The sequence below is a fragment of the Eucyclogobius newberryi genome, unplaced genomic scaffold (genome assembly GCF_026437365.1).
Source record: "Eucyclogobius newberryi isolate DKJ021-1_F unplaced genomic scaffold, fEucNew1.0.hap1 SCAF_19, whole genome shotgun sequence".
Taxonomy (NCBI): domain Eukaryota; kingdom Metazoa; phylum Chordata; class Actinopteri; order Gobiiformes; family Gobiidae; genus Eucyclogobius; species Eucyclogobius newberryi.
In genome coordinates this window covers 29,865,253-30,007,824 of record NW_027315823.1, presented here as the reverse complement: position 1 = coordinate 30,007,824, position 142,572 = coordinate 29,865,253, and the positions used below count along the sequence as shown (strand labels likewise).

The window sequence follows — 142,572 nt, the reverse complement described above, 5'->3', positions numbered from 1 at the left end:
CTGACACAGTGTTTAAATAATGATTCAATATTTTTTTCTCCATAGGCAGTGACAGCATTGGTGAAGAACTTCCCTAAACCCATGGTGTCGTCCATGCAGCAGATTCTTCCAATAGTTTGGAACACATTGACTGAAAGTGCTGCTTTATATCCTTTTTTTGTTTCCCAAAATGTGATTATAAATGTTATTACATTTTCGCTTGTAATAGTTTTTCCTGTTCCAGTAATGTCCCATAGAGATGCATTATCTTCTACCAAGGTGTCAAACAATACGACATCACACATCATGTTTAGTTATACTGCGTCACACACTATTACGTGACACTGCACTACTAAATTTAATTTCAGAAATCGCAAGATATGTTTTTATGATGGTCTAGAATCTTGCATGCCCCCAATTTAGAAAAATGTACTTCTTAACATGATCTTTACCTATGTCAGAACTGAAGTGAATTACACAGAGGAAGTGGATGACCCAATAGATTCAGATGGTAGGTTTTGTCGTGCCATTCTCTTATCTATTATATAATATCTAAGTTCCTCACGTTGGATCATTTCACAGGTGAGGTTTTAGGCTTTGAGAACCTGGTCTTCAGTATCTTTGAGTTTGTCCACACACTTCTGGAGAACAACAAGTTCAAGAGCACCGTGAAGAAAGCCCTGCCAGAGCTCATCTATTACATCATCCTCTACATGCAGATCACCGAAGACCAGGTAAGGACACGGTGTTCTTGAAATGATGTATCAAATGAGTTAAGCATAATATACATGTGGTTTTCTTGTTAGATTAAAGTGTGGACGGCAAACCCTCAGCAATTTGTGGAGGATGAGGATGATGACACCTTCTCTTACACCGTCAGGATCTCAGCCCAGGACCTGCTGCTGGTGAGATTTGGCTCTTCATTCATAATAAATGTATTTCATCTTCATGCTAGGGTTGTCAAAGCATGTTATTCTGAAACTAAATACTCATCTTGACAAGTATCTTTTAAAAATTACGAATAATAAACAAAAATAAATCCTGAATCATTGTCTGAACAAATGCAAAACCACATGGTTTTATTAAGTCTTCTTATTTTGTGTAGAAATGTACATTGTATGGTCTGAAAAAATAGTGTTCTATCAATCCTTTTCCTTAGTATCAAAATCCAGTTTGAAATGTTTGTATCGTGACATAGGAACATCTTAGAGACGCACAAAAAGGAGAAAAAACGAAACATTGTCTAAAACACCTTTTTTTGGCTCGTAAGATACTTTTGCATTGAGCAAAACCCAAAGTTCTACCTTTATAGATTTTAGATTATATAAATATTATAAAATGTTATTAAAATGTATGAAGACGCATTATAAAACTGGGATAGGAAAATGACAAATGATAAAGAAATAACTTTCCTCTTATACCGTTAGTCATTTTGAAAATAAACTATAGTTGCCACAACTAAAAAGGCTAATATAAGTTTAAACTCCTCACCCCCTCACTTGTAGCTCTTCTATTATAGCGGTTATTGGTGATAACCATGGTAACGCTCAGGGGAGGGGCTCAAGAAGCGGCTTTGAGAGGGCCCTGAGCTGTGCACTCCGGCAGGGCGTCAGCGGTGTGTTTCTGCTGCCGCATCTAAACTCACAGTTGTCAAATATGTAACTACTCCTGGTTCACTTGCGCTAGTTTCTCCTCCGTCTAACAAACTGGTCATTCAACTCATTTATTCAGTTATACTTCACTATCGACCCCCGCTGCCTCGGAGATCGACTGGTGGATCGCGATTGGCGGCTGGTTTAAACTAATACATTTTGAAAAATCAACATTCAGTTCAGTTAATTTACCTACTTGTTACCTACTTATTACCCACTTATCTACTTATCGAGGTTGAAATGAACACCTCAGTCTCATAATCCCAAGTGCTCAAAGATGACCCAGGTGTATCTCCTTTTGTCTTTTGCAGGCTGTTGCTGCAGAGTTTCAGAACGAGAGTGCGGTTGCTCTGGCCGCCGCAGCCACGAGACACCTCCAGGAGGCAGAGCAGGCCAAAAACAGTGGCAACGAGCATTGGTATATCCTACTCTTTAACACACAACTGAAAGTTGTTTTTGAACATACTCCTAAAGCCAGTCTTTGTTTTCACCAGGTGGAAGATCCATGAAGCCTTTATGTTGGCCCTGGGCTCAGTCAAAACCATCATCACAGAAAATGTGAAAAACGGCCGTATTCAGTTTGATATGCACGGTTTTCTGGCTGGTGTCATTCTGGCCGATCTTAACCTCCCTGGTAAGAACGTAGGAGGTGTTTAACTAAACTTTTCTTTTTTCTTCTTCTTCTTTGAAACAGCATAAAGGACTGTATACTGTTCATCTCATTTGCTCTCACTACTCCACATTTTCTTCCTTTTACCTTTTTGCTTACACTTTAAGACACAGTAACAAACAACACTTGATGATGACTTACCTGGGCCATACAGCACATTTTTAATAGTCTAGGGGTATAATTGGTGCGCTGGTGGTGACATCATGTATAGGACATTGTAAAGCTGTTCAAACTAGTTTGATATGAATCTAAATCTTGAAAACGCCTTGTCTTCTTGCATGTTTGTGGTCTGAGCAGCAGCGTCTCCCTTCCTCCTTGGTCGCGCTCTGTGGGCAGCCAGTCGCTTCACAGCCGCCATGTCTCCAGAGCTCATTCAGCAGTTCCTCCAGGCCACAGTGAGCGGCCTCCATGAGAGCCAGCCCCCCTCAGTGCGCATCTCTGCCGTTAGGGCCATCTGGGGGTGAGAGCCTTTTTGAAATGACTACCACACATTGGAAGAATCAATTTTAAAATAGGAAATAATATTAAATATGTGTCTAATCCAAACATAGTTATAGAATACAAAGACTTTGACTTTGTTTAATCCTTAGTTTAGTCCTCTATAGAAATGCCATCATCTGTGTGGTCTAAGAATATGTTTTATTTAGCCAATTATTAGGTCATACAGTCATTTAGCTCTAAATCTCCTCCTCGGTCTCACTTTTGCAGATACTGTGATCAGCTGAAGCTCTCCGAGAGCACTCAAGTCCTTCAGCCCTTCCTGCCCAGTGTCCTGGAGGGCCTGGTGCAGCTGGCAGCTCAGTTCAGCTCTGAGGTGCTAACCCTTGTCATGGAAACACTGTGCATCGTTTGTACTGTGGACCCTGCTTTCACCACAAGTGCAGAGAACAAGATCTGCCCACTCACCATCGCCATTTTTCTCAAATACAGCAATGGTAAGTTTATATTTAGTTTTATATATATATTCTGACATTTCTCCACAGCTTCATAGTAGATCGAACTAAAGCCACAAATACTGAATCAAGTGGATATTATGATGCCTTATAAATTGTTAGATGTAAAACTCAATGCATTAACGGTCATTTTTGTGCCTCTGATAGACCCAGTGGTGGCGTCTTTGGTCACAGATGTCTTTAAGGAGTTGGCACAGATTGAAGGATGTCAGGGCCCAATGCAAATGCGCCTCATCCCCACATTAATCAGCATCATGCAGGCCCCGTCTGACAAGATCCCCATTGGACTTTGTGCAGTGAGTAGCTCTGTCTATACAGTCCGTTCTCTCTTTCCCACCTGTCCCCTGTCTTCCTCCACCACTTCTTCCCTTTCAGAGATCCTCCTACTTTCTTCTTCTTTAGTCTTAATACTTTTAGTTATGTCACCTTTGTTCTTGACAAATGAACAATTGTAATACTCTTGTTACTAGTTGCACTGTGAGCTCTAATTATTAATGTGACTATTATTGCAGTGATGAGAAAATGTGATGCATTTCATCATTATCTGTGATTATATAAAAACACAGCCCAATAAGCAACTCTTTGTATACGGTTTAATGACAATACATATATTTTTGTCCATCTTTTATAGACGTCCATAGATATTCTGACCACAGTCGTGAGGAACAGTAAGCCCCCATTATCAGAGCTGCTCGTCTGCCAAGCTTTTCCTGTGGTGGCCCAGTGCACTTTACGCACAGACGATAACACTATAATGCAGGTGAGTTATTTCTGATTGTTTTATGTGGCTTCGTGGCTGTCTTCATCGCAACTTTGTCCGACCTGAACCCCAGAATGGTGGTGAGTGTCTGCGAGCCTACGTGTCCGTGGCTCTGGAGCAAATCGCACAGTGGAGGGACGAACAAGGGAACAGTGGACTCTGGTACGTGATGCAAGTGGTCAACCAGCTGCTGGACCCTCGCACCTCCGAGTTCACCGCTGCCTTTGTGGGACGTTTGGTGTCCACTCTGATCTCTCGAGCCGGGACGGGGCTCGGGGAACAGCTGGACCAGATCCTCCGGGCAATACTCAGCAAAATGCAACAAGCAGAAACGCTCAGTGTGATGCAGGTACATGGGGCGATACATTTTTAACACCGCTTGATAGATTATACCATGTTTAGGGCTGGTAGGCAGTGCCCTGTGCGTGCAAGCGGCGGTTATATGACGTTTTATTTTGCACAAATTTTGACTTGCGGCTTGATTTTAGGTTACCCATTAATGTGGAATGTTTTTTTTAATCACAATAAATATAACAGATTAGCCCTAATAATCTTCTAATGATTGAATTATATCAAACCAAATAAATAATGAAACGGTATTAATTGGAATAATTTTGACGCTGCATTGAATAGACCTGTTGGGAATTGACCTGGTGTCTCTCTGCCTGTCCTCAGTCTCTGATCATGGTGTTTGCTCACCTGGTCCACTCTCAGCTCGAGCCGCTGCTGGAGTTTCTGTGCAGTTTACCAGGACCAACAGGAAAACCAGCTCTGGAGTTTGTCATGACAGAGTGGATGAGCCGGCAGCATCTTTTCTATGGGCAGTACGAAGGGAAAGTCAGGTAAGATTTATTTCTAGAAACCTGTTGATGTCACTTAATACTGTCACCCTTAGATTTTTCAGAGAAATTATCTTTTAAATTGGGGCACATTAACACATCAATTGATTCATTGCAGAGTTGAAAAACAATCCGCCAGGTTGGGAAAAAAACAAAACATAGACGACTTCCATTCTGGTCCCAAATGTTTATTTGGCACCTGTTCTGCGAGAGTGTCTGTGGTAGTCGTGGGTGAAAGTGATGGGTGGCTAATAAATCTTGAAAACCAATTTATTCCAAAGTAATATAAATGTCAACACAACTACTGAGGAGGGGGATGGGCAGGCCACCGTCTTGACGCTGACTTCGTAACGGTCAGTTAAAAAAAGCAGCAGATCTACTTACTTGAGCCGTATAACCTACGTAAACAATGTCGGCAAAACGGAAAGCTACTGGTACATTGGATAGTGACGAGGAGCTGTGCGGCTCTGTGCCCGACTTCAGGCCGGGATCGTTCTCAAGCCAAGAACAGTCTAGTGTCCTTTGGTGTCTATGCACTGGACATGAGGAAAAGAGCGAAAAGTGTTTAGGCTGAGCAATACTGTGATTAAAAATAGTATCCTCTGATTCCTGTGACAAATCTGCTTTTTTTTGGTCATATTGTGATGTTTTAATGCAGCTCTGCTCAAACACGCTTTTCCTGTGAATTTGATCATTTGGACTGTGTTGTAAACTCTCAAAAGAAGCCAATGTTAAAGGCAATATAAAGTTACAGTGGACATGAATTGTGATCAAATCAAACATCAAGCATATTTTTAACCATCGCCTACATAAGCTCCATGTGAGTTTGTATATTGTCTATACGGAACCAGGAATCACAGAAGAACAATTTTTCAAGCAGAGATTGATGCAATTTATCTTGTGCTTGGCCAAATTAACAATTGATCAGCTTTTGTTTCCCAGCACTAGTTTGAAAAAATAAAAATACTTGGCTGGTATGTCTATCTCCGGCTTCTGTTGCCGTGGTTACTTATTGTACATCCTTGCGTAACTATAAACTACTGAACTTTTTTTGCAGCACGGTTGCTTTGTGCAAGCTGTTACAACACGGACTGAACACAGATGACAAACGACTCCAGGACATCGTAGTCAAAGGAGAAGAGATTTATGCCCTTGAAGAGGGAATACGCACTCGCTCCAAATCAGCAAAAAGTAATGTGGAGCGTTGATGCAAAGTTTAACCGCACTGCTCCGGCTGTAATACTTTGATCAAACTAAATTGTTTCATTGTTTTTTTGTCCCAAAGACCCAGAGCGATGGACCAACATCCCCTTGTTGGTGAAGATCTTCAAACTTATAATAAACGAGCTGGCGACGGTGGTTGAATCAAATGCCAGCCGAGCCACCGCAGCAGATTGGAGTCAAGGTTTGAATTGTGACATCTTTTTTCCCCTGGTTTGGATATTATGGGTTTTTCGTAATTGTTTTTTTTTTCACGACGAGACCACATGGTGACATAAACCGCTTTTGTTTGTCAGATTCGACTGGGATGTGGGAGGACGACGATGACGATGGGGGGGATGACGAAGAGGAAGATGAAGGACTGGCGGGACAGCTGCTTTCCGATCTCATCGCCTCAAACAAATATGGTACAGTTTATTCTTAGTTCATCATCAACTTTACTTCTGAATTTTCCCAATAAATGTTTCCCTGTTTTCCCAGATGATGACTTTTATGAAGACGATGAGGAGGATGATCCAGATGCATTGAAAGATCCTATTAATCAGATTGACCTTCAGGTAAAGTTTCAAACTAATTCAAACACTCGTTCAATGCGTTTTGGAGTTTGATGTTAAAGTATATTTACAAATCCAAGTTTTTGATTTGTTGTAAGTAAAAGTCTGTTTTGTCTTTTTCCCAGGCTTACTTAACAGACTTCCTGACGCAGTTCGCACAGCAACCCTGTTACAGCATGTTTTCAAACCACCTCAACAACAACGAGCGGCAAACCTTGCAGTCAATAGGACTTTAGCCCTTCCTCAAACTACTCCTTATCTGCGCCAAACCTCTTGTGGCCCCATCACTTAAATATGAATTTATAATGCTTCAAGTGGAAGGGCGTAGTGGAGACGGGGTCTGAGGTTTAAAGACTTGCACTTATCCATTACCTCCGTACTCCTCCCCGTGTGTGGTGGACGAAGCACTTTGCCGATCGACTTTCAAGAAGATACGCATTGAAGGACATTGTTGGAGGAGATTCCAAAGAAGGCTATTTTGAGTGGACAAACTCTTCAGCACTTAAAACAGACGCTGATACTCAAAGGGTTTCTGAGTAAATTATGAAAGCTGAACTTTTACTCCTGTGTCCTGTTTGTAACTCTGGAGCTGTTGTCTTTGTGTTTATGTGAACATGGAGTGACACTAAAGACTGCCTTTCATTGGAGGGAAATCTCCCTGATGTTTGAGGACACATTTCAGAGGCCTTATATTCCAGCTGACATTGACTGTTTACCATTGTAAATTTAAGGCCTGTCGTCATGTCAAGGGAAGATGGTGGACATTTGGGAATTCACTGTTACCATGGTGATCATGGCATTGTCATTTCCCGTTTCCATTCAGATGCTGAATTATGACAATTCTAAAAATGTTCCTAAAGAATAACAATTCTAGAATTTTCATAAATTTTGTCTTTTTTGTCTTATACACTGACCAGACATTTTTTGGGGGGAAGTGTATATTCCATATCACAGGCCTCTGGGAAAGGAAGTAGATACTAAAACAAAAAATATGATGCACTAAGTGTGAACGTGGCGATTTTTTTTAGGCTAGTCATGGTAACTCCTGGATTTGATGTGTTATGTCTAGGATACACTTTTACATACATCTTATTGTTGAAATAAATAAAATAAACCTAGGCAACTTCTTTTCAGTCTTTATTCCATCAAAAAAGAAAAAACGTGCTCATCGTGTATAAGAGAAGGACATGATGTGACGTAAGGAGACATGACATGGGCAAAAGGCAGCAGATAGAGAATCTGTCAGATGTCAAAGTCACACCAGAGACGCTTCTGATAGGAAACTATCAGTGTGAAGCATGGAAGAATGCTCCCCACACACTTTCCCAACATCACTTTCTGAGCCTACGTCACTCCTAATGTTTTGGCCATTGATAGAGGAGTTAAACAGCTGATGGTGCACGTGGGTGCAGTGGACATGCGACAGAAACGGACTGATGTTTTGAAAAGAGAATTCTTGAAGTTGCTCAATAAAATTGAAATCATAGGTGGACCAAGTTTAGCCGGCAGCTTCAGCTGGACACATGGCTGTCCATAGCGTGTGCACCTAGAGGATTACGTTACATTGAGAATTTCTATCTATTCTGGAAACAAGAGTACCTGTTTAAGAGAAGTGGCCCATCTATGCTGAGGTGGAGTGAGGGTGCTGACTGAGAACCTGCTCCACCCTGCGCAGTGTCCTGAGCAGATGGTTAGAAAAGAGAGCCATCAGTAGCAGCACAACCGCAGCCTCCTCCAAAGGATTCATCAGCAGTCCCTCCACCATCCCCAGCAAAGGACTCTGCTCCAGCTGCTCCACAATCGCCTCCACCGCCTCCAACGAAGGTCTAGTCAGCAGCAGCACCACAACAATCTTCACTGTTGCCGCTGATGGATTAATTTCAGTCCTTTCCCGCAAGGTCCTCATCACAGGTCTTGGACCCATCTGTAACGGGCCTGGCCCTCAGACCAGCCCTGGGTCCCCAATGCATCTACTCCCACTACAGAATCCTCACTCTCCTTTTCATCTCCACTTTCACCCAGGGGCCTTCCCAACCAACTTGAAAGTCTGATCAAATCAGGCATTCAGATTGTTCCACTCCGGCCTAATATAGCAAGATCAAGAGTTCTGATTTCTACAAGGATGAACTCTTCCCTGCACAAAACTCTCACACAGGAACTCCAACTCTCCTGTTACACCAACAAAAGCCCCCTCGCATTTCAGAATTAGAAAAGGTTTATTGCCATTGTCATGAACAGAATTCACAAACATATGAAATGAACACCTTGTATCTCCCATAAATGGGATGCACTGGATCTCATAGTTATAAAACTTATAGTCATAATAAAAATCAAACCAACCCAGGGCCCTGTGTAAAAACAACCTCCGCTAGTGCTTTTTCAATTGTCACATCACACAGATGGGAAAACAAAAGGTGAGTTAGGCTGACTTGAATCATTCTTTAATTACAACGTTCAGGGCATTAGAAATACAAAAATTCCATAATGCAAAAAAACGTGTCACTTCAATCTGGAACATTCCCAATGTCTTGAAAACTGCGGTCATAAAGCCTCTCCTAAAGAAGAGCAGTCTTGATGCCGCAGTTCTGAGTCATTACCGGCCCATCTCTAATCTGACATTTTTGGGGCAAAGTCCTTGAAAAGGTTGTTTACCAACAGCTCACATATTTCCTCTTAATAAACAACTCATTTGATGTTTTTCAGTCAGGTTTTAGACCTCATCACAGCACTGAGACTGCTCTTGTCAAGGTGACCAATGACATCCGTCTGAACACTGACACGGGCAAAGCCTCAGTCTTAATTCTGTTAGATCTGAGTGCTGCTTTTGACACTGTCGATCATTACAGAGACTAGAGGACTGAGTGGGCATCACTGGCACTGCCCTGAATTGGTTTAAGTCCTATCTGGAAGACAGGTTTTATGTAATATTCACATATAGGCATAAAACAGTTTTGTTCAGCTGTGCATCTGACTGAAATGATGTTAAACTGTTCTGTGATTTCTGTATTTTAATGCATTTCTTGTTCCTGTTGTGTGAAGCACTTTGAATTGCCTTGTGTACGAATTGTGCTCTACAAATCAACTCGCCTGGAGATTCCGCACCGATCTGCGACACTTGGTGTAGTTCCCACTTCCATCCAGCAGAGGGCGCTGTGTCTGATCCATGGAATGATCCCGTTAGCGCTGTGTCGGTAGCATTTAGCTCGGTCGCGCTTTCTGCTTGATTTTTCTTTGGTTTATATTAAACTTGGAGATGAGATATCCTGCCGTGAACATGTCCCTGGTGGCGTCGTGTGCGTTGGTGGCGTTTGCGGTGATCCTGTGCTCTTCTCCGGGTGAGATCAGGCGGCTCCGGGCCCGTTAGCTCAGCCTCTGTGTTTATCATGTTTAGTGCTTGTAATAATGAACAAACTTAACATGTCAACCGACTTAACGGGTTTAGTCTTCCATAACAATCAGACGTTTAGGTCCCTCGTTTATTTTTAAAGCCTCTACAAACTTTGAGCAGAATTTCACAGACATGGCTCAATTACTACTTCTACAACAAAAAGCAAAATTGATGTAGTGAACAATGCAAAGTATGATTAATGTGGCACATTACACGAATCATTTTACAGTAATCTAATATCTATAACGCTCTTCAGAAAATATGTCACGCAAATACATAGCTTGAAGCATCTTAATCCTCACCAGATAACTGGGAAATGTTCTTATGAGGTATAATAGAACAATACATTATTGTCAATGCCATTTAAACTATTGTGGCAGGACTAAGGTGTTTATTCAATAACCAAACTTCCATTACGTACGTTATAGCGATATATAGTTCTTTGTCAGATTCTGCTTCAACATATTTAGACAGGTTCTTTGTGGGTTTGTGTTCTTGACTGGAAAGAGAATAACGCATCTAACGTCACCTAAAATCCAGTTTAAATAAGTATGACATGTGTAGTACAGCAGTCTCTAATCTTTTGCATAACACAGTGGTGTAACCAGGAGATAAGAGTCAAGGATGTGTAGCTGACACTGCATCTGGAGTATCCAATGTGACTTTATTAGAATAACTCAAGAGTGTAGGTTTCTTTTCTGCATCATACATCTTACCCAAGTCTTTACATCACACCCTTGCAATTTGCCACGATTGCAGTGTTTCCTTTGGAAGAGGAGAACTGTAAACAAAGAAAATCTCATATGTTGCTGAAGATTATTGTTCCCCAGAGAAGGAAAAAACATCTGACGGTTGTACTTTTCTTCCAGTGAGTGGCAATGAAGACTGCCTGTGGTATGTGGATAAAAACGGCACGTGGCACAATGGCTTTGACTGCCCTCTGATCACCTTCTGCTGTGGCAACTGTCACCGTCGCTACTGCTGCCTCGACGCCTTCAAGATGATCACAGAACGTGAACAGAAGCGATGCATGCTCTTTCAGTTCAGGTGAATAATCTATTGTGTTATTAATGATCAAAGAGTCAGAATTTGGGTTTACACTATCCAGGTTTATGTGTCCTCAATAGTCAGATTATAACTGTTGATTTGCCGTTAGTGCTTACGCCTGATCATGTTAGCAATCTCAGAAATATTAAAATATTTGTAATGTTAAGTACCACCAGATCTAACAGGATTATATAATTATATTCACGTCTGAACTAGGGCTAAACCAGGTCTAAAATGTGCCTACGTTGCTCTTGAACTGCTGATCTAGACTAAATATACTCTATGGTTGCTCTTTACTTGGCAGTGAGTGATATGTTGAAGAATATCATGATTTTTGTAGAGCTTACATCATAATTTTGGAGGGTTTTTTTTACTATTAAGATGCATTTTGTATCTTTATATCGTTCTTAAGGAGTGATATATCTTTATTCTACCTCCTGAAAGTTCACTCTGTTAAAGTAAATAAGGAAAGCATTGCCATATAGAAAGATGTTTTATTAATGTTTCTAAATTTTGAGAGGTCAGTGAAACACATGCCTGTCAGGACATGTTTTCAGAAGAAGTTGCTTATTTCAACACTACCAACTAAAAATATATAGAATACAGATTGAGGAGAATGGTGATGGGCAGACTGGTTTTGTAGAGAGACCGAGCCACAATAAAGAAATGTTTAAAAAAAGATACAAAAGTTATTGACTTCTTATAAATGATGTGTGTCAAGTGTTATTGGCAGCTTCTCTGTGGTCATTTGCACATATTTTTCATTATCTACGTATCATATTCATCTATTTTATTTGCTGCCTATTGGTAAAATCATTTTTCATCTCAGTGGGATTCTCCTGGTTAAATCAAACTAAACATAATTGGCATTTCCCTGTGGCTGCATTTATGTTGTTTCTCTGCTCCTTGTTGTGCAATATTTTCTCATTAGTGTTTAATAGCGTCAGCTCCGTGTGCTTTAAAGGTAGTTTAAACCCAAAAGGGAAAGTGAGTCATAATGCCAGACTGCGAGTGAGTCTGTACGATGCAGCAATTTCCCCTCCAAAAACATCCATCAATGCCCAGTGGCGCGCCGACAACCTGCAGCGCATTAATAAAGACCGGTTCAAGTCCGTGGGCGGGCGAGGAATACAAGGACTGTTTTTTCTTCCTTTTCCAGTCGTGTTGTCTAAAGCAGTGCAGAAGAAAATGTAAAAAGTACTTTTTCTTTCCACCACAGCTTGACCCACGTTCTCTATATCACTTCGTTCTGGTCAGGGAGGGCATCCGCCTCTCTCGTGCGCTTACGGCCTCCTGCTTTGATCACTCGTACCTCCTCGTGCACGTAGGCCGTCTATATGTGCATGAACAGGGCCGAACCTCACACACATCTTAGGCCTACTTAAATGAAGCTATAAGAGTCCGAAAACTGCAAGAAAACTACTATATCTGCAAAGATGTCCTGCCTAAAATGTTATGTGTACTAAAACATAAATCGGTCTGCCAGTTTGAATCGTACCAATGTTTAAGAAATCGGTTAAAGAGGGATGAATCATTGCAATCTTTTATACTGTTTTTTCCGCACTATAACGCGCATTAAGTGAAACAAAACGTGTACCACACACAATCGCTTCGAGCTCTGTAAGCATAACCAGAATAAATCCATATATAAGGCTTTTTCAAGGATTATTTGATTTTTTGAGAAAATCATAAAGGCTTTTAAGTGCTCCTTTTAGTGCGGATAATAGGATAGTTTTATTTTGTACAGAAAAGGACCATTCCATTTTTATTGCTAAAGCCCCTCACGTTTCTCAGTCAAACCCGCTGATCATTGGCTCAGTTTTGGGCAAATCTCATGGTGAGTGAGAAATCTTTATGGTGAATATGTTTTTGTGCAGCGTGCGCCTCTTGTGGCCACTAGGAGTACAACACTTCCTCAGCAATCCAGCCTTTTGAAAACTGTTTTATACAACTCTATTGAAAATTGCAGGATTATTCCATGTTCGTGCTGCGATCTTATAGTTTTGTTTTGTTTGTGTTTTAGCCCAACCACTTTGGCCGGCATTGCCTCGTCTATTCTGCTGTTCGTGGCCATTATCGCTACAATGGTCTGCTGCTTCATGTGCTCCTGCTGTTACCTTTACCAGAGAAGGCAGCAGAGAGGGAGGACGCCTTATGAGGGTATGCAATGTTTTTCACTCTACTCCACACAATTGTACGTATAATAAAAATACTTAAGGTGAACGGTATTTAATGGAAGGGGCTTGTGTTTATTGCTGGCCACATCTTTGACACAGATTGATCGTAGACGCAGAAACCCAGACTTCAAAATCAGACACTGCTTGTCATCAGATTTACCCCGTGATGAGTAATCTTTCATTGCAGACGGTAAAAAGGACACCTGGCTTTAATGTCTAAACTTGAAGGCGTCCACACTTTTTTTCACAGAGCTGGTGTTGGCCAGTATAACATAGCTTTGACACAGCCATTATTACCGTATTTTCCGGAGAATAAGTTGCACCAGCCAAAAAATGCATAATAGAGAAGAAAAAAACATATATAAGTTGCACTGGAATATGAAATGCGGTTGCAAGTGTGAAAATAACAAATTATATCACATATAAGTTGCTCCGGAGTATAAGTATATAAATATAAGTATAAGTCGCACCCCGGGCACCACGGGATACCTTTTTTTTTTAAAGGTTTAGAACACAAATTTTAGTTCTATATCACAATGCAATGTTTTGTCAATGAGGTTCTAATGTCGTTAATTACTTCAAGTGGCAGAAAAAAAACTTCTTATGATTATGATATTTGGGCCAACTTGAGGTCCACATTTGGCAAAGTTGAGACGCCCCTGATCTAAGACCGTTGCAAATGACAGTGATTTGTGTGTTTCCATCCAAAGCCCAGCACATCCCAATGGCAAGTTACCCAGTGGAGCCCATGTACGATGCCTACGGAAAGCCCCTGGGCCCAGCAGACTATGCCCACTTAGGCTACCCCATGGCCCCTCAGTATCCAGGCATGGCCACACACTACCCCATGATGTATCCTGGTCCGTACCCACCGCCCCCAGTGGACCCTGCCTACGGCCAGGGTGAGGGCTAAAGCGTTCATTTCAGAAGGTTATGGAAATAATGAACAAGACCTTGAATGTTCATGCGTTATATTTTGCAGCTCCCCCGCCTTACTCGCCGCCTCAGTATCCCGGACTCTGATGACTCCAGCAGCTCAGTGGACGCACGGCAGCGGACAAGACAATGGACTGTTGGAAAAGGGGAAGGCAGAACTACACGTTGGCACCGACACACCAACAAACCCAAAAGATATACAACTAAAAGGTTTTCCTAAAAGATACAACTGCACTTTAGGCATTTGGAAAACTGCTCCACTTGCCATAAGACTGGATACAATGTTTTTGTTTAACTTATCTTTCTAATTGCACATTCTAGCTATTTAGTTTACTATACTTAAATTTCTCTTGTACCCGTCATTGTGAGTTTAATTCACGAGAGGTTAGACAACAGGTTGAGGATTAAACTGAAAGCGTAAGCCACTCAAAAAAAGACAGAATTTAAATGCACCTGCTCACAAAGTGGTGAATCTGGCTTGAAAGAATATCAGACTCAACTTTTAACTAACATTCTGTTGTCAGGCTTTTTAATTTGTTCTTTTCCAAATTAAAATATTACAATTTTGACTACACACTTTTCATAGTGTTCTAGAGAGGAACTGGAAACGGGGTTTAGAGTTGTTGGCAGACGCACTCACGGCTTATGGATCTCATCTCATTCAATGTTTCACGTTTGGTCAATCCTCCTTTTCTCCTCCTGCAAGGTATGTGTGCTGTCTAATGTTAGCGACTCCACAACAGCATGCTACCCTGTTAGAAGTCGGCCCTTTTCTCTTTAAAGCTTTCTAATAGCTTGTCTTTTCGCTGTTGTTCAGATGCAGTTGAATATGTGTGTTGCAGTTATTTATTATTTGTAACATATCAGATGAGGCGAGCTGTAGTAAAAGTCCACTTTACTACAATTAATAAGGTAATGACTACTTATGAACTATTTTGTAAATGTCAGCTGGATATTTTATTATATTGTAATTTTAAAATGGCAATGTGCAGAATTGTTTAGACTCTTTCATTTGGAAATTAAAGTTCATCAATTCTTCTTTCTAGAACTATAAATTGGGTTTAACTACTACTAAATAAAGGCCCTGGAAACACATACACAGAGGTGACAAATATCTTAATGAATTGACGAGAAAGTAGGATAGTGCTTTTCCTTCATTTAATTTCCTTCAAATCTTATTTCATGATTAGGTTTATTAAACACCTTAAACGAGAGCGAACCCATGGTAAGTTTGAAGGGTCAAATGTCTTTTAAACCTTTTGTATGACATGGTAATGGCTCTTAAACCTCTTAGAAAATCATCAGATTGTAGCATTACATGATGTATTATTGTATTATGGGTCCTTAAAAACTAAATGCATTAAATTGTTTGTCGAAAAGTATAATAGGTGACCTTTAGTTTCTCTGAGATTAAGCTAAAAAGCCAAAAGGTCGTGAAGTCACTGTCCATTAAACTAACTTATGACAAGGCTTAAACATGGTTGAAGAACATTTTGGCACTGTTTGGTATTCTACATTTGAACTGGGCTGTATATGATTCGAGAGTCAACACAAGTACTAAAATATTGATTGAATTATGTAAGGAGTTTTGTTATGTCTTATGTACTGATTCAGATGGCTGCTAATGGACACGTTTACTTTGCTCTGAATTTGAGTTTTACAGAGCTTTTTGTAAAGCACAAATTTGAAAAGTGACATTTTTTTGGAGGGATGGTTTTTATGTAGTTCCCTTTTGCTCAATGCTGTTAATATTTATTTGTGCTCCATGAGTGTGTTTAAGAAGTGTTGGTGAGGAGTAACTCGCCTGGACATGGCGTGGTGTCAGATGACAGTGAGACGTTGTAATATAGTGTGTTTTAATTTCTATTAACATAAAATTTAACTTTGGAAAAAAATTACATTGTCTTTTATTTTTTGTGCATACAGATTTTAACATACCATTTTAACTCGAGTACTGCCCCTAGAGGTCAACATTTTCCTCAATGTCAACTGAAAAAGTCTAAGTTAATTTCACCAGAATCACACTGCATAGCAATTTCATATCAATTTACTGCAAGATACTGGGTATTTTACAGTGTAAAGTAGAGGGTTTTATGTTTTATATTTTACAATAAAACATCCATCTAAACTGTGAACATTGTGTAGTATCACCCTATTATAACATCACAGGCTATAATTGAACCATCATAAACGAGAACAAAAAGAGATTGCTGGGTTGAAATTTGACATCATTCCATGTAATCAGGCAGATTTCTGAATAAAAATATGAATTGTGCAATAGGAAGTCTGGGTAGCTTGTGCAACTGCAGCCCTTCCCATTGCCATTAAAGGAGAGTGGACCCTGCACTAAATATGGACATGCACTTTCACAGGATTTTGAAGAATGCCTCTGCTCGCTGGTGCACTTTGATGATGCGAGCCTCATGTAGTCCGTCACTGCGCTCTTTAATGCAAGACAGCCTCCCCAGTCCAGTCTGCTTGGACAAGATCTGCTCTATTAGACTGAAACGAGACCCTTTATTTCTTACTATTACTAAAGGAAACTTAGGACACTGACCTGTCACCTGAAACTTTCCGATATCAACCAGCCATGTCCAGTAGAAAGGTGAAAGGACTGACTCGAACAGGACGCCAGGTGAGCGAGGACCCAGATTTGGACACCCTGCTGTCCACGCTTTCTCCAGAGGAAGTGGAGGAGCTGCAGACGGATCTAAGCAAAGACCCAGACATCAGCCCAGAAGATGATACCATCAATGCCCAGAGAGACGGCCAGGCCCGGGACACTAAAAGGGGAAACCGAAAGGAGAGTGACCCAAAGGGGAGGCTCAGTCAGAGGGAGAAGTCACTGGAGGTAAGAGCGCAATGACAAAAATGAAAAAAGACTGGTTTAGGTGAATAATGTGAAGCATAGCATATGAAAATATCTTCTGTTGGTTCAGTATTTTCTATTACCGTAGTAATATTTCAAATGGCCCACTGACATCAACCTGGCTGAAAATAGATATGACAACAAACCAAATTAAATACAATTACTTTAAATCGTCCTTTAAGATATTATGTTGTCCAGGGTAATATTTCTATGTTATATATAACTAAGTTGATACTTTCATATCCACAGATGTCAATTTATTGGATGCATTGTTGCCTAAAAGTTTGTAGGTCATGAAAGATTGTCCGCCCCCTTTTATTTACACATATCTTAACACAAACCAAACAATTGTATAGGACTGGCTACACAGAATTATTGTTTAACTCTTCATAATGTAAGCTGTGTCCACACATGGATGTTTATTCTCTGACTAATGGATTCCACTGTTGCAAAACAAGCCACAGTTTCATCTAATGATAGGCTTCATATGCCATTTTTCATTTTGCTTAAAGCAACACCTCAACCTTTTGCACTCACAGTCCATCAGCTCATAAGTGCTGGTCCCTCGGGCTGGTTTTGGTGCCAGGAAAAATATTCTTCTGAGACTAGCTTGTTGTTAACCTTTTACATTCCTAGTTGTTTTTCTTTATTACCACAAACTAAAGAAATTGAGAATTTTCTCTCGTGGCAGATATGAGGCTATGTAAGCAGTAAATGTAGTTCTGTATTGCGTCCTAATCCCGGTTTAAAGGAATTCCTTGGTTGATTGCTCCGACGCTCACTGCCTTTTAAGGATACATCTGCCAGGGCCATGGCCGCACACAGCAAACAGATGGAGACTCACAAATCAAACACTTACAGAGCTATTCACAGCAAATGTATCCCAGCGCTGTAAAAAGGATCTTGGTGCTTTGGGGACTGTAAACACAGAGGCTGTACTGTGCCATGGAGAAGGTCTGTGTTTACAAGTGGTGTTTGGCTGTAAAGTAATAGTGTTTGAGGTGAGGCACTCATATCATTGATTACAAATTATGTACAGGAGTACAATATATAATATAAGAGGCCACATGTGGGATGCTGGGTCAAATACCGTAAATTCTCACCCCTGATTTGACAGATATTGTAAACTATTGAAACTATCGGTGCTGAACACAACTAGATATAAGATAAGATAAGATAAGATAAGCCTTTATTTGTCCCACAATTGGAAAATTCCAGTGTCGCAACACAAAGTAGGTACAGAAGTAAACAACAAAGAACAGATAACTTATAACAAACTTATAAAAAACACTCTTAATAAAGCTCTTATAAAAACTCAAAACTGTTGAGATATACAGCGGGTTGAGGGACTGAAAGCTTTAAATGCAATAAATAATTTCAGTGATTAAAATTGTAAAAGCAGAAAAAAAGTTACATTTTTATTTTGTTCTAGTTGTATTATGTGTATTGTGTTTTGACCATCTTAAAACATAAAACCAAAACCATGAGTTAAATAGCCTAAATATTAGGCTACAAATTAAGAATGTTCTGTAACATGGTTTAAATGACTATCTGCATATTTCGTATGTATGTGCCTATGTTTTCAATGTAATGTTATTCTAACAAAGCACCCTATGTTTGTTTGACTGCAGACTGACTCAAAGGACAGTCGGAAGCAAGAGTACCTGAAGAAAACAGGCTTGAACCAGGAGGGGAACTGTGAGAGAAGATCAAGTTTACGTAAACAGTCTAGTGTTCAAAGTGACAGCAATGCTAGCAGGTTGGACAACAGAAACCGCAAAGATCCTGAAAGTTTGAAAGAGGATCGATCTCACTTGTCAGGTAGATACAGACCACAGGAAAGCCGCCGCAGTGAGGTTAATGAGAGAGAGAGTCTTAGTGACAATAGACGAGAAAGTATGGGCAGCAAAGCCAAGGACATGATCTCCAAGCTCCAAGAGAAGAAGGATGAGAAGAGAGAGGATTTTAGGAGACGAGACGACAGTAAAACTAAAGATATTATCTCAAAACTGAAAGAAAAAAGCGAAAAAGATGTAGTTAAGGATCGAGAGAGGAGATCTGACGGTGTCCGCACTCAAGGGCTGGTTTCAAAAATGTTGGAGAAGCAAAATAAGGCACTTGAAAATCAAGAAAGCCAGACGGAGACACACAAGACCAAAACAGCAGAGCAAAAAACAGAAGAGAGGAAGACAAGTGACGTCAAACTAGAACGGCAAGTGTCAGAGAAAGCTGATGTCGTGCTAAAACACGAGAGGGGAAGTGAAGATTTGGTCAACCACAGTGACCACGTAAAAGAGAAAGATAAAAGTGCTACAGAGCAGAAAGCAGAAGAGAAGGATAGGGATTTGAAAGGGAAGGGCAAATCTGATGGGACAAAAGCGAACAAAACAGATGAGAAGATTGTGAACTGCGTGGCTAATGACACCCAAAAGAGTAAGGCGAAAGAGGAGGATGAGGAGGAAGATTCCAGTATGTTTGATGAACTGATGGAGCAAGTCCGCACCAATGACCACAACCTCACAGAGCTCAATGTCAACAACTCAGAGGTCATCAAGACCAAAACACTGATTGAGTTTGCTGAAGCCCTGAAAAACAACACACACATTAAGACTTTCGCTTTAGCCAACTGCCGAGCTGACGACCATGTAGCCTACGCCATCGCGGGCATGCTTCGGAACAACAAGATCATCACAAGTCTCAACGTCGACTCCAACCTTCTCACAGGCAAAGGCATCTTATCTCTCATCCAAGCGCTGCAATACAACTCCACTCTGACTGAGCTTCGATTTCAGAACCAGCGCCATATCTGCGGTGGGAAGACGGAGATGGAGATGGTGAAGATACTCAAAGAAAACACCACGCTGTTGAAATTGGGATACCACTTTGAGTTGGCAGGGCCTAGGATGTCCACAACAAATATTTTAAGTCGCAATATGGACCGGCAGAGACAGAAACGGCTACAAGAGCAGAAACAGGCACAGGCAAATGGAGAGAAGAAGGACACATTGGATGTTCCCAAAGGAAACGGGTCTTTGAGGAATTCACCCAAAGCTTCGCCAAAACCGTCTCCAATCCCTTCACCAATGCCATCTCCAAAGCTGACTTCCAAAAGAGGAACCATAGGAGGTCTGACGCCGCCACCCCCTCCACCACCTCCAGGAGGTGCTCCTCCACCTCCCCCTCCACCCATGCTAGACATAGACTCGTTGAAAAACTCGCTCACACCAGTTTCACAAAGGAAGCGGGATGGGAAAGGCCCAGGCGGTGGTAAAAACTCAAGGGACCAACTACTGGCTTCGATCAGGACAAGCAAAATTAACCAACTTAAAAAGGTTTGTATACCTTGTCTGCTTGTCTGCTCTCTGGATACACACACACACACACGCACACACGCACACACGCACACACGCACACACACACACACACACATATATCATATGATATGATAAGTAAGCTAATCTAATGGCCTTCTTGTGTAATTAAATCTTGCAATTGATTAAGTTCTCCAGTCACTATGTTTGTTTTCTAAATCATTTAAATGTTTAATCATTACAACTGCCATATTTTTGTCCTAGGTACCTGTGCCCAAGTGGTTGCAATAAATGACTCCTGGAATAAAACATCAAGAAGAGGGAGAAGACGTCTCTTCCCACAAGATAAAATGCATAGGTGGAAGGCTTCTCCGTCCATCAAAAGGATCATAAAGAGATTGGTTTGCGTGTTCCCACTGAGAAGATAACCAACAAAAAAGTATTAGATTTTCAATTAATATAATTGTAAAGGACAAGAATGATGCATATAAAACAGCTGTTATTGAACAAGTATTTTTTATTAGTAATGTTAAAATTGTGTAATAGGAATGCCAAACCTCACTATGAGTTCTCCCTCTAACACTGGACCAAATTAAGTGAAAGAGTGAAAGAATTAAGTGAACGAATGAGTGAAAGAGAATGTACAATGCTTGTTTGTGATAATTTTGCGCATATGAATATTTGCACTAGAATATATATAGATATGATAAGAATCAGATGATATCATACTAATTTATGTGGTTATGGAGCACTGTAGTGAATTGTTATTGATATTATCAGCCTATTGATAGTAGGACTACTTATTCGCCGAGCTGTAAATGACTGAGATTGAGAATCATTTGGAGTGGAAAAATCAGGGAATTTACTCAAATTGACAATTTAATTTCATATTGTTCAATGAAGTACATTTTTGTTGTTCCAATTACAATAGATATTTGAGGCAATATTGGATACATTTCCAAAGCAATCCAAGGTTCCCTGCTTTAGACACGACATGATACTTAATTGTCGGTGTAATCCCTCATTCATTTGAAATCAGAATCTTTGAGTAACATGTACATGCATGGAAAAACTATTATGGCCTTTGCTCCAATTTTAGTGTATCAACTGATGGGCTAGTGTTGGGATGAGGTTCTGCTGTAGTGTAGAATAATGTTTTGCCTTGATGTTTGAATGTAGTAACTATGTCTTAAATTAAACAGCCATTACCTTTTTTGTCCATGCAGGTGGTCTATACTATGTCACAAATAATATGCTGAGACTGTTGATTGTGTCAGAGCCTTTATGTCACCAAATACGTGTTTGCGCATGTTTTCCATGTTATCATTTTGCTAGTTATTCTACCATTGTCTGAATCATGTAAATAGATGTTTGGATGTTTTATGTGGAGACTGGAGTGCATTACCAAGTAGCCAAAAGCAAATGCTCTCTTATATCTAGTATTTACAAAGATAAACTCATCATGATGTTCGTGTCAAAGTGAAACACTGCAGGTGAATGGGAAATAATCTTAAATTTAGAGGTATCTAATTGAAACTTCTTCTGTAGTTTACTTACATAAATCTAAGTGAAAAGGCATTACACGTCATCATATACCAGTAAAAACAAGGCATTGTATGTGTTAAAATGGTCAAAATTGCACACATTTGAGATATGATTTAAATTTCTTGATACATTTTGTTGACATAACGGGGGATTATGGATATCTTATTTAGTATTTCTGTAAAACTAGCTTTGACCAAAAATGTGCATAACAATTACAAATTTGAGACAGAGATCAAACTAAATAAATCAGGGTTACAAATAGATATCAATAAATCCTTCTGATCCTTCTGTGAAAATCTTGCTCTGTATGCACTGATTAAACAAACAAACAAACAAACAAACAAACAAACAAACACACACACATAAGATATCTAAATAAAATGCCAATAAAACATCAAATTTGTCCTCTGCATTTAACCCATCCTTCAATGCCACTAGTGGTCAATGCAGTGCCCCATCTCCAGATTGTTGTGCTCGGCTTGGTCAGTTCTACCTTTTTTGGAGGTTTGAGAGGGTAAATAAATGAAGATAAGTTTGCTATGTTAAGTTCAGGAGCAGGACCACACCCCTTTCACGCCCCTTCCGGCAGCAACACTATTTAAGCATCCAGGTCACACACATCAGCGTTTGTGAATTTGTGCCCCTCCCTCCCACCCTCTTCTAATTATTCTAATTATTCTAATTCATCTCCTAAATGGGGATATCGAGGCCCGAGAGCCTACAGCCCTCATTGCCAGAAGTCCCAAAGCAGCATCCATTTCTGTACATTCTTGACCTAACCCTAACCGTGAAATAGACTGAAAACATAAAAAATAAGTTGCCTGTAGCGTCTCGCCTGAAGAATGTAATGCATGGAATATTTTTGTAAAGAAACTGTCCTTTAGAGTGGACATTGTGTGCAGTTTCAGTGGGTTAATAGATTCTGTCTCACATCAGTCAGCTGTGTGTGGACAAACATTAGCTATGTGTTCACAGCAGAGTGCAGTTAGTTTATGTCTCCATTGCTCTGTCACTGTCTCCATCCACCAAATGTCTATATTTGGGCATTTCTCAAAGAGCACTTGCTCTGTAATTCATTCCTTTCTTGCTCCTAATAATCAGCCTTGGGCCAGACAGTGGTCTGTCTTTTTGCTGCAGCTTTTTAACAGTATGTGGAGAAAATTGTGAAGATTATTGATAAGATGCCAGGGCCAACAGAAGTAGCAATGCTAAGTATGTTGAGGGTAGCAGAGTGGTAACATGTTGTTAGCACTTTGCAGTTGCCAGGCCTACTCTTGAACTTATTTCATCAAGTAAATCAATAGGCTTAGAGTTTACAATAATTCTGGCATATTCACAACAAACAGTACAAGCTAGACGTATAATCAACCTGAATCCTGTTAGACTATGTGGTCAGATTTTGGCCTACTCTAACAATATTTTATAATACACCTCATTTATGTAGCCTATGTAGCCTTGATAGGATTAGGAAATAACAGAGGTGTATTATTATCATTATTATTATTATTATTATTATTATTATTATTATTATTTTGTATAATTAATTGAAATAAAACTTAATTGAAGTGATAATATGAATGGTTTCAATGAAAAAGTGTAATCTAGCCTAATGACATGTTTGTTTGGGATACATTTTGTTAAGGCTATAATTTTTTTTATTTAATTTCTACAAGATGTGTTAACCCTGTAATTAGCTGACCCCTGTCCAGAGTGTACCCAGCCTAAGGCTCAAAGACTGGGATAGGCTCTGGTCCCTCACGACCCCCAACAGGAAATAACAGTAGAAGATGAATGGAATCAATGAATTCATTTCTACAAAATATTAATAATGCAGACTACTTATACAGCTCTTTTGTAGACACTCAAAGATGCTTTAAATTGTATCTAAGGACACAACAACATTCCCTCTAGCGTCCCACTATGGCACCTGATGTTCCAGCGGTCTCCCATCCATGTACTAAATACTATCTAAATAGCTTCTGAGAGCTGATGGGATTAGGCATCAGCAAGCAGGGATGGACATGACATGATGTTAAAATACTAGATATTATTTCTTTATAAAAACATGCAAAAATAACATAAACATTTCTTTTGTTGATTTTATTATAAACATTTGAGTAACTGTGCTTCATTGGTACAGTGTATATCTGGTCAAATTAAGCACTTCGCTACTAGTTCTTATAGTGTTAGAACTACTTTGTAGTATTTTTTTATAATTACTTTGTGGTTATAAAACTTTTAGTACTTGTATGAAATGCCTGTTTCAATACGGCTGTTTTAATACGGCTCGTGGAGTGTCCAGTAGATAACGCTCCAGCCTTTGCATGATAAATTCCATTCCTTTCCGCTTTGCCAGGGTAAAATCTATTATAATAATAGATTCATGATTATAATATAAATCGTTCACTCACTTTCTCTGTCTCTTTCTTTCTCTCTCTCTCTGTCGTTCTCCTTAAAAATAGAAGCAGAACGTGCTCTGTTGAAGCAGTGAGAGAGACAGTGGAGACCAATAATAACAGATAATTGGAATGGAGTTTGTTTTCGATAGTGGACTGCATAGTTCTCTAGTAAAGTGTCATAACGGACTATCACCAGTGGAAGGCAGCAATGCGCTGTGTGGCGCGCAGTCTGCCGGAAATACACAAGAAGAAGAAGAAGTTACGTCATGTGGGCGTCACTCATGGCGTAAGAGGGAACGTTGAAAGAACAAAATGGAGGAATATGCCAGAGAGCCTTGGTGAGAACTTTTACCAAAATATAACATTGTGTTATCGATTTAGGTTTCTAATTGTGCGTCTGTTTATCTGAGATGAATACGTATATGTTTATTTCATTACTATGTATGACCTTTGTAAATAACCCAAAATACCTGGCTCGTTAGCCTCTGTTAGCATCAACGCTAAATTCACATAGAAATGTAATGAGAGTTTGTGCTAGCATCAAGCGAGGTTGTATCACGCTGTAGTGACCTTGCTGGGTTTAGCTGTCACATGTTATTATATTTGGCAAAATGTTGGTTGTCATTTATTTTTGTAATACGTAATACATGCTCACCAGGAGATAATCACTTGACCAATATGTAAGCGAATTTCCTCTTGCTGTTACGCCATTATATTTTCCTGTAACTCGCTAGCTAGCTGTTAGCTGTAATGGTTAGCATCTCCTGGTGTACATTCTGACATTACTTGTACTTTTCTAATAACTTAAATCCAGTGGCTTGGACACTCATTAATTATCCGGTCGGACTGAAAATGTAGTTCTGGTTGTCAATGTGAATTGCCTTTTGTTGTCCGGTTCGTGTCTGTACAACGTTAATTCAGTTCTAGTGAGATGATGGGTTTGGCTTTAGGCAAGTTTTTCGAGCTTTTTGTTCAGGGTAAACTGGCAATTTAGTGTCTGCGTTCAAAAATGTAGGCTATGGCCCAATCCCAATTCTCATTTACTCGTTCCCCGAACGTTCCACCTTCGAAGTGAGGGCTGAAAATACACGTTTGGTTGTGTTAAATTACAATAAGCTAAGTGATGTGTGGTGTCATCACAGAATATGTCTTAACTAGAAGCCGTGGAAAAAGGTATAACTTTTTGGGGGGGCTGCCAACCGCCATTAAAGGCAACACAACAACATGAGAACTTGTTTATGAAAATGAACGAAAGTTGAAGCAACAGTCAGAATCTCTCCTCAAATAATTAAAAAGTGTGAAAAAGAAGGCACTGACTTTACTAAACGCTTCTTCTGGTCACGAAGAAAGAATCTCCAAGATGTAAGAAAAACTTGATGATCAAGAAAGATGCCAGATATGTATGAACTTGTGCTTGTGTGGTTTACCTGAGGAATGTATTTTAATATTCTAATGCCATCAATTGATACATGTGTTTACAATAGTTGCTTTAGCGATGCACCACATGTGGTGTTCTTGCTTAAATACATCATTTGTGAAATGTCCTTTCTCATACCAACATTTGTATTTTAAATTTCAACAAAAGAGAGCATATTTGTTCTTTCTTATATTTGCTGTGTGGTAATAAGTTGCCAAAATGACCTTAGGCTCCCAGTGTTTTTGATTATATCACATGTTCTACTTCACTTTTGCCTTTTATTGGGGAATTTAGAATGTATTGGTTTACAAACTTTGAATAGATCTATAACCGCCCACTTACAGTTAACAGTGTGGATATGTATTATGTACCTATTCACAATCAGGTTTATGATTTATGACTAATGTTTTCTGTCTGCTTTTGTAGTCCCTGGAGGATTGTCGATGACTGTGGGGGAGCTTTTACGATGGGGGCTATTGGTGGAGGCATTTTTCAGGCTGTGAAAGGTTTTAGAAATGCACCCTCTGTAAGTATATCAATATTTGATTTACTATATTAACCATCAACTCCCATAAACTGTCTCTGTATGGCACTCATGTCTAATATTGTTAACATTCATATTTGTAGGGAATGGGCCACAGAATGAGAGGGAGTTTGACAGCAATCAAAACTAGAGCACCACAACTCGGAGGTAAAATGTCTATTTTGTCCATTGTATTAGAATTAATTACTGCCCGCATTTTGAATCAGAATCAGAAAAGGTTTATTGCCATTGCCAATGAACAGAATTCACAAATAGGAACTTGCGTTGGTTATTCGGTGCAACATGAAACAACGAACAATGATAAAACAACCTATACAAGTCAAAAAGTAAAACAATTTAAATCTGCTATAGAATAAATATAAAAAAATAGGCTTACTATGTACACAAAGTATACAGTTGAATTTACAGATGCAGTTCAGAAAGTGAACAGTGCAGTGAGTGATTCAATATTCTATGATTTAATTGATTGATATTCTATTATAAAACTATAACTTTTTTAATGATAAGGTATTTCTTTGTGTTTGGAAGTAAAAACAAATTGTGTTTTGAAAAATGTAAATTTTTTAAAGGTTAAACAATAAAGGCATTTATACTTGGGCATCGTCAAAATTATCCAGTAATTAAAAATACGTCACAATTTTTTTCTTGTCTCTCAATAAATGTAGGTTATAAATGCTGTTTTTTTTCTTCTTCTGTCTGACATGGGTTAGGTTTTTTTTTTTTTTAATTTGTCTCTTTCCTAAGCATACGACATGTTTTCCTAACCTGCCCAACTGGTCTTTCAGGAAGCTTTGCAGTGTGGGGTGGTCTGTTCTCCATGATAGACTGTGGTTTAGTAAAAGTACGAGGCAAAGAAGATCCCTGGAACTCTATTACAAGTGGAGCTATGACTGGAGCCATCCTTGCTGCAAGAAGTGAGTTGCTTTTTGTTTTTGAGAAACAAACAGTCTCCAGCGTTGTCAGAACAGGAATTGCGGTGACATGTTTTAAAAGACTTTTGAAATGGGGCATTTACCTGAAGGGATATATATTCAACATGTTTTACTATTATAATATCTACACATATCCAGCTGATCCAAGTACTAATATTGTGTCTTGTATAGATGGACCTGTGGCCATGTTTGGCTCTGCAGCAATGGGTGGCATCCTATTGGCGTTGATAGAGGGCGCTGGTATCCTATTAACTAGATTTGCTTCTTCACAATTCCCAACTGGTTGGTAACATGCGAGTGTTTTCATATTTGTGTATTTTGAGATAAGTAAAATTTTAATAATTCTTTCTCTTGCTGTTCTGTAATTCTTTAGGCCCCCAGTTTGCAGAAGAGCCAGGCCCGGCTCCGATGGGATCCCCCTCTTTTGGAGACTACAGACAATATCAGTGAGAAAACACACTTGTTTTCCTCTTGGCCTTTTTGAATTCCTTGCTGAAGTTACCACAAATGAATGGAGATGGAGACCTCACATCATTCACCACATGGACTGTGTCAAAGATGCCAATGGACAGTAATCCTCTTCATTTAGCAGCCTTCTGCCATTTTAGCCTTGTCAGCTGCCTTGTTTTTCCCTGGATTTGACACATTACTTGGGTGTTTTGGCTTCTCGGCAGGGCAGTTTCTTTTCTGAATGCCCTAGAATGTTGTTGGATCTAAAATAACACAACACATGCTGTGTAGTGACTGCGTGTGTATGTATATGTATAAGATGTATATATACATACACAAAACCTCTATTAATTTTCACCTTTTTCATTTGCCACCTGTGTCATCTGCCTGGGCTGGTCATTCAGATTTTTTTTATTTTGTCATTTCCTCCAGTTTACCTCTAGCCAGCAAACTATTGCAGTGATATTCATTTTTAAAATTGATTTATTTATTCTATAATGTATGAGGTGTGCTGTCACATTATTTAATATGTGATTCTTGCATATTAAATGGAAAATTTGCAAATGACAAACAATGGCTTTGGCAGATGGATAGAATCAGCAGAAGCGAGGGGTTGTTAATACTAATTTATATCTGTATGACAGATAATGTATGTTAAAAACAATAAAATATACGAAAACATGTTTGGTTTGATTTTCAGCTTTTTTTTTTTTTCTACAAAATTAGGATCCACGAAGATGGAATTCCCCTTTTCTATTTGACCTTACTACTGTTTAGGGACGTCAGTGACATTTATTTGTTTCAGGGATCCCACATATTAATAAACATTTCTGTAAATATTAACCTAAAGGACATTTTTATCTGTAGTCCCATGACAGATGTTACTGTCAGTGCATTCCAAGTGCATAACGAAAGTAACTATACAATTAAGTAATTTTGTTGGGCAATTTACGCTATTTACATGACACATGAATCATCAAACTGCAGTCCAAAATACACAAATACGTACACACATGCAGGGCAGGAGGCCAGCAGGGGCTGTGGTAGCAGATGTAACGTTCACAGATCTGTTTGTCTCTTCTTGTGGGGCTCTCGCTGTGTATGAATATGTATTGTCCACTAGATGGCAGCCGACTAAAGAATTCTTTGACCCTCTTGCATGTCTAGTGCAAAGAGCAACAGACAGGTAACAGTCTACCTTGATTATCCTGAGGCCTGAGCCTGTTGTACAACGTCAAAAGACTAAACTATGCATGACGGAACTCAAAACTTAAAGTTGAGACATTGCCAGAGGAGGAACTGTCAATTAGTAATGTCAAAGGACCTAGGGGATTGACCATAATATTTCTATGGGACTGACTGCGTGATAGAGTGCTAATACTTGTGAAGCTGTGAGGTGAATTCACAACTAAAAGCAATTATTGCCCACTTTACAATATACTTTTATATTATAAAATGATAATCTCAGTGAAGGTTTAGAGCAACGAAGTTACTTCATATGTCTTCCTCTAGAGAAATGTTAAAGTTAATTCACATTTACTCACTCTCCTCCTGTACATTCATCTCCACAACACACATTATTTCTTGCAGTATTGCAGCATTGAAGCCGGTGTGAATGACTTGTACCTCCTCCCTGAGCTGGTTCATATTGAGTGTATGTTCATTAGAGCTCCTGGGCCCAGAGGGACAGGGCCCATCTCCCTGGTCTTCCAGGTCTGAACCAATGTATTTCATTTGACCAGTGACCTATGTCTATAGAGATTGAACAGTTGAGCTCTTCGAGTCTTGTGTACAATCAAGGTCTAATAAACCCCATTAGAATCTTCTCTTAAACTCTTTCAATGTTGTTGTCCTTATTCTTGCCCACACTTTAAGATAAGATGAGATAAGATAAGCCTGTATTTGTCCCACAATTGGGAAAATTCCAATGTTGCAACACAAAGTAGGCACAGAAGTAAATAAATAAATAATAAAACGTATAGAAAAGCTCTTATAAAACTCTTATAAAAAACCTCTTATATTATATAATAACAACAATAGTTTACCAGACCAACCAAAATTGTAAAGTTACTAACTCGGCATTTTGTCTCTTTTCTAAGATACTTAAACGTGTAGAATGTCCTTTGCAATCCCACTTTCCGTAAGATCCGTTATAACGCAAACGCGGCGCGGGGCTGTCCCCAAGTCATGCCCTTTTAAGAAAAATGGGAAACAGCGGAGTGACGTCCGCTGCGCAGTGAGCACGAGCTGACACTTTGCGGAGCGGCGAGACACAGACAGCGAGCGACAAACGGTGAGTGCAAACGCCAAACTTTGATAGCGGCTAAACCCACTAGAACAAGTCATGTATGGAGGCGTGAGACTTCTTTTTTCATAACCCCTTTTAAAGACACCAATGCGTACAGCGCGTGTGTTTGCGCGTGGTAAATATAAGGAATGTGTACATGCAAAACGGAGCGTGCACTCCCATTTTAGTCAAGGCCAGGCGGAAGGGCAGGTAACGCTAGCATTTGCGGGGTCTCTCTTGAGCCAAACGACTGTGTACGTTGGCAATGAATTAAGCTGTGTAGTGTTTTGTCAATACGTCAATATGACTAGTATGTGCTGTGTTTTTGACAAGCTAGCTCGGGCAGGGATGTACTCAGAGGAAAGGAATGTGGCGGTTAGCTAGCCTGTTGCTAACGAGCCGAGGCTAGCGGCTGTGAAGTGTCGGCGGCCCGTGGAAAGCACTTGGTTAAAGCTAGCTAGTTAGCGCAGGCAGCTAACGAGCCTGATAACGGTGCGTGTAGGTTAGCATGTATGGAATGGGATTGTTTATGAGCAGATGTCGCCCTCAGTACATCGGATTAAACACGGTGATGTGCTAAGGATTTGTCTGTAAGTAGGCTCATTATTTGAAGCACAATTTGTTAGGTGTTGTGTTGGCCTATATATGTAGTAATCGCATAGTTAACGCTAGTTTTTGTGCGGCCAAAAGCACAGATTGCAGGGATTTGGCATGATCTGAAGTGATGTGTGCATATGCCACAGCCGTAGGCAGTGGGTAGATTCAGAAAACGAAAGAAGAGCTCTTTGTGACACTGACAGCCTGTTGGGAGACAATTGTGTTTGACAGGAAAGATGTGTGGTTAAGTTACTGTGAAACATGAGAGGTCATCATCATCATCTTTTATACGATCATGTTTTCTGTATTGTTGTGCATGACCACAAGAGCCTTTAGAGTTATCCCTTAGTATTGGCTGACACACATAAAGCAAGTCTTGTCCATGTAATGACATCACTAACTTGGTCTGAAGGCTGTAGTTTCTTATTCTTCAGCCACGGAAACGCCTGAAAGAAAATCTAATATTAACACAAAGTTATGGACAGTGCATTTAACGTTAGATGAATAGTGACCGCTTCATTATACTTTAGCTACATTATGTGTTATTTTCTGTGGTGGGCTGTAGGCTTTTAGTCGTTTTAACCTGGTGATGCTTCTTAGTTAGTTTTTTTTTTAAAAGCTACTTATTTCAATGATGATATTAAAAAAATGTGAGTTAATAGTGTTTGTTTATTCTGCCTTTTACATTTAAACTCCTTGTTCATTAGTTCATGTCTGTATGAATTATTATTGGGAAATGCTGTGAACGTTTGGCATTTAGGATGTAGTTTTGGGCTGATATTTTTCAGATCATAGATTTATCTAATGATTTAGAGCTTTTTTTTTATTGTATTGCTGCCTTTGAGTTGATTAATTGACGCACAGTCTTTAGTCGACTACAGCCCCAATTCTTTGCTGTTTGTTTGTCAATGGGTCCTGTTAAATAACACTTTATTACATCTTCCAAGTTGATATCTTTGTCTGCAGCTGCTTGTGTCCTGTATAATCTGGTCTCACCAGTTTGAGACACAGCCAGCCTGGCTTGCAGACCCCACTTCCCCATCTGTGTGGTTATGCTGCTGTCCTAAAGCACCAAACAGGAACAGAGACTGAAGGGGCTATTTTAGTGCCACCTCCTCCTGTTCCATCTCCTCAGCATGTGGCTGTCTTCTGAAGAGATCTGGAAAGAGGATGTGGTTACAGGGCCCGAGACCCTGACAGCGTTTTTGTCACTTACACATCTTTGTCATAACTTGTACTCGGAGCCATTTTAGTGTGTGGCAGCTGCACTTTCAGAGTAACTCACAAACACTATACTGATTTAAAGTGGAGTTGATGATGTCAATTAGGGGATTTTATTTGCACCACAGACTTATCATTATCAATTGAAAAGTCATTCCAGACAAATCATTTTACTTGTCTGTACACTTCACCTGGCAGCAAAGGCAAACTGACTCTTTAGAAACATGATTAACATCTTCGGTTTTTGTTGTGAGAAACAAACAATGTTCTACATCAACTCTTGTCAAAAAATAAATAAAATGTTGGCGTTAAAATTCATATTTTATCCAACTTTTGGCAGACGGTACATTCGTTTTGTACCTGTCCATCTCTTTGTTGCAGTGTATTTCTGGTTGACATCATTGTCAATTAAGTTTCACTGAGTCCTCGGTGTCCGCTCCCATGTCCGTTAGCTTTGACACATGGGGAGCGACATCGCAACATCCAATTCCTATGGAACCTGCGCAACAAGGCTCCCTCAGGTCAGCAACAAGCAAAAGTCGTGCTTGTGGAGTTTCTTTGACAGAGCAATGAGCTGAAGGTAGAACTGGGCAAATTCAGACTCGACATGAATGAAAAATACTTGCATGTGTATAGTTTTCAGATTTTATATTTTACAAAACTACTTCTGGGATTTGCCTATGAAAGAAAGCGGCTGCCTTTCCGGCCCATGGTCAGCATTTTCTTTCAAGTCAATAAAACAATTTCAGTCAATTCGTGCAAACTTGTGACTATCATACTGTACAAGTGACTTTTCATCCCTCAAATGCATTAAAACCCCATAATTCCCTCATTTCACAGCAGTCATATGTGCGGGAGACTCTTAATCTGCCTTGGACAGGGTACACCTTGTAAAGTTGTCGCGGGACACTGCAGTTCATCTCTCCCGCGGGTTCAATTTTAAACCTGTTGCGATGAGTGTCACTGGTCTGTCGTTGTGGCCTCCTTTGCGTGCAGCCCGTTACTCAGACTTCCTCAGAGAACTTCGCGTCCTAGTTGTCCTACACCGTCCTACACCGTCCTACACCGTCCTACACCATCGTCCCATCCCTTGTGTTTGCTCTAGACCTAGTGTTTCTTCACAAGGCCAGTGTGAGCATGTGATGTAATGCGCTGCTCTGGCAATGAGTAAAGGGTAATGAGTAACCAGTGGTGTATCTGCATCACGAACACTACCATTACCCTGGACACCCAAACCTATAAATGACTGTAGACTCTCTAATCACCTTGTTTGCTGGAAGATGATTAAGCATAAACCTCCTCTGAACCACAGGATATGAGTGTCTTCATCTTCCGCAACAGTTTGCACGGATAAGAGGGCGAGAGGGGGCAGCTGTCAGTCGGACCAATGCTGAGTCAGTTGTTGTGACAGTTTCACATGTCCAGGATTAAGCCTGATAGAGCAGGAACTGCACATGGACCTTATCGTAAAGCCTTATCATTTATAGCAGTTTTACCCACTTTTTGGGATTGTCAGTTTCTCATTTATATTGAAACTAGTATTGAAATGAGATTATCCTGATTTACACTCTTTTTAAGAGAGCATGTACTGTCAAATAAGGCTGGGAGATATGGCATTAAATATCTGATCATGATCAGATCCTGTGACTATTAGGATGAGCTCGTCATATGATGAGTCAGGACTTTTCTGAATAATGCAGTTTTTTGCTCAGTCACGTTTCCCTCCCACTTCTATTGATACTCTAGCAGTTCCACCGTTACCATGGTAACAAAATGCCCACATTAGCAAACAAAGCCTATATGTTTTCCATAACATTTTTAGGCGGTATGAAAACTCAAGTTAAAAAAAAAAATACAACTTTAAAGACTTTGGAGTATTGATTTGAGTAATTTAATAATTTTGTGCTTCTAAAATACTCACAATAATTGTTAAGCCCATTATAATGTGACCAGAATAATTCTAATTATGGATAAACTGAATGATCTTGAACATGGTGCGGTGGAGTGATGTGGCGCTGATGTCCCGCGCGGCTCTTCTATTTGCAGCGGTTACTACGAGAGAAGCCACAGCAGCAGAATGTTGTGTGTTTTGTTTTTGGATGACCGCTTGCTCGTAGTGGAGAGAGATATCCTTAAATGGCCTGTGAGTGTTTGAGCGGAGCAGGGAGACGCTGCGCAACAACGCCTTGTCAAGTTTTCCTGGAATCCAACTTTGTATACAAGACCAGGGCGCATCCCATTCTGTCACGGCCTATATTTAGATGAGCCACGGTCACAGTGTAGACATGGAGGTAGAGAAAATGATATTCTTGTTTATTAGTCATTGTTGTGGGAGATTAGAGGAGTTTGACTTAAAGGTATGTTATGTAAGACCTTCAATATTGACACGCAGTATAATGTAATGTAATGCACTTATATGCCCATACAGGGTCAACTGGATAAAGAATCTGCCCAGATGGAAATAAATGCGAGAAGGTTTTGGGGGAAACTAGGTCAAAGATCTCACTTTGTGTGCAGTGCCTTTTGTTGCTTTTGTGTTTCGGATGCAGCTGATCTAGGCCTGGCCTGTTTAGTTCATGGAGGACTCGCTGGTGTATGGCTCCTTTGTTACAGTAATCTCAGTGTTTATACCGCACTCATGGGTGGGCAATATAGATTAGGAATATAGATTTGTCAATATATTTCTTTATTCCGATAAAGACAATCTGAATATATTTTGGCAGTCGTACAGAAATGGGCTAAAATATGTCTTTTTAATTGTATTAGTTGAAGGTTACATATCAGACAAAGGTAAAGGAACTGTAAAATAACCCCAAAAAGTACAGAAGTATTGCACTTGAATGTGGGCAGTGCACTATATCAAAATGTTATTGTCGTAAATGTGGTGGTTTTTGCTTTTAATAAAAGAAAATGCTACAAAAAAGAGTTGAATACAAATGAAAAAAGTCATGTTGTAAACTTTCAAATAAGAGTACCGTATATAAAAGGTGATATTTCTGCATTTCGGATTAATTTACTATTAATTTTACGTTTCATATTTGTCTGATTAATTAAACCTGAACTAACCCATTAAATACCCATTTTAACACATTTCTGAATATATAATAAAACATAAACTCAACATCGCTCGCCCCTCATTAACCCTTATGTGAAAGGTTACAATTTGTGTTTCCCCACTTCTACACTTTTAAGGGGAACAGTTTTCTTTGTATTATTATAAACATTATGATATTCAAATGTCACATATCTTCATAACATTCATAACAGCCATCAGGTTTAAATGTAATTGTTTATAATACTGTAGTTTTTCCATTCTCATTGCTCAAATATCTGTAATTATCTCCCGAATAGCTGGCTATATTTAGAGAATGTGTTATTATTTCTCACCCCCATTTTTAACACCACTCTCACATCCCTTAAAATGTTAGACGCAGGTCAGTGTGTTCTTCAATCGAGTCAACAAGGACTTCTTTATAATCGCTTGATCCCTAACCTTTGCAAGAGCTGATATTATCCATTATTATATGAGAGACAGAGTAATGGGCTTAGCAGTGGAAGTATGTTTAAATATGATCTTGCAAGGTGTAATGTAGTTCTGCATATAATGTATCTTTCTGCTCTAACACATCCCCAGGGTTTTGTCTCTGCAGTAAGAATAAGAGTAAAGGCTAATGGCTCAGGAGTGTGCAATACGTCAAAACATGTGCTCAACAGAAGTAGAAGAGGGGAAAAGCAGCATTGAGCTGCATGAATCAGAAAAGCACTGAATCACAAGATGGCAAGATCTCCTAAATAGCCGATTGTAACAGGGTTCAGGGGTCTACTCTACACAATATCAACTCTGATCCACAGAAAGGCAGAGCATTTAAATAAGTCAACAGTGGAGCCGAGAAGTTAAACTATGGTTGAGGACAGACATCTTCCGTTTTCACAAATGCACCACACTCGTATAAGAATAGGCAGTTATGTTTGTCTTGGTTCATTTTAGCGCTTCACCGTTGGCTTTTGCTCAAACTACAATACTTCCTTGTGTAAGTAATTATATTTTCAAAATACACTTTCTGAAGGGGCAACAACAATTAAGCTTAAAGGTTGAATGGACGATTCTTTTGGCAGAAATTTGAGTCTTATTTCCTCGTGGCGTAGACTGCCGATTAGTCCTGCCACGTATCAATCATAAAACGCACCTACCGCTCACCTGCAGCCGCGTGCGGATCGTCCCATATTTCCGCGTGTCTAAGCGCATTGATCTATCATAATATAGTTCCCTCAGTGTACGGGGCAAAATGAAGACGGAGAAAGACAGTTCGAGCTGACGCAGAAGTGGACTGAAATCTACAGGAGACATGCGATGGGATCCGTCGCGCTAATAAACAAACGCACGTGTGTGTTGTATCAGTCCGCACGGGGGAGTGCGCATGCGCACTTCCGCCTGAGTTCTCAAATCGCCGAATTTTTTTAAAAATGTGCTCGCATAATTATTTCATCAACCCCCTAACAGGCAAATTACATTTAATTTTGATACTTTATCAAAGTATCACACTTGATACCCCACAATTATTCTTAAGGGTCTTTGTACTTTTGCCTTGAATACATTGTTTTTTTGGGAACAGATTTAAAACGGGAAATGTTTGTGGTGTATTGATTCATTTAGTGGAATACTTGCCATGACGCAAACTTTTAAAATCACACCATTATAAGTGTGGTTTAGGTTGTGCACTGAGGCTGTGCTCTGGGTCTGCTCCCGCGGGCTGCTCCCTGATGGTGCCACTTTGCTGCATGTGTGGAGCAGGATTAGTGCCACCACAGATACATTTCCCACACGCTTACAGCTCGTGCTTCAAGGTCCAAGGTTCTTTGTCCAGCCCACTGAGCATTACTGTGTGAAAAGAACAGTGTAGGTGTGGATCATCTGCCTCCTAGAACAGTACCACATTCACTTCAGGACTCATTCTAAAACTAGCCTTTTATGTCTCTCCCTGGACTTGACTTTAACATAATCTGCTGCAGTTTGGGTGCAGCTTAAATGGCAAAGGAAGTTGGTGAAGTTTTAATCCACTCATTAGGGAATCTCTGACTTTCAATTACTTTAAAATAAAAGTCTGCGTTTGAACAAATGATATTTTGGGATGTTTGTGGGAGCAGGATTGTGTGCATTGAGCTGCTTTGGGAGAACTTGGACTTACCAAAGTCATTCAACATGAGCCGTCCAGCTCACGCCCCATGCAGCTGCCTGAGGAGTGAAGGACTGATGCTTTTGGGAATCACAATACCATTACATCATAGTCAGAAACACTGTGTTCTCATTGTCAGTGAAGGGATGCTGAAGTATTGTTGTTAAACTGTATATATGTCATATTAGTAATGCTTTGCAGTTGTAGACGAGGGGCTTTTGAGTGGTAGGAGAAGGCGCGTCCCACCATATAATTCTGAAAAGAACCACTTTTGTTCCCCAACACCACTTTTTGGAATTGATTGTAGCAATAATTGTAATACTTCTGATTAAAAATAATGATTGAGGGGTGCAGACCAGCAGCCTGAAACTGTTTCTGCATCTTATTGAGAAACATTTTATTTGTACCATTTTATAGCGACCTTTCCTGTTGACATGTTGAAATCAAATGAATAATGGATGTTTTATTTCCCGCAGTAATAACTAAACCCCAGTGTTGCACGGCGGCCACTCCCTCTCCTGGCCGGAGTTGTAGTGACCCATTTGGCCGCGCGCAGAGCCCCACCATCTTCCCCCTCGGAAGGATATCCCAGTGATTTCACAATTTCCTGCCCCTCACTGTCCCCACTTTCCTCAGCTGAGCAGTGTCACCAGTCAAATGCCTGACAGTGTATCAATGCTCGAACGAGTCATGTGCCAAACCCGCGGCCGTGTGTGTTGTGTGCTGTGTGTTGTATGTGGTGTGTTGTGTGTTGTGTGCGGGGGCCAGGCCAGTGTTGTCATTCTGAACTGTATCTCTCTGGATTGGCTCAATGCACACACCACAGCTGGTTTGTGTTAGCGAGGGGTCACGCAGTGCTCACCTCCTCCACCCTGCAGCCGCTCCACTGATGGGTGTTCCCGTCTATTGTTGTGCTGCTTCTTGTCCATAACCTCCAGGAATGACTAGAATCCTTCCCCTTTTCCCTACACTGGAAAAACTCCCTTTGCTCTGAGTGGAAAAGTCTGGCTCAAAAAGAAACTCTGTACTAAATGTAGATTTCGTTGAATGTCCTCTGTTCTCACAGGCCGTGTCCCTGTGCTCCTCTTTCTGTTTGTCCAGTGTAGACGGTTGGCTGTCTGCTGAAGCGATCTCGCCATGCGTGAATACAAGCTAGTGGTGCTAGGCTCCGGCGGTGTGGGCAAGTCGGCTCTGGTGAGTAGCCTCTTCCCCTTTACAACTCTGCACGCTTATTAACCACGTTTTATCTACAGCTTCAAATCACGTACTTTTATTCAAGATCTGATGAAAGGGCAACATAAAAGTTTGGGGCAATTGTTCTGATAAGATGGAAGTACTGGATCATATAGACCAGCCAACAACTGTCTTTAGATTCATGTCATCTTTCCTCATCTTAGAGTTGAGATAAGATGGCCTGAAACAGAGTTAAACGTTGTCAGTTGACAGATGACCTCTTAGTTCATGTTAATCCTTCACACGGGCAGTGCACCTGTCTCCCTCTAATGTAAACCTCACTGCAGCAACCCTCCAAGTTTAGACATTCTCATCAAAACGTGACAACCGCACCTTTGGTTCACATGGGAGATTGGGAGATGATGTAAATGTTTTGTTTTCCGAGGTTGAATCGTACTGACCCAGGCTCCTTCTTTCTCTCACTCTTACAGACAGTTCAGTTTGTACAGGGAATCTTTGTGGAGAAATATGACCCGACAATAGAAGACTCGTACAGAAAGGTGAGTGCTCTTCTGCACTCATGATCACAAGCAGCTGTGGCAGGTTCATGCCGTCATTAGTCTCTTTGCTCATTCTTCTCTGTAGAATGTCTTTCCTCACTCGGTGGACTGACGTGCAAACAGAGAAATGTGAGAGAAAGTACAGCCGTAATTAGGCTTTTTGCAGCTATGCTATCGGACAAAAAGACAAACGTTCAATACAAAGAGTCATTTTAGAAATTGAACCCATTTCATTAATATTTATCGTCCTTTATATTTGTTTTAAACCGTAGCTTTGCTCTTTTGCATTTTAAATGAGTTGTGAATCTCACAAGAGCGGATTTTCTAATCTTTGCCTCTCAAAAAGCTTTTGACGCTGCTGTAACTCAAATGTTGTGACTTCATGTGTATAAGCCCATTTGAGAAACATTTACAGTGATGTGGAGCTTTTCACATTGAACATCAGAATGGTCCATTTAATTATCTCATGAATTGTTTTTGATGCGTTTTCTTGCAGCAAGTGGAGGTAGACGGTCAGCAATGTATGCTTGAAATCCTCGACACAGCGGGCACAGTAAGTGAACTCGTCTCCTCTAACCACTTTTATCTGTAAGAGTCTGTAGTGAATCGCAATATTGATCATGTTTGTTCCTCCTCTTTGTTCACAGGAGCAGTTTACAGCGATGAGGGACTTGTACATGAAGAATGGCCAGGGCTTCGCTTTGGTTTACTCCATCACAGCACAGTCGACCTTCAACGACCTCCAGGACCTGAGGGAACAGATCCTCCGAGTAAAGGACACAGAGGATGTGAGTACTTCACTCAGTCTTATCTTTTAGACATTTTCCCTTTCATTGACAAGTCGCAATTACCGGTGTATATAGTTTTGTGTCGGCAACCTGATTTAAAACACTCCCGTCTTGATGCCTGTTTATTTTATTTGCGACTCACATTTAATTTGCATCATCACACTGTACCAAATTTAAATCCTGTATGGTCAAACCTGAATGTAAACGTTTCCTGTAGAAAATAGCACAGCAGTCATGGTTTGTTTTTAGCCACTTCCATTGTCCCTGCCGTTGCTATGGGATCCCATTCTCACACACTGTATTGTATGCCCGTTAATGACACATTTACATGCTACGTGCAAACACTAAGCTGGCATTTGGATACACTAAAGCAGCCCCTATTGTCGCAGGAGCAATGCATTTATCCTTTGGTTTTCGGCCATGGCTCCTCTTGTGTTTTCGAGTGCGGCGCTCCGCTCGGATCAGTTCCTAACACAAAAAGGATGTGTGGCGTCATGATCTACTTTTTTGTTCACTTGTTAAACGGTGAGGCTGCTGAAGTGAGTGAGCCCTGCATCCCGCTCTGGTTGGACTGATTTGACGTCAGCAGGATCAGGGATGCCCTTTTTTGGTGATCTTTGGAGGGATTGGATCTTACCATAACCCCTCATGTACTTCTTCCCTCTTCTTACTCACTCCCTCCCTGAGTTTGGTGCACACACTTAAAGTCGTTTTTCCTTCTCTAGTATCCGCTACATGTGATGATATAGAGTGTGTTAATGAGACATTGCCGCTTTCTCCGCAGTTTAAGGTCTGATGATTGCTTTTGGTCGTCTGCAATGAAGGCTCAGTCATGGCGGGTACAATCTTGTGTTTGAGCTCTAAAACGTGGGTAGTGAGACGAGTCGGGGACAAAGATTTAAAGTGTTTCCCTCAAAATTGTGACTTAAGCCTCCACAGACTGTAACACACATTGAGCCTGATATTTCCTCAGGTTGTTGGCTGATCATGTGAACCGTCGTATCAATGAGTCTGTTTACGCTCTAATATCCTGGTCTTTATTCTGGACGTTCACATGCGCTCCGAGAAATCAGCATACTCATACTTCTGTATTTATGAGGAGGCTGAGTATTCTGGATGTTCAGGGTGGTAACTATGGCCCGGAGATGGCAAGGAGCTGAACGCAACTCCAACTTTGCTAAACTGCTGGCTTTTTAGCACGTATAGGAACAACAAAGAGACTAGATGATATCAAACAAGCATTTTCAACAGTGGAAAAGTCCGACGGCATCACAGAAATGAGTTTGTTGATAAATCGGGGCTGTAGTGTTCAGTAGATGACTTTACAATAGTACAAATAATAAAGCCTGGTAGCAGTTTGAGTCCTTTTTAGGAAATAGCCTGCTTCTTAATGTGTTTCTGTAGTTTGCACATGCCTAGAACAGCAGCACCAGAGTGAGAAATCTGGATACTAAACTTGCACGCCACAGTATTCTCGAGTATTCTCCAGGATACTGAAATCAGGACTCTGCGTTTACATGGACAAACGCAAAACCAGGATACTTAAAACCCCCGATCATAACGGGGATGTTTGAACGCATGTAATGAGTGGTGGCTCTAAATTCCCCACGTCTTGTTGTGTGACATCCAAGAATATGTATCTAAAATGAATGAAATTATGCAGTGGACACCAGCCATAAAACAGCTGGAAGGATGGTTAAAATCCTTGCCTTTTAAAGCGTCAACCTGCAGGGTCTGGTTTATAGTTGATCTCTTTTGTTGCCAAAAGAAAACTGGACTAGAAACTTGTATCTAAAAGTAGTGGCATTATTTTCTTAAAGCGGTATCCAAATGTGGTATTCAATCGCTCCTAACCTAAAGCTATACGATCCACATGGCAAGGTTGTGTTTCCAATGCCTAATAAAGGGATCAGGTTAAACCTTTTTGCCCTTTAGCGGTGGCCTGCAACATATATCGCTATGGCAATCGAATTTGAATGGCCACACAAACTGCCATTATATCCTTTATATCCATTAAGTCCTTTGTGAACAACAAAATGTGTTATTCTGTCTAAAAGCGGCTCACCTTGTAGTTTAGACTTCTACAAATATACTCTTAAATGTATTGTTTTTGTTTATCAATTCATATTTCAGTCTTCTCTTAAATGTCAACGCTAACGTATGTACAATTTAGATTTCAACTTGATTTTAAACGTTACCAATCTGTATCCTCAGATATGAGATAAAGCTGTTCAAATCAAATATAGTTTTTGCTGCAAACAATTTTAATGCTGATTAATTTGACATGTGTTGTCAGAATGAGTCTCACATGTTTCTCATTTGGGTCCAATCCAAAACCTCCCAAAGCGCAGCACCAGCGCACCAGGAGTAAAGTAGCATGCGATGACACAATGAGACTGTAAGACAAAAATGTCCTGAGATCTCATGCAATGACAACTTGATCTGAGGTGCAACAAACTTGATAAATAATCGGGCAAAATGCCAACTAGAGCCTTTATATATAAATACATAAAAGGCAGTGCTTTAGTGCTTTTCTCTTCTTGCATCCAATGTACAAAAATGTACATGTTCATGTACTTTAGAATATAATTGACAGTGGTGAGTTCTGAATCCTTCTCCTGTAATGAACCTCAGAGCTGAATGATAAACTGAGTTCAGAGGTTTATAATCGGTATATAATATCACATAATCCAGAACTGAGAGAAATGCAGCCTGGATTAACTGTTTTCTACAATTAAGAGAGAAAACACTTTGTCCTTTGTCTTCAGGAAAAAATTAAATAAAATCTGGCTTTAACATTATTTGTCAGATCTTGTATGTGCTTGTTGAAAGAGAGTTTAACATTTAAGTATTTGTAATAGAGTACTTCTACAATCACATTATGATACCATCGAGCGTAAGAATAGAAACATTTTTTGAGTCACTGGTGTCTTTTGGAGAACAGCATACATTTAGTTTTATTTCAATTTTTGGATGGAATGAAAATCCTCTTGATTATTTTGAATCACTTTGTATTAATTATGCCCAATTAAATGTATATAAATTGTAAATAACAGTGGTCCAAGGACAGAGCCTTGAGGAACACTTTAACACCATAAATCAGCTTGAAACCCATCAGCAGAAACCTGAGCTCTATTTGAGGTAATTTGTAAACATTTTTTTAGAATTTGTATCAAACCAAAGAGCATAGAGAGATAATACAGAAAATGGCAGCACATTCTTCATGTCCAATGCAAAAGCAATATAATCCGAGATCATATAGAATAGAGTTTACCACTTGGAACTCCCAATATCTTCACAACTCCTCTATCCATTGAAGCATTTTCTGTATGTGACTTGTGTTGATCAAGTATCTTTCGTGCACATGCAGTGAGGAATGCTGGCCAATGGGACACACTTTGTCAGTTTGTGCATGATCCAGGGGGAGGCACCTCTTCTTCACTTTAAACCCTCCCTGATCTGAAGCTCCAGACTCCAGTTATGCAGCTGCTTAACTTCTCAGCACCGACACTCACCATTTACGGCAGCGCTGGCAGATCGCTTAAAACGCGTCACTCCTTTTCATGTTTTCCACTGCGCAGAGTAGTGCTAAATCTTTAACAAGGCATTAATGGTAACCGAACAATTCAGTTTTAATGCCGACCCCCATAGCACTTCCTCCCTCTTATGCAACCGAGGTCTCATGACTTCTCCATGTCTGACTGTCACTGCATGACCGGGAGGCTGCTATTGCTCCAGTGTATGTATCTCAGAAATAAAGTCCGAAATGTTGACCCTGATGATGAAAACATGATATTTTGTTGTTTGCAAAGGACATTCTATTCCCTTATGTTCTGCATATTGTGTCCACTCAAAAAGCGGCCTACTTGAATGCAGTGATTTGTATTAGTTGTCGGTTTTACCCCGGATGCCCTTCCTTCACCCTCTACATGTCGCAATAAAACCCAGGTTCTCCATCTGAGTGACATGTACAGTGTTTTTTTTTAGAATGGAACTGTTGTGTTGTTTCATAATTTCCCTTTTTCAGTCTAAATTGGCCTTGATATTTGTCTCAGTTTTGTCTCGGTTAAGATTTTGTTTTAACAGTTTAATATCACAAAGCAACAAATTCATACGCAGCTCTGTGGCTATATTTTCCCGTCCCACTCCCCCTTTGTCGCATTCCTCTGTGGGTGGGACAAGGCCTGTCACCATTATTACAATCACAACTTCATCATTGAATAGATATGAAAAAATTGCCCTAAATTGTGTTGGCCCCTGTCCAGGTTGTACCCCGCCTAAGGCCCAAAGTCACTGGGATAGGCTCCAGTCACCCGCGACCCCGAACGGGAACAAGCAGTAGAAAAATAATGAATGAATGCATTTTTTAAAATGACATTAGATTTTCTAAAGATCTATACGATCTGAAAACGACATGAATGATTTCCTTTTAAATCATAGTTTAAGTTTGGGAGCTATAACGACGTTCCAAGACCGTGTAACTCAATGTACAGTTTCTAATACAATTACTGTATCTTATTTCCTGATAGCGATTCAGTGCTGCAGCTCGTGGCTTTGTTTAATGTTTGGTTAGTACTTTTGGGGGATCTGGCAGTATCACGCCCCCCTCCCCGCATACCTCCATCCTTTCCTCCAGGCCTGGCTTAGAGCTCGTGTTAGTTGGGCATACCACGGCTTCTCCCGAGACCCTCAAGAGAAATGTAGCACTGGAGTTCAGTCCGAGGCTTGTTTAGAGATCAAACATCAAGCAGCAACCTCCACTGGATTAATCCAAACATTGCAGCTTCCTGTCGCCTGCCTTCAGCACCGAGAGGGAGATAAAGAGGAGAAAGCATGTTAATAAGAGGAAAGTCAAGTAGCTGCTTTTAGAAAATTGTAATATCATCTTGTTAGTAATGAAAAGGGGTGTAAGATGGTTATGCCTGGTTTATAAATAACTTTAGGAAGTGCGATCCATTTCTCCAATGTGCAGATTATTTCGGAGCTAACATGGACCAGTATTTGTACTTCAAGTTGTCTTACAGTGGGAGAGGGCTTGAATGACTGTACAAGCTGCAACATGTGGCTTACCAGCACATTTCCCCCCAATACGCACAGACGTGCACGCACGCACGCAGAAACACGCACACACGCACATGTATACACACACACGTATACACACACACACACACACGTCTGGTGGTCTGGAGTCTGGACCAGCAGCAGGGCCAGGGGAAGGCAGGATTTCCCATGCATGGATTTATTTGTTGCAGCCTCTGCAAATAGACCACAGCTGATTTATTGTTGGCACTGGTTGTATCACTGCTACATTTTTCCACTGGCTGGTCTTGTCGGCTGCTAAAACGATACAGGTTTCAAATGTGTGAAAGTCTGGAAAATGGGTTATTGTTTTACTGGAAAAAGTTACAAAAACACTTGAATGAGATGCACTTCTAGTTCTCCCCAGTTTCAAATGTTTGGGTTGCCAAATCTGAAAGGAGCTCATTTTTGACAGCTGATTCAAGTCTTTGTTCTGTTTACTTTGAACTGAGCGTTACTCTTTTCAAGCACACGAGTCACTCAAGTGTGGAACGGGCACAAATTCAAGTGTGTTACAGGGGCACAAATTCATCTGAAAACATTCAGGAAGGAAGACGATGTTATCCCGGTTTGGGCGGGGCTTCCGCCGAGCTGGTGCTCCCCAGATACAGGCAGGAAACAGCAGGCAGGAAGAGACTCATCCCCTTTGCGCGGGTCTTGCGCGGGTCTTGCGCGGGGTCCGGCGCGGGGTCCGGCGCGGGGTCCGGCGCGGGGTCCGGCGCGGGGTCCCGCCCCTTGTCACAATCTCTTCCCTCATAGTTGGTCTGTGATGTCTGTGGCCTCAAACCTTCAGTGATGATGCAGAGCTGCTGGGTTTCTAATGCAGCGGAGGTGCATTTGGTTTTATAATGTAATGTTTAATTCTCATAAAATGCTGGTGGTGGCTGTGGAAAAAATGCAAAAGTCGTAATGTACATTCTAGGTAAATGTTTGGATTGAAGTATTTTTTTAATGGTATTTAGCTATATTTCTATTGCATTTTTACAACACTGGAATGTCCCCATTGTGTGACAAAGGTTTATCTTCTAGTGAGGAAAGAGGAGCTTCAAAAGGAAAGATAAAGATGATGTATTATTTTCAAGGCACTTCTGTATCTTTCCAAACGTCCTGCTCTCAAAGGTTAAACCACTGTTTCTTTTGTAGATGTTGCTCCTCGTCTCGTCCTCAACAACAAATGAAAGGCCTATGGTCACAGACGGAGCACCACTGTGTTTTGTTAACTGCCTCATTGTTACAAGGTCTGCAGCTTTGAAGTGGAGATGATCTGTGTTGGCTTTGAACGCTGACATCATGATGTACTTTGTATAACATGAGACACACCCTGGTTCATTTCATCTGATGTTTGCCCATCGAGGTGGTACAACACAGGACCAACTTAACAGTCTCACCAGACAATTGTAGTAAAGCGGTCTGTCAATGGGAATATGTCATTACTGCAATGTTTATTGTTTGTATGTTTTGTTCTCTGAAGACAGGAGCACTGATCGTGCATCTTTAATGATGTGTTATGTGTTTTCAGGTGCCAATGATTCTGGTGGGAAACAAGTGTGACTTGGAGGATGAGCGTGTGGTGGGGAAGGAGCAGGGCCAGAACTTGGCCCGACAGTGGAACCACTGTGCCTTTTTAGAGTCCTCTGCAAAGTCAAAGATCAACGTTCTCGATGTGAGTACTAAATATGGGCTACATTTATGTGTCTAAGGTGACAAGAGTCTGGGATAAAGAATTCTGTGGTTTTGGTTGATGAATACACTTCACTCAAACGCCCTAGAAAAGGGAAGGTCGACTTCAGGATTGAAAAGAAATGTGTCTGGCTGCTTGAATACACATGAAGACTTTAACATTATGGGACCCTGTGCATTTGTATTATTGCTCTGGTTTCACTGTCTGTGGGGGTCCTACTGCTCCCTCTGCATTAAAAGCATCTTATGAACGATATCTTTCCTTTCAGATCTTCTATGACCTGGTCAGACAGATAAATAGGAAAACGCCAGTGGAAAAGAAGAAGGCAAAAAAGAAATCCAATTGTGTCCTGCTTTAAGCCCCTCCTCGTGGCCCTGCAGCAGCTCTGAGCCAGGTGCGTGTGTGTTTAAGACTCGTGATGCGGGGGCCGCATGTCCCCCACATCATGTCAGGTTAATGAGGAGTTCACAGGAGCTTTGATATGAGTCTGCCACACTCAATGGTACGGTCCAAATCGCCTCACGTTTATTCACTGTCACGGGCTATTCTTGGCCCGTTTGTAGAGACTCACATTATCTTGACGTGTGTCGTGCTGCTGATGGAAGACACGGCGTCGAGGCTCGTGGGACGTGGTTTTCACTGTTGTACTACAGTATTTTGTCATGTGAAGAATGATTAGAGTTATAGAAAATTGAACTGGAAAAAGGCAAAGAAAATGTTTTTGCAACATTCTAAAATTCAAACTAGATTCTTAACCCGAAAATCTGCACAATTTATCATTCAGGATGTTTTTTTAAGATAACTGCAAGTAATTGTGTCATTTCTACAGTGGGAGGAAATTAAGGTTATTTTCAGCTTTTCAGCAGCTTTGAATGTAGCTGTGGGTTTGTGGCAGCAGTGGAGTTGGTTATGAAATCGTCTGTAGCGAAAATCTGTTTCACTTCATCCATTTTTACAGGACTTTTTCTGTTTTTTACCTCTTTGTAGTAATGAGGAAGTATGAAGTGTCTTGCTCTGCATGTTATTTCCCCTAAACCGTTTTTTCCCAGTATCAGCAACAAATGTTTTGAATGCGAACGACTAATAAATAATAATAAATGGTCATTTGACTCCATCTAAATGTGGAAATGCAAATACGGTAAATGTATCTTTACCAAAGTGAAGTGGAAAAGGGATGTGCTTAACACAATATTACAGTTTGAGTGTGATGTTCTCCTGCTCTTTCACACGCTGCACATTCAAATGAACAGCACTAACAGCATTATGGCCCGCGTCTGAAGCAAACGTCTGGAAACACTGTTCTCACTTCAAACACAATCAATATATTCTCTTTTGGATAAAAACACGTTCATTCTTACTGTTGAAGTACAAATCCACCTGATCAATGTCCCACATAAACACTTGTCTGAGAGCAGCCACAAGAGGGCAGCAAAGCTTATGATTTGATTTGTGAAGACTCGGGTTTCAAATAAAACTAAAAAAGCACAGGTCTCAAGTGAGCCACAATAAACACATTGTATTGATTTACCATCTTTTTAAGTGTATTAATTCTATTTATTCAAGGTTCATCATCCTCTTTGACCAAAATGGGAGACAGATGTATTATTTGCTTAATTGCATTGTCTAGTTTATAGCATTGATAACCACTAATGTAATAAATAAAGTAAATGCACTGATCGTCATTGAACTGCCCCTCGTCTTGTTTCAGAAATGCTGTAATGAAGAACTGTTGCCCTGATTGGATCGTGCCAGCTTTCCAACAGCCCCGCCCCTCCCTCCATCAGCCATAAGTCAGTCGACCAAACTGCTCCGATTGATCACAGACCAGGATGAACTAAAGCAAAGAGATGGAGAGATTTAAGACGAACAGTTGGAGAGCAGACTGGAATCTCTCGCCTCTTTCAGGACGTCCTTTGTGCGGCTGTGTCCACCACAAACGGGACACGATCACTTCAACCTTCAACAACAACCTGCCCCTAAACTATCAAAGGTGTCTGAGCCTCCTGTGGCTAAACAACAGCCCTTTCATATTTTAATTATTGACTTTTAACAGAAAATGTGATTAGAGGCTGTTTGAAGTAGTGTAGTGTATGTGGTACTTGTGTATAATTTGTATACTATTTTTTTACCAGGAATGGCAAACTTTCATGACTTGAATGGATCCACAACACACTGGCCCAGTGCTTTATTATGTAATAAACCCTTTTAAAAGAGTGTCTGATTGGGGTTTTGGGGTCATCAATGCACTGTACTGTAAATCTGAATAGCAGTTCATCATTGTTTAAAATATAGAATTTAACCACATTTGTTTAAAGAAATAATCTGAAATATGCCCCTACCATCAGGACCGTGTAATTACTATATTCAAGTGCCACATATCCTATTTCAAAAATCCTTGAGTCCTTAATGAACTTAAACCATGGCTTTCAGTATTGAAAGTACTGTTTGACATCAATATTGTATTTGAAAGACATGGATGTTAACTTCCTTAGTTGTACGATTATGAATATTCTCCGAAATGAGCATGAAAAAGTACATCATGTGTAAATGTCTTCAAGTGAAATCCAGTGGAAAAGTGCAAATTCTTTTGTAGCCATACTCCTCCTGTCCTGTCCTCGCCCGCCAAGTCCGTGATGATAGAGCAAGGTCTATATTATGTATTTTGTATAATTTTCTCTTGCCCTGTTTTCTGGACTCTTTCTGCAGATATCTGATGTGACTTAATTTTATACTTGGTCACCGGGATTTCACAGCTCCCATAATATATTCTAATGCCATTTTTGCATAACAGTGCTTGAGTAAAAATGGGTCTTTTATAGAAGAACTATGGGGGAAAATAAGGATTGATTTCTATGTCTCTTGAAGCTGAAATATATTATACTAAACCAACTCTAATAATGCTTCTGTTGTTTTTCTGTCAATGATGTTCCAGCTTTTATGAATTATTAAAGTACATTTTAGTACATTTTCATTATATTGGTCAATGTATTTTTGTGAATTAAACTTTTTTCCAAAGCAGATTTGACTGATGTGCAAACACTTGCTTTAAGATATATTGTTTTTAATGTTTATTTCCACACAAAATCAGAATCCATATCTTTTAAAATAAGTCTTATCATATATATATACTTTTTTCTTTAAAATATAACAATTATAAATACAAGACAACATATTGGTTGAATACAATGATAATTGTGCCCTTCATAGCTTTGGAATGGTTCAAACACGGTCCATATTTCCATGATTTAGCCGTCGATAAATCCCTTATATCGGACAAACTGAAATCTTGTCTGCATCCGTCACTGCGTTGTGCCTCTGGTAATGATCAAGCAGTTTTTTCCAAGATCTACTGCGACTGAGCAGCTCCATGTTTCCTGTTGCAAAAAAAGTTCACAAATTTGACCAAAATTACCCATTTTTCAATAATAAAGTTGGTGTCGAGTGATGGAATCAGGTTGTGGTTTGTATTTAGTATTTGTCAGATTAGGTTCAAATCAAATGTTTTGCTGGAATAGTTTATGAAGATATCAATGTCATAGGAAGTTATAAACCGGAACACTAAACAAAAGTGGTTTGTATTCATTGTCTGTGAGGGATAATGAGTCCTGTTCAAGAGAGAGACGTGGATTCAGTGTCAATGTCAACACGGGTGAAAACCAGCCTAGTTCTGTCTGATGCCGGTGCTGCTGTGGGTTTTACCTAAGATGCACAGTCCTTCTTTGGCTCTGGTGATGGCCACGTTGATCTGGTTAGGGTCACCAACAAAGCCCACATGTTTGGAGAGCCATGAGCCGTTTGGGTCAGGCTCGATCTTTTCACTGGGCAGTGAACACACCATTGATATGATGACATAACGCCATTCACTTCCTACAAGAGAAATCAAAGAGTTATTGAGCAATTATTAAATATAATGTTGGGCAAGATTAGTTCTTTATTCAGTACTAAAACATGACCAAAAGCAATGTTTCAAAAGTCGACTGAACCTTGGCTTTTTGTAATGGTGTTGACGTGGACTTTATGCAGTTTTTTCCCTTTCAGCGCTTCCTTAATTTCATGAACTTGAGCGTTGTAGGGCGAGAGAACTACAATTTCTTCTGGCTCAATTTTGGGTTTCGCGGTCAACTTTTGGACAATGTCCACCTAAAGTGCATAAAAAGAAAGACCAAAACGATTATCACAAAGCATTCGGTCGGTTGTAACAAAAAAACACTATAATAACCATTACATTTGTGGCTAGTCCATCCTGTGTTATATTTCCATTGATTGACAGGCAGTGTTGAAAAGATTACCGTACTGCAAATTTGTACTCAAGTGAAAGTAAAGTTACATGGCTAATAATGTATTAAATTACAAGTATAAGCAGCGCAGCTAAAATTGTATGTAAGTAAAAGCAAAAAGCAAACCTGAACAATCCTTTATTTTTTGGGAGTGTCTACAGAGCCGCGGCGCGCGGCCGAAACTGCTGCGCTATTTGACCGCGTTGTTTTAGACCGCGCCGGGTTAGGGTTAGGGTTAAGGTTAAGGTTTAAGATTAGGGTTAGGGTTAGCCATGAGGCTATGGCAGTGCTGCGGTTCCTGAAACTGCTGGGCGATTTGACCATCTAAAAATGTTAAAAATCTAAAAATGACAGTAACGCGAGTATTTGTCATTAGTTACTTCGACTGATTGACTGTTGTCACGTGAGCAAAGTAGTACATTTCATAATACCGGTAATGGCATAATCCATATGTGCAAAAGATTAGTATAATCTGTGAGCTCTACTGATTGGAAACATTTTTATCTCATTCATTATGAATCTCATCCCCTTGAAAATCATCAGCTTCAATTTCTCTTTGTGTTTTTCCTGCTGGTGCCAATATCACATAATGAGTGCTATTCTATGTCCCAGTATAACAGATTATACAGATTATAAATACCACTTTACCACTTTCTGTGTCTCTTCACGGTTCGCTTTGGAGTTTTCGTTGCCCTTTGATGTATTAACCACCTGGCGGACAGTCACTCCTTGGATGTGTCCGAATACGACAGGCATTATCTTTTGGCCCACACGCAGGACACTATTCGGCTGCTCCACTCCCGTTTTCAACTTCCCCTCGTAATATTCTTCTGACGGAAACTTGCAGATGTCCTCGTGCTAAGAGTAAGAGTCGTTATTAAAGATAATCAGATACTGAACTTGATCATAAAATACAAATCAATTCAATGTTACCATTCTGTATTGTGTGTCCAGCATTACACTCCTCTTTTCAAGTTGTGTGTAGTAACGTTCGAACAGGGACTTGGACATGCCCAGCTTCCGCACGCTATCATTTATCACAATAGGCCGCAACTGTTTGTGGTCCCCGATCAGGACAATCTGGAAGAGTAACTTGTTATTATTCATAACATCTTCACCATAAACGGGTTGTTAGGGTGATCCTTTTGTGTATTAAGCTGTATTTTGTAATCGATTACGCCAGAGAACAGAGGAACACAGAGGAAATTGGAAGAATTCAAATGTATAAAGTGCCTCCATGATGCTACCTTTTCTGGGTTGTTGGACACGAGTGGAATGAGAGCTTCTGGTTCTGTGGCCATGGCACATTCGTCGATGAGGATCTGTCGGGCACTAACTGCACGAGTCAGGCCTGGAGTGGACGACTGTGTACAAGTGCACAGGATGATGTCATGGCTCTCAAACTCATATTTCCGGCCTTTTATGAGAAGATCTTTGTATCTGAAAGAATCAATGTTACACATTGTACTCTATATATCTATTTTTTATATTTTCAAATATGATATTTGTTAAAAAAAACTTACTCTTTCACCTCGCTGGGAGTGAAGGGTGGTCCTTCTTTAATTGCATCTTTTATTCGACTATCAAATGTTAGGATTTCCCCTGAATGTGGGTTTGTAGATTGTCTAATCCGGTGATGCAGGGTGATTTTTCTTACAAATAGCAACAAGGACATACAATTAAACAGAAGTACAAATAGCAGAATAAATCCACACTTGGTTTCCATTTGCTTGCTGTTTAACTTCATGGTTGATCATTTATTGTACCTGAGACTGTCTTTGGAACGGTCAGGCCGAGTCTTTGTAGAAAACTGAAGCACACTTTCAGGGAATGGGTAGTCAAGGTTCTCCACTTGTTTACCGTAGACTCTGAGGGCCTTTAGACTGTCTCCAAACCTCAACATATACTCTGCATTTAAGCATTACATTTGACGTTACTGAATTGTACTGAATTCGAATAACTGATATTATGTGCTCAAAAGTTGAGTTGAAAAAAGAGCCTAGAGAGCTGTACCTGCCACCACATCCACGGACTTATTGGAGGGCCCGCAGTAGAGAATGACTTGCTTCTTGTCCTTGTCCTTCGAGTCTGCATTTAGTTTTCTGGGATTATTTTTGTTCATCTCTAAAAAATTGCGCACAATGTACACTCCGACAACTGTCTTCCCCGTTCCTAAGAAGCAAATATTCAAGTAGTTTAAAGCCCTGTCAAATAAAGAGTTCATAATAAATGTTCTCACCAGGGGGCCCTTGGATGAGTGTGAAGTTGTTATTCAAAGCCATATTCACTGCCTTGTGTTGACTATCATTCAGAGATGGAAGCTCTTTCAGCACCTCTCTCCGCGTTGGTATATGTCTGGACGATACTATAAAAAGCCGTGTAAATGCAGACATATCTCTTTACACAGTTAAAGACAATATGGATTTACCTTCTCTTGGAATGCGCTGTCCAAGTGCTATACTCTTAACAAGTTCACATGCGTTGGGCACATTACAGACAGCAGTTTGTTTTCGTCTGTGGAGATAAAGACAAATCAAAGTTTTATCAAATGAAGAATGAAAATTCATCTGTTTTAGTAAAAATCTTGACTTACATGTCAGGTAGTGTCTTTGGGATTAATTCAACAGTGAAAGTTGTCTCAGTGAAAATGCTGTCAGGAATATGTTCCATTGGAAGGTGATTGACACGGAAATTAACTAGATTTCCCTCTGGTGACTTTTTCTTTACTTCAAAACTGGTGGTGACACCGTGGGCCACCCATGTGAATTCTGAAGGGTCGCCTGGTTTGAAATAATCTAATAGATCATATTTTTCTAATATGTCTTTTTTTAAAGGCAGAGCTGGTTTGCGTATGCACAACAAGCACTTTGAAAAGTGGACCTCAGTCATAGCCCACTCTTCGATCCATGCTGAATGTAAGAAGAAGTTTCCTTCAAGGGAGTCCCCTGATCTTCTACTGAAGTTCACCTCTAAGTTTTCGATGATGATGCTGTCACTGTCTCTGATTGCAGAAGATGCTGATTCCATTTCACACAGAGGTTTCCAGATCTGTACATAGTCTTCAGTACTAAGGTATTGAATCTTAGACGGGTAATCTGCACATCTGGAGAAGCAGGCGACAGGGTTTTTGACATGGTCGACACAGAGCTCAAACATTGGTGTGATGCTAACCAGCTGAATGACAGGACTCAAAGAGCCTCTATGTACCTCACATGTCATTTGGACCCGGAGAATGTCCCCTAGTTTTAACACGAGGCTGATTTCTACCTCATGCTCGACCTGATCTGTAGATGGAGATGTGTTCACAGTAGTTTGTGAGGGCACATTCCCTGGTTTGGCTCTCAGTATGAGGGACTTGGCTTCATCCCACTTTTCTTCCTTTATTGCGTCAACAGTCGACTTCCAGTCGTGGAATGGAATAGCCAAACATGGACCTTGGTGACATTGTGTCAACTCCCTGTGTAACCTCTCTTTGTCAGCAGCGTAAATTCTCCTCTTCCATTTAAGTGTCACAGATCCATTGATCTTATCATGTCCTGGCTGATCATCCAGTTGTAGATTTTTATACATACATGAAATGTCTGAAAATATGTCTTTGTGAAAAGGTAAAGCCATAAAGAAAGTGTCAGAGTCTGCATCAGCCTTCACCACAAATGCAATTTTACAAATGCTTTGTTTCATGACACCCACAGCACAGGACATATTTTCAGTTTGTCTTTCATACTCTTTTGCCTTTTTTGCATTTTTGTCAAAGTCAGTGCACAAAGCACTAATCTCCGAATGGGTGAAGGGCACTTGCCTTTCCAGTATGTAGCAGTGCAGCAGTCTCTGCAGCATTAGGTCAATGTAACGTCGTATTGGAGAGGATGCCTGAGTGTAACTCTCTAGGTTGAGGGAATAGTGGCCAACGTCTGCACTCGGGTCCGACATGGAACGGATGAAATAAGCTTTATTCAAGCACTTCCTGAACTGAGTGGTGATGGGTTTAAGCTGTGAGTGGATGTCGTCAGCAGCAATTAGATCCACCATTCTGTCTATATCACCAGCTTTTGCAGCTTCCTGGATGTTAGTCCATATGTACTGGAGCACATGGAAGGAGTCATGGTTTGGATGTTGTTCCTCACAGTCAACTTTATGCCACACACTAAAAGAGACTGGTATGAGATCGGCATATTGTTTCTTGAAGTTGTCAATGTCTCCCTGAGATGGCGGTGATTGGCAACGAAGAGGCACAAAAGCTCTTGTTTCTTTAGAGCTGCTGAGTATTTCTGATACATACTTGTTGAATAACACACTGAGCTCCTCTATCATAAAATGGGCCTTTCGTTCCCCTAGAAGTTGGTCATCATCAGGCTGAGCGTACGGCCAGTTCTTCAGCCTTTCCTTCCTGCGGGCTTTAGCAAACGCAAACACTAATTTGAGGCTGTGATCAACAGGATTTTCTGACTTTTTGTTAATACGCTTTTCTGCCTCTTCATATGTCATCTGTATGTCAGATTTAATTGTTGAAAGCTCAAACTTTGGCTGCCCCAGAATTGAATTTGTTTCTTTGTCGACTTTGAACATGAGTGATACCACGCTGCGGTCTTGGCCTGGGAGAAGGCTGAAGAGTCCAGTGCTTAGCTCTCGGGGAAACATGTGAATGGTGTCTTCAGAGTTTTTATGGCAGTAATATGAAATGCAGCGTCGTTTTGCTTCCTCATCCAGTTCATCGCCCAAAGGTACAAAGCTAGCCACATCAGCAATGTGGATCCCTAAATGATAGTGTTTGTCATCAGCCTTTAGTAGTTCTACACTAATGGCATCATCCAGATCTTTGGCTCCTGGAGGGTCAACGGTGAAAGTAATTCTGCTGCTCCCGTCCTTGCTCCTGTCCTTTCTGTCCGACTTGTATGTATCCTCCAGGTCATCTCGTGCACATGTTGAGGGAGCCAGATCATATTGCTTGTGGAGAATTTGGAGGCCTTCAATCAAAGATTTCCCAATGGGCATTACATCAATAACATTGCCCAGGGGGTATGTGTAGTTTCCTTTCCATTCAATTACTTGCACCAGAAAAACATGATTCTGTCTAAACTTTTCATCAATTTTTCTGTAACTTGCAACTGTCCAGTCACCAAACTCTTGTTTCCAAACTGGGAGGAAATTACGTTTTTTCTTGTTGATGTGTATGCAGATTTTTGGAGCCGACTTCGAGATGGGTATCATCATTCGAGTAATGTAATTCTGAGGTGTGTTCCTACTTCTACTGTGATCTTCATCTTCTAGAAAACACACATGTACTCGGGCCGAGTCAGATTTCTTTGTGATGGCGATCACTTTTGCTTCTTTTATGATCACTTCATCTCCAGTGAAGGCTTTCCCAAGATGGCCTCTTCCATTTAAACGTATACGCGAATGTGGCCTTTCGGATGGGATCACATAGCCATGGCTTAAAGACTCTCTGACAAGTTTTCCATGTCTCTCAAGATGTTCATTAGGTATTTCTGAATGGTCTGAATCAGTCTTCTTATCAGATGTCTTTGACTTTTTGTGATTTTCCTGCTCATCCACATTATCAGTGATCAGTTCCTTAGTGAATTGCTGATACTCGCCTTTTAATTCTTGAAGAATTGTATCATTGAGAGTTTCGTCATCTTCAACTTCGTCTGACTTCTGAAAACGCTTGGTTTCAATTAAATCTTTTTCAAAGAAGTCTTTTGAAAAATACAGTGGGTCAACGCTGTTGCTGTGGATACAATAGTCTACATAGTCCTTCCAGATCTGAGAGCACTGTCCAAAGCAGCAGAGAGCAGCGGCATCACCAACAACTAACACCAGTGAGCGAGCCCTGGTCAGCGCTGTGTTCAGAACACGCACATCATTGAACAGCTCCAGACCAGTCAGGTGACGGGTCGTCAGAGAATCACGAGAGTGCACGGCTGATATAATGACCACTCTGAACTGCAAACCTGTGGATCAAAGAGAAAGATTATTTGAGTTGTAGAATAGCTGTAGTTTATATTTATGAGGTAAAGTATTTATGATCACCTTGAACATTTGCTAGACTGTGAACTTGAACTTTTTTAAGGCCTTTTTTTGAAAGTTCATTTCTTATTTTTTGGATCTGTGTGCCACAAATACAAATATTCTTTAGAACTGTGTATTGCATTTTTAATTGAAATGCAACTGATCATAATTACCTGAAATCCTTCAGATATGACACAAACTGAATCTAGTTCCTTGGGTCCCCAGGTTGAGGGCCAGTTTTGCAGAACATTATGGACAGCTTCAGCCACTTTGTTGGCTTCTAGGTTGTTGTACCAAGTCATACACTGTCGGTGTAAGAGACACTTTCCTCGTACATGGTGGAACCTGAGGGCATGGCCGTTTGGAGGAGGAGGAACTTGTTCAGTGCTTTTGATAACATCACCTTTACCAGTGTAGAAATGAGTAGAAACAAAGTCTACAATTTCTCTGGTAGAACGGTAGTTTTCATTTAGTATGATTCGACTCTTCTGTGCAGAGTCACATGTGTGAGTCTGATAATAGTGGAATAAGCGTGTCAGCAGAGTGTGATCTGAGCGCTTGTGATCCTCCACAGAGTAGAGCTTTGGCCCCATTTGCATATGATCTCCAGCTAAAGCCACTCGTGTGTGGGGTCCTGCAAGACCAAGAGCTGACAGAGCTTCACATTCCAACATCTGAGAGGCTTCATCAATCAGAATGTGGCTGAAGTAACCCTCTGGAAGCTTCAGGTCATGCAGCTGTCGTGCCATGGTAGCGGTGATTACGATGACATTGTGTTGATCTAGAGCTGGTTTGGTTGGTGGTAAAAACATGCTCTTGGCTTCATTGAGTAAACAGTACTTGAGGGTAATTTCATCCGTGGCAGCCAGTCCCCGGCTTGTCTTAGCTTTGATCCGAAGTGGTTTAATTTTCACTTGTGTTGTCTTGTGAAAATGGTCTCTAATATACAGATCTGCAGAACTGAAATCAAACAAAACAGGCTTTTTACAGGTTGTCCTTATATTTTCCCCTTAGTGATCTATAAGATAACACAATAGATGTTTCTGGTCCTGACCCAAAAAAGATGTTGTAGTCATAAGCTGAAGTCTTACCTATTGGTGTGAGTGCAGATGAGCACTTTGTTGTTGGGTTGCCGAGACACTTCTATGGCAGATGTGGCAAGCGTGAAGGTTTTTCCTGTCCCGAAGGGGCCATAGATGAGCAAAGGCGCGACACATTTCTCTGTTGCTCCTGTAATGAATTCTACTGCAAGGAGTTGTTTTTCATTCAACTTGTCGCACTGGATGTTGTTTACGGGAACAGTGCAGTTTTTAAGGTCTGGGAGCACATGGCGTGTATCACCAAGTGCGTCCACAGCTTTGTGCATACTGCAGAAGTGGTAACGATTGAGCTGAAACTGGATCTCTATTTCCAGCGTTGCATTGCATTTAAGTGCTAAATCTAAACAGCACCTTTTCGACAGTTGCAAATACATTATATTCTCAGTAGACTTGTCTAAAACAATGGCTTCATAGACCTTGCTGCTTTCCGCACTTGACACAGGGACGATCAGCGCTGACTGGATGCTTCGCCGGAACGCCAGGCCCTCAGGGCTATCTGCTGTGAGGCTGAAGGGAAGAGATATCTCTCCTAAAAGCTCTCTTCCATCTGTGGCCCTTACTACCATCTCTGCACACACGTTTAACCTGCAGTAAATACAATATTGTTAGTGGCATTGGTAAATTAATTCAATATCTGACTATAAGATTGTAGAGGATATTCAATTTGAGACATTCATTTTCCATTGTAAATTCCACATCATCATAGCTCATGTGTATTGGCAGTAACAGAGGTTATAGCGTATGTGTGCATAGTAAACATACAGGTTACAGCTTACCTCGACACAGCTTGGTCCTCTGCATGCTCCTCATCGTACAGAAAGTTATGCATTCGCTCTTTGTAGTTCACATGGTTCAGTTCTGTTCGGAGATTGTGGGTGGCCTTGTACTGAGAATTAACATGTGGTGGTTTGTAGCGTTTTAACAATTCCTCTTGTTCCTCGGTGCGGTTGATACAAGGTACAATCACTCTGTTTCCCATGTGCCAGCGCTCAAACTTTTGAGAGGAGCCTGCAGGGTTTTCTGACAGATCCTCATTGTCATCTGACAACGGCTGACCAACTGTCACGCTTATTTTTTTCAACAACACAGGTGTAATGTCAAAATCCAGTACAAGCCACTGCTCGTACAGGCCTGGCACATCTGAAGTGAAAGACACAGTGATTTTATAAGTGGTGTCATCAGTGCGGAAGCTGTGGCCTGCTGAGTAGATGCAAGGGTCAGAGGTGGAGTCGTCAAGGGAAAAGCATGCTCCTGGTTCCTGCTTCAGCAACGCCACATGCACAAGCTCCCTCTACACAAAATATGCAAATGATTATAGTGCACACAGCTGATGATTAATGATTAGTCTGTCAGTGCAAAGTGTGAAGAATCTAAAGGACCTTTGTGACAATAAACTTTACCAGGAGAGGCCAATATAAACTCAACATACCGGTAAACATTCATAAAGGACACACACAAAAAACATTAAAAGCACATCAATAAAATAAGTGGAAATTAGGAGGGTTTTAGTCAGTCAGGAAGGAAGTCAGTCCTCACAACTATGGTAGTATTGTGCATAGATGATTGTGATGAAACTGAGTAAACATTGTACCACAATAAAGTTACATCACACAAAGGGCTGGGTATTCACTGGCATTTGTGGTTCTGTCTACGTCCTGTTTCAAGTGTTGTTTTTGTACGTGCTAAACTTTGTACCTCTGTTTCTACTCTGAAGTTCCATTGCAACTTTGTATGAACCAGACCACAATTCAGGGTCAAATCTTCATCACAAGAGATGCTCACGTCATCAACATTTTCAGACATCTATTAGAACAATCAAAAACAAATATGGTTGGACAGTTAAAGTTATAATGCAGGTTATAACGTACTAAAAAAACTAAAAACACTGGTACTTACAATGCACGCCTCATTGCTGCTGCTTCTGTACTCCTGCAGGAGCCTTTCATTATAACTCATGAGGCCTTGAGCTTCTATGTTCTGTCTGATCTTGTCCACTTCTTCAGTGCGCATCATCCACTCCTGGAGCTCCACTTTAGAATGAGCTTTGGGGCAGCTTTTTCCATATTCACATGTCTCTGGTCTATAAAAAAAGGGATTTGGGGTAAAAACTGAAAGGAAACGTCTCAACATGATTTTTACTTATGTTGGCTTAAGTAATGTTAGAAACTGTTAACAAGGGGCCAAGCGTCTGTTCAGATGAAAAATTATAGTTAAGTCAAGAGGGAAAAACACAAGTTTTATGCCATCCATCCATCTTCTTCCGCTTGTCCGGGGTCGGGTCGCGGGGAGGGTTTTATGCATTACCAATCATTTTACTTTGACACAAAGGCCTTGACATGACCAAACTCCTTAGGATTATGAATAGTGGTCAGCTAAATGAATGCATTATAGATGCAAATACTAGTTTCTTGGATATTGGCTCATAAGAGCAGCACCCAAAAATTAAAATAGTTAAAATAGTCATTATTAGAGGTATTTGTATTTCATCTCCTCTCAGTCCAGGCCTGTTTGTTGTTTTATTTCCTTCAGTGCCTGCAGATTTTTTATTCACTTCCATAGCATTGTCTAATATAATATAAAGTGTCAGTCTCTAAAAAGCTCTATTAAAGGGCCTGCAAATGCAAATAAAAACATAATTTAATAAATCATAGAAACATTTTCAAAGGTAGTCATCTGGACAATGTTTAATAAACCTGTTGACAACCTTTGAAAGTTTCAACGATGAATCACTCATAGACGACTGAAGGATTACACTGAATTGAATATAACAGTATCAAGTAAATGAAGTTATTGATTGTGGAGTTATTCTGACCTGTCACAGAGCCAGAACTCAGCCCGTCTGGAGTGAGGAGGTGGTCGTCCTTTCCACCAGACGCTGGTGTCCTCCCGCAGTAACTGGGCATGCTCTATGGAGGCGCAGTGCTTGTAGAAGCTCTCAGCAGAGGACAGGGTGAGGAAGCAGACTTTGCAGTACATGGAGTTTTGCTGTGGAGCCTGTTGTGGCTGAAGCTGAAGGAGCAGGGAGCGAACTTTCAGGCCCTCCTGCTCAGTCCTCCACACCTGCATCTCCACCTCACTCTGAGCCGACATGCAGTGGCCAGGGTTATGCCAGCAGGGCTTGCCTTCTCTGACATGGCTGCAGAACTTGAGCAAGGCTTTTTGAGGAAGCGGTCGAATCTGATTGAGCTTTTTGCCCTGCTCTGCTGGGTGATGGACAAGAAGCGGCTTCCACGTGTGCGCTGCATCTGCTGAACAAGTCTCATTCCACTTTTTGACTACCAGCTTTGTTGGTCGATCATAAAAGCATTCTGTACATAGCTCATTGAATCGCCCAGGAAAGTGTTGTATGATGTCTTGAGCTGCCTGTTTGGGGTTCATTACACTGGCCTTAGCTATTTGTTTGATCAAGTCCTGTACCTGCATCTGATTGTTTCTGATATGATTCCACACCGCTGCCTCTTCACTGCTCCGAGCGAAGGAGCAGTCCTTTCCATCTTTTGTGCACCCGGAGCCTTCAATAAAATAGTAGCATACTTGATATTGGGCATTTTGACCACACTTTGAAGGTCGTTCTGAAACAGGCCGCCATTGATCAGAGTTCTTTTCTTTGGCTAAAAGAAGTTTTCGAGTGCAATTGTGAACAGTTGATTTGATAGCGTATGTAATTTCTTTCTCTTGAATACAGCACTGATCACACACAGCCTTCAAATCTAGAACTGCAAGGTCGAGTGACTGGGTAGGTTTGGGCCCAGCACTTCCACTCTTATGAGCAACATCATTACAGAGGATTAGGTGGTCCATATTTTGTTTCTTCTCAAAGTTCCACACAGCAGCTTCCTCCTCACTCCTGGCAAAGGTGCAGCGGTTCCTATGCTGTGAGCAGCCAGTGCCCTCCCTGAAGAACCAACAGACCTGATACACACTGGGATTAGGGAACATTGGGCGCTTGGAGACGGGCCTCCAGTGGGTTCCTCCTTTGACCCGACATAACAGCAGGCTGAGTGCACACTGGTGCTGCTTTAGGTTGCACTTGTAAGTGATTTCCTTCTCTTTCACGGAGCACTGATCACAAGCAAGTCTGAGGTCATATTGGGCCAACAGTGGCTCTAGTCGGGACGCTTCAGCAGCCATGTTAAGCAGTGGCCCTTCCAGTTGTACAAGATATTATAACAGATTAATAGGCACTGTAAATGGGTTTACCTTGACAATTAACAATAATAACACTCAAACTGGGTACGGTAGCTGATGACGTTTGGCAGATACATTGTGACATCTGTGAAAACATAAGAGACAAAACAAATAAAAGTGTTGCCAATCAATTTCTCAATCACGAACAACCAAAGTCTCTGCCACAACAAGACATATACTGGAAAAATAGCGATATACAGTGATGATGATGAGGATGATGATTATTATGAGGATGATTATTATTGTAGATATGCACAGTGCAGAAAAGTTAAATAAACTAACCGTTAAACAGCCCAATAACACACGTAACGTTATATATTCTAGATGAACAAAAACAAATATAACTCACCCCACAATGTCTTTTCTTTGTCGGAGAATGACTGGAAACAACCGTCTGATGCGACGATATAAAGGCGAGTCTAGGTTTCGTTTCCTACTTATTCCGTGAACGTCAGACGCAACCTGGCGCATGCGCACTGGAGGCAGATAGTGGCACGCGCTTGGCTGCTCTCAAGGCGTGGACTTGTTTATGTATTTATAGTTTAATGATCTTGCACTGTCCGGGACACAGATTTATCCCATCCCCATTTTTGAGTCTCTTTTTAATCGCCCCGTTTGTTTGTTAAGTGGTATTAAGCTTATATTTACTCCAAGTTTCCGGTTGGCCAAAATTATGTGAAAATCAGCTTCTCGAGAAAATGAAACCAAGAAGAACAGGTTTTGGTCAAACGGAAACATATCTTTTTATTGTAAAGGGTTGTACTTGCACATTCCAATTCACTATATTTCAGTTTCCGTTCTACTTCATGAGCCTTCTCAAATTAAGTATATTACATTCCCCACTTTCAGTTGTTCTTGAAAGAGGTGAACAATGAAATGTTAAATGTTTGGTGATATATTTAAGAAAAAGGGCAAAGCATTAGACTTGGGTGAGTATTGACATTGTAGCATATTTGGTTGAGGAAATCGGTTTTGAGAAGCCTGACCAGTTTCAGTTTGTCTGACTCATTCAAGTCTAAGGTCAGAGACAGAGACAAGGATAATGTATGTAATGCAGACCCAAGTGTGATAGACTCTACTATAGGATATGGTCACAGATGAATTTAATGAGTTTTGAAAGCTTCAGTCAGTTGTTTTCTAAAATGAATATTCTATGTATCAACACGTACAGGCCGACATTTATGCAGAACAAGAAGCTCATCAAAACAATCGAATACAACATTACTCAGCTTTATCTTCAGCTTTAGCTTCCTGTTATATGCAACATTTTGAGGACCTTTACACATTCAAAATATAGATTTTGTTTGAAATTGTTAAATGAGTAAATACAACAGTACTAATTTTTCATCCTTCTGAAACCTGTGGAACCCTAACAGCAGAAAGCTGTGGAATTCATTAAGACCATTTCTGACTTTAAAATGTTCTTTCCAGGTAGAAGCTGTTCCCATTTGTAAATAGTATGAGTGAATAGATTAATGAGTGGATTTGAATAAAGGGGCTGCAAATTAGCCTGTGCCTATGGCATTGGTCATAATTGATGGCAAGGTTTAATATTTACTGTCCCTATCAAATAAATAGGCAAAATATTCAATTATAATGGTGCAGGTGTATTACATTTCTTGCACAGAAAGAAAACTAGGCCTAAACATCCGTAACTGGAAAAATTCTGCCTTGAAAGACCAAGAGTATTTGTGTCTGTCCTTGTTCCTTGTGTTTGCTTTATCGCTATTACCAAAGTATTTGAAGAGATTTGCAGATAGGATTTACCAACACATCTCAAAACTCAGTAGAAATAATAAATGAGCAGCAGTTGCCAGGAAGACAGCTTAACATTGTAAACATCACTAAAACATATCATAATGCATTTATGACGGTGTGCGATGTGCCATTGCCAGATTAACTGGTTGGACTTCATTCCTTCAAGCTGACATGGAAGAAGCACAAGTTTCTTTGTAAATGTACAGCACAGACTAAAAGTTTGGACACACCTTCTCATTCAAAGAGACGTCTTTATTTTCAAGACTATGAACATTACAGATTCACAGTGAAGGCATCAAAACTATGAATTAACTTTGATTACTGCTTCGCACACTCTTGATGAGCTTCAAGAGGTCGTCACCTGAAATGGTCTTGGAGTTCCCAGAGATGCTTAGCACTTGTTGGCCCTTTTGCCTTCACTCTGTGGTGTGTGTACTGTATATTTCTTCAATTGCTGTAAAACAATGTTGATGTCTTAATCTCAGATGGAGGGCAGAGGCTGATATCTCTATAGCAGATTCATCCAAAGAAAGAAACATCCAAAACGTTGAACCGTATCATTATTTGGACATTGGTTCCACAAACTTGTCATATTTATCTTGTAACTTTTATTTACACTGACAGAAAATCACTTTGTGCAAGAAACCAGTCAAGAGTGGGGTTAGTGGACTGTTCTCTAACCACTGAGCCACGGTGGCCACTTGTAACACGTCATTGTGTTTGAGTAAATAACAGTAAAAGCATTCAGTTAGCGTGCAGTCATAGCCATTACTTGTACGCATAACTCTTGACGAGCTGGCCACTGTCCAGGGCCTTAGACCCAAGGTCACTGGGATAGGCTCCAGTCACATGCGACCCCAACGGGAACAAGCGGTAGAGAATGAAAATAAATTATAATAACCAGTTTTCTTTGATTTCCCCCCAAAATGCAGACGATTTAACCTTACTCAAACACACTAATGTACTGTGATGTGAAGTCTGATGGAAGAGCATTCGTGACAGGGCTTTACATTGTCCTCGTCTTTGCATCACGCCCCTGCACTGGAAATGATGCTGCATTCCAAAGCCTCGGAATCACTAGAGACGAGGCCTTTCCCAGTCATAACTATCATGAGACAATACCTGAGAAACTCGCATACATGTTCAGCGGTTAATGTTAGACAATGTTTATGTTCTTTAGAAAAGATGTCCCCATTTTACTGTATTTGAGAGATAATTCCAAACCACATAGATAATCCAGCTATAAATAATACACTAGATTTTGATGTAATGAATGAAGACTAAAGTTTGATGCGGTTCAATTTTAATGAAAACACAAGCTCAAGTCTAGCCTCAAACACTTTGCTTCAAAATAATACATGGACTTTACCAATTATTACAAAGGCTTAATTGTGCACTTTTCTTTATTTTGCATGCTGCACTGTTACTATGGTGAATTAAATGAAACAGAGTTGTGCAGGTGATTTCACTTGGTACAAACAATTAGCAAATAAAAGATTAAATGCTTATGAGATTAGCTTGAAAACAATTTTAAGGCTGATTCTTTATTCTAGCAATGTAAATGTTCCCGTCAGAAACAGGATATAAAGTCAGGAACCAGGAAAGTGGTCAAGGAGAGCTCATCGTACCCTCTGTCAGATGTTTTTTTAAAGTAGGAATGATCAGTAAAGTGTTCTTGACACTGTGTGCAGTGGATTCATTTCCCGTCGTGTACCTTCATGTGGGAAGTGACATGACTATTTCGTGAATATGTTTTGTTACACACTGGGCAGTTGTAGGGCCGCTCTCTGCTATGGACTCGCAAGTGACTATGATAATGTGCCCTCTGCTTAAACTCTGCCCTGCACTCTGAACAGCTGTAGGGTCGTTCTCCAGAATGGTTTCGCTCATGTCTGTTACGAGTTGCTCTGTGTGTAAAACATTTCTTACAGACTGAACAGCTGAAAGGTTTCTCTCCTGTGTGAATTCTCACATGTGCTTTAAGATGGCCAGCTTCTTTAAAGGATTTGTTACACACTGTGCACGGGTGCGGCCTTTCACCTTTGTGAATTAACATGTGTGTATTGAGATTATCCTCACGTGTGAAGCCTTTTTCACAAACTTCACAGGTAAAAGATTTTCCTGTGTGGACTTTACGGTGACTTTTTCTTTGTCGTTTAGATACACTACATGATTTACAAGTTAGATCTTTTCTTTTGCTGTGATTTGCTGGAGTTTGTCCTTTGCGCAGAAATGTCTTCAGACACCGAGGGCATTCAAATATCACCTCTTCATTGACAGATTCATTATTCCTTCCATGAGACTCATGTCCTCCAGACTGAGGCTCTGGACTCCACTCGTGAGAGTCGTCCGTGTCAGATGACTTTTGTGTTTGAGCACCATTGTCTGACTGGAAATGTCCAGAGTTTCTGTCCAGACTTGGTGAACTGACCATTAGATCGTCTTTGTCTGTTTTCATATCTTTTTCCACATTAACTGTGTCTGAATGTCGGTGTGGTTGAGGATCTGACCTGAGACAGTCGTTTCCAGCAACGTTCTGCTCTTCAGGTGCCCTCAGATGAGATGCCGGGGGTTTGTTTTCTTCATCTTCACATTTGACTGTGAGAGAAGTGTATGTGAACTCTTGGAGCTCTCCTTGCTCCAGTTTGATGGACAGTTCCTCTTGTTCCTCTTTAATGTGGGGGGGTTCTGTGGTTCTTCCCAAATCCATCAGCGAGTCAATTTCCTCTTGCAAATGGGACAGAATCTGGATATCTGCAGAAGACAGAGACAGAATGAGTCCTTAAATATAATAAAGTTGGTCTGTTTTGAGTAATTCTATGTGGATTTTGAAGATTTTCCCTTCATGAGGCCTACTTTTATTACCAGTGTGGTTGTTGGGGATTCTTTTTAGTGAGGTTAGTGCAGTTGTACAGATTGCCCGAGAGTAAATAGATAATATAAAAATACAAGCAATATACACACATATTTAGGGCAATGCAACAAATGTAATACAAACTAATCAAACAATGGGAACAAAATATATAATTGTTCACTTCTTTAAGTCTTAAAAACTCTACAAATGCCTTGGTCTTAAAATAACTGAGGTTATCTTGAAATGCTGTGTTCCCGTCACGTACATAATGTTGAACACACATTCATTTGAACTCTGGCCTCATCAGAACAAATTGGGAAACTACGTGGAGAAACCGTCAGACCTGTCCTGTGTAAAACAACGCGGGGCTTCAGCATTGAGTCCAGAATGTGTTGTTGCCTCATGTTCCTCTGTTTTAAGACTCGCATTTCACGTTCATGGAGCGCAATCATTCCGTCAAAAAGCTCGGATACCTCCCGAGCCATCGCTGCCAGTCGCTCATGTAACATGACTTTGAGATTATGCACGCCATCCGACATTTTAACAAACTCTAATATACTTGTCCTGTATGTGGCTTTCGGCAAGAGTCACAAACTTTCCGAGCACATTCTTCGACGGAACGACTGTCCTGGGCTGGGTTTATGCAGCCGGAAGAGCGCAATGTCGCCCCCACGTGGCTGTACAAGGCTGCATTTGCCCTTTGACCTCTCTGTTTTGGGGGGTTCCGGGTTACTTGTGGTCACAATAGGTTTCGATTTGATCTTCTTTATCCTTCTAAAAAATATGTTTTTAAAAATCTGATTTAAAAACAAAAAATTAAATGATAAATGATTAAAATATATTTGTTATCTTAAGTTCGGGAGCAGGACCACGCCCCTTCCTGCGGCTACGCTATGTAATCATCCAGATCACATACACCTGTGTTCATGACGTCGTGCCACTCCCTCCCGACATCTTTTTAATTGTTCTAATTATATCTAATCAACTTCTGTACATTGGTGTTATTCATGTTTCTCGTCTGCCAATAAACACTTTTGTAGCTGGGGTTGTGGTCCTTGCTAGTGAATAAACACGAGCTACTCTTTCAAAACAGAAAATCTACTAGAATCAATCGAAATAAATCCGATTCTACTTAATATCAAACTTAAGTAGGACCATCTGAACTCTAGCATTTTCATACAATCAGAATCATATAAGAAAAGGGATTATTACTATTGTCAGCGAAAAAAAATCACAAACTAAGAACTTGTTTGGGCATTAAGATGCAACACACAACAATGAATAATAATAGTAGCAAAATATATCCAAAATGAGCATGCATAAAGGTTAGAATTTACAAATATAATAAGATAAGACTGCAGCTACACCAGTTTTAATTGTGTAAAATGCATTTAACTCCATTGTGTATCGCTATTTCTTCCCATGTTGGAGAAGAGTCTACAGTAGGATGAGTGTAGACCATAATATAATAGATCCATGGGACAGAGCCGTGTCCAGTGGGCTCGCGGCTCCAGGTCACAGCCGGATTACGGCAGAGTGACGTCATGTGCGCGGGCGTCACTGGCGCGGTCACATCTTCTGTCATGGGCTCAGTGTGGAGCAGGTAGAGCTGGGGTTGTGTCTATGATCTCCAGTCATGGGGGCTGTTTTGGGGGCCCTCTCCTTCTGGGTGAGTGATCTTCAAGTACGGGCTCCTCGTTAGATCGTTAGGGAGTTAGAGAGGATCGCAGTGAGTGTCGGCAGCCCTTTTGTTGGAGCGTTCTAACTTTACAGACCGGAGTTAAACTATATTTTACGTTGTATTTTTGTTTTGCAATATTAAAACAGACACGTTATGATCATCAGTATGGCCGATTATAACGTTTCACACGGCACACATTCGGTCATCTGCCTCCACGTGATTAATTGGATTGAGTTTGTTGTTGTAACGCTAAGCAGAAGGAACAGCAGAAGTGCGGCTGTCTAACGGGCTCAGAGAAGAGCTTATTGCATTATCAGACACTCAATTTCAAGGTAAAGTTTGGAACAATAGGCTTATTTATAGTTGTGAAAGAATAAAACGTATATAACATGACTAAACAATGACGTTACAATCTAAAATAGACCCACTCATCAACTGTTCTCATATACATTTCATTTGAAACAGATTTAGATGCCTGAATATTTTATACCTTGGCTATATCATTTATGTTAGGCCTAACTATGTGTTATTCGCTTCTTTTTTATAAGTACAGTCCAGTTAATGTGTCATCTTTGTTACGACCACCTCCAGTATTGAAGGCTAACCTTTATCATACCAGAAATACAGTCTCTTTGTTAGGCAGCGTGCTCATGTGTTGTGCCCCAGACAGCAGTCTAATCTGCTCTGTCTGAAGGAGCATTAACTTGTTGTTGTTGTTGTTGTTGTTGTAGCTCTTCTCTTCTTGTGCTCATGTGGTTCACTCCTCTGGGTCATTTATAAACTCTAAATGTAAGTGTTTCAATACAATATTTACCTTAAAGCTACAAACATAAGAAGGTAGAAGTGCCAATTTATACTGAAACATAAGCAGCAACTTGTACAATAGGCCAAGTTCAGTGGTTTATGTTCATGTGACATCAATTTAATCTAGATGACAATAACATTGATCTAAAAGGCAGCTCAGAATTGTGTGGAGGAATTTGTCAGATTTCAGAGGTTTGATCTGGGGTTTGAATAATATCTCTGTAATTACTGGGCCTACTTGATTATACAGTTCAATTAACTGTCCTTTCTGTCAACCAACTAAGAGACTGTTATGAGGGGGGGCACATGCTCTAGTGGGCTGTGAGCGAGAGAGTGTGAGAGAGAATCTGCCTCAACAATTGTTACAAACCACACTGTGTCAAAGTTGTGAACAGAAAAGGCCACCAAGTGCACATGCCCTGCCTGTCAGTTGAAATAAATAGAAAATTGCTTCAGAAAGTGTTGCCATTCATCTAACACAAATGACATGATTGTCCGTCAAATAAAAATACTTTATTATTATTATGACATCAGCAAAATTTTAGAGCACAATCTCTTCATATGTCAAAGAATATAGTCACAACAATAACATTTGGGATTAAGAGCATTGGGTTAGTGTGAGTGTTTAGGATACTCAAAAATGGCAGGACTTTGGCAAGGACATGTTTCAATGGTCCTTGCGTTATAAAATATTAGACAAAGACTTCCAGTTCATCAGTTATAAGAAGTATACGCCTTTTATACAGTGTTGGTAAGAAAAACATGGTCTATTGTTAAAAGTATGGCTATGTTATCCCGAGTGTCTTCTCAACATCTCATGATACAGTACATATCTGATTTGAGTATGCATTAAGCACAGTGTCCGAGGACACGCTACCGTGAAATCTGATTCTTCAGCTTGGTCATTTCAACAAAGCAGTAATCTGAACCACAAAACACTGTCATGTGCCTGTTTTTATTCAGAAATCGGTCTTCGTAGTAATGTTGTTATTTTGCCAGAGAAACCAGACCATACATTAACGTACAGGATGTAAAGAAGCTTTGCAGGAGCAGACTCCACCCAGAAATCCTTTGGATATCTGTGACTGTCTTCAAGTGTGAAAGTGAATATGTATGTGGCTGTGAACAAAAGTCACTCTGCTTTTATATGTACAAAGCTTTATACTTCAGGTATAAAATACTTAAAACAGCTCGAGGTCAGATTTGGTGGGAAGCGGGGAGGCCCTGTCCATGGCCAGGCCTATCCATAACTCTTGTGACAAAGAATATACCTTCTATTCTATAAATCAACAAAGGCTTGGAAATGGATCCTTATTAGCTTTATATTTTCCACAACATGCCACTAGTGGAAGGTTAAACATTTACGTTGTCACAACACTTCAAATAACAAGCTGTGCTTCTCAAGTCCTCTTTCAAATCTGGTTAAACTTCATGCAGCTTTGAAGAGATTTGATGTTATAGCTTTAAAACGTCATCATGTAGTAAAGGAAACTGACCTTGAACTCAGTTGCTCTTTTGTGAAACGTATGACCCCCATTACCACAACATAACAGTCCATTTTGTTGTAGTTTATGTAGTGATTTGTTTGAGTGTTCGTAGCTGAAGGTGTTTGATGTCTCCAGGTGCCGTGCCTGTGCAGCAGTGCCACTTGTCTGATGTGCAGTTGCTGCCCTCGAAGCAGGAACTCCACAGTCACTAGAATCATCTACGCCTTTCTCCTGCTGCTTGGGACCATTGTGGCTTGTGTCATGCTGTCGCCGGGCGTGGATCAACAACTTAAGAGGGTATTTCAAACACATAATTCAATTAAACATGCATTTGTTGTTAACTCTTTAAGTGCTGTGCCCTTTTTGTAATACTTTGTAATACACATATACTTTATGAGAATACTTTTGTCTGAATTCAGAGTCAAATAGTTGTTCCTTTTTTCATTATTTGCTTTTTTCTCTTGGTCCACAACTGTATTGCAGTAGAAGGAGACATTCACAACATGTATTTTGGCTTATGACAGTTATATAACACAAGGCCTTAAACACAAAAGCCATAGTCAAAGCCAACACATAATCTACCTGTCTGTTTTAATTATGATTAATAATAATTGAGACTAATACCATTTTAAATGGAGGTATTCTTGTAATTAAAGATCTCCTGTATGTTTTTGTGTAGATCCCGGGCTTCTGTGAGGACGGAGCAGGCTCCACAGTACCAGATTTACAGGCTAATGTCAACTGTAAAATGTTTGTTGGCTACAAAGCCGTGTACCGGGTTTGCTTTGGCATGAGCATGTGGTTCCTGGGCCTGTCTGTTTTTATGATTAGTATCAAAAACAGCAGAGACCCTCGCGCTGTAATACACAATGGGTAAGTTATCTGCTCTCATGAAATCATATGGCCAACTTAATGATATATTAATGATAAATATGTAATAATAGCTCAATTTGTAATTATTAGTGAATATTTTACATAGCTCCAATTTTCTTATTTCATTATTAATCTACAATTTATTTATTTGTTTTTTTTCTGTCTCTGTTAGATTTTGGTTCTTCAAGTTTGTTTCTTTAGTGGCAATAACAGCTGGTGCCTTCTACATCCCTGATGAGCCCTTTACATATAGTAAGAAATCAGTTTCATTATGTATTATTACTTTACTCACAGGCTAAACCTTAGTTTAGGTTTTATACGCTCAACAAGTAGACAAAAATGTCTATTACTCATGTATCCAACTTTGTGTTACAGCATGGTTTATAATTGGCTCTGGTGGAGCCTTCTTTTTCATCCTGATCCAGCTCATTCTTCTGGTTGATTTTGCTCACTCCTGGAGTGAGGCCTGGGTGGGGAACATGAATGCAAGTGACTCCAGAGGCTGGTACTCAGGTTAGTGACTATCAACGGGTTGAACCAAAGCGGAGTATAGTGACATCAAACATATTTAAAACATGCAGTTCAACATAATCAATCAACAATCACCAGTATAGAGGTGTAAAAGTTCTTCCTTGGTTCTGCCCGGTGGTAGAGTGGTTATTGCGGCAGCACACGTGCCAGGCTCCAGGTGCAGTCGCGGCAGTGTTGTGAGTTCAAATCCCAGTTCTGACAATTTACTGCATGTTCTTCTCTTTCATCCCTATTTCACGCTCAGCTGTCCTACCAACTTTGTGGGGGGAAAAAAGTCTAGATTTAGTGCTCAAATGCCTCAATCTTAACATACATAGTGTGGACATGTAACTGCTGGACTCACAGCACTGCATGGACCTGTAGCTGTGACTGTCATGCTTCGCTCAGGTTCATCACTAACGGTAGAGCCATGACACATCACTGTGACTTGTACTCACGAGTGGGATGGCCACCAGGAGACAAGGACATTAGTACACATTTATTTATAAGGTAATGCTTGGATTACTGCCTCCTAACATTTGTGCTTTGATCACGCTTTGATTATGTAGCGCTGTGTTTATTTCATCTGCACAGAGCTGGAGAAGAAAGCCTTTATACACTCAGGCCCTTTGGCTTGGAACATGTTGAAGAAAGACTAGAAATTGACTTCCTGTCCATAAATGCTTTTAAAACAAGTTACTTCTTAAGTTATACTTTTCTTAAATGTACGGTGCACTATGGCAGAGCGGTTAAAGCTCTCGTCTCCCAATCATGGGTTCGATTCCCGGGCCAGACCGACATCACATGATCTCTCTGGGTGGAGTCTGCATGTCCTCCCCTGTAACTACGCCCTAGTGAATGAATGAGAGGGATTGTTCGTCTGTGTGTGAAACCTGTGACGAGCTGGCCCCTGTCCAGGGTGTGCCCCGCCTAGGACCCAAAGTCACTGGGATAGGCTCTAGTCACCCGCGACCCCTGACGGAAACAAGTGGGAGAAAATGTATGCATGTTGTTTGTTGTAACTGTGTAACTGCTGCCTCTTGGCCAGGGCTCCCTATAAAAGAGGTTTTTAATCTCAATGGGACTCTCCTGGTTAAATAAAGATTAAATAAATAAATCTTCTGTGTGTCATAATGACATTATAAAGTCAGATGCATCATATTCAAACATTTTGTAAATCCAAACACGCAAAGTCAGTATACTAGAAAATCGCTTGTTATGATGACTCATCCTGCAGTACCTTTGGTTTTACTGTTTTGTTGTGTGCTTTTATTCCAGCCTTACTGTCAGTGACGATCTTTAACTACCTGCTGTCAGTGGTTTCTGTCAGCTTGTGCTTCCTGTTCTACACGAAACCTGACCAGTGCCACCTCAACAAGTTCTTCATTAGCGCCAACATGCTGCTCTGTATTGTAGTCTCCATCCTCTCCATTCTGCCTAAAGTCCAGGTACTGACAGTGATATGGCAACAGTGTGGCCCAGTGCACGAGGAGGTGAATGGATTCAAACAGAGTTCTCTGTGTGCAGGAGAGCCAGCCCCGCTCCGGTCTCCTCCAATCATCTATCATCACGCTGTACACCATGTTTCTGACCTGGTCGGCAATGACCAATGAGCCTGGTGCGTGCAAGCTATTAACACAACAACAACAACAACAACAACAACAACAACAACAACAACAACTGCAGAAACCATACTGGACCAGTATACTATTTCACTAGCGAGGCTGTATAAATGTGTCTGGAAGCAAAATATATGTAAAATGAGCAAATATTAAGTTTTCTTCTCTATATATCGATATATTTTATTTTAGTATCCCGATAACGATATTATGTTAATCCAACAAAAATATGTGCCTCCCAGGCATAAACATGGTTATGAACAGTAGACAATTATAAACTGAAAACCACAACTGAAAAAAAAGTGTATTTAATGTTAAGTCCCAGGTTAACACATTTGCAGTGCTCTTATTTCACGGTGTTTCCAATTCTTCTGTCCATAGACAGCAACTGTAACCCCAGCCTGTTGAGGATCTTCCAGCAGATCGCAGCCCCCACAATGCCCCCCCTGGTGATTGAGAATCAGACAGGAGTGGTGATCATAGGCGCTGAGGAGCCTGTGCTGACCTCACCCTACCTCAAGTGGTGGGATGGAGAGAAAATTATTGGACTCAGTATTTTTGTACTCTGCATCCTCTATTCAAGGTATGACTAGCTCAAGCTAATGGGTAACAATATAAGAAATGTAACAAAACACAGGACCAATCCAAGAAGTTCATTGACAATATTCTGTTTTTTATCTGGATACTGAAAATATGAGTCTTTGTCAACATTAGGGCTTAAGTGGCACATAGGACTATCAATGGTAGACTCACAATGGATAAATGATGCTGTTTTTTATATTTAGCTTTCATCTCAAATACTTCTGTACTTTTCATCTTTTGATGTGGTGCTGTGTCCATTTACTGTTCTCAGCATCCGTTCATCCAACACGACCCAGGTGAACAAGCTGACAATGGCATCCAAAGACTCAGTCATCCTTGCAGAGAGCGGCAGCAGTCCGGACCTGTTGGAGCAGCTGCCCGGGCCCAGACGGGTCCAGGATAATGAGCAGGACATGGTGCAGTACAGCTACTCATTTTTTCACTTCATGCTCTTCCTGGCCTCACTCTACATTATGATGACGCTCACCAACTGGTACAGGTATGTGTTGCTTGCATTGCACACTGGCTAAACAATATCACATTTATTTCCACTGGTGGAAAGAGAACTGAATTTGTAATCATGTAAAAGTTTAGTTACAAGGAAGAAAAGCACTGCTGCCAAAATTGTAGTTAAACAAAAGTATAAAGTATGCATTAAAACTACAAAATGTACTAGTAAAAAGTGACTTCTTAATGCAACTTTAGTAGCCATTTAGATTGTTTTTCAATACAAAACTTGATTGATTATGCTGTTTTAATATGAATGAATAGCTTCAAACCATAATCTGCATATTCTTTGAGCTCTGGCCAATCCAAGCAGGTGATGCAGTGACTCAGGGTTAGGAACCCCACATGGGGCATAAGGACATCACAAATGCCAACTGCTGTTTAAATGGGAGCTGTGATTAATAGTAGTAACAGTAATAGTTCCTCTTACATAATTACCCATGTCTATTGTAAACTGGGTGAGACTCACTTGGGTGAGACTTTTGCACATCTAAAAGTAAAGTTGTGTTTGTGTTGCAGCCCGGAGGCGGACTACTCTGTCAGCAGCACATGGCCTGCAGTTTGGGTGAAGATATCCTCCAGCTGGGTGTGTCTGGCTCTCTACATGTGGACCCTGGTGGCCCCCATGATCCTCACCAACCGAGACTTTACCTGAACTCCAACCAGTTCCACCGTGTCTTTTTTCTTCTTTTAAGTAGTTCAAAGACTTTGCAAGATGCATTCTAATGCCTCGTGCCTCTATCACTAAAACTGCCAAATGCATGTGTGATGTGAAATCTAATCAAATGTTTTAAATTGAGAATAACACACACTAAAACTCTATAAACATGTAATAACTTATTACTAATTAAATGTGTGTGTTACTGTGCCCAAAATACATTTGCTCATTTTATATTGATTTGCATGAATCACTACCCTTTCTTAACTTAATTCTGGGTTGGTACTGTGATGAGAATGACTGAATGACTGAATGAATGAAGCTTTGTGCTTTTTGGTTTGTGAGAAATTGCTAAAAAGACCTTGAGGTCCTGCTTTCATAACAATTTCACTTAGTGTCTGGTACAAACTGGTTTCATTTGTCTCTTCTTCTTTCCCAAACTTTCCGGTGTGATGTGAAGACCTGTGTATAAATAAATAATAATAAATACTGTAATCAGCACAGCCCCTTTTGGGGAAGATTGTTACTCTGCACCTTTTATGTCTTTGCCCTCTTTGCTGCAAAGATTTTTTTTAATCAAATAAAACATACAAGAGACTGTTTTCCTTGGATTTCTTCATTCATTTTTAATACATTTCCAGAACAGTACATAAGATCAAGAGATTGTCTGGTTCTACTATGACATTAGAATCATTCTAATTATAATAAGTAATGTTTTAGCTATCTAAAGTCTAAATCAAAAGCTATTTTATTTATATATTTTTGGCCCGTAGACTTTATTGCAGTAAATTGTCAAGAGCCGGATTCAAACTTATGGCGCTCTGGCCTGCCCCACACACCAGGCATATGTACTATCCAATCAGCCACAAGATGCACTTCATTTTCCACCAAATCTATAAGAAAGCCATCACACTATCACACTGAGTAAATGTAAATACGATGTTGATGTCTTGAATTTTACCTCTGATTATAATGTAAAATATAGTGTAGTGTAGTAATACAAGAATGTAGATTATTGTAGATTGTATGTAGATTATTATCAAAAAGTATTCAGATCAATAGATTATCTTATTGTTACACCCGTTTCAGTGCCTTCAGTTTGAGGCCATTGATATATACAATGAATGATTCCTTCCCATGGATACTAGTTTGTTCTGTCCCAGGCTCACGATAAACCTTGTTGGTGGCAGTGACACGTTTGCCACAGACAGTTTCGGTTGCGTAAATAGAATGTGATGATGATCAGTGAAGAGGTGGTGTTTCTGGGGCGTATGTGAGGGTGAAGAGGCGCTCCTCGAGTTGACTCTGAGCGCTGTGCTCCACTTTGCAGCGGTAACAGCAGTTCCACTGAACCTGTGTGGAGCTGAGTTTCAGAAAGCTGTACATGGAGTACAGTCCGTTTATGTTAAGGCTAGGAGGGGTGTTGAATACACAGTTGCTGTCCACTGGTTCTCCGTTCATTGTCCATGTGACTGTTATGTGTTTAGGACAGAAGTCGTTGATGCACAGGTGTAGTGTGCAGCCTGTGTTCAGTGCAGGGCTCACAGGATCACAGTGGATGAACATCACATTGGGTGGAGTTCCTACCTCAACACATCAAACACAAACACACAGGAGTACAGTTTTAGACAGATATCCTACTGTTGCTTTTGGAAATGACTTCCTCAGGATGTGATAAATAGATCTGTATACTGTACATGTCACATAATTCACACCGCGCTGGCCTTACCGTGAGTGTTGATGTGGAAATGGGCATCCTTGTATCCTGGGGGAGAGAGGCTGGAGTGGTAGGTCCTACAGGTGTACACAGTACTCTCATCCTCTGTGCCCATGGTGAGCTGGATCTTACTCCACATGCTGTGTAGGTGGCTGTGGTCCGAGAAGGGCCCGTAATGGGTGGCAGGGTGCACTGGCTCCCCATCGTTCCGGGACCACTCCAAGTAAATGTCAGAGGGATAAAAGTTTTCCACACGACAGCACAGGACCAGCAGGCGCTGGACTTTGGGAATCTGAGGGATGCTAGAGATCTGGAGAAAGGAGGGCTGCACTGCAGAAGGTACAGGTTACATGGTGGTGTTAATGTTTAATGATTAAGCTCTTAACTTTTTCTCAAGTGTACTGAAGAAAATTTATTCTTACAAATTCAGTTGAAATATAAAATGGCTTTGATATTGATTAGAAATATATAATTTTGTTCATTTACATTTTCATTTTGCTACATCTTTTATGACATAAAGATATCTGTTTATAGTACAAATGTAGACAAGCATAATGATGCATTGGCTTGTGACTTATGCACAAAATATTACATTTGTGGTTAGTATTGAGTTTATTTTTACTTCAATCAATTTTAAAATCAATCCTTTTGATTCACATGTAATTAACAAAGCCCTTACCATTAGTACAATTATACACCATGTTTCAGTCCATCTCACCTTTGACGTGGACCGTTGTCTCTCGGATGAATGTCTGTCTGTTCCACTGGACCACACATCTGTACCTGCTCCTGTCCTCACTGGTCGACAGACAGAGGCTCAGGACAGATGTGTGATGGCTGCCTTCAGACTCTAGACTTGCTCGGTCATTCTCGTCCTCCCAGTGCAGCAGGGCGACTTCCTCAGAGTCTGCGATGTCTCTGCTCTGCTTAAACCACTGGACTTGGAACTCCTCCAATCCCACACCACTGATCATGCATTTGAGGACATTTTCTACATCAGCATATGTAACGTTGGGTTGGCTGATTTCAGAAATGTTTGGTGGAACTATTGGAAAACAAATGGTACAATGTTAGTTACAATGGAATTTAAATATTTGGAAGCATTTGATATAATCTAACTGTTTATCATGCAGTCGAGTGGGCAGGTGATCATCCCATTGTGGGGACTAAAATCTGCATATACACTCTATATAACTCCCCATGACTTCATTCTTTATTATTGGATCAACATGATTTAAATGTAATATATGGGTTTAGAATATATATAATAAGGTTAACAGTAGTAACTATGGTTAAGGTTAGTATTCTAGACAATATAAGGTTTTAAAAAAGCACGGAAGCCAAACATCAGGGTGTGCGTGCTTCTGATTTGTAATGTCTCTCTGTCTCACATCACTTATTTCTGGAATATTTGTTGAAGTCAAAACGTACCATTCCACGTTGCCTTTTTCCTGGAATACCTGAAAAGTAACACTGCTCCAACAGCAGACAGAACCAGCAGGACACTGGCCACACTGGTGCCAGCCATCAATGTCACAGCGTCAAAGTGCTCGGAAAGAGCTGGAACAAGAGGAATTACATTAGAGGATTCCTTTCTTACATGCTTGTCTTGATCGCTTTATTATACAATAAACAACAACGGGAAATGGCAGGAAAAGGGAAGCGCACAAAGATACATTGTTTTTGTGAAGCACTTTGTGACTTCTGTCTGTGAAAGGTGCTATACAAATAAATAAAAGGTGCTATACAAATAAAAGGTGCTATACAAATAAAAGGTGCTATACAAATAAAAGGTGCTATACAAATAAAAGGTGCTATACAAATAAAAGGTGCTATACAAATAAAAGGTGCTATACAAATAAAAGGTGCTATACAAATAAAAGGTGCTATACAAATAAAATGTGAGTGAGTTGGTCTGCAAATGCAGCTCGAGCCCCTGAGCCATGCTGTAGCTGATTTTGATTTTTATTATAGAACTTCTACAGTATATAGTATGTGCAAAAAAGTACTTTGTATCTTGGGACCAAAACCAGTACTGCCAATAAAGCCAGTCTGACTCACCTAGTCGATGACTTGACTGAATCTTTCCATTGTAGTTCCATCGTAAATGTTGAATGTTTTTGTGCAAACCTTTCGTATGACTTTTGCCCACAGAAACACAGGGTACATGCATATTGTGTACATCATTTTGTACCTTGAGTCAAAGTAACAGATATGTTGAATGGGCCAGGAAAGGTCCGATGCTCCACTTGACAGACAAGTCCAATTAGCCCGTCTTTTAACACAGAAGAATGCACCGTGATGCCACTGCGAATACTGTAGGTGCCATCTGCACTGAGCACTTCCATTTCAGTGCAAATCCGATAGAGATGGCTGACACTAGAGGGAAGTATGTGAGAGTCATTGTCTAGGAGCCAGCTGACAGTCAATTTTCTGGGGTAGTAGCCTCGTATATCACACAGAATCATCTTCTCCTCGCCACGAGCAAGAGCTGCCTTCTCAGGGAGCAGCACTGATGGACGGGCTGTGGGAAAGACATGCTTATAAGCTCAAGATAATGACAAGCAAAACATGGAGTGAATGGCCGCTAGTTCACTTTTGTATGATGTAAATTGTAGGGATTTGGCATGTAACACTATCAGTATACAGCATAAAGAGTGACATAATCTGTTACTGCATTACAGGCAATTATGCATTTTGAACCATCACAATTTCATGCAATAGTAAATTAATTGAATTGCATTACACTCAGATTTACCAAACAAAATGTGTCCAAAAATAGCAGAAATGTAGCATTTAGTTGAGTTAGATTGTTTCAAGTGCCATGATTGTCATTGTGGTAAATAGAGAGAAGTCTATACCTATAACCTCCAGAGTGGCAGTTCCTGTGTCCACGACAGGTTTGATGATCCGGCAGATGTACAGTCCCTCATCGCCCACAGTGATGTTGAGGAGCTTGAGGGAGGCATCACTGTGCAGCAACCCTGTCCTGTTCACGTCCGCACCATCTCTGTTCACATGAGATCGTCCATCTTCAAAAATGTACACGGATTGCTTCTGTCCTTGTGCATCCACTTTGGTCCACTCCACAATGAGAGTGCTCCAGTCCCACAGGGGGGGTAGTTTGGAAGATAAATAATGGAGAGTCACGTCTGACCCAATCAAGGCACTGTAGAATTCAGCATTGGTGAAGACAACTGTAACAAAAAGGGCAACAGTGAGTCTGGCTCGTCAAGGGGTTTTATATAATCCCTTGTTGATCCAATGCTTTATTGTACATATCGAGGGAAAACGTGTACGGAGAAAGCAAAAATGCAGAAGAGAGATTAGACATTAACTTTTGGCCATTAATAAATAAAGGCTTTTAATTGTTTTTTTCCCTAAGTCCCTAAAGCTTCTTCTTTTTGCTTTAATAGACATTAGACAGATTGAACTTCAGTGCAAACCCTACAGTGCAAGCAGCTAAACTAATAAACAAAACGTTTCCACACAGTGGGGTAGCAGAGACTTAAAAAACAAAAATATATTTCTTACCTTCACAGAAGAACACAAGGGCTGTAACAATAATCCTAATGTGCCATTGATGTTCCATTGATGTTCCACCTTTTTCATAGCATTGAAAAGAAACGGCTAAAGATCAGAATTACAGCAATAGTTAGACTTCCCACTTTTGCTCTACCTGTACCTTGACCTCCAAGCCCCATAGAAATATGCTTTTGAACTACCGCCAATGGGCAAGGCAAGGCAAGTTTATTTGTAGAGCACATTTCATACACAAGGCAATTCAAAGTGCTTCACACAGTAGGAAAAATGCATTCAAATCACAAAGAAATTACAGAAACAGAAATACAATAAAATTAACTGATTTAAAATGATCAATCCAACTGATTGTCTAAACTAATAAAATCACAAACAAAAGAGAAGAGTGCAAAGAAAAAATCCTTTCAGTCATATGCGCAGCTAAACAAAACTGTTTTTAGCTTAGATTTGAACATTGTCAGAATAAACAATGATAAGCGACAAACGAGACTGGAGAGCCATCTTTACACAGCAATCATGAGGTGTAAACAATCTTAGTATTAATTTCCAACCATTGTTGTCATCTTTGAAATGTCTAAATGTCACTGCTCCTCTACACTTTTCTATTATATTGTGGTGAAATGTTGCATATTAATTTGGTTGGCCTGTGCATTTCAGTGCCAGGGAACCAGTGCCATTCAGCGTTAAATGCAGCAATCCTTGTAACTATTATGTGTGAATAATTGAGAAAGATTTTAAATTGCATTTTTGATGAAATACAAAAAACAAAGCAAAGACTAATCAAACCAAAGCATCTTTATTAAAAGAATGGATTCAAACTCATTAACATGGACATAGTCCTTATCCGACCATGGATCTTTTCCTCCCTCGTAACCGCACCTCATCCAGCTTCTTAATGACAGGCTCAGACTTCTTGGAAGCTTTGGTGTAGCTTCTGAGCAGCTTCTCAAACAGCACTTCAGTGTTGGGATGTGTGCTGAGGAAAGCTTTCTCCAGAACATAGAGATCTACCCCTTTGTCCTCAGCAAGAGCAGAGATATAACTCAGGCCAAAGTCTATAAGCAGCAGGTGTCGCTCTGCTCCATCTGAGGTGTGTTTGAGGAGCATGTTGGATGTAGTCAGGTCTCCATGGATCAGGTCCTCATCATGCATTCGAGCCAATATCTGGCCTATTCTTTCAGCCAGCCACTCGAGCTGCTGCTGTTCCTCAGGCTGCTGCTGTACAGAGGCAATGTGGTCCCTAACGGTGCAGGAATCTACTATTTCCTCCAAGTAAATACAGTGGGTGCGGTGATCCACAAAATATACAGCAGGGGCAGGGATTCCTGGAAAAGACAGGAAAAACATAGAAATGTACTAAAACGTCTCACTTCTTTTTTAAACAAAAATATAAACAAGAAACAATCATGTATGTCTGAATCCAGTTTGAAATAAAATCCAAACATGGTTTCCTCAGCCAGTACTCGCCTGCTTTGCGGCAGCGCAGTATGGCGCGTAGCTCCTGCACGGTTCTGCGGTGCGTCAGTTTCTCGTCAAGCGCTGGATGTCGGTATCGCTTTGAAAAGCGCTCTTTAACGATGACCGGTTTACCAAGAAAGCGTGAGCGGTAAAGGCGGGCTTCTGCCCCCTGTTTCAGCAACTCTGACTTCGCCAGAAGCTCCTCGACCTCCATGCTCTGCGCCAGAGACATGTTTACTTCCGCTTTGCGAGATCACGTGTTGTTGACTTCCTCTTGATGAATCCGTGTCTAAAGGGCGACACCTGCTGATGAGAATCAGAAATAACAGCACAATTGGATAGGTTTGATGTATAGAGCTTATTTATGGCCATCATAGCCACACTGGTTTCATTTTGAGCTACACTTATTTTAATAATTGTCTGAACTATACGTTTTAATCTACGTTGTACCCTCACTTTGAGAGAAGGTCTGGGCCGTCCTTCATGGTCCTCCCCCAAGAAAATGCAATGCATTCTTGTGAATAATTGCCTTTAGTAAAAGACTATTGCTAAAGGGCTATATTTTACATAAACAAAAACCCGTTCTAAAAGCAGTTTCTGCTGTGTTCTACTGAAAGTGTTTTTCAGAATTCCTATAAGTGATCTGTTCTTCTGGATCTACCTCTGTATCTACCTGCGTTGCACCAATGAAATTTCCCCATGTGGGACAATAAAGGAATATCTTATCTTATCTTATCTTATGTTTACACAAGGACTGTATGTCGACCTCTAGCTGCTGTTCAAAACTTTCTCTGAAGTTTCCCCGTCCCGCCCGGCGCTACGTCTCTCAATCCTCTCCCGCGGTGCTGGCATCAAGTGCCCTGGCATCAAGTGCCCTGGCTGCCCTGGCATCAACTGCCCTGGCATCAAGTGCCCTGGCATCAAGCCCTGGCATCAAGTGCCCTGGCATCAACTGCCCTGGCATCAACTGCCCTGGCATCAAGTGCAGCACATGCGATTAGACTGTCTTTGTAAATATGTGCTCGTGACCAGACAATGGAAGACTGTCCGGAGCAGCCCATGTGTGATCACCTCTGCTAAGTCCAGTACAAGGTAGGCTGCTTGTGTGCATGACAACCATAGTGTAGTTTAAAAAGTATAGTTCATCCCAACACATTATGCTTTCAAAAGGGGCATAGAATTGAAACACGAGATGGGATGCTGCTTGTTAATCGTGCTCCTTAGCGTATTCTTATTCTTCACAGTTCTGCCTGCTCCTTGTCAAAGCACATACGTAGTTTCTCTCGAATACATCTTTGTCTTCTTTATTCTAAAGAAAGCCTTTAAAGTTGCAAATATTCTGCTAAAATAGCAAATATAATATTATTCAACCAAACCGCAGTAGCCTGCTCTAGAAACTCTAGGTTCCTGTTGTTAATGACCAGGTTAACAGATGAGTAGCCTTCAAAAATATAATTTGGGATGTTACGACAAAAAGCTCGTTGGTAGTAGTTTACTGTAAACATTTACATATTAGAGCAGTGTTTAAGAAGACTATAATTCATTATTTATCCTGTCGACACAAATGTATTTTGGATTGGGCTCAGTTCAAGTGGAGTCTAAATTAAATCATTGCTATTAACAAGGCGATCCCCATGGCAACACCACCACAACAGCTGATTGCAGACATCTCAGCTCTTTTGTGAACAGGACATTTTCTGATGTGTACTTCCTTCAGCTTTTGTAGATCCTGTCCTCACTGACAACTTCCCATGACAAGAACAAAATATGGGTAAGTCTTGTTTTATTAGGCTGTAGCTTAAATGCCATTGCTTTATATGATTTGACATAAGGCTATACATTTTTTTTTTGTTGCTATAATGTATTTGGAACCCGATACAAATATTTAGTCTTTTCCCACAAATATTTCCTACCTCTTGCAGGTCACTGTAGCCTCCTACTGCCCTGCCTGGTGTCCATTGGAGGTGGGCTGGTGTTCGGGTATGAGCTGGCCATCATCTCTGGCGCTCTGTTGCAGCTCCGGGTGGACTTTGCTCTGTCCTGTGTGCAGCAGGAGGTTCTGGTCAGCGCCTTACTAGTCGGAGCCCTGTTGGCGTCAGTGGTGGGGGGCTCTCTGATTGACTGGCATGGTCGTCGCAAATCCATCCTATTCAGCAGTGGTCTGACGCTGGCTGGGACCGTCCTGCTCCTTATCACTTCGTACCCTGCCCTGGTGGTGGGGCGGGCCACTGTGGGCTTTGCCATGTGTATCTCCTCTATGTCCTGCTGCATATTTGTGTCTGAGCTGGTGCGGCCGGAGCGCAGGGGCGTTATAGTGAGCCTGTACGAAGTAATGATCACTGTGGGGATTTTAGCAGCTTATGCCGTTAACTACATGATGGCTGACACCCCAGACGGTTGGAAATGGATGTTTGGTGTGGCTGCAGTGCCCACTGTGGTTCAACTGGTCACCCCATGGTATCTTCCTTCAAACACTCAGACCAACCATGCTCATAAACACCTTTTTAACCAGATGAAGAATCAGGAGACCACCTACAACTGCCTGTCTCTTTTCCACACAAAGGACAACATGAGAACGAGGACTATGATTGGCCTGGCACTTGTGCTGTTCCAACAGTTCTCAGGACAGCCCAATGTTCTGCTCTATGCCTCCACCATCTTCTACGAATTGGGGTTCCACAGCCACACAGCGGCAGTCCTGGCCTCGGTTGGCTTGGGGCTGGTTAAAGTCCTATCCACACTGTTCTCCATGACACTGACGGACAGAGTTGGGCGTCGACCTCTGCTGATTGGCGGATGCTTTGTCATGGCTGTTAGTTTGATTATGATCTTCTTTCTACACAAACTCATGTTGAAGAGATGTCCTGTATGACAAAAGATGTAGTTTCAAATAGTAACACAACAAGGACACATGAACCGCAAATAACTGTTGAGTATTTGAATGAAACTATGATAAATGGTGGAACAGAAGTAAAGCCTTCTGTTGCATCACCCTTGAATACTCCAGCTGCAAAATGGGTTATTCTCCTGAGTCTAATGGCAGCCGTCAGCGCGTACTCGGTGGGATTTGGACCAAGTGGGTATTCATTGCATCATTTTGCCATGTAATACTATTTTCTTAGAATTCCACTTACCAATAAAGTTGAGGGTGTTTAGCTGTGCATTATGTCAATCCTAGCTACAATGTGAAAAAGTCTTTAATTTTGTACTGAATGTTTTACAGAACAAAGTTATATACAGTAATCATCACAAAGGCATAAGCCTCACTGACATTTTTTGTGACCAGATAAGCAGACAGTGTTATTTAGAAACAGGAACTTGAACAGAGCCACTTTATTAGATCATCCTAAGTGAAAGAATGTGCGCTGAAATTGCAGGCAGGAACATTAGATCTGTCTTAAGTGACTCACTTCTATTTCCTGATGAACCAGCTTTTGATACAAAAGGCTCACAAATGTGCAAATACTGAACCTTTCTGTCTGCCTACAGTGACGTGGCTGCTTCTCAGTGAGATATTTCCCACAGAGGTTAGAGGCCGGGCATTCGCCTTTACCAACTGCTTCAACTGGTCTGCCCACCTCCTGGTTACATTCACCTTTTTAAATATAATTGGTAAGAAGTTTATTCATTCTATAAATGTGGAATTTCAACATGCAGCACTTCACCTGTTTCTATTCAGAATCAAAACGCTTTATTGCCATTGTCAGTGAACAAAATTCACAAACTAGGAACTTGCTTCAACAGTAAGACAATATAATTCAATTGGTGTTAAAATACAGTTGAGAGATAGCGTTACAAATTTAGATTTTAATTTGAATATTCTGCTGGACCTGTTGACTGATAAATGGCATGTTTTTATTCCGAAGATAACATAGGGCTCCCAAGACTCTTTGTGTTGTATGGGACAATAGCAGCAGTTGCTGCTGTCATTTTATGCAAGATACTTCCTGAGACTAAAGGTAAATCGTTGGAGGAAATAGACCAAGAGCTGCGTCTAAACCGGTAAGAAATTATATCTAGTAAAATTCTTAAGGCTTGGATTAATGTCAAGTTGTTTTGTAGGTTTTACCAGAATGAAGACTGCTGTGGTTTCCTGAGCAGGAGGAATAGTGCGCCACAATATCACAAGGTGCACTGTCAAGACATTGGATTGTCAGTGGCTCTAGAAGGAAAACACTAATCTGCCCAATATTTTAATGATATGTGAAAGCACTGAAATAAGATTTGGGTTTCTGGGAAGTCTGTCAGAAGCAGTGGTTGGCTACTGTGACTATTATAAACAAATGGTACGCCTATGTGGTCAATGATTATAGCCTTTTGCATAATTATTCTAACTATTTCTGCCCACAACGTTTTTCTTTTCTTTAAAAAAAATCATTCTCAGCTCTTACCGGAAATGATTCCCCTCAAGCTAACAAAGTACAATGTCTGAACAAAGCCAGTCTTTTCTACACTTGAATCCCAAGTGTATTTATTTCCACCTCATTTGCATAAACCGTAGCCCACTTCCACCAGTGAACTTTGCTCAACAGTACTTGGCGTTATTGGAGCACAAAGCGCCTGTGTGCCTGCAGCTGTTCTTCATTTAATGATCGTGGGGCAGAGAAAGCATGTAAACAACAACAGAGCCAGGACTCGGAGACTGTCTGTGATTTAGGCCCTTCTCCTTCACTGTAACGTTCTGTTCATTCATTGTTCTGGTGCAGGTGTACTGTACGTACCTAGGGGTAAACAGTGACACCGAGTGGCCCGCCATTCTTTTTTAAAATCAAAATACAGGTGTTACAGGCAACTTAAAGGGGATACAATATGCAAAGTCTTTAAACATCCTTAGTTTCCTTTGTTTTTTCATTGATTCTTGCATGTTTGAGTGATGCTGTATTGTCCTTGCCTGATCGGCCAAGACCACACGTTTTGAAAATACTTTTACAAAGACATTTTTTATTCTGGAATCATATCCGGCTTCTCCAGTTTCCAAATTACAGTGGATTAACCAATCATTGAAACGCATGGTCCGTTCGTGTCTAAACAAACATGGCGGCTTTGAGGATAACAGAGAGGCACTGAGAAACGGCTCCGCCTTTAAACTCAACTCTGTAAATCTGAGATAAATTAAGTTATAGTATATTTTGTTCTGAAATTATTTGAGAGGTGACGTCTTCCACGTTTGAGAGACACGTGACACAAATTAGTGACAAGCATTGGACCGAGTTTTTTTATGTCCCTCTATGGTCCGATTCCTGACCCTTCTGCATTCGAACAGAACGCAGGAGGGACTGGCTGGTCGGGCGAGTATTGTCTGGCAACTAAGGTTCCAGTGCTCTGAAATACTGTCAATTGTTGTGACTATTTCAAAAACGAAAACATGTAATTGACAATCCCGCTGCTAGTTAGGGTAAAATGTCACTATGAAGAGGCGGGGCTTATCACATCTGCAGTTTTGAACAGGAAGTTGGTGAACCTGTTATTGAGCTGTTTTAGATCAATAAGTAGTTGAAAAAAGCATACTATGTCCCCTTTAACAATTGTTATGATAGTTTGGATCAGTGTGGAGTATAGCATTCATATACGTTTTAGTTTAGAGTATAGCATTCATATATGTTTTACTTTAGAGTATAGCATTCATATACGTTTTAGTTTAGAGTATAGCATTCATATACGTTTTAGTTTAGAGTATAGCATTCATATATGTTTTAGTTTAGAGTATAGCATTCATATACGTTTTAGTTTAGAGTATAGCATTCATATATGTTTTACTTTAGAGTATAGCATTCATATACGTTTTAGTTTAGAGTATAGCATTCATATACGTTTTAGTTTAGAGTATAGCATTCATATATGTTTTAGTTTAGAGTATAGCATTCATATACGTTTTAGTTTAGAGTATAGCATTCATATACATTTTAGTTTAGAGTATAGCATTCATATATGTTTTAGATTAGAGTATAGCATTCATATATGTTTTAGTTTAGAGTATAGCATTCATATATGTTTTAGATTAGAGTATAGCATTCATATATGTTTTAGTTTAGAGTATAGCATTCATATATGTTTTAGATTAGAGTATAGCATTCATATATGTTTTAGATTAGAGTATAGCATTCATATATGTTTTAGTTTAGAGTATAGCATTCATATATGTTTTAGATTAGAGTATAGCATTCATATATGTTTTAGTTTAGAGTATAGCATTCATATATGTTTTAGATTAGAGTATAGCATTCATATATGTTTTAGATTAGAGTATAGCATTCATATATGTTTTAGTTTAGAGTATAGCATTCATATATGTTTTAGTTTAGAGTATAGCATTCATATATGTTTTAGATTAGAGTATAGCATTCATATATGTTTTAGTTTAGAGTATAGCATTCATATACGTTTTAGTTTAGAGTATAGCATTCATATATGTTTTAGTTTAGAGTATAGCATTCATATACGTTTTAGTTTAGAGTATAGCATTCATATATGTTTTAGATTAGAGTATAGCATTCATATATGTTTTAGTTTAGAGTATAGCATTCATATACGTTTTAGTTTAGAGTATAGCATTCATATACGTTTTAGTTTAGAGTATAGCATTCATATATGTTTTAGTTTAGAGTATAGCATTCATATATGTTTTAGTTTAGAGTATAGCATTCATATACGTTTTAGTTTAGAGTATAGCATTCATATATGTTTTAGATTAGAGTATAGCATTCATATATGTTTTAGTTTAGAGTATAGCATTCATATACGTTTTAGTTTAGAGTATAGCATTCATATATGTTTTAGTTTAGAGTATAGCATTCATATATGTTTTAGTTCAGAGTATAGCATTCATATATGTTTTAGATTAGAGTATAGCATTCATATATGTTTTAGTTTAGAGTATAGCATTCATATACGTTTTAGTTTAGAGTATAGCATTCATATACGTTTTAGTTTAGAGTATAGCATTCATATATGTTTTAGATTAGAGTATAGCATTCATATATGTTTTAGTTTAGAGTATAGCATTCATATACGTTTTAGTTTAGAGTATAGCATTCATATACGTTTTAGTTTAGAGTATAGCATTCATATACGTTTTAGTTTAGAGTATAGCATTCATATACGTTTTAGTTTAGAGTATAGCATTCATATATGTTTTAGTTTAGAGTATAGCATTCATATACGTTTTAGTTTAGAGTATAGCATTCATATACGTTTTAGTTTAGAGTATAGCATTCATATATGTTTTAGTTTAGAGTATAGCATTCATATACGTTTTAGTTTAGAGTATAGCATTCATATATGTTTTAGTTTAGAGTATAGCATTCATATATGTTTTAGTTTAGAGTATAGCATTCATATATGTTTTAGTTTAGAGTATAGCATTCATATACGTTTTAGTTTAGAGTATAGCATTCATATACGTTTTAGTTTAGAGTATAGCATTCATATATGTTTTAGTTCAGAGTATAGCATTCATATATGTTTTAGTTTAGAGTATAGCATTCATATACGTTTTAGTTTAGAGTATAGCATTCATATACGTTTTAGTTTAGAGTATAGCATTCATATATGTTTTAGTTTAGAGTATAGCATTCATATATGTTTTAGTTTAGAGTATAGCATTCATATACGTTTTAGTTTGGAGTATAGCATTCATATATGTTTTAGTTTAGAGTATAGCATTCATATATGTTTTAGTTTAGAGTATAGCATTCATATACGTTTTAGTTTGGAGTATAGCATTCATATACGTTTTAGTTTAGAGTATAGCATTCATATACGTTTTAGTTTAGAGTATAGCATTCATATATGTTTTAGTTTAGAGTATAGCATTCATATACGTTTTAGTTTTTTCTGTTCTAATGTAATAACACTACAGTAGAGCTCTCTTTTGCTGGCCCCAATCTAAATAGTAACATAAGATGAATTGTCTCCCTCTGTGCTATCCAGAATACAATTATGTTCAGGCACAGCAAGTCAAAGAGTCCCCCTGAAATATAGTAGCAAGAGTCACACATATTGCACGTTGAAACCTTTCAATAGCCCCATGTTCTATTATTAAATGCGTGAAGCAAAAGAAAAACCTACCTGTTGAGGACATGGAAAGCTTTTAAAAACCAAAAGGATTCTCAGCTACTTTCTTCTTATTTTTTTTTATCGAAAGCCTTCTAATATTTTCTTTCATGATGCTGATTTCACAGCCTGTCCTTGGAAGACAAAAGACAAACTGCAGAGTGTTAAAACCTGCACTCTTTGTGGAAGGAACAGGTGCTGAAGACTGCAAAAAGCCTCTCACTCCAGGGCATCGTTTTTATGCACCGCTACTGAAAATAAATCATTTTTCCTCATCTTTTGTGTCCTCTTAAAGTATGATGGTGCCTTTGTTGTATTGTCTTTAATTATATACAGTAGCACCATGAGATTGACAAAGAGAGAAAATGCATACCAAAAAAATAGGAGAAATGTCAAAGGCGGATTGATAAAAGTGAGTTTTAAAAAGTGATTTCAAAGACGATACTGATGGTGCAAGTCTCATCAGGCAGGTCGTTCCAAGGCCTCAATCGACCTCGACTTTAAGGTTGGTAGAGTGTTAAAATTCCAAAAATGTAACTTGATGCTATAAACAGGTTTCAAAAGTGCTGATCAGTTGTACTTGAGTGCTGAAATGAACAGAGACACATTGCTTGCGTGAGAACTGCTCTGAAACGCTCCAAATAAACGGCCCTCTGCATGGGATTCTGAATCTACCACTTGGTAAATACTGAATGACAACCAGGGCACAACACAAGACCTGATGTTAAACAGCTCATTGAATTTGCACAAATCCACGCGACACAGTGTTATTAGTCTTTGTTGCACTTTTTTTTTTTTTTTTTTTAGAAACTATTGATAACAAATAACTTGATGTATGACTGGCTGTACTGCTGAATAAGGTCTGGTTTTATTGGTGTAATGATGATGACAATAAGGTACTGAAGAGAATTGGACTTTAATGCTCATGTTATGCAATAATACAAGGTGAACACTGGGTGGCAGCATTGTCCTGTGTGTGCAGATGACAAGAAGCATCCAAGATAGTCTGGATCCAAATGAGTTCATGTTGCATGTGTCAGATATGTGTATTCAAATATTCTTTCATATTTAGTCCAATTATAACGTTTACATAGTAAGGTTTTAATAGTCAGTAATTGAATATTTAGAACTTTCTGCAACAGGCATTTTGAATTGTTTCGCAAATAGTTGGATTTAACAAGGCTCTCACAAATGTCATTAAACTGAGCTGCATTTTGTGAATAGAATGTTATAATAATATACTTTTACAATTCCTCCGAAGTTCTGTACAATTAAACTGAAAATGATTTTATTTTTTAAAGGTGTTGTACCTGATTTCTATTATCTTAAAAATGTGGAAAAAACAAAACCAGTTCATTTTAAACAGTTTGCAGCCGTCCACGTGCACTTCTCACTTACCAAATGCATTCCGAGCATCCTAAATATTTCCTGCAATGAGTGTACGTGTAAGCGCTTTCCACAACTCTCTGTATCATGCAAACTTCCTGCTTTGTGGTTGATAAAACGCTCTACAATTAGATACAGACATCACACTGCAGTCTCATTTTGACCTGAATGCTTTTGTACTATATTTGTTCTGCTGCAAAACTGACTTAACTTTATTACATGAATAAACAAAACAGGTACAGACCCCTTTAAAGTGAACATTCTACATTCTACAACTACAGAAGCTAGAAATCCATTACAAAACTCAAATTAACGCACCCGTTTGAAGTGTCCAGAGCACTGCTTTGGTTTTGAGTTAAAATCTTCTTCCTGGTTCTCAAATCCCCCACACCTGCACACAGATGGTGTTTTTAGCCATGTGTGAGACCAAAGTGAAACTGTAAAAAGATTATCGATTTCAGTCGCTACAACACTCCGCTTCCTCCAGATGGCACGGTCGTTAAGTCCTCTGAAGACCGATCCTTTTAGTTCCCCCCAAAAAGGTGGCAAAAAACAAAAAATACTACCAAAATACCACCATCTTTGTATACCACACTGCAAAAATGATTATCTACATGAATTGACTTGTTTTTAGAATTTTCAACTTTTTACGAGTGCAACACTGTAAAATCGAAATAAGGTCAAATGTTTGACTGAGTATAACCATCCCAAATTTAAATAAATATGCAGGCTCTACGAGAATAAAGTTGACATTATATGAGAATAAAGTTATGATAGTATGACATAAAGTATTAGTCAAATAAACACGTAATTTGACAAAAGTCGACATTTTCACGTAAAGGGAGCGACATTGAGCAAATCCCTTTAAACACCCCGACAAAAGAATGGTCTTGGATGAGTAAAAAGTTTACATCAAACTTTCTGAGCATGTTATTTATCACCTCTACAGTTTAGCTGCACCTCTCCGCTGTTTCCGTCATTCATAAACTGTTGGACCATATTCTGGTGTAACTGCAGTACAGAATGCACCTGGAAAAGGCCTGTTGAGCCGGACGTTCCCCGGGGCTCATTGGGCAGGACACCAGCCGTGCTCCGAGCCGCAGCCGGCCGCAGACAGGTGGAGGAGTCCCGATGATGTTCACTCTCTGCTCCTCTAGCTTCTGTCTCTACTATTCTAAACAAGGGCCCTTTGCACTCAATCACTGTTCTTAGAAGTGCTTATTGTGGATGACATTTACTTCATAGCGGCTTGTTATGGGCTTGTGGAGCCGTGTGCACAGGGAAGCTCCTGTTTTACACACCATTCTTTTAAGCTTTTGAAGATTTTGTGGCTCGTAGGCTTTATTGTCAGGACAGTACAGTGTGAAATGGGGGATGGGTGAGGGAGTGGGGAGGACATGCAGTAAATTGTTGGAGTCAGGAATCAAACTCACGACACGCTCACGCAACTCACACTCTTGGTATTCCATTAACACGAGTGCATACAGAGACAATAGTGGTGGTTGACGATACATTTTTGGGGGGATGCGCCAATTGTGTTATTGTTTTTATAATGCATTTTTCAATGTTGTTTTCACACAGAACACCAACATCGCTGTCTGGCAGTTACATTGGTGTACAGTCTGCTGCGCTGACTGCAGAGATGCAATGGCAGACTCATTTTGGTCACTGTGGCTGAACTACGTTGAACGAATATAAATAAGTCACCTGCCCTACGCTTCGGTTGTGTTTGGTTTTGACAATGTCCGAGTACAACGCACCTCTTCATATTCCCTAGCATCCATACAAACCGGTCCACTCACAGCCACAGCCAACACATGAAGCACAGGCTGATAACTACAATAAGAGGAGACTATAATCATAACACATAAGCCCCTCCTTATCTTCAGTGCAGCTCCATCTACTCACACTACAAGGTCCATGCACCTACACCTACACACGTCACAACAGCCTTTTCGTTTTACACTTATCTCAATGTGAGGCTGCGTAGATTTGCCAAACATTAACAAACATGAAGTTCTTGTCTTGGTCTTCAAAGAACTGAAGAGCATCCTCTAACTGTGCTCTGTGCTGTGCTGATGTCTCCAAAGTTTGTGCTGCCTGGTGGTTGAGTGGTTAAGGCGGTAGCACATATGCCAAGCTCCATGTGCAGCCGGCTGCAGAGTCTTGAGGTTGACAATTTACTGCATGTCCTCCCTTCTCTCTCATACCCATTTCATGCTAATCTGTCCTAATAAAGCCTATTGGCCCCAAAAAATATAGGTCTCCAAAGTTTATGTTAGTCCAATATGCAGGGCATAAACTGGTTTTGGTCTATGATCCCGAATTCTTTCTGCAGAATACACCTGAGCATACTGTCCTCACTGGCCCCTGGCCAACACACAGGTGTTCCAGACAGACTGCGATACAGGAGCTGTCACAGCCCGGGCTGCACACGACTCCACAAGTCTGTAAACAAGTGCTATATTGTAAAATCATTCCTGTGAACGATGATTTAATACATTGTTTTGAAGGGTAGAGAGCTTGAAGTTGAGGGAAGGATTATTTGTGAAAATTGAGCAGCCTCCTTCACCTGGGACATGGGGACCAGCATTATAAAGTTCGACATATATTGTGGGCTTTTATGTTAAAATTGTATTTATCCAAGAGCCATTTGCGTTGCTGTTTTTGTCAGTTCCTAAATCTTTTAAATATATATTTTTCTCGATAATACTTTATTATTAAAACATAACCACTGTATTTTTGTAATGTTCATATATTTTTATTTTATTTTACATAGCCTTTAAACTTTTTAGCAATTTTTAGTTTATTTTAGTATGTTTGTATTTTTTGTTTTTATTTTATTATTTTGATGAGCCAAAGGGGGAAAATGCCAATGGAGCAAGTAATATTCCTTAATAAAACAAAACAAAACCTTGTAAAAACATACTCATATTTCACTGGTATTAAAGGTGCTCTATGTCACCTGCTTGTTTTCATGAAGCTTGTTTTGTGACATCATAAGTTGAAATGTTTGTGTTTTACTGCACTTTACTGCATTTTACATCGTCAGAGGAGCTACCTTTTATTTCACCATGGTAATTCTCTCATCATTATAAAGTAATTTTTGCTCTCAGTCGTATACATTATTTTAAGTCCTAAAATATAAAAGGCCAAAGCAGAGCAACTCAGGAGCATGTTTAAAGGAAATTACAAGACATATAATGCATAATATGTCCAGTCTATCAAGTCAAAATGATCAAGATGAAATTCCAAATTCAAGTATTTTAAATATAGTATTTTTCTATGGCCTCCCATTTCTGGTTTTAAGGTTTTCAGAATTTTAGGTTTTAATAATTAGTATAAGAAAATAAGATAAATCTGCAAATGTAATTAGCTTGACATAAAATGCATTGTAAACAAGTCAGAAATACACTGAAACAGATTAAATAACTTTGGTCCTTTGTAAGGAAACTAAAAAACAAACAAAAAACTATTGAAATATCAGAATTCAAGTCATTTTACCTCATCCTGGTATTAACATTTTAGAGTGTATTTCCTCTTGCGCTATCACACGAGCCTCATGGGTGCAAGATTACACATTTTTCATAAGCTATATTGGGTTATGTCCGCCGAGTTTGGAGCACTCTGTGGACCATATGTCACAATAACTGCACAACAGCTATTTCCAAGAATGGGCTTAACACACATTTGCTTGTAAAGTCAGAGCTTTGTGGGTTACGTGCTGTATTCTCGCAGATAAAACCAGGGCCTTGTTAGGGATGTGATGGACTTTATGGAGTCAGAAGCTTCTCGGTTTAACTTAAACATGATTAATGGAGGTCCACTCTTCGTCTGTGAGCCTGCTGCTGCTCTTCGCCAGTGTGTGTCCTGGATATGAGGTTGTGTTGTACGCTATCTGCAGTGGTAAAACAGGCAGCCTGGGTATGCTCTTATAAATCATGTTTGTGACAAGGGTTATGTATGCCAGAAATCAACATACTAATATACAAACAACGCATTGCCTTCCGCCCAAATGATTGAAGTTATACAGTTCAGAACGCTCAAATCCAGACAGAGATCGTAAACAACACAAAATCATGACTGGGATGGAGCAAACATCAGAAGTGCAGAGGACAGCATTGGATTAAAGCTGGCGCACCTAATTTTCACCCATCAGAACTGGAAGCAGGTATTTAAATGTGTCCAACCCATCCCTCGCTCTCACAATCCCTTTGGCACATAATTAATATTCACATGTGTTCATTTTCAGGTGCAGGCTTGGCTTTACAACAGCGTTTTTTAGTGAAGTGAAGCTCATGCGGACTACCCTGAGCACAGCCAATCAGAGCACTGCTTTCAGCTCTTATTTTGTGGCTGTAAAGACATAACATACTTTTAGAATTATCTGTATATTATAATACACACAGTGCACAGAGGCCTCATCGTTGTCTCTTTGAGAGAAAACACAAAATATACTAATTTACACAAAAAAAGAAACACCAGTACCTCAGCTTTAAAGAGGCCATTCAAGCATGAACATGTGCCCACAGGACTATAAACAGGGACAAAGGGGCCTTTTTACTCTCACACATTTGGGATTCTGTCCTAAAGAAGTCAGACTGCAGATGGCGATGTTGTCCCACTTCTGCCAAAACTGTGAAAATCAGCTGACCAGACATGAATCAAGAAGATGAGCAGTCCAATTGTCACATATGAAAAACCAGCAAACTCTGGTCTGAAAAAAGACGTAATAAGTAAATATGCCTTGTATGGACTTGTTGATCCAAATACTTCTACACATTGTTACTTTGATATTTGAACAGTGCACTCAGTAGAACATTCACTCGAGGTCAATGTTTCTCAGACACAAGCGTATTCACCAGACTTATTCACAGAACATTTTAATTATCCCTGTGGTGGGAGCTGAAGATAAATATAACGAAACACAGGCCTTGTCTGCACTTCCGCTTTAGAATAAACAGTAATTGGACTATTCATCCACAAACGTCTGGTCTCCGTGTATGCTTTTCTCCAGCTCCTCTGGACTCTGCAGCCCAGCTGTGAAGAGACAAAACACATCCAGTAAGTGAGGGTCTGTGCGCTCAGTTGGAGGCGGACAGCGGCGTAAAGCAGCAGACAGGTTGTTGGGAATCAGAATTAGTTCTTAATCGGATAAATAAAGGTTCAATTTAAAAAAACAAAAACATGCATGTAGTGGAATAAGCCCTTAACTGGTGAAACAATGCTCAATTTATGGCCGTAGTTATTTTATTACTTGGTTTACGGATCCGCCGCACTTAGATTATTGATTTATACAATATAAATCAAATTAATTATTATCAATTTCTTTTTATAAAGTACCGGCGACAACACAAAAGAGCATTAAATTAAATATAAAAAGCGGTATTTAGCGCATGAAGCGTGGCGGAGCAGCTCCGTGGTTTCCCCCGCCTTTGTATCGCAAATACACATTTTAAACCCGTTTACCACATTTTCTCCAGCGCGTTTTGCCGTGACTAAGGCTGAACACCTAGAAGTGTGAGTTCTGAGTGTAAAACACACTAAATCTACTGTCACACGCTCCTGCGCGCCGCGCCCCCTCTCCTCACGTGGTCCGTTTTGGGCAAACCCGGAAGAAAAAATCTTTTAAAATTGAAATTGTATTTATATTTCGCCCGCCTGTTCAATATATTTCATTTAAAAATCCGTAAACCAAGTAATAAAATAACTACTGCCTAAGAGTAAAAAAAATATTGTCCAATTGAAATGGGGGAACTATTTGCAGTATATTTTGAGGCGCCATGTCTACCAAATATTATTGCTTGACCTGGGACGTTCATATATGGCATCAACATGCATGCATTTATTCAATCACAGGCTTCTGTAAAGCTAAAATGGTATGTTACTACCTAGTCAAGTACCATCACGTCACCTTCTTTCAAGTCTTCTTTTTTGTAAAAGGTTATATTTAGTATTATTAATCATTAGGAGATGTCTTTGCATGACACTTCATACCTCCTAAAGCTAAACTCTCAGAAGCAAAGAGTGACCATAAAGCAGCACAGGGACCCTTCGATCATAGCCTGGTTCATGCTCAGGAATACATTAGTGAAGGACTGACTCCTGAGCACCTGAAAGGAACCTGCCCAGACACAGGTGGAACATGCAAACTCCACAAAGTCTCCCACTTACTGTGAATAACTGCCACCACAGATTCTCTTACACGCCACAGGGAATCTCAGTTTGATCACTTTGTCAGCATGTAATATAAACGAAGATCTCAAACGATAAAACGTCTGACTGTAGCAGAATCTGCCACTCCAGCAGCAAAGGAAAACGGACGAAAAAAATGTGATTGGCACCACAAAAAAAAAAGCGAATTATGCTCCGTCTATACATTTTGAAGTCAGTTGACAAGGCATGTTTCCACATCAGAACCGTACCCAAACTCTGTCAGCTTCGTAATATAGCTCAAGCTGGCATTGAGCTAACAGGAGTACTTGTGATATTTGGAGGTTGACCGTTTAATGTTCTCTTTAATTAACAAACAGCTCAGATGTTTTTACTTTCTATCGTGTTTCCATTTACATTATTGCTCGACTCTGGACCAACGTGCTACACCTCCCCGAGAAGAACTAATCCTTCCCAAAAGATTCCCATGGGTCCTCCTTTTGTTATTATTATTATTTATAAAAAGTCCAAACTGTAGCTTGTGTGAATTGTAATGAATTCATAAATTATTGTTTCTATTAATTATAATATTATAATTACTGTTAACTAAAGAACACATTTTCATTATGAAGCAATAACTTCTCAGGTAGAAGAAGGATGTTTGGGTCTCCAATGTATCCACAGGTAAATGTAACTCATGAAGCTCCTCAGTGTTTTTACAGTCCCATACACCTTCATCTGATGTGTGGTAATTTCAGCTCTCACTTTTACTTCTTAAGCACTTAAGCGTACATACTTACATGAGATGTTTTTACCTCCCGCAGAGCTTCCTCAAGTCATGGGCTTCAGTTCAGCCGACACTATCAAGGTATAAGAAATGCAGAGGTCTGTATAAAAAACGTTTCTAGACTTGTATCAGAAGATCTAACGAAACTAATCGGATTGAGAGCTAACCGTTTTTTAACTTGATACAAACAATTTTTATAGTATCCTCTATTTACTTTTTCTATTGACAGATACAGGGCTTTGATGTATTTCCAAGACGCATTTATTCATTTATTTTCAAAATATACAGTACAGGGAATAACAGCTTAAGACGTCCAAGGTATAGGTGTCCAGCAAAAACACAATTCTTAAGCCGGCAGTGTTCAGACCACAGACATTGGGACATGTGAACAGCAACACCACATTTGCTATTTTCAGTGGAGGACTTCGGAAGTGATTGGAGGAAGGATCAGAATGAAAACAAATACACAAAAATACACTCAAAAATCCCCCAGTGTGCACCCGGACCTTAGACGTGTTTGCGAAACTCAAATGTAGCTTTCCCTCAAGAAGCTGGTTTTGTGATAACAGGTAAAACAGAGGATGCATGCAACCATTTTTTGTTCAAGCACTTGGCTCATTACTAGTTGGTTCCTGCGGGGTTGGTTGCACAAAAAAAGCCCCACGACGGCTGCTCCTGTAACTATAGCGACATTTAGAGGCTGAGAGAGTCTGGTGTAATTAACCTGCTGTAATCTCGGCTGTGCACTCAATTTTACTGTGAGCCTTGTAGTTGGTGTTCCTGCCTTTTATCTCAAACCGAAAAGGAGGCGGCTGATAGAGTTGATTTTACCCAAGTCTGCGGTGAAAAGAGAGCATAAAGGTGAAGAGTGGTGACATTTTGTTATGAGAGCGAGTATCAGTTTGGAAATGTAGATACTGTTAGATCAAGCCGAGACTTTTTTGACTTGCCTACCAAATAAATGTATGTGGCTCAATTAATAATGTTTGTTTTTTGTGTGATTTCTTTTCTATTTTATTTTCCCTCCTGATTTCCGTGGGTTGCTTTCGTCACATTAACTAAAATTGTGTGAAACTACGGAACCCTCGCCCCCCTTTAAATGACGAATCTTTGTGGGGCAGTCCTGGTCAAAGGTCAAAATAAAGTAAATAAATTATGTTTTTTTTAAAAAACTTCGATGCCCTTCCAACAACCATGGCACACAAAAAAAATCTGTCATGGGATATTCTTTTACAAAGTGAAGCTCTTAAGCCTGTGTAAATTAGTGTTGAATTTGGGAGGCGTTTGTGTATGCAATCATTGTTTGTAACCCCTTAATCCTATCAATAATTCACTTTGTGCTCCCTCATACATTTAAATATAGACATAAAACAGAACAGAGCATCAAATATAAACCTACTTTCTTAACAAATGTATGCTGACTTAACCATTAACCTGCAATTATTACTCCTTTGGCCACCCACCTGAACATTTATTGTCCCTGTAGGGAAATTTGTTTGTGTATTTGACCCATCCTTCAATGCTGCTGGAGCCTCCTGTCAGGAGCGCCAGGGGACCCATCTCCAGATTTTGCCTTGGTCAGGACTTGGCAGGAGGATTTGAAATTTGCGCATGTTTTGGGCTGATGGTGGATTAGTCCTCAACGAAAAACATGCAAAGTTCGCACAGAAAGATGCCCATACCCATGACTTTCTTGATGTGAGACAAGAGTGTAAGCCACTCAACCACAGTCCAACAGATGCTAAATTATAGCAGAATTAAATGCAGTTAGAACAGTGACTCTTACACTTTTCACACCAAGTACACCCATTTTGCCTAAAAGTCTAAAATGGCTGATATTCCACTTGAAGAAATATCCCCCATAGTGCAAAACCCTGAAGGTTAAAAAAATGTGCCAGGGCTCCCAGGCGTGAGATATTTTCTACAATGATTATTCTATGTAGGCTATATTGTAAAATTAAATCGTATAATATACTATACAGCGTGACTGTTATCAGAATCAGTTTGGCTGTGAAATTAAACAGTAGATTGTGTGTTAATCTGGCTCCATCTTCCAGAGGCACGTCTACTTCCTCCTTTACCTTCCACAGCTGGTAGACGGCATACATTGACATGGAGTGTCTACTGTAGAAGCCTTTACAACAGCCACCTGCCGTGTGAATGTTCGCTAATATACACTGTGCAATCAGCATCAGAATGGGACTGTGAATGAGAAATTTGATGGCTAAAAGAATAACAGCGCTGGAGGAAATAATATAATCGGATTCTTTCACGTCTGTCTTTTCTTGGGCTCCTTTGTCTCACTTGCACTCGCTTAAACACCCAAACACTTTTCAATCAGAGCAGACATGACGGCACATCAGCTGAGCGCTCTCTACTTCCTACAGGGATATAATGTATCTGTCATTCAGCTCAACTAGGTAGCATTTCTACTGCTCTCAACAGAAGACTACATGAGCTTGGGAGTATTGGCACTGGCACTGAAGATGGAGTATGAGATGAATTCTTATCAACAGGGAATGAAACATACAGAAATCTATTTGACACATGATTAGATGTGTATTAGAACTAGTACTCAGAAGCCCTTTATGATGACATTCAAAACAAGGCAAATTACGTTGCGCAGATTGCCGTTAGCGACTCTAGAGCCAGGCCTGTGTTGGGTCCCACGGGGCCTGGCAGGGGACAGCCCGAAGGAGCGATGTAGGCCTGTCCACCACCTGCGGGAGGATTCGTGAGGGGGCAGCAGTCGGCGGCGGGGGCCTCGGCGACCAGATCTCCTGACACAGAAACTGGCTCTGGGGACTCGGAATGTCACCTCAAAGAGCCTGAGTTTGTGCGGGAGGTCAAGCTCTACAGATTAGATATAGTCGGCCTCACCTCCACGCACAGTTTGGGCTCTGGAACCCATCTCCTCGAGAGGGGCTGGACGCTCCACTTCTCTGGTGTTGCCCGCGGGGAGAGGCGGCGGGCTGGTGTGGGCTGGCTTATAGCCCCTCAGCTCAGCCGCCACGTGTTGGAGTTCACCCCGGTGAACGAGAGGGTCGGGCCTTCGGATTGAGGACAGTTGGTCCAAACAGCAGTGCAGAGTACCTGGCGATCTTGGACTCCGATTTCAACAGCCATGTGATTGATTGATTGATCTCGATTAGATTTTATTTGGTCTTTTCAAAAACAGAGTAAAGATGTCTTTTAGTAATGATTTCACAATACATAATTTGAATATAAATAATAATCAAACTTCCTACTTCTGCTCCAAACCACATACCCGTTTTTTTACTGACAGAGGATTGTCTGTGGACTCTCAATTCCAGATAAATGGAAGAAGATGGATGGATAGATTTGTACTCTTTTTAGGCTCAATGGCTATAGCAGTCGTACCTCACAGTAACATGGTCCTGGGTTTGACTCCAGTGCAAAAACCTGACCAAACTTGAGTGCTCCAGACAGGTTACCATTGAAGGATGGTTCAAATGATAAGGAATTTCCCAAAAGAGGGAGAAAATAAAGTGCACCTTGACTATAACCTTATTTTTAATGTGCATCTTTAAGTAACAGGAGGTGGAAATGCAAAGTTTTTTTTAAATAGAACCCTTAATATATATAACAATGTTCACTTCTGGGTAGATTTTTATTTAATGGTTTGAGTAAAATTAGAAAAGTGGAAATGCATTTGCACGTTTCAAACTCATGAAGCGGACATTAAAACCACGTCGGGCTACAGCCAAAATAATCCCATCATGCTGGTTGTCTTGCCCCAAATCCTCCAACTAAACAGTCCATGAAATTCAGGTAAAAGTAAAATAAAAACTTCTAGAGAGGTATACTGATACACACACTGTGAACAGGCTCACCACTCACGGAGACAAATACTACTCCATATTTCCATTGCTGCGTGCATCAACACAATATGCCAAGCTGTTGTTTGAAGTCTTTTCCAATTGCATTTCACTTAGGGGCTAAAATGTCAATGAGGCGTGCTCTTTTGGCACGCTAACCTCAGTCATGCGTGTGTGCAGGTGTGTGTGTACGAGCGGTGACAGAAGTGGCCTGGTTTGATGTTAAATTCCTTGTGAACTTTGTGCCACTGCCAGAGAACTGAGGCAGGACTCAGAACTGCTCTCTCTATTGTCCTGGAGGCTGTTCCTTTGCTCTGTGACACCATCTGAGACATGCACATCCCGGTTTTATATCTGGACCAGACTTGTGTAGGATACGGCGTGCTAATGTATTTCATTGGCAAATGTTCAAACGTCGAAAGTAACTACAACGAAGGCTATTGATTTGGGCAAAAACGGAGTAAACAGATTAAAAAGAGAGTAAGTGTTCATTACTGACTGACTAGTACTTATTGTATGTTTGATTTCTAGTTTATATGAAAGGTGTATGCATGGTGGAGTGGTACCTAGAGATGACAGTGTGCATCCTGTTGAGCGGGAGTCAACCCAGGGACTGTGTTAAACTTCCTGCACCACCAATCTTCCATTATTTACTTTACTTTAGTCTATGTGGCCAAACCTGGTTGTCAGTGCCTGAGCAAGCCGGGGCCTGGTTAGTGTTTGGATGGGAGACTGCTGGGACCAGGTAAGGGTCTAGAAAATGTTTACCTCTGTGAGATACTTCTACTTTTACTACTAACCCAACGTTCAAAATCAGAAATAGAAGGGTTGGTTTATTGTCATTGAACACAGTTTGTAAACAGGAACTTGTCTTGGCGTTAAGCTGCAACACAAAACAATGAATAATACAATTATAATAATAGCAACGTCTATAGAGAGAAGAATTTACAAAGAAAATAAGTTAGATAATTGAAAATAAACTTGATATGTACACTGAAACCTTTATTTGATGGCTTATTTATTATTTTGTCTGGAAACAAAATGTATTTTCTATTGTCTGATCATTTATCTCCACATATAGCCTAATACAAACAAAGGAAGGAATCACAAGGGAGTTCCTGTATTCTGGTCAATTTTTGAAGTACTATTTTAGCAGGTCACTGGTTGCATGATGTGGTCCGCCCGGCACCTTCACATATTCACCTCTTTCCCTCTGCGCTGTGGACCGAGAGGCTGCACACTTTCTGCTCAGCACTGCTAAAAACGTTTTATTTATCCGGCTGAAAGGAATGTCAAATATTTCAGTTTTTTGGTCATGATCTAACCAATCGTGAATTATCAGTAAATCGTGCCGTTTTTTCTCACAATATTGTAACAGGAAAATACGATATTGTAACATTCCTTATTACGCATTCTATTATAACTGCAAAACCTAACCTTAACATCAATTACCCATGAGGGAGGAGCTTATAGAAAACCTTACCACTCTCACTTTGATAGACAACAATTAATACTACCTAAAATTGCAGCACTAACGAGGGAAGCCTGTTGTCAGTCAAGCTGTCACTTTTGTGCTCGGTTTGTCATAAAGAAAAAGATTGTTGGAGCATTTTGCAGCGATGGGGACTTCATTTGTTCGTGCTGTGTTTATTGTAGCTCCCAGCACTGTGAAGGTTACCTGAGCCATCGCCGGGAAGACTGGCGACGCCGTGACGACACACATTTTGAGGTAATCAATCAACTTTTGTCTTGGCGCACAAAGCCTGTCTTGAGGGTTATGGAAATCTAATAAGAATGCTGTCCTCATGCCGAGCGCTCTCTCCTTCCCTCTATAGAGCCGCAAATAGTGTTAGTGGTACAAAAACACACACTCGCTTCCATGTAAATGTCACATCACCTATAGTGTGGCAGAGTATCTCACTGCGCTGACAGCAGAAGTGTAGTGACTATATACTTTGTCTTGTGACCCTTGACTTAGTAGTACAGTATATATCATTTATATGCTGTCTCACAGAAGGGGGTGGAGAGCCCATTGTTGCTCCCACGCTACAGTTTAGAGACCCCTGCGCTAGTGTATTGTAATGGAAATGGATGGCATCGACAAGGAAACAATGAACAAGATAAAAGTGATATATAAAGCTATAATCTGGATCAAATCTATGTTCCATTTGATGCATATTTCATTGACCGCAAAGGGAATTTCATCCTCTGCATAAGACACATCCACACAACCCACAGTGGCCCAAAAAAACCACGCAGACAAATAAGAGAAGATTGGTTTTGACTCGGACGTGAAAGATTGCTTTGAATTGGAACAACACACTTCATTTACTGGCGCACATTGTTCAGGGGGCAAACGGCGGTCTAATGTGTGATTTGGCTGACCCCGTGAACCAAAGCTGCGGCGGCCGGGCACGCACATTTGGCATGAACGAAGAAGAGTCGATGTATGCCTGGTTCGTCATATTTCATGCACGGTGCCTCCGAAACACAATATTATACTCCAATAGCAACCCGAGGATGCGAAATCTATTGAACCGTCTGTGATTAGAAATGGATTCCACTTTGAAGAGCTCAAATGCAGGAGGAGTCTGTTTTTGATGTTTGAATCAAAATGGAAATGAGAAGTGATGACCTTCGACAGCGCGTCTGAATCAGTCGAAACAAGCTCATTTTGTGCTATTGCTGCGATGGGAGAAGAATCTCATCCAAGCACGGTTTTTCTCTGATTCGCGGAATAATTCCCGCAGATGAAAGGGAGCTGTTTACATTTTCTACTGGTAAATAATACACCCTCACCTTTGGGCAAGATTATTTCCTAAAATAAAGTGAGCAATTTGTGGAATACACAGAGAGGTAATTTCCAATTAATATTAGGCACGCGATGAAGAAAAAGGAATGAAATTCATTTAGAGGCACTCAGGACACACAGCGTCTTGGTCAAACTCATTTTAGCAGAGTAAATTGTCTGGGAAGTGCGAGTCCGAAATATCTCAGAGACGTGTGGTAAATTAATAAAACCGAATTTAGAAATGTGGCCATAACAAGTTATACTTCAATTTCAGCCACAACAATAACAACATTCTGTGCAGTGCGGGCATATTCACACAACTTGTCCTGTCGAAAGCAATGGGCTGAAGCTAGATTTGACAAGAAACGCAATGCAAAAGTTAAGGTATTTTGGTATATACCATGTTAGTATTTATTTTTAAATTATGAAGTAAGTACAAAGCAGGAGGGAATTGAAATCAGCACATTTCTGAGCACTCAAGTCTTCAATGAAGGAAAATACAAGATTTCTCAACATGCATAAATCAATTGAAATAGTAAGAGAAGTAAGAAATGATGAGGGAATATACCATGGTTAAGTATTCAGGCAGTTTAATCAATTTGCACTTATTTTGTTTCGTGTGTTTGTGAACGTCTACGGTTGGTATTAGGGGATCAAAAAAGGGGTGTGAACCACTGGTCTAAATGTTGGCGGAATACATGGAAAAGTTATATTTTTGAATTTTGAACTGGTTTTCGTGTGATTAGAGCGTTCACCCACCAATTCAACGATTGGCACTTTAACACCAGCTCTGCAGGGGCGTGTTTAAACAGAAAAGACTAAAAATAACTAATTTTACTGTCAAAAATTAAAACATTGCACCTTAAAGAAGTCCGGACACGCCCCTTGTAGTTCTCGTACTTCTGCCATGGCTGCAGAAGTAAAGCGGCTACAAGCACTAGGTGGGACGTGAATGAATAATGAACATAAAAAACAAACACTACTAAATATTGTAATTTCAAGATTATTTATTATAACATTTCACTCTGCTTGGCGTGGATCCAAACCGTAGCTGTGGGCATCATAGTGACCCCGGAACAAAGAGAAACGCGGAAAAAAAAACACAGACTTTTCAATCATTGTATGTTTTTTGATGAACTTTATAACAATAGGATCCTTCAGTGACTCCGCTCACAGCCACAGTTCGATTCGTGCCAGTGCCGCGTGCCCTTTAAACTACAACAATTAGCCACTACATTTTACGGGCCATTTACACTTGGCTCGTACACTTTACATTATCATCTGTGGAGCGAACCGTGTCTGCCCCTAAATGGAAGTACCACTGCATCGACGCACACTTGTCCTATATAACAAAAGTGAATTGTATCGAGGGGAGTCGGTCCATTAGTTTAATAAGAGGTTGTTTTGAAGTCACTCTCCTGTTTAAAGAGTGTTGGTGTTAATTGTTAAGCGGCGGAGCAGTTTGTCTGGAGAAGAGGAGCCTAATCAGAAAATCACAATCCCAGTCAAGAGCCATTGTGAGCGGATACTTGAGACGACAATAACAACACCTAAAAGATCACTGTCTAGTCTTCTCTTTTGGATGACTTTTGCTTTAGTATTGCACATTTTATGACAGCAAAAAGAAGGGCTATGTATTTGTAAAGCAGCTTTGCAGATCATTTTTGTATTCGCAATTGTGGGAAAAAGAGCTTTTTTTTGTCAAGATAAACACACAAGAAAAATATGCATTCATGAAAGGTAATTACATAAAACACTTTTACCATCCACCTCCAAAGAAACAAGCAATCGCAGAGGCAACGCCGCACTCTTATTTTTCCCTTCTCCTTTTTACAGCTTTTAAAAGGTTCATAAACAGAACCAAAAATGAAGAAGAGAAGAAGCAAAGGAGCTCACATTGGCACACCTTGGTCGACAGAAGAATCCTATTTGGTTTAAGTTTGTCATATTTATCCATGTTCAGATTAAGTCCCAATGTATGAATTCCATTCCTCTAATGCAGGGGCGTCCAAACTTTTTTCACCAAGGGCCGCATTTTGAAACTTAAACGGGCATAGGGCCACAAACAACTTGACAATGTCGAATTTGTTGAATGACAAAGTGAATCATTCAAAATTTTGCATTTGATGTAATTGCGATGAGCCTCCACACCTTTAATTAGACCTAGAACATTCATATTAGGTTTGTATAACATCATTATGCCTGAATTTTCCCAATTTCACAGTAAAAAGTACTACTTTTTGTAGTTTGGGCCGACATAGCAGGAAGCTGGAGGGCCAACAAAAATGTATCTGAGGGCCGCATTTGGCCCCCGGGCCCTAGTTTGGACATGCCTGCTCTAATGTCTATCACTACATCAGTCCAGTCTTTGGTCGTTGGTGTAGTTTCCGTCATCCATTTCTTTTTTTCCTGCAGACCAAAAGTACATTCCAAAGTTATCTGTTTCTATCTTCTAGTGGGGTGCCAGCGTCGAAAACAGTTTGAAGCACCTTGTTAATTTTCAGTCCAATATTTCTCGGCAACAGGACAATCACAAGACACATGGTAATGGTGGGCCTCCTGGCAGCCACGGCTTTCTCCAGCACTTTGTATTTCCAGAAAATTCCATAAATGTCAGCTATAAAAATTCAGCCATGGAGACATAGTGCACAAAAGGTATCTGAGTCTATGTGATAGTTAGATAGTAGTTAGCATGTTGCTTCATTGTGGAGTGAAGAGCGGTCTTGATGCCACAGTGCTGCACGTGCGGTCAAATGCGTCTGCCGTCTGACACGTTTCTACACTTTGTATCTGAACGTACCTTTAGTTATTATGATAGATCTGAGTTCTGCTTGTGGGCATCACTGGTACTGCACTAAATTAGTTCAAGTCTTATCTAGAAGACAAGAAGTACCTGAAATTTAAATTGGTAATTGTGTCTCAGACCACATGGCCTTGAACTAAGATAAGATAAGATAAGATAATCCTTTAATATCCACACAAGGGGAAATTTCATTGTTACAACGCAGTAGAAACAGGAGGAAAGGACAGATTATAGGAAGTTTCAAAAAAACACACTAGATAATAGAACTCTTACGAACAAAACAAAAAAACTCTTATTAACAAAAACTCCTCACCTATCTTAATAGGGAATGGAGGGGGGGAAATAAAATAAAATAGATAAATAAAAAATAAAGAGATAAAGATAAAAATAAGATAATAATAAAATAATTATAATGATAATAGAATAAAATAAGGTGCCCCAAGGGTCAATCCTGGGACCATTTTTTTCCCCATCTCCTCATGCTGTCTTTAGGCTATTAACACTGACAGCAGCTGAATATGGGCCTGTGGACTCAAATCAAATCAAGTCAGAAATGTGAGGGTAATTATGGACTCAAACTGGAATCAAATCAATAACATCAGCAACTTTTTACTGTTAAAACTATTGCCTAAATCAGAGGTATAAGGTCTAAACAGGCGTTATCCATGCATTTGTATCCAATAGGACTTCTTTAATCGTCTGCCAACTCATAGGCCTCTCTAATTGAGCTGTAAGACAGAAATAGTCATTGATTGCTATTTCTGCTCAGTGATGCAGAAAACAATAGATCACCTCCACTTTACCTTTCTTAAAAAATAATAATAGCACTCTATAATCAATCCAACTACTTTTTGCTCTTCAACCCAAGTTTCAATTTACGCCAAATGAAATCCTGACATTGTCTTGTGCTGATTTTACATTATGGTCCCATAATGGGCACGTCAAGAGTGTTGTATTACCTCCATAATAACTGTGCGCTCTCTGCGGGCTGTGCGGTCACCATCCAACACCATTACTGAAGCATCACTGAAGGCCTGTAGACAGAAGACGTGTGGGCAGAGGAGATAGGAGCCGAGCCACTGGACCAACTGCCACCAACAAACTCCCGGAGCATTCAAGCACGCTATCTAGTCAAAGTAAGAGTGCTGGATGATGTATTAGCTATCATTAGAGCGGCAGTTAGAGAAAATATATAGCACTTGGTGAGATGTGGGTTGGCTTTTATATATAGATACACGACTTTCCAAACGACACCAGAACGGACGGCTGAAATGTCCAGATTTGTGCGTGCGTGAAAAGTTGCAAGCAGATGTAACAAGTTTGAACGAGAATCTGCTGTTTCGTGATGGCCACCTGCCCCTCCAGGCACTGCGCCACGCTGCGTCTTCTGTGTGCAAGTTCTGCGAGTAGTGAGTTCTGGAAACAGGAGAAGTCATTTAGCAGAAGAGTTATATACCAAAATGTGTGTGTGGAACAAATGTAAAAAACTGATCTGGTGTTATTTAATTTCCCTTTTTTACACCTGTTACAACTGAACCTCACAGCAGCAGTAAAACCACGAGCCTCAAAGAATCTGAAAAAGCCAGTAACATCTACATCTGAATCGAACAGGATAAACTCAGGATTGACACTAGGTCTAAATGTGTGTAGAAGGCCTGTATTATTTGCTGATTTACTACCGTAATTTCAAGGTCTTTATTCAAATGTAAAAGGCGAATTAGTTCCGAGCTCGCACAAACCCTCGAGCACATCGCTGGTATTCATTAACTTTTTGCTTTTTTCGGATGGAGAAGTTGCAGTCAGTCAATCCGCTTTCATCTGAAAACGTTACATATACGACTCTTTCTTGGTTTGCAATCAATAAAATCATGTACAATTCAGCCTACTGTGTACAGAAGTCAGATTGTGTCACAAAGTTCAGCAAAAATGTTCTTATTTACAAGGCAAAACTCTGGTTCTGCAGCTTTAAGTTGGGAGGAACATATAAGAATGGTTTTCCTTTTCTAAAACTTTTATTTGTGATGCATTCTCATTTTGGATGAATGAGACATGATTCGATCGAAAGAGCCTGCTTAGTCCATTGTGTCAAGTATTATGCAAATGGGACTAGAAAGAGGTGGCAGCGAGTCACTGCACTAAAAAACAATCAATGGTAATACACAGCTTTGGGAGAGGAGAGAGATAGCACTGTGATGCCTTCAGGATCAATTCTTCTCACTTGCTCCCGTTCTGCATTGCTTTTAAAAAATAAATGAAAAGGATTAAGCTTAATCAGATTAGGAGACTGCAGTTTGTGAGCTCAAGGCGTTTCCCACTCTGGCAGGACATAATAGTATTAACTGACACTGCGCACATTGTAAACAGGGAAAGGTGAACTCAGACTCTACTTTGAAATAGAGAAGTACTGCAATTATTTGACTGCAAGAAGTAGCAGCAGTACAGTGGTCCTCACTGAAGGGTATGTGCTACTTGACTCCAGTAAAATTTGAAGAGTTCTCGAAGTAAAACGATGAGTTGGAGAATATTACAATATGACATTTCCAAATGGTCACAAAAGATGTTTGGAACAATTTTACCTTTTAAAAACTTTAATGGATTTGAAGATGAACTGTAATCATTTCAGAAGATGGAAATCTATTGCTGCTCTTTTCTTTAGACAAAATGTTTTTCACAAAAGATTGTGAATACTGCATTTTGTGGATGAAAAAAAATGGTCTACAATAATTGTATGATTCAACTATGGCCCTTTTTGTACGTAAATTATTATTTAAATAATGTCTTTATTTTTTTACCATGACTAAAGCTAGAAAGATAAGAAGCTTGAAAATAATTCAGTTTTATAACTGCTCAAATGCTGCAAATAAAAGATCATATAAGGATTTTAAGGAATCTACCGAAAGTAAGAATTGAAGCTGTTGCCAGTAGCAACCCAAGTAGTTTGCAAGTAGCACTTTCCTGTGTTTTATAGCAGTTATATTACTTTGAACATAAGTGGTGATAGAAATAATGCACGTTAGGGGTGTGCTAAAATATTGATATATCGTGACACTAAATTTGGTGATACAGTATTGATATCGTGTGCTGCTGTTTCGATATATCGCCATGAGTCATGTGGCTACAATTGTGTTGCTTTTTTTAAGAAAGGAAAATTCTTTACGCAAACAATTTGACATTTTGACTGTTTTGATGATTAAAATGGGTGTATTTCATTTTGAGATTGAGCAAGTCGAGGTTTAACAAAGAAACATGTTCAAATGCATTGGGTTTCTTTAAAAAATAGTGATGATAATGAGCGATATATCGATTATCATATGTATCGCAATATTGTGTTAATGTCGTATTGTGAGCTGTGTATCGTGTATCACATGGAATCGTGAGGGACCAGACCTGATGTACACATATAACACTCATAATCTCCTTATTCATGCCCCTTAATGCGTCTCCAGTTTATCATTTCATCTAAATCTATTTAATCTGATCATATTATTTGTTACATAATGGGCTAATATCAGCGTATGCCCTGCTAACATGGTCACGTACACACACATGGGACTGTGCAGGCGTGATGTCTTGTGCGATGACACAATGGCAGAGAGCCCTGGTTAGAGATGGAATTGAACCATGAACTTTCAGCTCAATGGGTCAAACGCTCTACCACTGAACCCTAAAACAGCTGTTGTGCTTGTTTCAAATTTAACACACATTTAAAACACAAACTAACTAACTGCTCATGGATTGGTTTAGAATATTGAGCCTTCTTATCTTGCGTCTCCTTGAATTATGCAGAGGTATGTCTCACTTTCTACTTTCAGAAAACTAAATTTCTGTGAAAAGAAAAAATGAGAATTTCTTACAGACAAATTCAGAGTTGGAGCAGTGGTTAGAGCTTCACAATACAACAAGAGAAATGAAAGGTTCATGGCCCCTTATCACCTTGATGAAAATATGTTTTATTCCTAGTGCTGCACGATATCTCTCAAAAATGTTCCCTTTCCTCTCAGCGTTAAAGGTCTTTTAAAAGTAAATCAATACAAACGTGTGGTATAAAAGTATGTTTAGGTATTTGAACAGATGGATAATCAACTTAATCACAAAATATAAACAACTATTCTTACAATTGGTTAAAGTGTTGGGATTTCTACAACAACATACATATTACAGTGTACAAAAGTGCAGTGGTATTTTATATTATCAAAATACAATAAGTCAGTTCAAATTTGTCCGATGGATTCAGCATGGCTCTGATTTCCCTGAAAACTGTACTAACTGTAATGGTGAGAAGAAAGCACTTCTATATGCTGATTAAATAAATCCAGATTAGATTGAGATTACCAGTAAAACCTTATTCTACCTGTATATTATGTTACCTTTCTGATTTGATTAGTTTTCATACTAAACACCTATAGATCTAGTATTTAGTACTATCCAGGGCTGCTGCCAGGTTTTTCGGTGACGTATGCAGGAATGCTCGGCGGTGCCCCCGTAACCCGCCTCTTGAAAGTGTAAAAATAAAGCCATAGGGTTGAAGGTACATTGTGCATCTACTTGTGTGCCCTGGTGCAGAGAGAGGAGGGTTATGTCCTGCGCTCACGTGATCTGTTTGGTTTGTCTGTCCCTCGTGTGAGGACTGACTGGGGGAAGAGAGCTTTTTCCTATGCTGCCCCTGCAGCTTGGAACTCCTTACAGCAGAGTTGAGAAATGGTCTCAATTAGGAGTTCTTGTTTGATTTCAAGAGACAAAGATTGAGTCTTTAAAAAAATGTGCTAGTAAATATATATTTTCTTTTATTTTCTTAATTGTCTTTTAAATGTGTAATATCTTTACTTTCCCCAGGTCACCCTTAAAAAAGAGGTCTCCATTGCAATGGGTTCTTTACTTGTTAAATAAAGGTTGATAAATAAATATACAAAGCAATGCAAAAAAAATTAAAAAGCAATGCACGGCACTCATTCAAATGTATAAAAGCAGGACAATCTCCTCAATAATTTCCTGGAGCAGAATTTAGACTGTATAGAGCTGATCAGTGGCGTGCTTGCTAATCGGGCGAGTCGGGACGTTTCCCGGTGGGCCGCACGGCTTTTGGGCCGGTGGTTGCTGTGGTTCAGTGGAGTGGCTCTGCTGCGGCCCCAGCGCTGACCCCTGACAGCCCTCTGCTCTGTGCCTTTCTCTGAGCACTGATTGGCTACTCTGGCTGTCTATTGGCTCTTTTTTTTATCTCTATTTGCTGCTGGTTCTCTTTCCCCGCTGTGTCATTGGTTATTTTTGTTTGATTGGTCGCACGTAGAAAGTCTGCGGTGTTTTCTGTTACACGCCTCACAGAGAAGAAAATGCAGCCTGATCTGCTCATGGATATAACGCATAGACTTTTCCCCACATCATTTATTATTATGAAACTGTATTTATATCAGGCTGCCCCAAATAAATAGTCTGTTTGCTGTAACCCAAGTCAACATTTTTCAAGTGGCTTGGTCGGTAGGCAAATTCTTATTTTTTTTACTTTGAAGGCAAAGAAAGATCAAAATTTTGCAATTTTTTGAGTCGGGGTGACCACCAGGGGTCAGGCTTCAACAGTCAATGACGGAAAACGTCTCCATCAACCCGATCGGGAGACTAAATCTCACAATTTTAAGACCTTTCAATCGACCTTTTGTACGCCGTTATCCTTTATTTTGGTAGCGAAGGCGAGCGGGGGGAACATGCGGGGGACACGGGCGCCGCCATGTTTCTTGTGATGACGCTGCTGGGCGTGTGTCAATCCCAGAATGCATTGCGTAAAACACCCTGACAGAGCCTGGCATGTCCTATGCACACTTGAGTGGCGCCGACAGTACAGACTGGCGGTAATGCGACACTCGGATGCCAACCGCCATAAAACACCAACAACAACAGGTATATATCAACTAAATAAAGAAGGTATATTGACTTGTGTAAAGCAATTTGTCATCATCTACTCACGGTCTGATTTGTTACAGACATATGTGGGTGACTGATTATACAGAGGTACATGCGCTGCGCAGTGCGTCATTTTTGCTATAAGGATGAAAGATAGGATGACAAGCGTGATAAAAATATTCGACACGGTAGTTTAGGGAAGTCCGGTCGTTGAGTCGGCGAAATAATTGAAAAATAAAAGAATTCGAGTTTTTTTTAACAAAATGCTGATAATTTTTTTTCAGTCGGCTATTACTGGGTCGGTCGGGATACGGCAAACAGACATATTATTTTGCTCAGCCTAATGCTTTATTATTTATCTGACAGTTATGGGTGTTTCACAAAGTACAAGGCACAACCATGAAGCAGACTGGAGCAAACAGGCTGTACATGTGCTGTACATGTGCTGTACAACCAAGTAAGTTACCAACTTGCAAAAGGCAATTCAACAACTCTTACGTGCGCTCTGTTATGTTATAGATGCATGTGAAGGCCCGAAAGTGCGTCATCAGTCCTTTGGAATGACAGATAGGGTTACCAGTGTGATAATAAATATTCGACACAGCAGTTTAGGAAAGACCGGTCGGTGAGTCGGCGAAATAATTGAAAAACAAAAGGTTTTTGACGTTTTTTCAACAAAATGCAGATAATTGTTTTTCAGTTGGCTAGTTTTGTACCGGGTCGGTCGGGTTACGGCAAAGAGACATATTATTTTGCTCAGCCTTATTGAAATGTGTTTTTATTATAGCCTGTGTGTTTGTACTGTGATGATGTATGTGAATGAGCATTCCAAAGACAAAATTCTGCCATCACTGCGTATGACGGACAATAAAGTTATATTATTCCATGCTAACTGTTTTCAAACTATATTGCATTGATCACATCCTCTCACCACTCCACGAGTTTCACAATGCTCTTCTGATAAGGCTCCGGAATACACTGCAAGCTTTAAACAATTCTGTCAGGGCGTCTAAAATTATGCTTTCTGTGGCATTTTAGAAACATTTTTAGACATTTGTATGAAAAACTTTGGCTTTATGCAAAAATATGCCGCAATTTTGCTACATACATTGCACTTCTTGTTTCATTTGCCCTCTTTCATTCATTATTTCAAATTGAAAATGAGTCAGATTTTCATCAAATATAAACTATTAGCTTCTGGTAGATTGCAGACTTTGCAGACTATGCCTACTGCTATGCACAGACTCCCATCCTATAGTTAATTTAGAAATGATGAAGGACTAAAGACAAAATAGGCCTTCCATGTTTGATTACAGACAGACACCAACACAGCTGCTGATGCAAATAGGCTATTGGCTACTTTATGACAATCAATAACATCTGTCTGGTCAAGCTGGTGCCCCTCAGAGCACTTGATGCCCTACACGCTGCGAGTTCTGTCCACTATGGGAGCGGCACCACTGCTTGCATTTTTTACCTCTCACAGTGAAAGATAACATTTTTCTTCAATACACTGCTACAAGACACATGTTTGTGTATTTGCAGCAGTTTTGCAAGAACTAAAGAAGGTTAACAGAGATGGAAGATTTTAGTCATTTGTCCATTATGTCCATTAAAATAGAAGCCATTTTATCCTTTTCTTAAGGCCACTGTAGACACATTATTGATCCACTTGTATCGATCAGTGCTCTGGAGCCCAGCCAAAACATCCAGGAGCTGTGTCCACATACGGCCCTTACTTAAGGTTTTACCATTTGGGGGGCTTTTGTTCTTGAAAAATAATTAGTATTATTAATGATGTATGAGGGGCTATTTTCAGTGTTGTGAGTTTTTAGGTTAGGTTAGAAGCAACAACAACAAAATAAAGAAAAAGGAAATCAAATCACTCAATTTTGTAGTTTTAAATAAGTGAACAGAATGTTTATTGCTTCCAAATGAAATTTAAACGTGCACTATGTAACTTTTCTGGTGGAGGGTCAGCTAACTACTTGTCTCAATGGTTGTTTTGTGCCACAGTTCTTCACATTTTAATTCATGTATAATTCTTATAGTCAGACCTGTATTTTAGTGTCATTCAATTCTATTCAATTTATCTTTGTAATGCCCAAAATCACAACAGGGGTTGTGTCGGAGGGCGACAGTGAATAACGGATTAAACAATGTTCATTGTCCCAGCATCCTGTGTCCTTAGACAAATGTCCCAAGCTATCTTATTTAAATAAATGTGACCATGTGACAACTTAAACCTTGCCTCTGTCTCCTCTAGGGTGACCAGAATGTCCCTACTTACCCGGGACAGTCCCAGTTTGGAAAATGTGCTTGTTCATGTGTTTGTTTGCTCCTTGTCTCCCTTCCCCGTGGGTGTTCTCTATTTCACACCCAAGCCAACATTGTAAAGAAGAATATGCTATTAATGTTTTGTAAAATACAATTAAATAAAAGTAAGGTGTCGGCTGGTACCAACCCATCGACTCCATTTAAGTGAGGTCAACACCTTGTTGAAAGTCACTGCTGAGTATATGCAAACCTTTTGGTGTTTTATTTTCAATGTTAATAAGTGGGCCCTGAGCTAAAGGCTATAACTAATTTTAAATTGAGGTTTCTGAATTTGTGTGTTTCTCCAGTGACCACTCAACATAATCTTTTACATGTTATTGGAGAGAGATAAATGAGACTAATATTGTGAAATAAAAAAGGTTATATACTTAAATATGGGGATTGGCTTCACTATGTAATTGTATGTGATGGAACGTTTAATCACACAACTCCGGGTAGTAATCTCCATGGAGACAAGCAACAAAATATCTTGCGTCACCGTTTTAAAATCATTACAAAACCCCTTTGACCCCCTTTTGTCTTTCCTGCACCAATTTAACAAAACATTACAGACTTTTGAGAGGTGCTCTGTAAGAATGCGAAGCAGTGATTTCCCAACACTGCAACATAATATGAAAACAACTACCTCCTTCATGGCTTTAAGTGCGTTGTTATTTCGGAGTGACCTGTGCTGCTCAGTCAGGAAGCACTCATTGGATGTTTTCAGCTCAGCAGTCCCCCGGCATGGACAGGAATGATCAATAAGACACCTCTTTTATCGCTCCACTTCACAACTGTCTGCTCCTGCTGCCCCAAAATACTTTGACATGCACAGACGTCGAGGTAAACAAACTTAAAATGGCAAAGGTGAGTTTCAGGAGCACAACCGGAGGCTTTTTATACAGCATTTTTCCTCCTTAAGACACGTTATTTTCATGTTTTACCGTCTCTAGAGTGCACATTGTCCACACACATAGTTTTTCCCGTAAAAAGAGATGATGTAGGTTTGGGCTATTTCTCGTGTCAACACTTATAGGAGTTGTACGCTTCAGAGAAATGGCTGCTGAGAGGTAGTTCCGCTTCTCCCCTCTGCACCTCATTTCTCTGGTCACTCCCTCTGTGAAAAGATGTCACCTGTGATTTGCAACACCTTGTTCAAGAGTCCACAGAGACCAGCAGTTAGGTCTGAGGCTACAGACTATTCAAGCACCAAAGATTTTGTCCTATTTTTTCTGTGTTGAAGATTATGTTTCTATGCACTATTTCTGCTCATTTTAGTAGGTTTTCAAAGTGCGCAAACTGCTCCTTCCAATCCGGTTAAATCTCCAAAATCTCTAAAAAGATGTTTGTTTTGCAATTTCGGTGAGTTCTCGAACCCTGCTGCTGTATTTGGGCTTGAAACAAAACACTAAAGCCAAGTTTTGACCGGCCCTGGCCAGGTTTACCAAAGCGCTTTTGCAGAATGTGACATAACACATTTTTTCTTAATTAAATAAATCCAAACCATACCTGAATTATTTTCAATCCTGAGGTCGATCTCAGCATTTAAACCAGGGGCCTCAACCTTTCTCCTCCGTCAGCTACTTTCACTAGAACAAAACAACCGCGAGCTACTCATTTTTAATATTTTATAGCTTATTTTGGCCGGAACAAACTGTTATTTCTGTTGTCTGAACATTTATCTCAATATATATTACAAACTAATATATTATTACCACACTGTATTTATATAACGCATTCACATTCAAGGCACTCAAGGACAAGGCTCAACATTGAAGTTATTTGTTTTTATGCAGAGGCACAATAGGTGGGTCATAAGTGATTTCCTGCATATTGGTGAATTTTAGATATACTATTTTAGCAGGTCACTGCCCATTCACTTGGTTGCATGATGCCACCCTCAGGCCCTGAACTTGGCTGCACAGCCCCTTCACCTTTTACCTTTCCTTCCCTCTGGACGGAGAGGCTCCATGTAACACTCACTGCAAATGTCTTTCTCAGGACTACAATACTTATGTTTGTCATGGAATTAGACAAACACCGATGCTATTCCGTAACACATCGAGAACACAATTCAACTTAGAATATGAAACGACACAGAAATGTCAGACATTTGTATGACAAGCTTGGGAGAAAACGCTAGGCTGTGTCAGCCAGGCCGTTGTAAGGAGCCTGGCTGACCCTCCTGCGCCTCAACCCATGCTGGTTGGTTTTATTAGATATTCTGGAATAGGCGGGTCACATTTCTCATTGGTCAGCTTCACATCAAGGCATTTGGTATTTTTCCGTAGAGATAAAGCCTGCAGGGGGGGGGCAACTCCCCCCCTGGGGCAACATTCTTTGGCCCATCTTTACGACCCCTTCACAAACAAATGCTGTCACACACCCATTTTTCTCTGAGACTAATGATGCAGATAATATATCACTATTATGCAGATAAAATACATCACAAAAATATAATCATATATTCACATTTTATCACATTTCCCTCCTGTTTATCAAAGCATTAGTCTACTGTATCATATGCCAAACACATTACTCTTTTCAGTTTTCAACATGTCTTTCATTATTGGTGTTAAAATGACACTTTTACACTCAAAAAGTTATGCACAGTTCTCAACATTGAACACACTCCTTTTCTCTCGGCCCACAACATGTCTACATGGCTATATTACTGTCCTAAATTTTTAGTCAGATTGGTCAATCTCTCTAATTTGACAAACAGACAATTTATCTTGTCTATAATTTTGTGGTGTGATGGGAAATATAGAAGTACAAGCGGAAAGCCCTTAAACCCGCTGCTCTCTGGTCAGTCAGTTTGACTCGTCAGGGACCTCTCTGGACACCCCAATAGAATCAAATACGTAGTATCAGGTGCTACTGGGACCAGATTGTCCACCAACCTCTCGACCTTGACCCTGCAGTATGGTTCTGGGTGATGCTGATCACAAAAGAGATACATAGGCACAACGTCCCACAAGTGTCCCCACATCACCATACGTCCTCTCTTGGTTCCTTAAGAGACCTTCTTCCGCTGCTCGCTTCGGTCACACCTATGACACATATGAACTGGTACATTTCCCATCTCAATTCATAATCTCATCAACATTGCATGTAGTTATGTTGTAGCAGATACAAAACTCTCTTAGTTAGTGCAAACAATTGTGGCTGTATAATATGCCATTGTGTTTCTTCATCTACTGTCATGTCAATTATACATTGTACATTATTACACATCATGCATTTCATAACCTTTCTTTATACATTTCACATTATACATTTCGTAACCTTTCATCAAGTTGATCACTCTATTTTCCATTTCTCTGTATGTTGATCGATTGTCCCGATTGTCCCAATTGTCCCGATTGTCCGGTGCATAATACAGGTGTTCAGCACCCATATCATCGTCATCGCTGTGATGATGATAACTGTTGATTCTTTTCACAGAGTATGGTACTCTGCGCACCGTAGCCTCTGGCTCTCGTTCATCGTAGCAGAGTATAGCACTTTGCGTACTGTAGAATCTGTCTCCCGTCCATTGTAGCAGAGTATCGTACTCTACCGTAGACTCTGGACAAAACTCATACAAACGAAGTCCTGCGTCTGCGATGTTATGGATCTGCCGCTGTGTTGTCCAGACATTTCTCTCACTTTCCCATGAGAGCACCCATGTTCTCGTCCCTCCAATGGTCGGTGTGTGGCTCCGTCCACCTTGCTCGTCCACTTGGCTCGTCTCTGTAAACACCACATCTCCAACACGCTTTGCTGCGGTGATAAACAAAGTCTTTTCGACAATTCAGTGTATTTCAAACAGTTTTCTTGTTTACAATTTTTTTTTTTTGTAATTATTGATTCGGAATATTTGTTTACACGTACATATCCCTCCTTTTTGAGATATGGCCTTGCCCATTTCTCAAATTTCTACACAATTCTACATTTAAACAAAATTCAATAATCCAGATAGTTTACAACATTCACTAATCCAGGATGTAATCAAGGAAGAGATGGAATTGCGTCTGTCACTCCAACTCCGCAATGTCACCTCTTGACCTTTCACAGTTCAGTGGTCACATCCCTGGCTGAGCCCCCCCTCCACGGCGCTGGGCCCCCCCTGTGTGTCTGTAATCCGACACTGCCTCTGTGATCTGTAACTTGTAAATCTGTTTTACCACCATTTGTTTCAAACTCTAAATGTTTCAAACTCTAAATGTTTCAAACTCTAAAAGTTTCAAACTATAAATGTCTGGTGTCCACGTGTGCGCGCGTATGTGTGTGTGCGTGTGTGTGTATGTGTGTGTGTGTGTGTGTGCAATACAAATACATCAAACAATAATAATTATCTCAATAATTCCCCCGTTGAGCTGGCCATAAGGGTCAGTTCACAACTTTGAGTATTAACATCAAATTTCACATCTCCTCTGTTTGTGTGGCCTGAATAAAATCACCCATCTAATGTAATATGTTCTAATCTTTTATATGTGCTTCAGGTGAGTTTCAAACTCAATCTCTCACACCTGCTCATGTGGTGCTTTACAAACATTGTGTATTAGTTTGTTCTAACAAGTCTATATGTGTATTAAAATCAAAATGATTCTAAACCTTCCCCTTGTACATAAGGCACGTCTCTTTTTATCAACTTGTTTTTCCCCTTGTTCCCTACTTTCTTTGTCTTTTCTTTGTCTCTCTGTCTTCCTCTCTGTCTCTCTCTGTCTTCCTCTCGTAACGGAGGAAACACCCATTTCCAAATTTCTAAACCTGCTTTTTCTTTCTCTCTCTTCACTAACTCTTACCCTCACTTGTAACCTGCTTTTACTTTGTCTCTTTCTTGTAGTCTAACCATCTCTTGCCTCCGTCCTGAGTCCTATACTGTTTAGTCCTGCTATCAGGACTAAACAGTCTTTCATAACTTCTCTAGCGTCTAAATTTAGATGATATTGTCTTATTTAAATCTATTCAATTCTTGATTGAATCTCCACAATCCTTCAGGTAATTCCTTTAGAATGTCAAATTCTTTCCCTGTTAATGTTAACTTTTCCTATTACTCATCAGTCAACCCCCCCTGAGGTGTAACCTCTTGGTGTCACCGTGATCCGTAAAGATAACAACATCTGCTCCATCCTGAGTCCTCTCCAGATTATTTCCCAGTCAATAGCCCCCCTCTGACTATCTTTTATGACTTGGTGTCATTTGCCTTTAGTTAATGACCCATTCATGTCTTTCCAAGGAGGACATCGGACGTCACTATTTAACTTATTCCCTCACTTACGTCTACATGCAATACGAGGTTTCCTCATGATAATACAAATAAATAAGTTACTGATATACTTTTACTATCACTTTACTTACTGCCCGTTCTACTCCTATGTCCAAAAACATCAGTAGTCATTCATTTACCCATATTATCACTCCCCAGGCCTGTGCCTGCATTTTATCCTAAATTTAAAAACACTTCTGTCTTTTCGTCCTATACTTTCATCTAGTCATGCATTAAGTCCAAAAAGATAATTTTCGTCAAGTCCAAAAATAAAACAAAACAAAACAAACCGTAGGTTTGTTCTGTGCACTCAAAAAACACGATACCGTAAAAACACAACTTTTGTATTCTATGTCGGGGACAGGAAGTGTCCTGTCTTGTGATCACGTTCCCCAAAAAATTGGCCATCTATAAAAATCTGAATTCATCTTTATCTCTTATCAAGTTTAATAAAATCTTTATAATTGACTGTTGTCAATCAAACAAAACCCTTAAATTTGTTCTACAGACTCAAATTTAAAACCAGCTGGGTTTAGTTCCTCTAATTCATTCACGTTCAGAGCGTCCTCTGAACTGCTTTCCATTCTCCTGCTTTGTTGACCCCTCTTATCTCCCCCTCTCTGCCACGTCATCTGAGCACGCTGGAAGTCTCCCTCCAAAATCCTCTTATGACTTTTTCCTTTGTCTTTTTACAGTTTGGGGTGATAATTCTGGCATTATGTGGTCTCGGTCGTCTGAGAGAAATGCTACTTGCTTTACAGTCACGGTTAATGTCAAGCTTCTAGAGAAAATTCCATATTAGATTCCTCCGGACATAAACGTGGTGTTTAAGATTCACCCGTGACTGCAAATTTTAGATCTCTCAGAATAACGCCTTGTGACCCTTGTATGATTAATTGTGATTCACACTTGTTAGTTAATCACTTATTAATCCTCATTCACACATTCACACTTCTCTCTTACTTACTTCGCTCGTGCACAGCGCTTACATTCACACATCTTTATGTCAGTAACAACTCGGCATAAGGCATCATTACTTTCTTTCGGTGAGAAACTTAACTCGTGGTGAGCAATTTAACTCCTTTATGTGAGAACTTATCTACACAAAGCCAACCCCCAAAATATTTCCTCAGTAACATCAAACTGGGCATTTCCTCAGTAATACCTAACTGGGCATAAAAGCCTATAATATTTTTCCAGTAAATATCAAACTAATGCATAAAACGTTTCATGGCCAACTCTTTTTCACACACAATGTTTTTGTCTGACCTTCTTCGTCGCCTGTGTTCTCCTGCTGCTTCAAAACGACGCGCTCTCCTCGCGGAGAATGAGGTGTGATGGGCGGCCACGGGAAAAAGTGGACTTCTTTTAGCTGTGCACAGACTTCACCGATTCACCCGTCAATCTCCGCGAAGGGGCTGCTTGTTGTCCGGCTCGATAGGACCAGAAAATGTCATGGAATTAGAAAATTTCCTTGGGAGGAGACATACACCGATGCTATTCCGTAACACATTGAGAACACAATTCAACTTAGAATATGAAACGACACAAAAATATCAGACATTTGTGTGGCATGCATGGGAGAAAACGCGGGGACTGATCACGCAAGCTGTGGTAAGCAGCCTGCGTGATCCTCCTGCGTCTCACCCTGTTTTTTTCCATGCTGGTTGGTTTTATTAGATATTCTGGAATAGGCGGGTCACATTTCTCATTGGTCAGCCTCACATCAAGGCACTTGGTATTTTTCCGTAGAGATAAAGCCTGCAAGGGGGGGGGCAACTCCCCCCTGGGGCAACATTCTTTGGCCCATCTTTACGACCCCTTCACAAACAAATGCTGTCACACACCCATTTTTCTCTGAGACTAATGATGCAGATAATATATCACTATTATGCAGATAAAATACATCACAGAAATATAATCATATATTCACATTTTATCACAATGTTTTATGTTAATGTTTGTCTTTTGGAAGATTGAGTTTGACTTTGTGGCGTGTCCGTGTGTTGGTGTCAGTTTTCACTTCCGTTCAGTCACTATTTTGCATCTGTCTCTGTGAATATGAGGCCAATTAACATAGAATTAAAGACGTTTTGTAGCTTGACACCAGCAGAACAATGCTATGTTATTTATCAAAGTGGTCCTGATCTGCCCCTGAATCTGATTTTTCCGAGTCTGATTCTAAACCTAATTGAGCCCACTGCTCGCCGTAGGAGCCCCATAGTAAAGAGAAAACAAAAAGGAGAGATGACACCTCAAGGAAGCACTTGGAGAAGTGACTGCGGGGAAAGAGGAGAGTGACGTTTGTGCAGGACTACACGGAGAGAAAGCACTGAAGTGCTGTGAGGGGAATAACAGTTAAGCATCAGTGATCAATGTGAAAATCACCACTGTATCGCATCGCTTACCCACAGACACACCCATCAGACACACACACAGTTGTTGTGAATGCTGTGAATAATTTTGTCAAATGCATGATGTGGCAGTATGGTCTGTGGGCAGAATATGCCACTTGGGGCTGTTCCTATTGGCTAATCACGACGGCTGTAGACCAATAAAAAGAGCTTTGGTTTTGTTGTTCATTCTCTGACCTTTGCACTTCCTGGAGTCTTGGATGTTGCTCCACGGTCCTGCGCTCCCCGGGTAGTTATTGTTCTCTTTTAATAAGATTTGATCGTGTAGTTTTACTCCTAATGTAGTTTCTGTGGTTCAGTGCCGTGACCTGTCACCTGGCGCCGCTTTGGTTAGCGTTCCGATGTGATCTCTGGTGACACGGGGATTGTTGGCCTATGTGTTGGCTTATGTGGTCCTGAGCTGGAGACATTTGTCGGCAGCCTAGTGTTCAGGTTAGCTACAACCAAATCACTCTTTTCCAGATGTAATGAAGTAAATTAACTCTGGAGATGTGGTGTGTGCTGGAGCCGTTACCTCCCTGTAAATCTATTATGGACCCTGGTTTGTTCCCGGTCCACGGAACTATTAAAATACTTGTAATTATCCATAAACTTCCATCAAAGGACTACAAACTTCGATTACCTTCACTGAATATGAGCTTGTTTGAAATGTGAAACTACTTATTCGAAATAGTAGACTGTTAAATAAATTACATTTTGTCATGGAACCGGAATCTGCCTCTGTTTAATCAAGAACGAACCTGTGTGTCCTTTAGTTTGTTTTTACGTGTTAAATCCGTGTTAAATTGTTGGTTATTTTATTTAGTTGGTTAAGTTTAAAGTTAATTTTTATAATTACTTTACAACCCCGCTCATGCCACAATAAAAAAAAATGTTTTTGTTCACGAGCTTCTCAAAATCGAACCACTGAACTATAATAACTGGACGTACTTTCACCATCACAGTTTTGCAAGTTGGAAATAGTATCTTACATCAAACAGTACATATTGCACAGAGCATTTTCTGAAGTTTTTGAAGCATCAAAAGACTGAGAGCTGAATCACCATCTACAAGGAGTTCTGTTTGTTTGCTCTCTTAAAGATTGCATGGTGAAAAAATATATTCAATGAGTTCTATACATAACTGTCGGAAAATATCAAATAAGTCAATTAAACTATCAGTGTGTTTATGTACACTTTGATAGGGCAAAGTTGACAAGTATTTTGTACAACATCCAAAGACGTTTGGTAAATATACACAGCTGCACATATTCTCCAACAAGCGGAGAATGTTGTGTCCTTGGGCAAGACACTGGTGAGTGTATGAGTATTGTGATAGTCAGAGAAGTGAAAGTAAAAAGTAATCACTCAAAAATACATTTAAGTTGATTTTTTTAGTTTAGCATTTTCTTCATTTCCATTAATCTTATGTCAAAAGCGCAGAATACTTTTTAGAACCAGTCTCACTACTAGATCACGTCACTTCCCTTCGAACGCAACGTTATTCGCGCCTTGTCTACGGACTTCGGCAGGATTTGAACAGTGTCAAAAGCCGAAGATGGAGTGACTAGTTCATCTGTTTGCACAATCTCCCTTTCCCTCTCCCAATGCATGCTAAAGCAGGCTCCTACTGTAGATTATCACAGTAATCCAATAGTGAGCGCGACTCCCCTGTCAGCCTGTGTGATACAAAGAATAACAATTTCACATGTGAAGCTGGCAGCACATAATAGGCTTGAGTCTATGGGGGGACGCAGCCATTTGTTCAGGAACAGAGCAGACAGCCTGAGGCAAAGAGCAAATAGGCACTGAAGCTATTGTGTCTCCACGCTCAGATATGAACTGCATGGGGCTGGAAGCATAAAGAAAGCACTACCCTTCAAAAACACCGGTGGAGAATCGTTTTCAAAAATCCCATGAAAAATGACTATAATTTGCCTGTTTTTCATCAGAATTGCAAGTGTCTTTCATTGTGTTTTGTTAAGAAATCGCAATCAGTGTCCTCATCGTCAACATCACAATCTGAACGCAGCCTGTTGTTAAAGGTGCACGGCGTAACTGTACCTGTGCCACATGTTATCGCCATCTAGAATGTCAATGTATATGTCTATATTCATGGATAAAAGCAGTAGTTACAAGTCAGGGGTCACATTTATAAAAAGCTTGCTTGCACACTAAGGATAAAACTTCCAATAGACGCAGGACTTTGCTTATCTCTGTGCAAACTGAGACCCTTCTGTAAGTTCTGCGCTAAGTCTGGAGACACAGGGAAAATACGACCATGAAACGACGATCGTACCTGAGCGAATTTAATTCTTTTCACATCATCTTTATTAAGGATGCAAGTGCAGACAGATGCCTAAAGGCAAAAAGAAAAAAACTTAAAAAAAAAAAATTACTTGGCATGTTTGGCGGGCCAGATTATAAACACAAACGGGCCATATGTGGCTCGCGGGCCGTAGTTTGCCCACGCCTGGTCTAATCTGTGCTCGACCCAGGCGCGTGCACTCAAAGAAGTAACTGTAGTTATTACGTTCAGCACGTTTCATTTGACTGCACATTGGTGTCTTTGGTCTTTGGCCTCACTGCTTTCGGTCTTTCAGGGAGGGCATCTGTGTCTCTGGTGCATGGGATCCCCTCCTTTGACCATTCAAACCTCTGCTTGCACGCATCTTTGTGTGTGAACAGGGCCGATTCTCATGTAGATTTCGTTTTGCCTATATTGCAATATACGTACAAGCAGTAAGTCTTAAGCACAACTGGATCTGGGAAAATGTACTGCCTAAATCTAATGTAGGGTACGAAAACACAATTTAGTCCGTCAAATTAAAAGCGAGTCACTTTTATTTGTATTAGTAATAAAACCTTTGATCTCCCCTCTCCTCGCTGATTATTGGCACATGTGTAGGTAAATCTCTTCACAAATATGGTTAGTTAGAGAAGTAAAAGGGCAAAGAAAATGATTTATATAGTCTTCTATATTGACATAGTTCAATATGAATCTTTTTTGTAGCAGACTTAATTTTGTCTTCATGTTTTGTGACTTAATGAAGCACTCATCATCATTCATATCTCTCTGCAGTTTGTGGTGCACAGCTGGACTCTTGAGGCTTGTCAGGGGATGAAAAGACTGAGGATGAAATAAAAGACCATCAACCAAAGCTGATCTATGTTTGATATTTTCAAGATTGAAAGTGTAAAGCTCAATCACTTTATGTTCACTTTTAATTTGCCAAAAAAGGCTATTTTTTTTTTATATAGTTCTTCACTCTGAAGTGTAGTCGAAGCTTCCAAAAGAAAATAAAGCATCGACATACCGTATTTTTCGCACTGTAAGGCGCATTTAAAAGCCTTTAATTTTCTCAAAAACTACACTGCGCTTTATAATCCAGTGCACTTTATAATCCAGTGCGCTTTATAATCCAGTGCGCTTTATAATCCAATGCGCTTTATAATCCAGTGCGCTTTATAATCCATTGCGCTTTATATATGGATTATTAGGCCCGAGCCCCAGCAGGGCGGAGGGCCTATTGCTCCCGGCAGCGTTGCAACTGTCTGACCAAACATGCGGGCGCAGCCCGCATGTTTGGTACCCCGTTGCCCCTGGCAAGTACAGTGAACTAGCCCATGCCGAAGGCATGGATCATGCATACTTACTCCTGCTATGACAGAAAAAGTGGGCTATGCCCATTCACTCATTGTTGACAACAGCAGCGCGAAGCGCTGCATTCCTCCAAAAACCCTCCTGGCATCGTCCCGTACGCGAGAATCCATGCCGCAGGCATGGGCCATGCTTGTTTCTGCTCAAATCAATGGAAGTCTATGGGGAGTGGGCGGGGCATCCCGACGAAATAGGGAGTGACGAGCGCGTAAGCGCTCGTAATGATGATTCCACCCCATGGCGGCATGGGGAAGGCTTAGAGCTTTCAAACGATGTATAATTTGTTGTTATAGAAAAAACGGCTATATTGTTTTTGCTAAAAATATTATTATTTTTATTATTAGGCCCGAGCCCCAGCAGGGCGGAGGGCCTATTGCTCCCGCAACGCTGCCGAAGGCAGCGTTGCAACTGTCTGACCAAACATGCGGGCGCAGCCCGCATGTTTGGTGCCCCGTCGCCCCTGGCAAGTACAGTGAACTAGCCCATGCCGAAGGCATGGATCATGCATACTTACTCCTGCTATGACAGAAAAAGTGGGCTATGCCCATTCACTCATTGTTGACAACAGCAGCGCGAAGCGCTGCATTCCTCCAAAAACCCTCCTGGCATCGTCCCGTACGCGAGAATCCATGCCGCAGGCATGGGCCATGCTTGTTTCTGCTCAAATCAATGGAAGTCTATGGGGAGTGGGCGGGGCATCCCGACGAAATAGGGAGTGACGAGCGCGTAAGCGCTCGTAATGATGATTCCACCCCATGGCGGCATGGGGAAGGCTTAGAGCTTTCAAACGATGTATAATTTGTTGTTATAGAAAAAACGGCTATATTGTTTTTGCTAAAAATATTATTATTTTTATTATTAGGCCCGAGCCCCAGCAGGGCGGAGGGCCTATTGCTCCCGCAACGCTGCCGAAGGCAGCGTTGCAACTGTCTGACCAAACATGCGGGCGCAGCCCGCATGTTTGGTGCCCCGTCGCCCCTGGCAAGTACAGTGAACTAGCCCATGCCGAAGGCATGGATCATGCATTCTTACTCCTGCTATGACAGAAATAGTCAACAATTTGTGAATGGGCGTAGCCCATTCACAAATTGTTGACAACAGCAGCGCGAAGCGCTGCATTCCTCCAAAAACCCTCCTGGCATCGTCCTGTACGCGAGAATCCATGCCGCAGGCATGGGCCATGCTTGTATCTGCTCAAATCAATGGAAGTCTATGGGGAGTGGGCGGGGCATCCCGACGGAATGGGGAGTGACGAGCGCGTAAGCGCTCGTAATGATGATTCCACCCCATGGCGGCATGGGGAAGGCTTAGAGCTTTCAAACGATGTATAATTTGTTGTTATAGTGGAAACGGCTATATTGTTTTTGCTAAAAATATTATTATTAGGCCCGAGCGCCACAAGCTGGCGAGAGGCTTAGGCCCGAGCGCCACAAGCTGGCGAGAGGCCTATTAATCTCGTAAGGCCGTGCGAAGCACGGCTGCGAAAGTGCGCACGTAGTGCGCACGAAATCGAGCGCGAAGCGCTCGCCCACTTCCTAACACTCACTAACGCACTCCTCCACTCATGCACGCCCCGTGCATACTAATTAGTTGTAGGAAAATGGAACATTACCGTTGTAAACGGGCGAAGCCCGTGCAAAAGTTCGCACTAAACGAGCACTTTACATTGGGATGACGACCGCGAAGCGGTCGTCATCCCCATATAAAGCACTCATTTGCGCTAAGTAGCTCACGAATACGTTCCCCATCTCTTGCATGTTCCGTGCATATAAGCATGTAATGCAAAAATTGAACATTATTACTGTATAGAGGGCCAAAAACACAAAGTGGGCGGAGCCCACTCAAAATTATCGAAAGTACCCGTCAGTGACCAGGGACCCACACCATGAGGTAGGAAAGCGCGAGCGCTTTCCGAAAATGTATAGTTTATGATATTTGAAAAATGGGAAACATTGTTTTCGCATCGGAATATTATTCTTTCTTTCTTTCTTTCTTCTTCTCGGGACCAACCCCCCTATTTTTCACCCAGTGAACATTGACGAAAAGTCACAAAAATTTGCACACCTCTAAAAATCGTGCCTCTCTACATTCTGGCTATTTCCCTTTTCTAAAATAAAAAAAATTGGCGCGTCAGCGCCACCAAATGTACCAAAAATGCATTGAGAGATGGGAAATGACCCAAAAAAAATCTGATCGTAGAATCATGAAATTTGGCGCAGAGGTAGATGGTGACAAGAGAAGTAAAAAATATTATTACGGCAATGCCGTCCGCCCAACCAAATGTCGGCCATATTGCTTCAAAAATGGCTAAACATGACTTCGGAGTTTTTCCAAACGTCGTACTTTTACGAACTCCTCCCAGGGCGTTGGCCCTAAAAAGCTGAAATTTGGTGAAAATGCTACTGAGGAGTGGGACATCAAAAGTTATCCAAATTACATTGATACCTCTCACGGTCTCTGAGCGGCGAAGCCGCAAACTGTAGCTAGAATTTCAGAAATCTCCCATATTTAAAATTTCTGCCGTTTGCGCAGATAAAGTCCGAATTGCGTCAAATTAGAATCAGTTGTTAAACTCTTTGCCCTAAACCTACTTGAAGTGAAATAAATTCATTTGGCGCCACAGCGCCCCCTACAGATTTTATATGGAGGTTAAATGTTTAGTTTTGCGAAATTATATGAAATTTGACACACAACTCAATTTTAGCATCCCCATCAAAAAAGTCAATGACTCATGTCATAATTGTTATGGCGTTGCCGTAACGATGACCGAAACCTTTCATGTTTACACTTTAGACTTTCACAAACTCCTCCCAGGGCGTCAGCCCTATTAACCTGAAATTTGGTGAGACTCATCTTCAAGACCATCAAAAGTTATCCACATTTTCATTCAAAGAGTCACGGTGTCTGTGCGGCAAAGCCGCACATTTTGCCAAGAATTCAAAATAAAATAGCTTTTTGACGGTAAAACAAAGGGGAGAAGATGTGACAGCGTCACAGATTCAGCAGTAGGCGTAATAAAAGGACAATTGGGGCTCCTCTTGCGGCGTGGCGGCGGCGTGGCGGCGGCGTGGCGGCGGCGTGGCGAGGGCCGATCATTGCCGCTTGCGGCTATATTTTTTATTAGGCCCGAGCCCCAGCAGGGCGGAGGGCCTATTGCTCCCGCAACGCTGCCGAAGGCAGCGTTGCAACTGCCTTAGGCAGTTGCCGAAGGCATGGATCATGCATACTTACTCCTGCTATGACAGAAATAGTCAACAATTAGTGAATGGGCGTAGCCCATTCACTAATTGTTGACAACAGCAGCGCGAAGCGCTGCATTCCTTCAAAAACCCTCCTGGCATCGTCCTGTACGCGAGAATCCATGCCGCAGGCATGGGCCATGCTTGTATCTGCTCAAATCAATGGAAGTCTATGGGGAGTGGGCGGGGCATCCCGACGGAATAGGGAGTGACGAGCGCGTAAGCGCTCGTAATGATGATTCCACCCCATGGCGGCATCGGGAAGGCTTAGAGCTTTCAAACGATGTATAATTTGTTGTTATAGTGAAAACGGCTATATTGTTTTTGCTAAAAATATTATTATTATTATTATTATTTTTCTTGTTCTTCTTCAGCGCTTTGATCTCTAATTTGACCCCCTGAACATGCTCAAAAACTCACCAAACTTTGCCCAAAATTCAGAATCGGCGAAAAATTTTATTTTTTCTGGGCCATTTTTTTTTTCGTTAAAAAATGGCGCGACAGCGCCACCGACAAAAGTCAAAATACATTGCGCCTATGGGAGACGCCCCGAGGTCAACTTTGGCGTAAAGCTACGAAATTCGGGACACGCATTCCTCTTGTGAGGACGAACAAAAAAAATCATTGTGGCCACGCCCCCAGACTTACCCTATGGCCGCCATCTTCCTTTGAAAATGAAAATACGCTGTGTTAGTCATTTTGTTCACGTCAAACTTTGACGAACTCCTCCTAGGGCGTTTTGCCCACCGACTTCAAAATCGGCGTACGTCCTCTGGACAAGTGGGGCATCTAAAGTTATTCAATTTTTTGAGATACCTTTAACGGTCTGTGTGCGGCGCAGCCGCAAAGTTGGACAACTTATTTTGGAATATTGCAGATCTAAAAATTGCTCCCATTTGATCAAAACCAGTCCGATTAGGACCAAATTTTAATCAGTTGTTAAACTTTCTAGTTTGGACCAGTTTAGGCTGACAAAATTGAAATGGCCGCGATAGCGCCCCCTACAGAGTGACCTTTAAATTAACATTGAAGGTCAAAAATTAGTTTTACCAAAATTGTCTAAACTTTACCCAAAATTCTATTTTGCCGTCCCGATCACAAAAGCCAATCACAAAAATGCCTAAATTTTTACGGCGTAGTCGTAGCGATGACAGAAACCTCCCATGTTATCCCTATGGGAAAACCGCAAAATCTCTCAAATTACCACATTTTTATGTTTTACACTTTAATGAACTCCTCCTAGGGCGATTGTCCGATCAAGTTCATATTTGGAGAATATCATCTACACAAGCGGGGCATCAAAACCTATCCATATTTTGATTCTAAGTGCTACGGTCTCTGTGTGGCGGACCCGCAAATATATTTCAGAAATGGGAAAACAGCGAAATCTCTAAAATGACCACATTTTTACGCTTCACACTTTAACGAACTCCTCCCAGGGCGATTGCCCGATCAAGCTCATATTTGGGGAAAATCATCTACACAAACGGGGCATCAAAAGTTATCCATATTTTGATTTTAAGTGCTACGGTCTCTGTGCCGTGGAGCTGCAAATATACTGTCACAAATGGGAAAAACGCCAAATCCTTGAAATGTTCACATTTACGCTTCACACTTTAACAAACTCCTCCTAGTGCGTTTGGCCCACCGATCTCAAAATTGGTGTACCTCCTCTAGACAAGTGGGGCATCAAAAGCTATTCAAATTTTATGGATAACATTTACGGTCTCTGTGCAGCTGAGCCGCAAACTTTTCGCAGAATTTGGACTATTTGGCCTTCAGAGTGGCCTATAAACAAGAGTTTTTCCAAATGACATGACATTTTGCACACAATTCTCATTTGCCATTCCCAAAATAAAAGTATGGGAGCCAAAGTCATATTTGGTAAAGCGTAGCCGTAGCGATGACAGAAACATCCCATGTTATCCCTATGGGGAAACAGCAAAATCTCTAAAATGACCACATTTTTACACTTCACACTTTAACAAACTCCTCCTAGGGCGATTATCCGATCAAGTTCATATTTGGGGAGAATCATCTACACAAGCGGGGCATCAAAAGTTATCCATATTTTTATTCCAAGTGTCACGGTCTCTGTGCGCTGGAGCTGCACATTTGACCGATATTTGTCTTCATTTGCACTGGTTAAGCACAGCATTGTACATGTCCAATGTGTCGCTGTCTTAGTTCTTAGACAATTACGTTAGCGCCAACTCTGTAAAATGCAGAAAGCAGAGTCGGAAGGCCGGCGGCCCGCGAGGGCCGTTGGATGCCGCTTGCGGCTTTAATTAGGCCCGAGCGCCACAAGCTGGCGAGAGGCCTATTAATCTCGTAAGGCCGTGCGAAGCACGGCTGCGAAAGTGCGCACGTAGTGCGCACGAAATCGAGCGCGAAGCGCTCGCCCACTTCCAAACACTCACTAACGCACTCCTCCACTCATGCACACCCGTGCATACTAATTAGTAGTAGGAAAATGGAACATTACCGTTGTAAACGGGCGAAGCCCGTGCAAAAGTGCGCACTAAACGAGCACTTTACATTGAGATGACGACCGCTTCGCGGTCGTCATCCCCATATAAAGCACTCATTTGCGCGAAGTACCTCACGAATACGTTCCCCATCTCTTGCATGTTCCGTGCATATAAGCATGTAATGCAAAAAATGAACATTATTACTGTATAGAGGGCCAAAAACACAAAGTGGGCGGAGCCCACTCAAAATTAACGAAAGTACCCGTCAGTGACCAGGGACCCACACCATGAGGTAGGAAAGCGCGAGCGCTTTCCGAAAATGTATAGTTTATGATATTTGGAAAATGGGAAACATTGTTTTCGTATCGGAATATTATTCTTTCTTTCTTCTTCTCGGGACCAACCCCCCTATTTTTCACCCAGTGAACATTGACGAAAAGTCACAAAAATTTGCACACCTCTAAAAATCGTGCCTCTCTACATTCTGGCTATTTCCCTTTTCTAAAATAAAAAAAATTGGCGCGTCAGCGCCCCCAAATGTACCAAAAATGCATTGAGAGATGGGAAATGACCCAAAAAAAATTTGATCGTAGAATCATGAAATTTGGCGCAGAGGTAGATGGTGACAAGAGAAGTAAAAAATATTATTACGGCAACGCCGTCCGCCCAACCAAATGTCGGCCATATTGCTTCAAAAATGGCTAAACATGACTTCGGAGTTTTTCCAAACGTCGTACTTTTACGAACTCCTCCCAGGCCGTTGGCCCTAAAAAGCTGAAATTTGGTGAAAATGCTACTGAGGAGTGGGACATCAAAAGTTATCCAAATTACATTGATACCTGTCACGGTCTCTGTGCGGCGAAAGCCGCAAACTGTAGCAAGAATTTCAGAAATCTCCCAAATTTAACATTTCTGCCGTTTGCGCAGATAAAGTCCGAATTGCGTCAAATTAGAATCAGTTTTTAAACTCTTTGCCCTAAACCTACTTGAAGTGAAATAAATTAATTTGGAGCCACAGCGCCCCCTACAGATTTTATATGGAGGTTAAATATTTAGTTTTGCGAAATTATATGAAATTTGACACACAATTCAATTTTGGCCTCATCAAAAAAGTCAATGAGACCCATGTCATAATTGTTATGGCTTTGCCGTAACGATGACCGAAACCTTCCATGTTATTCCAATGGGGAAATCGCCAGAACATGTTTACACTTTAGACTTTCACAAACTCCTCTTAGGGCGTTAGACATATTAACCTGAAATTTGGTGAGACTCATCTTCAGGGGTGGATCATCAAAAGTTATCCACATTTTTATTCAAAGAGTCACGGTGTCTGTGCGGCAAAGCCGCACATTTTGCCAAGAATTCAAAATAAAATAGCTTTTTGATGGTAAAACAAAGGGGAGAAGATGTGACAGCGTCACAGATTCAGCAGTAGGCGTAATAAAAGGACAATTGGGGCGCGTTAGCGCCCCCTCCTCTTGCGGCGTGGCGGCGGCGTAGCGAGGGCCGATCATTGCCGCTTGCGGCTATATTTATTATTATTATTAGGCCCGAGCGCCACAAGCTGGCGAGAGGCCTATTAGTCTCGTAAGGCCGTGCGAAGCACGGCTGCGAAAATGCGCACGTAGTGCGCACGAAATCGAGCGCGAAGCGCTCGCCCACTTCCAAACACTCACTAACGCACTCCTCCACTCATGCACGCCCCGTGCATGCTAATTAGTTATAGGAAAATGTAACATTACCGTTGTAAACGGGCGAAGCCCGTGCAAAAGTTTGCACTAAACGAGCACTTTACATTTCGCGGCCGTCATCCCCATATAAAGCACTCATTTGCGCTAAGTAGCTCACGAATACGTTCCCCATCTCTTGCATGTTCCGTGCATATAAGCATGTAATGCAAAAATTGAACATTATTACTGTATAGAGGGCCAAAAACACAAAGTGGGCGCAGCCGCAAAGTTGGACAACTTATTTTGGAATATTGCAGATCTAAAAATTGCTCCCATTTGATCAAAACCAGTCCGATTAGGACCAAATTTGAATCAGTTGTTAAACTTTCTAGTTTGGACCAGTTTAGGCTGACGAAATTGAAATGGCCGCGATAGCGCCCCCTACAGAGTGACCTTTAAATTAACATTGAAGGTCAAAAATTAGTTTTACCAAAATTGTCTAAACTTTACCCAAAATTCTATTTTGCCGTCCCGATCACAAAAGCCAATCACAAAAATGCCTAAATTTTTACGGCGTAGTCGTAGCGATGACAGAAACCTCCCATGTTATCCCTATGGGAAAACCGCAAAATCTCTCAAATTACCACATTTTTATGTTTTACACTTCAACGAACTCCTCCTAGTGCGTTTTGCCCACCAACCTCAAAATCGGTGTACGTCCTCTAGACAAGTGGGCCATCTAAAGTTATCCAAATTTTAAGGATAACTTTTACGGTCTCTGTGCGACGGAGCCGCAAACGTTTCCCAGAATTCTGACTATTTGGCCTTCAGAGTGGCCTATAAACAATAGAGTTTTTCCAAATGACATGACATTTTGCACTAAATTCTAATTTGCCATCCTGATCATACAAGTATGAGAGCCAAAGTCATATTTTGTACGGCGTAACCGTAGCGTTGACAGAAACATCTCATGTTATCCTTATGGGAAAATCGTAGAATCGCTCAAATCACCACATTTTTACACTTCACACTTTAACGAACTCCTCCTAGGGCGATTGTCCGATCAAGCTCATATTTGGGGAAAATCATCTACACAAGCGGGCCATCAAAACTTATCCATATTTTGATTCTAAGTGCTACGGTCTCTGTGTGGCGGACCCGCAAATATATGTCAGAAATGGGAAAACAGCGAAATCTCCAAAATGACCACATTTTCACGCTTCACACTTTCACCAACTCCTCCTAGGCCGATTGCCCGATCAAGCTCATATTTGGGGAAATCATCTACACAAATGGGGCATCAAAAGTTATCCATATTTTGATTTTAAGTGCTACGGTCTCTGTGCCGTGGAGCTGCAAATATACTGTCACAAATGGGAAAAACGCCAAATCCTTGAAATGTTCACATTTATGCTTCACACTTTAATGAACTCCTCTGTGGGCAATAGCTCGATCAAGCTCATATTTGGGAAAAATAATCTACACAAGCGGAGCATCAAAAGTTATCCATATTTTTATTCCAAGTGTCACGGTCTCTGTGCGCTGGAGCTGCACATTTGACCGACATTTGTGTTAATTTGCACTGGTTAAGCACAGCATTGTACATGTCCAATGTGTCGCTGTCTTAGTTCTTAGACAATTGCGTTAGCGCCATCTCTGTAAAATGCAGAGAGCAGAGTCGGAAGGCCGGCGGCCCGCGAGGGCCGTTGGATGCCGCTTGCGGCTTTAATTTTTCTTGTTCTTCATCGCTTTGAGCTCTAATTTGACCCCCTGAACATGCTCAAAAACTCACCAAACTTTGCCCAAAATTCAGAATCGGCGAAAATTTTTGTTTTTTCTGGGCCATTTTTTTTTTTCTAAAAAAATGGCGCGACAGCGCCACCGACAAAAGTCAAAATACATTGCGCCTATGGGAGACGCCCCGAGGTCAACTTTGTCGTAAAGCTACGAAATTCGGAACACGCATTCCTCTTGTGAGGACAAAAAACTAATATTATTGTGGCCACGCCCCCAGACCTACCCTATGGCCGCCATCTTCCTTTGAAAATGAAAACACGCTGTGTTAGCCATTTTGTTCACGTCAAACTTTGACGAACTCCTCCTAGGGCGTTTTGCCCACCAACTTCAAAATCGGCGGACGTCCTCTGAACAAGTGGGGCATCTAAAGTTATCCAATTTTTTCAGATACCTCTTACGGTCTGTGTGCGGCGCAGCCGCAAAGTTGGACAACTTATTTTGGGATATTGCAGATCTAAAAATTGTTCCCATTTGATCAAAACAGGTCCGATTAGGACCAAATTTGAATCAGTTGTTCAACTTTCTAGTTTGGACCAGTTTATGATGACAAAATTGAAATGGGCGCGATAGCGCCCCCTACAGAGTGACCTTTAAATTAACATTGAAGGTCAAAAATTAGTTTTACCAAAATTTTCTAAACTTTACCCAAAATTCTATTTTGGCGTCCCGATCAAAAAAGCCAATCAGACAAATGCCTTAATTTTTACGGCGTAGTCGTAGCGATGACATAAACCTCCCATGTTATCCCTATGGGAAAACCGCTAAATCTCTCGAATATCCACATTTTTCTGTTTCACACTTTAACGAACTCCTCCTAGTGCGTTTTGCCCACCGACCTCAAAATCGGTGTACGTCCTCTAGACAAGTGGTGCATCTAAAGTTATCCAAATTTTAAGGATAGCTTTTACGGTCTTTGTGCAACGGAGCCGCAAACGTTTCCCAGAATTCTGACTATTTGGCCTTCAGAGTGGCCTATAAACAATAGAGTTTTTCCAAATGACATGATATTTTGAACAAAATTCTAATTTGCCATCCTGATCATAAAAGTATGAGGGCCAAAGTCATATTTTGTACGGCGTAACCGTAGCGATGACAGAAACATCCCATGTTGTCCTTATGGGAAAATCGTAGAATCGCTCAAATCACCACATTTTTACGCTTCACACTTTAACAAACTCCTCCTAGGGCGATTGTCCGATCAAACTCATATTTGGAGAATATCATCTACACAAGCGGGGCATCAAAACGTATCCATATTTTGATTCTAAGTGCTACGGTCTCTGTGTGGCGGACCTGCAAATATATGTCAGAAATGGGAAAACAGCGAAATCTCTGAAATGTTCACATTTACGCTTCACACTTTAACAAACTCCTCTAAGGGCAATAGCTCGATCAAGCTCATATTTGGGGAAAATCATCTACACAAGCGGAGCATCAAAACTTATCCATATTTTTATTCCAAGTGTCACGGTCTCTGTGCGGCGGACCCGCACATTTGACCGACATTTGTGTTCATTTGCACTGGATTTGCCATGTCAATTGTGTCGCCGTCTGTCAAATTCTTTTTTAATTAGACACAATAAGGGCGCCATCTTTATCAAGTCGAAAGCGCAGAGTCGGAAGGCCGGCGGCCCGCGAGGGCCGTTGGATGCCGCTTGCGGCTTTAATTATTATTATTTTTCTTGTTCTTCTTCAGCGCTTTGATCTCTAATTTGACCCCCTGAACATGCTCAAAAACTCACCAAACTTTGCCCAAAATTCAGAATCGGTGAAAAATTTTATTTTTTCTGGGCCATTTTTTTTTTCGTTAAAAAATGGCGCGACAGCGCCACCGACAAAAGTCAAAATACATTGCGCCTATGGGAGACGCCCCGAGGTCAACTTTGGCGTAAAGCTACGAAATTCGGGACACGCATTCCTCTCGTGAGGATAAACAAAAAAAAACATTGTGGCCACGCCCCCAAACTTACCCTATGGCCGCCATCTTCCTTTGAAAATGAAAACAAGCTGAGTTAGCCATTTTGTTTACGTCAAACTTTGACGAACTCCTCCTAGGGCGTTTTGCCCACCGACTTCAAAATCGGCGTACGTCCTCTGGACAAGTGGGGCATCTAAAGTTATTCAATTTTTTGAGATACCTTTTACGGTCTGTGTGCGGCGCAGCCGCAAAGTTGGACAACTTATTTTGGAATATTGCAGGTCTAAAAATTGCTCCCATTTGATCAAAACCAGTCCGATTAGGACCAAATTTGAATCAGTTGTTAAACTTTCTAGTTTGGACCAGTTTAGGCTGACAAAATTGAAATGGCAGTGATAGCGCCCCCTACAGAGTGACCTTTAAATTAACATTGAAGGTCAAAAATTAGTTTTACCAAAATTGTCTAAACTTTACCCAAAATTCTATTTTGCCGTCCCGATCACAAAAGCCAATCACAAAAATGCCTAAATTTTTACGCCGTAGTCGTAGCGATGACAGAAACCTCCCATGTTATCCCTATGGGAAAACCACAAAATCTCTCAAATTACCACATTTTTATGTTTTACACTTTAACGAAGTCCTCCTAGTGCGTTTTGCCCACCAACCTCAAAATCGGTGTACGTCCTCTAGACAAGTGGTGTATCTAAAGTTATCCAAATTTTAAGGATAACTTTTACGGTCTTTGTGCGAAGGAGCCGCAAACGTTTCCCAGAATTCTGACTATTTGGCCTTCAGAGTGGCCTATAAACAATAGAGTTTTTCCAAATGACATGATATTTTGAACAAAATTCTAATTTGCCATCCTGATCATAAAAGTATGAGAGCCAAAGTCATATTTTGTACGGCGTAACCGTAGCGTTGACAGAAACATCCCATGTTATCCTTATGGGAAAATCGTAGAATCGCTCAAATCACCACATTTTTACGCTTCACACTTTAATGAACTCCTCCTAGGGCGATTGTCCGATCAAGTTCATATTTGGAGAATATCATCTACACAAGCGGGGCATCAAAACTTACCCATATTTTGATTCTAAGTGCTACGGTCTCTGTGTGGCGGACCCGCAAATATATGTCAGAAATGGGAAAACAGCGAAATCGCTAAAATCACCACATTTTTACGCTTCACACTTTAACGAACTCCTCCTAGGGCGATTGCCCGATCAAGCTCATATTTGGGGAAAATCATCTACACAAACGGGGCATCAAAAGTTATCCATATTTTGATTTTAAGTGGTACGGTCTCTGTGCCGTGGAGCTGCAAATATACTGTCACAAATGGGAAAAACGCCAAATCCTTGAAATGTTCACATTTACGCTTCACACTTTAACAAACTCCTCCGTGGGCAATAGCTCGATCAAGCTTTACTTTGGGAAAAATCATCTACACAAGCGGGGCATCAAAAGGTATCCATATTTTTATTCCAAGTGCTACGGTCTCTGTGCGGCGGCGCAGCAAATTTGACTGACACTTGTGTTCATTTGCACTGGATTGGCCATGTCCAATGTGTCGCCGTCTGTCAAGTTCTTTTTTTATTCAAGACACAATAAGGGCGCCATCTTTATCAAGTCAAAAGCGCAGAGTCGGAAGGCCGGCGGCCCGCGAGGGCCGTTGGATGCCGCTTGCGGCTTTAATTTTTCTTGTTCTTCATCGCTTTGAACTCTAATTTGACCCCCTGAACATGCTCAAAAACTCACCAAACTTTGCCCAAAATTCAGAATCGGCGAAAAATTTAATTTTTTCTGGGCCATTTTTTTTTTCGTTAAAAAATGGCGCGACAGCGCCACCGACAAAAGTCAAAATACATTGCGCCTATGGGAGACGCCCCGAGGTCAACTTTGACGTAAAGCTACGAAATTCGGGACACGCATTCCTCTCGTGAGGACAAACAAAAAAAATCATTGTGGCCACGCCCCCAGACTTACCCTATGGCCGCCATCTTCCTTTGAAAATGAAAACACGCTGTGTTAGCCATTTTGTTCACGTCAAACTTTGACGAACTCCTCCTAGGGCGTTTTGCCCACCAACTTCAAAATCGGCGTACGTTCTCTGGACAAGTGGGGCATCTAAAGTTATCCAATTTTTTGAGATACCTTTTACGGTCTGTGTGCGGCGCAGCCGCAAAGTTGGACAACTTATTTTGGAATATTGCAGATCTAAAAATTGCTCCCATTTGATCAAAACCAGTCCGATTAGGACCAAATTTGAATCAGTTGTTAAACGTTCTAGTTTGGACCAGTTTAGGCTGACAAAATTGAAATGGGCGCGATAGCGCCCCCTACAGAGTGACCTTTAAATTAACATTGAAGGTCAAAAATTAGTTTTACCAAAATTTTCTAAACTTTACCCAAAATTCTATTTTGGCGTCCCGATCAAAAAAGCCTATCAGACAAATGCCTTAATTTTTACGGCGTAGTCGTAGCGATGACATAAATCTCCCATGTTATCCCTATGGGAAAACCGCTAAATCTCTCCAATATCCACATTTTTCTGTTTCAAACTTTGACGAACTCCTCCTAGTGCGTTTTGCCCACCAACCTCAAAATCGGTGTACGTCCTCTAGACAAGTGGTGTATCTAAAGTTATCCAAATTTTAAGGATAGCTTTTAAGGTCTCTGTGCGACGGAGCCTCAAACGTTTCCCAGAATTCTGACTATTTGGCCTTCAGAGTGGCCTATAAACAATAGAGTTTTTCCAAATGACATGATATTTTGCACAAAATTCTAATTTGCCATCCTGATCATAAAAGTATGAGAGACAAAGTCATATTTTGTACAGCGTAACCGTAGCCATGACAGAAATATCCCATGTTATCCTTATGGGAAAATCGCGAAATCCCTCAAATCACCACATTTTTACGCTTCACACTTTAACAAACTCCTCCTAGGGCGATTGTCCGATCAAACTCATATTTAGGGAAAATCATCTATACAAGCGGGGCATCAAAAGCTATCCATATTTTTATTCTAAGTGCTACGGTCTCTGTGTGGCGGACCCGCAAATATATGTCAGAAATGGGAAAACAGCGAAATCTCTAAAATGACCACATTTTTACGCTTCACACTTAAACAAACTCCTCCTAGTGCGATTGCCCGATCAAGCTCATATTTGGGGGAAATCATCTACACAAGGGAAGCATCAAAAGTTAGTCATATTTGGATTCTAAGTGCTACGGTCTCTGTGCCGTGGAGCTGCAAATATACTGTCACAAATGGGAAAAACGCTAAATCTATGAAATGTTCAAATTTATGCTTCACACTTTAACAAACTCCTCCGTGGGCAATAGCTCGATCAAGCTTTACTTTGGGAAATATCATCTACACAAGCGGGGCATCAAAAGTTATCCATATTTATATTCTAAGTGCTACGGTCTCTGTGCAGCGGAGCAGCAAATTTGACTGACACTTGTGTTGATTTGCACTGGATTGGCCATGTCCAATGTGTCTCCGTCTGTCAAGTTCTTTTTTAATTCAACACAATAAGGGCGCCATCTTTATCAAGTCGAAAGCGCAGAGTCGGAAGGCCGGCGGCCCGCGAGGGCCGTTGGATGCCGCTTGCGGCTTTAATTATTTTTATTATTATTTTTCTTGTTCTTCTTCAGCGCTTTGATCTCTAATTTGACCCCCTGAACATGCTCAAAAACTCACCAAACTTTGCCCAAAATTCAGAATCGGCGAAAATTGTTATTTTTTCTGGGCCATTTTTTTTTTCGTTAAAAAATGGCGCAACAGCGCCACCGACAAAAGTCAAAATACATTGCGCCTATGGGAGACGCCCCGAGGTCAACTTTGACGTAAAGCTACGAAATTCGGGACACGCATTCCTCTCGTGAGGACAAACAAAAAAAATCATTGTGGCCACGCCCCCAGACTTACCCTATGGCCGCCATCTTCCTTTGAAAATGAAAATACGCTGTGTTAGTCATTTTGTTCACGTCAAACTTTGACGAACTCCTCCTAGGGCGTTTTGCCCACCGACTTCAAAATCGGCGGACGTCCTCTGGACAAGTGGGGCATCTAAAGTTATTCAATTTTTTGAGATACCTTTAACGGTCTGTGTGCGGCGCAGCCGCAAAGTTGGACAACTTATTTTGGAATATTGCAGATCTAAAAATTGCTCCCATTTGATCAAAACCAGTCCGATTAGGACCAAATTTTAATCAGTTGTTAAACTTTCTAGTTTGGACCAGTTTAGGCTGACAAAATTGAAATGGCCGCGATAGCGCCCCCTACAGAGTGACCTTTAAATTAACATTGAAGGTC

General features: G+C 40.5%; 10 protein-coding genes and 1 gene segment (V, D, J or C); 7 read left to right on the top strand and 4 right to left on the bottom strand.

Annotated features, from left to right (window-relative positions):
* ipo9 (importin 9) overlaps positions 1-7,609 on the top strand; it is a 10,414-nt gene extending 2,805 nt beyond the window's left edge. Inside the window, exons 8-24 of one of the 2 annotated variants that reach the window (XM_072452619.1) lie at positions 46-146; positions 432-490; positions 562-713; positions 786-884; positions 1,943-2,049; positions 2,126-2,265; positions 2,602-2,761; positions 3,010-3,236; positions 3,402-3,550; positions 3,886-4,014; positions 4,088-4,363; positions 4,690-4,856; positions 5,911-6,044; positions 6,139-6,258; positions 6,371-6,481; positions 6,555-6,631; positions 6,754-7,609. In XM_072452619.1, coding sequence (XP_072308720.1) covers positions 46-146; positions 432-490; positions 562-713; positions 786-884; positions 1,943-2,049; positions 2,126-2,265; positions 2,602-2,761; positions 3,010-3,236; positions 3,402-3,550; positions 3,886-4,014; positions 4,088-4,363; positions 4,690-4,856; positions 5,911-6,044; positions 6,139-6,258; positions 6,371-6,481; positions 6,555-6,631; positions 6,754-6,864 — 2,319 coding nt within the window. In that variant the 3' untranslated portion in view covers positions 6,865-7,609. Of the gene's footprint in view, positions 1-45; positions 147-431; positions 491-561; positions 714-785; positions 885-1,942; positions 2,050-2,125; positions 2,266-2,598; positions 2,762-3,009; positions 3,237-3,401; positions 3,551-3,885; positions 4,015-4,087; positions 4,364-4,689; positions 4,857-5,910; positions 6,045-6,138; positions 6,259-6,370; positions 6,482-6,554; positions 6,632-6,753 lie in introns of both variants that reach the window. The other variant, XM_072452618.1, reaches the window with a different exon arrangement.
* Positions 7,610-9,776: 2,167 nt separating this feature from the next.
* On the top strand, positions 9,777-16,074 carry shisa4 (shisa family member 4). The gene is made up of 5 exons (XM_072452612.1): positions 9,777-9,963; positions 10,886-11,063; positions 13,087-13,223; positions 13,951-14,142; positions 14,223-16,074. The coding sequence occupies exons 1-5, from the start codon at positions 9,882-9,884 to the stop codon at positions 14,261-14,263; spliced, it is 630 nt and encodes a 209-aa protein (XP_072308713.1). The 5' UTR covers positions 9,777-9,881; the 3' UTR covers positions 14,264-16,074.
* A 531-nt stretch (positions 16,075-16,605) lies between these two features.
* Positions 16,606-20,667, top strand: lmod1b (leiomodin 1b (smooth muscle)). Its single transcript, XM_072452611.1, has 3 exons — positions 16,606-17,027; positions 18,677-20,377; positions 20,621-20,667. Exons 1-3 carry the CDS (start codon positions 16,767-16,769, stop codon positions 20,645-20,647), a joined length of 1,989 nt encoding a protein of 662 aa, XP_072308712.1. The 5' UTR covers positions 16,606-16,766; the 3' UTR covers positions 20,648-20,667.
* A 3,872-nt stretch (positions 20,668-24,539) lies between these two features.
* timm17a (translocase of inner mitochondrial membrane 17 homolog A (yeast)) lies at positions 24,540-28,321 on the top strand. The gene is made up of 6 exons (XM_072452610.1): positions 24,540-24,638; positions 26,144-26,243; positions 26,345-26,408; positions 27,047-27,175; positions 27,365-27,475; positions 27,567-28,321. Exons 1-6 carry the CDS (start codon positions 24,613-24,615, stop codon positions 27,641-27,643), a joined length of 507 nt encoding a protein of 168 aa, XP_072308711.1. The 5' UTR covers positions 24,540-24,612; the 3' UTR covers positions 27,644-28,321.
* Positions 28,322-29,794: 1,473 nt separating this feature from the next.
* LOC140365979 (ras-related protein Rap-1A-like) lies at positions 29,795-49,223 on the top strand. Of its 2 annotated transcripts, none has more exons than XM_072452607.1 (8): positions 29,795-29,936; positions 38,029-38,116; positions 38,587-38,655; positions 39,152-39,208; positions 39,303-39,443; positions 46,042-46,185; positions 46,472-46,597; positions 47,912-49,223. In XM_072452607.1, exons 2-7 carry the CDS (start codon positions 38,060-38,062, stop codon positions 46,559-46,561), a joined length of 558 nt encoding a protein of 185 aa, XP_072308708.1. In that variant the 5' UTR covers positions 29,795-29,936; positions 38,029-38,059; the 3' UTR covers positions 46,562-46,597; positions 47,912-49,223. The 2 variants fall into 2 exon arrangements, with proteins under 2 accessions (XP_072308708.1, XP_072308709.1); XM_072452608.1 differs by having other exon boundaries at positions 29,876-29,936; positions 38,024-38,116.
* A 90-nt stretch (positions 49,224-49,313) lies between these two features.
* LOC140365978 (3'-5' exoribonuclease HELZ2-like) lies at positions 49,314-61,736 on the bottom strand. Its single transcript, XM_072452606.1, has 19 exons — positions 60,402-61,736; positions 59,486-59,669; positions 59,285-59,392; positions 58,366-58,880; positions 57,581-58,174; positions 56,663-57,449; positions 56,511-56,586; positions 53,074-56,431; positions 52,909-52,994; positions 52,720-52,845; positions 52,494-52,652; positions 52,247-52,388; positions 52,004-52,132; positions 51,728-51,920; positions 51,414-51,560; positions 51,129-51,338; positions 50,187-50,343; positions 49,903-50,070; positions 49,314-49,577 (listed from the first exon to the last, which is right to left on the bottom strand). The coding sequence occupies exons 1-19, from the start codon at positions 61,718-61,720 to the stop codon at positions 49,468-49,470; spliced, it is 8,568 nt and encodes a 2,855-aa protein (XP_072308707.1). The 5' UTR covers positions 61,721-61,736; the 3' UTR covers positions 49,314-49,467.
* A 3,124-nt stretch (positions 61,737-64,860) lies between these two features.
* Positions 64,861-67,040, bottom strand: LOC140365977 (uncharacterized). Its single transcript, XM_072452605.1, has 2 exons — positions 66,733-67,040; positions 64,861-66,289 (listed from the first exon to the last, which is right to left on the bottom strand). Exons 1-2 carry the CDS (start codon positions 66,926-66,928, stop codon positions 65,232-65,234), a joined length of 1,254 nt encoding a protein of 417 aa, XP_072308706.1. The 5' UTR covers positions 66,929-67,040; the 3' UTR covers positions 64,861-65,231.
* A 3,430-nt stretch (positions 67,041-70,470) lies between these two features.
* Positions 70,471-75,252, top strand: serinc3 (serine incorporator 3). Its single transcript, XM_072452604.1, has 9 exons — positions 70,471-70,658; positions 71,041-71,234; positions 71,407-71,486; positions 71,610-71,747; positions 73,023-73,192; positions 73,272-73,362; positions 73,745-73,946; positions 74,217-74,444; positions 74,972-75,252. The coding sequence occupies exons 1-9, from the start codon at positions 70,530-70,532 to the stop codon at positions 75,105-75,107; spliced, it is 1,368 nt and encodes a 455-aa protein (XP_072308705.1). The 5' UTR covers positions 70,471-70,529; the 3' UTR covers positions 75,108-75,252.
* Positions 75,253-76,397: 1,145 nt separating this feature from the next.
* On the bottom strand, positions 76,398-80,542 carry LOC140365975 (Ig gamma-1 chain C region secreted form-like). The segment is given in 7 exon segments: positions 76,398-76,697; positions 76,840-77,157; positions 77,546-77,872; positions 78,259-78,387; positions 79,022-79,351; positions 79,689-80,024; positions 80,362-80,542. Coding segments are annotated over 7 exon segments (1,536 nt in total).
* Positions 80,543-81,144: 602 nt separating this feature from the next.
* Positions 81,145-82,093, bottom strand: LOC140366302 (EKC/KEOPS complex subunit TP53RK-like). Its single transcript, XM_072452969.1, has 2 exons — positions 81,835-82,093; positions 81,145-81,692 (listed from the first exon to the last, which is right to left on the bottom strand). Exons 1-2 carry the CDS (start codon positions 82,055-82,057, stop codon positions 81,208-81,210), a joined length of 708 nt encoding a protein of 235 aa, XP_072309070.1. The 5' UTR covers positions 82,058-82,093; the 3' UTR covers positions 81,145-81,207.
* A 1,424-nt stretch (positions 82,094-83,517) lies between these two features.
* LOC140366301 (solute carrier family 2, facilitated glucose transporter member 10-like) lies at positions 83,518-86,021 on the top strand. Its single transcript, XM_072452968.1, is given in 6 exon segments — positions 83,518-83,596; positions 83,748-84,650; positions 84,653-84,901; positions 85,315-85,437; positions 85,692-85,827; positions 85,888-86,021. Coding segments are annotated over 6 exon segments (1,533 nt in total). The 5' UTR covers positions 83,518-83,592; the 3' UTR covers positions 86,006-86,021.
* Positions 86,022-142,572: the final 56,551 nt, after the last annotated feature.

Excerpts from the sequence above, each read along its gene's own strand:
- shisa4 (XM_072452612.1), top strand. The coding sequence starts at position 9,882 with ATGAGATATCCTGCCGTGAACATGTCCCTGGTGGCGTCGTGTGCGTTG. Across the intron at positions 9,964-10,885 it reads GATCCTGTGCTCTTCTCCGG|TGAGTGGCAATGAAGACTGC; the intron begins GTGAGATCAGGC and ends CTTTTCTTCCAG. Across the intron at positions 11,064-13,086 it reads TGCATGCTCTTTCAGTTCAG|CCCAACCACTTTGGCCGGCA; the intron begins GTGAATAATCTA and ends TTTGTGTTTTAG.
- lmod1b (XM_072452611.1), top strand. The coding sequence starts at position 16,767 with ATGTCCAGTAGAAAGGTGAAAGGACTGACTCGAACAGGACGCCAGGTG. Across the intron at positions 17,028-18,676 it reads AGAGGGAGAAGTCACTGGAG|ACTGACTCAAAGGACAGTCG; the intron begins GTAAGAGCGCAA and ends GTTTGACTGCAG. Across the intron at positions 20,378-20,620 it reads AAATTAACCAACTTAAAAAG|GTACCTGTGCCCAAGTGGTT; the intron begins GTTTGTATACCT and ends TTTTTGTCCTAG.
- timm17a (XM_072452610.1), top strand. The coding sequence starts at position 24,613 with ATGGAGGAATATGCCAGAGAGCCTTG. Across the intron at positions 24,639-26,143 it reads GAATATGCCAGAGAGCCTTG|TCCCTGGAGGATTGTCGATG; the intron begins GTGAGAACTTTT and ends CTGCTTTTGTAG. Across the intron at positions 27,176-27,364 it reads AGCCATCCTTGCTGCAAGAA|ATGGACCTGTGGCCATGTTT; the intron begins GTGAGTTGCTTT and ends TGTCTTGTATAG.
- LOC140365979 (XM_072452607.1), top strand. The coding sequence starts at position 38,060 with ATGCGTGAATACAAGCTAGTGGTGCTAGGCTCCGGCGGTGTGGGCAAG. Across the intron at positions 39,444-46,041 it reads GAGTAAAGGACACAGAGGAT|GTGCCAATGATTCTGGTGGG; the intron begins GTGAGTACTTCA and ends ATGTGTTTTCAG. Across the intron at positions 46,186-46,471 it reads CAAAGATCAACGTTCTCGAT|ATCTTCTATGACCTGGTCAG; the intron begins GTGAGTACTAAA and ends CTTTCCTTTCAG.
- LOC140365978 (XM_072452606.1), bottom strand. The coding sequence starts at position 61,720 with ATGGCTGCTGAAGCGTCCCGACTAGAGCCACTGTTGGCCCAATATGAC. Across the intron at positions 52,389-52,493 it reads GTCCGTGGATGTGGTGGCAG|AGTATATGTTGAGGTTTGGA; the intron begins GTACAGCTCTCT and ends GCTTAAATGCAG. Across the intron at positions 50,071-50,186 it reads CACCATTACAAAAAGCCAAG|GAAGTGAATGGCGTTATGTC; the intron begins GTTCAGTCGACT and ends TTTCTCTTGTAG.
- LOC140365977 (XM_072452605.1), bottom strand. The coding sequence starts at position 66,928 with ATGTCGGATGGCGTGCATAATCTCAAAGTCATGTTACATGAGCGACTG. Across the intron at positions 66,290-66,732 it reads CGTTGTTTTACACAGGACAG|ATATCCAGATTCTGTCCCAT; the intron begins GTCTGACGGTTT and ends TGTCTTCTGCAG.
- serinc3 (XM_072452604.1), top strand. The coding sequence starts at position 70,530 with ATGTGCAGTTGCTGCCCTCGAAGCAGGAACTCCACAGTCACTAGAATC. Across the intron at positions 70,659-71,040 it reads TGGATCAACAACTTAAGAGG|ATCCCGGGCTTCTGTGAGGA; the intron begins GTATTTCAAACA and ends GTTTTTGTGTAG. Across the intron at positions 74,445-74,971 it reads ACGCTCACCAACTGGTACAG|CCCGGAGGCGGACTACTCTG; the intron begins GTATGTGTTGCT and ends TTTGTGTTGCAG.
- LOC140366302 (XM_072452969.1), bottom strand. The coding sequence starts at position 82,057 with ATGTCTCTGGCGCAGAGCATGGAGGTCGAGGAGCTTCTGGCGAAGTCA. Across the intron at positions 81,693-81,834 it reads ACTGCGCTGCCGCAAAGCAG|GAATCCCTGCCCCTGCTGTA; the intron begins GCGAGTACTGGC and ends TGTCTTTTCCAG.